This window comes from Rhinolophus hipposideros (genome assembly GCF_964194185.1).
Source record: "Rhinolophus hipposideros genome assembly, chromosome: X".
Lineage (NCBI taxonomy): Eukaryota > Metazoa > Chordata > Mammalia > Chiroptera > Rhinolophidae > Rhinolophus > Rhinolophus hipposideros.
The window spans coordinates 44,120,331-44,264,509 of record NC_138046.1 but is presented as its reverse complement, the minus strand read 5'-3'; the positions used below and the strand labels follow the sequence as shown (position 1 = coordinate 44,264,509).

Sequence of the window (144,179 nt, the reverse complement as noted above, 5' to 3'; positions counted from 1 at the left end):
AAGTTTAGTACCTATGTTTTCTTCTATGCAATTTATTGTCAGGTCTTATGCTTAAGTCTCTGATCCATTTTGAATTAATTATGTACATGGTGACAGATAGCAGCCCAGCTACACTCTTTTGCACGTGGCTATTCAATTCTGCCAGCACCATTTATTGAAGAGGCTGTCTTTCCTCCATTGTGTGTTTTTAGCTTCTTTGTCAAAAATTATCTGTCCATATTTATGTAGTTTTATTTCTGGATTCTCAGTTCTATTCCATTAGTCTATGTGTCTGTTTTCATGCCAATACCATGCTTTTTTTGATTTTTGTAGCCCTGTAGTACAAGCTAAAGTCAGGGAGAGTGACACCTCCAGTATTGTTCTTTTTTCTTAAGATTCCTTTGGCTGTTCGGAGTCTTTTGTGGTCACAAGCAAATCTGATGACATTTTCTTCTATTTCTTTAAAAAATGCCATCTAGATTGTGATGGGGATTGCATTAAATCTGTATATTGCTTTGGGTAATACGTCCATTTTAACTATTTTGATTCTTCTGATCCATGAGGGTGGAATATCTTGCCATTTCTTTCTGTTTTCTTCAATTTCTTTTAAAAATGTCTTATGGTTTTCAGCATACAGGTCCTTCACATCCTTGGTTAATTTTATTCTTAGGTATTTTATTCTTTCTGCTGGAATGGCAAAAGGAAATGCTTTTTGTATTTCTTTTTCTGAGATTTCATTGTTAGTATATAGAAATGCAATGGACTTTTGTACATTGATTTTTTAGCCAGCAACTTTACTGTATTCTTGATTGTTTCTAATAACTTTCTGGTGAAGTCTTTAGGGTTTTCTATACATAGCATCATGTCATCTGCAAGGAGTGACAATTAAACATCTTCATTCCCAATTTGGATGGCTTTTATTTCTTTCTCTTGCCTGATTGCTCTGGCGAGGACTTCCAACACGATGTTGAAAAGCAGAGCTGATAGGGGACAGCCCTGTCGTGTTCCTGAACATAGAGCAAAGGGCTTCAGTTTTTCAACGTTAATTATGAGATTAGCTGAGGGTTTGTCATATATGGCTTTTATTATGTTAAGGTATTTTCCTTCTCTATGCATTTTATTAAGTGTTTTATCATAAAAGGATGTTGTATCTTGTAAAATTCTTTTTCTGCATCAATTGATATAATCATATGATTTTTGTCCTTTATTTTGTTTACGTGATATATCACATTGATGGATTTGTAGATGTTGAACCGTCTTTGTGACCCGGGCATGAACCCCACTTGGTTGTGATAAATAAACTTTGTAATGCATTGTTGTATTCAATTTGCTAGAATTTTTTTAAGGATTTTTGCATCTGTATTCATCAGAAACATTGGTATGTAGTTGTTGTTTTTTTGTTTTCTCCTTACCAGGTTTTGTTATCAGGGTAATGTTGGCCTAATAAAATGAGGGAGTACTGTCTCTTCTTCAATTTTTTGGAAGAGTTTGAGCAGGATTCGTATTAGACCCTCTATGAAGGTTTGGTAGAATTCACTAGTGAAGCCATGTGATCCCGGACTGTTGCTTTTGGGAAGGTTTTGGATGACTGACTCAATTTTGTCACTGGTGATCGGTCTGTTTAGATTTTCCATTTCTTCATTGTTCAGCCTAGGAAGGCTATATGTTTCTAAGAACTTGTCCGTTTCTTGTAGGTCATTGAATTTGGTGGCATGTAGGCCTTCATAATATTCTTGGATGATCCTTTGTATTTCTGCGTTGGCCGTGATAACTTCCTCTGTTTCATTTCTGATTGTGTTAATTAGTATCTTTTCTTTTTTTTATCTTAGTGAGTGTAACCAAGGGTTTCTCAATTTTGTTAATCTTTTCAAAGAACCAGCTCTTTGTCACATTAATTTCTTCTATTGTCTTTTTGTTCTTTATTTCCTTTAGTGCTGCTATAATTTTTGTTATTTCTTTTCTTCTGCTGACCTTGGGTTTCATTTCTTCTTTTTCTAGCTATTTAAGTTGTAATATGAGGTTATTTATTTGGGATTTTTCTTGTTTCTTGAGATAGGCTTGTAATGAAGTAAATTTCTCCCTTAAAACTGCTTTTGCTGCATCTCTAAAATTTTGGTAGGATGTATTTTCATTGTCATTTGTTTCTATGTATCTTTTGATCTCTCCTCTAATTTCTTTTTGACCCCGTCGTTCTTTAAAAGTATGTTGTTTAATGTCCATGTATTTGGGTTTTTTCCTGCTTTCTATTCGCAGTTGATATCCAATTTCAAAGCCTTGTGATCAGAGAATATGCTTGGTATGATTTCAATCTTCTTAAATTTGCTGAGGTGGATTTTATGTCCCAATATATGGCCTATCCTTGAGAGTGTTTCATGTACAGTAGAAATAAATGTGTAGTCTGATATTTTAGGATGTAGTGCTCTATACATGTCAATTATGTCCATTTCATCTAATGTGTCATTTAGGCTGCTATTTCGTTATTTATTTTCTGTTTGGATTATCTATCCATATCTGTCAATGATGTATTTTGGTCCCCTAGTATAATTGTGTTTTGGTCAATTTCTCCCTTTAGTTCTGTTAGTAGTTGCTTGGTATATTTCCGGGCTCCCTGATCGGGGGCATAAATTTTGATGACTGTTATATCTTCTTGTTGTATATTCCCCTTTACCATAATGAAATATCCATCTTTGTCTCTTGTTATCTTTATCACGCTGAAGTTTTTTTCATCTGATGTCAGTATGGCTACACCTGATTTTCTCTGGGTACAATTTGCTTGGAGTGTCAATTTCCACCCTTTCACTTTGAGTCTATGCTTGTCCTTGTAGCTGAGATTTATCTCTTAGAGACAGCATATGGTTGGGTTCAGTTTTTTGATCCAATCTGCTACTCTGTGCCTTTTTATTGGTGAGTTCAGTCCATTTACATTTAAGGTGATTATTGATATGTGAGGATATCCTATCATTCTGTCTTTAGTTTTCTGGTCAGGCTGTGTCTCCATTGTTTCTTTCTCTTTTTGTTGTTGTCTATTATTTCTGTGTGTGGTGTTGTGTGGATAGAGCCCCAGAGAGCAGTTTCTAGGCTGTTGGCCTCACATGGAAAGGTGCTGTCTCGGGTGGTAAATAGCCATCGATTGTGATCAGATGGCCATCAGCTGTGGCTAGTTGGCCGTCAGCTATAACCAGTAAGCCATGGGCCACTAATATAACTGCTGTGGCTACGCTGGCAAAAAAAATAGGGCCTAGCAAAGTGGATTGCAGAGAGATGGTTGCTGCTGGTAAGAATATAGTGATATGACTCCCCTACTTATGGCTCTGTGGGTGTTCCTTTTTGGCCTCACCATGTCCTGCGTTCTTATGTGGGGAGCGGGAGCAGAGACTCCACCTGTCACCCAGCACGACAGGTGTTCTGTGATGTTTCCCTCTGTTTCTTCTTTTATTACATTATATATTTCAGTTTTGGATTTTTTTTTTGAGTGGTAACCCTTAAGTTTATGTAAAAGAAAGTTTGATATTTAGAGTATTCCATTTACTACAGCATGCTTACTTTCTCGATTCCCATATTCTGGTTCAGGCTTTTACTCTTCCTCTTTTTAGATTTTGGTTGCCACAAATTGTCCCTGTTGATGGTGGCTGAATAGCCTCCTTTAGTATTTCTTGTAGTGCAGATCTTGTATTAGAAATTTCCCTCAGCTTCTGTATGTCTGGATAGGTCTTTATTCCTCCTTCATATCCATAGGATATCTTTGCTTGGTATATTATTCTTGGCTCACAATTTTTCTCTTCCAATAGTTTCAATATTTGGTTCCACTGCCTCCTGGCTTGTAGAGTTTCTGCTGATAAATCTGATGATAATCAAATGGGCTTTCTTTTGTAGGTTGCCGTCTTCTTTTCCCTGGCTGTTGTGAGGATTCTTTCTTTGTGGTTGATTTTAGACAGCTATAATACAAAGTGCCTTGGAGAAGGCTTGTTGGGATTGAGGTAATTAGGTGTTCTATTTGCTTGTTGGTTTCAAGGATCCAGTTCTGTCCACAAGTTTGGGAAGTTCTCATCAACAATTTATTTGAATATATTCTCTGTTCCCTACTCCCTTTCTTCTCCTTCTGATATGCCCATTATTCTTATATTGCTCTTTCTGATGGAGTCATAAAGTTCTTGTAGAGTTTTTTCATTTCTCTTAAGTATCAAGTCTCTTTCTTCTTCCATCTGTGTTATTTCCAGGTTTCTATCTTCGATGTCACTGATTCTTTCCTCCATCTGGTCAACTCTGCTACTGAAGCTGGCTATTTCATTCTTCATTTCTTCTACTTAGTTCTTAATCTCCAGAAATTCTATTTGGTTCTTTTTTAAAATTTCAATCTCTTTCGTAAAATGGTCATGTTGTTCTTTGCTTGTGTTTCTGAGTTCATTAAACTGCCTTTCTTTGTTTTCTTGCATCTTGTTGGGTGTTTTCAGAACTGCAATCTTGAATTCTGTCATTAAAGTCACATGTTTCCATATCTTTAAGTTCCTTTTCTTGAGACTTTTCACTTTCTTTCTGAGCTGTCTTGTTGCCTTGGTCATTCATTGTAATTACTGATTTATTATGTCTCTTTCTAGATATCTACAGGAGTGGCTTCTGCAACAGGTTGATAGGTAGAGATCTTTCTTTTGTTTTCCAGTAATTGTTGGTAGAATGTTTTATTTTCTCTCCGACTGTAGCCTTTTATTATCTATCACAAGGTAGTGCTGTTTTCTCTGCACTATTCCAGCTTCTCACATAATGGGGGTATTCTCTGGGAGACGGCTTTCTCCTCTGTTAATAGTTCGCCTGGGTCACAGGGCACAGTGTCCTTGTGGGTATGAGGAGAGCTTTTGAAGTTCCAAAGCTCTTCCTGCACCAGATTCAGAGTCCGTATGTTTCACCAGTTCTGTTTACTCCTGCAGGGATCAGCCCAGATAGGTGGGGACAAGGGCGGTGTGAGTTGTGAGAGGTGGCCCAGACCAATGGCAGCAACCTCCACCACAGCTGGTCCTGCTTCCACAGCTCCGTCCCCTTTGCCAGAACTAGTTGTCCTGGAATCTTTGTCTGCGGTCCACAGTTCTCAGAATAGCAAATATTCTGTTCTTTTGATCTGACATTGCTACTGTTCCTCTTTTAGATCTGAGCAGGTGGGGGCGGGTCAAGCTCTGGAAGGGTAGGGAAGGGGAGGGTAGTCTCAGTCGCTACGGCTTCGTTCTCTGCTCAGCAGAGAGGGCTTAAACCACCGTTTTCAGCCTTCTTCCCTCGGTCTTTCCTCTGAGGTCTTTGCCATGAGCGTTGTGTTCAGCCGTGTTATATGCTGACCCCTAAGCCCTGTGGGCCATAAATGGAGCCCTAGCAGTCTGAGTTCTTCCCTCTCCCGCAGTTGCGTTTGTTTCGGGATGCAACAAGTTCGGAGCACTGAGCTAGGTCTGCGTCCTCGTCTCATGGCTCCATCTCCCCACTTCTCCCTTCCCTCCTCCCTGCTCGTTGTATTTGCCCACCTTTTGATGAATTCAGTAGTGGGCTTCTTTGTCTTACCTGTCTGCTGTGCAGGGAGTCCTTTGTGGAGTTATTGTTGTTTGATTAGTTGTAAATTCCAGGGGAAATTTACAGAGGCTTACCTCATGCCGCCATTTTGATGGCGTCTGTCTCATAGTTCTTTATCTTAAAGCAAGTACAACAGATCATTAATTTCACCTTATACATTATGTATCAGCATGAAATACGGAGCTACCGTTTTTCAAACCATGGCTGCCTGAGTGTTTGAAATTGATCTAGCTAAAGAAAGCTGAGATTGGCTCTGGTGCAGTTATATCCACCTCTTACTTGTGAAGGCCCTCCAAGGAACGATTTTCAATGTTGAGTGTGCCTCAGAATAACTTGTGAGTTTATTAAATATGCAGATACCTAGGTCCCATAACAGTCCTACTCAATCATACCTGCTGGAAACAGAGTCCTAAGACTATATTTTTAGACATCTGCCCAAATGACTCTAAAGTATTTCCTTAAGAATAACCAAGATTGGCCAGTAGATGTCACTGAATCCTTCCTAGCCTACCTCATTCACCTGTCCTGTTGTCCTAACCTTTACACATTTATTGTAAAACTGTCTATAGCAAGTAGCTCTGACCATATCCCAAAGGCATATGAAGCTCAGGTTACATGGACCATGAGAGAAAACAAGGGCCCTGTCATACATAACATCTGGAAACCAAATGTTTTCCTGGGCAGCTTGGTGAAGCCTATGCAGGAAGCAGTCCCCAAGTCTGTGGTTTTTCATTTCACCTTGATACATCGACTGCTAACGTAATATAGTCTGAAGGAGCACTGATCTTTTGGATGCCTGGAAATACATAATTTGTTAAATAGAACACAGACTCAGAAGCAGCAATAGCAATACTGAAAAAAAGCAAAAGAAAACAGTTGAATTTCTAAATCGACTTCAATTTTCAATTTACTTCTAGTTCTAAACAAACAGGATAAAAAAAACATAGCAAAGAAGGTGCAGAAATAATCCCATCTGATACAGAAGGCCTCAACATAATCTCACCACTAAAAAAGGAAACAGACTGTTCCTTGCTTCAACAACTCAGCTTCTCATGGTTGAGTAGAGCCAGCCCTCCCATGGAAGGATTCACCAGTTTGCTCAGAAATGTGGCTTATTTTAAAACACAAACTACCCCTTGCTGGAAAACAGTTGTTGATTCCACCAACCCAACAATGAATTTCACAGCTCCTAGTCTTAGGATACAGGTACCACTCATTCACACACAAAAAACCACTGCCTCCCTCCCATATTTAGTGGCCTCAAGTCAGGGTGGAATTTCTCTTCCTCTTGATTTTCAGTTCTTCCTTCCATGGCCCCTATGTGAAATGCTAAATGTGCCGCGCGAGCAGGGGAGGAGGGAGAGGAGAAGTGCGGAGATGGAGCCTAGCAGGCACAGGACAAAGACCTAGCTCAGTGCTCGGAGCTCACTGCTCCCGGATCTTACGCAGCTACGGGAGAGGGAAGGACTCGGACTGCTAAGGCTCCGCTTACGGTCCACAGGGCTGAGGGGGCAGCATATAGCACGGCTGAACCCAACGCTCCCGGCAGCAAAGACTGAGGGAAGAGGGCTGAAATCGGTGGTTTAAGCCCTCACTGCCGAGCGGAGAACGGAAGCCTTAGGCACAGAGACTAGCCGCCCCCTCACTACCCTCCCAGAGCTCGCCCCGCCCACACCTGCACGGTGCTAGAAGCGATAAAGTAGCAGTGTCAGATCAAAGGACAGAATATTTGCTGCTCTGAGAAGTGTGGACCGCACACACAGATTCGCAGCTCAACTAGTTCCGGCAAAGGGGAGGGAGCTGTGGAAGCAGGACAGGCTGTGGTGGTGGTCGCCACCATTGCTCTGGGCCACCTCTCACAACTCACCCCGCCCCTGGCCCCACCTATCTGGGCGGATCCCTGCAGAAGTAAACAGAACTGCTGAAACGTACGGGCTCTGAATCTGGTGAAGAAAGACCTTTGGAACTCCAAAAGCTCTTCGCTTACCTATCAACCTGTTGCAAAAGCCACTCCTGTAGATGTCTAGGAAGAGAAATAGTAAATCAGTGATTGCCATGAATAATCAAGGCAACAAGATAGCTCAGAAAGAAAGTGAAAAGTCGCCAGAAAAGGAACTTACAGATATGGACATTTGTGATTTAAATGACAGAGAATTCAAGATTGCAATTCTGAAAAAACTGAACGAGATGCAAGAAAACACAGAAAGGCAGTTTAATGAACTCAGAAACACAATCAAAGAACAACATGAGCATTTTACAAAAGAGATTGAAATTTTGAAAAAGAACCAAATAGAATTTCTGGAGATTAAGAACTCAATAGAAGAAATTAACAATAAAATATCCAGCTTAGGTAGCAGAGTTCACCAGATGGTGGAAAGAATCAGTGACATCGAAGATAGGAACCTGGAATTTACACAGATGGAAGAAGAAAGAGACTTGAGACTTAAAAGAAATGAAAGAACTCTACAAGAACTTTCTGACTCCATCAGAGAGAGCAATATAAGAATAATGGGCATACCAGAAGGAGAAGAAAGAGGGAAGGGAACAGAGAATATATTCAAACAAATCGTCGATGAGAGCTTCCCAAACTTATGGAAAGAACTGGATCCTCGAATCCAAGAAGCAAATAGAACACCTAATTACCTCAATCCGAACAGGCCTTCACCAAGGCACATTGTATTGAAGCTGTCTAAAATCAATGACAAAGAAAGAATCCTCAAGGCAGCCAGGGAAAAGAAGACGGTAACTTACACAGGAAAGCCCATTAGATTATAATCAGATTTTTCAGCAGAAACTCTACAAGCTTGGAGGGAATGGAACCAAATATTCAAACTATTGAAAGAGAGAAATCATGAGCCAAGAATAATGTATCCAGCAAAGATCTCCTTTAGATATGAAGGAGGAATAAAGACCTTTCCAGACATCCAGAAACTGAGGGAATTTTCTAATAATCGACGTGCACTACAAGAAATACTAAAGGAGGCTATTAGACCACCATCAACAGGGACAACTTGTGGCAACCAAAACATAAAAAGGGGGAGCGTAAAGGCCTGAACTGGAATATGGGAATAGAGAATGTAAGTGTACTGAAGAAACTGGAATACTCTAAATATCAAACTTTCTTTTACATAAACTCAAGGGTAACCACTCAAAAAACATCCAAATCTGAAATATATACTGTAATAAAAGAAGAAACAGAGGGAAACATCATAGAATACCACCACACAGAAATAACAGACAACAACAAAAAGGCAAACAAACAATGGAGACACAGCATTACCAGAAAACTAAAGACAGAATGACAGGAAATCCTCACATATCAATAATCACCCTAAATGTAAATGGACTGAACTCACCAATAAAGAGACACAGAGTAGCAGATTGGATCAAAAAACTAAACCCAACCATATGCTGTCTACAAAAGACACATCTCAGCTATAAGGACAAGCATAGGCTCAAAGTGAAAGGGTGGAAATTGACACTCCAAGCAAATGGTACCCAGAGAAAATCAGGTGTAGCCATAATGATTTCCGATGAAACAGACTTCAGGGTGAAAAAGATAACAAGAGACAAAGATGGACATTTCATAATGGTAAAGGGGACTATACAACAAGAAGACATAACAGTCATCAATATTTATGCCCACAATCAGGGAGCATAGAAATATACCAAGCAACTACTAACAGAACTAAAGGGAGAAATTGACCAAAACACAATTATACTAGGGGACTTAAATACATCATTGACAGCTATGGATAGATCATCCAAACAGAAGATAAATAACGAAATCGCAGCCTTAAATGACACGTTAGATGAATTGGACATAATGACATATATAGAGCACTTCATCCTAAAACATCAGACTATACATTCTTTTCTAGTGTACATGGAACATTCTCAAGGATAGACCATATATTGGGACACAAAATCAGCCTCAGCAAATTTAAGAAGATTGAAATCATACCAAGCATATTCTCTGATCACAAAGTTTTGAAATTGGATATCAACTGCAAAAAGAAAGCAGGAAAAAACACAAATGCATGGAGATTAAACAACATACTTTTAAAGAACGACTGGGTCGAAGAAGAAATTAGAGGAGAGCTCAAAAGATACATAGAAACAAATGACAATGAAAATACATCCTACCAAAATTTTTGGGATGCCGCGAAAGCAGTTTTAAGAGGGAAATTTATATCATTACAGGCCTATCTCATGAAAGAAGAAAAATCCCAAATAAATAACCTCATGTTACACCTTAAAAAACTAGAAAAAGAAGAACAAGCGAAACCCAAGGTCAGCAGAAGAAAGGAAATAACAAAAATCAGAGCAGAACTAAATGAAATAGAGAACAAAAAGACAATAGAAAAAATTAATGTGACAAAAAGCTGGTTCTTTGAAAAGATTAACAAAATCGACAAACCCTTGGCTAGACTCACTAAGATAATAAGGGAGAAGACACTAATTAACAAAATCAGAAATGAAAAAGGGGAAGTTATCACGGACACCACAGAAATACAAAGGATTATCCAAGAATACTATGAAGGACTATATGCCACCAAATTTAATAACTTAGAAGAAATGGACAAGTTCTTAGAAACATATAGCCTTCCAAGGCTGAATCATGAAGAACTGGAAAATCTTAACAGGCCGATCACCAGTAACGAAATTTAATCAGTCATCAGAAACCTTCCCAAAATCAAAAGTCCTGGACCAGATGGCTTCACCAGTGAATTCTACCAAACCTTCAAAGAGGATCTAATACCAATCCTGCTCAAACTCTTCCAAAAAATTGAAGAACAGTCTGTGCTCCCTAACTCATTTTATGAGGCCAACTTTACCCTGATACCAAAACCTGGTAAGGACAACACACACACACAAAAAAAACTACAGACCTATATCTCTGATGAATACAGATGCTAAAATCCTAAACACAATTCTAGCAAATCGAATACAACAATGCATTAAAAAGATTATTCATCACGACCAAGTGGGGTTCACCCCCGGGGCACAAGGATGGTTCAACATTCGCAAATCCATCAATGTGATACATCACATAAACAAAATAAAGGACAAAAATCATATGATTCTATCAATTGATGCAGAAAAAGCATTTGATAAGATACAACATCCATTTATGATTAAAACACTTACTAAAATTGGTATAGAAGGAAAATACCTCAACATAATAAAGGCCATATATGACAGCCTTCAGCTAATCTCATAATTAATGGTGAAAAGCTGAAGCCCTTTGCTCTACGTTCAGGAACACGACAAGGTTGTCCCCTATCACCTCTGCTTTTCAACATAGTGTTGGAAGTCCTCGCCAGAGCTATCAGGCAAGAGAAAGAAATAAAAGGCATCCAAATCGGGAATGAAGAAGTTAAATTGTCACTCTTTGCAGATGACATGATGCTATATATAGAAAACCATAAAGACTCTACCAAAAAGCTATTAGAAACAATCAATGAATACAGTAAAGTTGCTGGCTACAAAACCAACGTACAAAAGTCCATTGCTTTCCTATATACCAACAATGAAATCTCAGAAAAAGAGATAGAAAAAACAGTTCCTTTTGCAATTGCAGCAAAAAGAATAAAATACCTAGGAATAAACTTAACCAAGGATGTGAAGGATTTATATGCTGAAAACTATAAGACAGTTTTGAAAGAAATTGAAGAAGACACAAAGAAATGGAAAGACATTCCGTGCTCATGGATTGGAAGAATCAACATAGTTAAAATGGCCATATTACCCAAAGCCATATACAGATTTAATGCAATCCCCATTAAAATCCCAATGGCATTTTTTAAAGAAATAGAACAAAAAATCATCAGATTTGTTTGGAACCACAAAAGACCCCGAATAGCCAAAGCAATATTAAAAAAAAAAACACAATACTGGAGGTATCACACTCCCTGATTTTTCCTTGTACTACAGGGCTACAATAATCAAAACAGCTTGGTATAGGCGGAAAAACAGACACATAGACCAATGGAATAGAATTGAGAACCCAGAAATAAAACCACATAAATATGGACAGATAATTTTTGGCAAAGAAGCTAAAAACATACAATGGAGGAAAGACAGCCTCTTCAATAAATGGTGCTGGCAGAATTGGATAGCTGCTTGCAAAAGAATGAAACTGGACTGCTATCTGTCACCATGTACCAAAATTAATTCAAAATGGATCAAAGACTTAAGGATAAGACCTGACACAATAAACTGCATTGAAGAAAACATAGGTACTAAACTTATGGACCTTGGGTTCAAAGAGCATTTTATGAATGGGATTATATGAAACTGAAAAGCTTCTGCACAGCAAAAGAAACTATTGACAAAATAATGAGGCAACCAACTGAATGGGAGAAGATTTTCGCAAACAGTTCCTCTGATAAGGGGCTAATATCCAAAATATACAAGGAACTCATGAAATTCAACAACAAAAAAACAAACAACCCAATTGACAAATGGACAGAGGACCTGAAGAGACATTTCTCCAAAGAGGATATACAAATGGCAAATAGACATATGAAAAAATGCTCAACATTGCTAATCATCAGAGAAATGCAAATGAAAACCACAATGAGATATCACCTCACCCCAGTCAGAATGGCTTTCATCAACAAAACAAATAGTAACAAGTGTTGGAGAGGCTGTGGAGAAAAAGGAACTCTCATACACTGTTGGTGGGAATGCAGACTGGTGCAGCCGCTATGGAAGGCAGTGTGGAGGTTCCTCAAGAAATTACGAATAGAATTACCATATGACCCAGCAATCGCTCTCCTGGGTATCTACCCCAAAAATATAAAAGCATTTCTCTATAGAGACACGTGTACTCCAATGTTCATTGCAGCTTTGTTTACGGTGGCCAAGACATGTAAACAACCAAAATGTCCTTCGATAGATGAATGGATAAAGAAGTTGTGGTAGATATACACAATGGAATACTATTCGGCGTTAAGGAAAGATGACATAGGAGCATTTGTGACAACATGGATGGATCTTGAGAGTATAATGCTAAGTGAAATAAGTCAGACAGAAAAAGCAGAGAACCCTATGATTTCACTGATATGTGGTATATAAACCAAAAAGAACAAGACAAACAAATGAGAAACAAAAACTCATAGACACAGACAATAATTTAGTGGTTACCAGAAGGTAAGGGGGTGGGGGATGGGTGATGAGGGTAAAGGGGATCAAATATATGGTAATGGAAGGAGAACTGACTCTGGGTGGTGAACACACAATGGGATTTATAGACGATGTAATACAGAATGGTACACCTTAAATCTATGTAAATTTACTAACAATTGTCACCCCAATCAATTTAATTAAAAAAAAAAGATTCAGCGGGTTTTGGCTTTTGGTGAGAGCTCTCTTTCTAGCTTGTTAGACAGCTGCCTTCTCACTGTATGCTCACATAGCCTTTCCCCAGTGCTTTCCCATGGAGAAAAGGAGACATCTCTTTCTCTGTTCCTCTTTTTATAAAGCAACAAATCTTTTCAGATTAAGACCCCATTCTTATGACCTCATTCACTTTGACTACTTCCTAAAAGTTCTACCTTCAAATCTAGTCATATTGCGGGTTACAGTTTTAAAATATGAATGGGGGGAGGACACAAGTCAGACTATAGCAAGAAGGTAGTGTAGGAAAACTGAAAACAAACAACTAGGTCAACCTGCAAGCACCTTCTAGAAATGTCCAACTGGGAAAGAGAAGCACACATCAGACAAGGCAAAGAGCCCATACTCAACTGCCAAAGGGCCAGTCTGCACTCCCTGACCTCCACCTTCCATCCTATTGCCCTCCTCAATGGCTAAAGGTATTCACTCTTCCAAGTAGTGTCTGATTTAACCCACATTTCAATAAGTACCCCAGCCAGTAGATTTATGCCATCTAAGGCTCAATTATTCTCCCTTGAAGGAGAAGGAGAATGAGGGGTTGGATAAATTGAGTACCAATTATCAGCATGATAAGTAAGAAAAATGAATATTAGCTGTGTATCACAAGAGCAGAAACATGAAATACTTGTATAATAATGATCATGATTGCATTTGTAGAGCATGGTTTACTTTGACTAAATACCTTCTAGTACGTTATCACAGTTGATCTTCAAAGTAGACCAAGGATATTTATTCCTATTTTATTCCTATGAGAAAACAGATACAAATGAGCTGTGTCAGTCAGTGCCCAAGGTCACAAACCAAGTTACTGTTGGAATCACTAGTGAACTCTTAGAGAATGTCAGCAGTCATTGATAAAGTAACAGGGCCACACTGGCTGCATGGGCACCAAAATTGCTGTCTATATAAATAGACAGTACCACACAATTTAGCTCTGAAGTTTTTTTCTCTATGATCTCATATACATTTATTTGGTCTCCTTGAATTGTAAGTTTCTCAAAATAAGAGACCTAGGTTTGTATGTTATTGAATTTCTTATAAGTCCTACCACAGGCCTGGGGCAAGACTATGAATTCACTGAAAATATTTAAATGTTGGTATAGCACTTTACAGTCTACAAAGTACTTCCGCATGTATTTTATTTCATCTTTATGGCAACTACTAGAATATCATTTTAAGAAAAGTAATTTTGTCTTCTCATCCTCATAATGCTTATTTAATTAGATTTTAATACATTCATTTTATGAAACACTGAGAACTTACTATTATTTTTATCATTAGTAACTAACAATGATTGAGCACTACTGTGTAATAGGCATTGAACCAGGCACGGTGCCAAATGCTGAGAATACAAACATAAATCATGTGTGTCCCTGCCCTGAATGAGTCATGGGAATGCAGTTTGGTGAATGCCTGTTAGTGATAACTTGATCTCTAGACTATATAGCCCTTATGACGAGGATCTAATCATCATGTAATCAGATAGTTCTGATAGAAAGCTCTTCCTCATCTTGCATAAATCTTCCTTCCCTTTGCTTCCACCCCGTGCTCCTAGACCTAGCCCTGGGACCACATAATGCAAATCTTCCTTTTTTCTTGATGACTTTTCAAATATTTGAAGACAATGATTATGATCCACTCCCTCCTCAGCTTCCCTGTCTCTGCCGACCCCAGCTCCCCCACAGCTGGGTTCACTGACCTATCCCCAAGAATTCAGCCCTATCCATTTTCAGAGCAACAAAGGCTTGAGGTAGGAAGCTCTCAAGTGGCTGGCCTCAGCCTCTGCCATTCCAAATTCCAATCATTGGGAATGTGCATTAGTTCACTTTCCTTGTTCTGTTAGTTTCTGAATCCCAGCTTCTTTCCCCACGTCTGTCCTAGTTTGTAAAACAAGAGACGAACCTGCAGTTGGGCACATTAATTAGATTGGAGGAGGAACTGGGGAGGTGAGGAGAGGTTGCAGTTAAAGGAAAGAGGGGATCAAAGTGCCATAGTAAATGAGGGTGAAGTCCAGAACAAAGGTGGAGGTGTCAGGGTTGATCTTGACCTAGAAGAAGGATGCCTTATCCTCAGGGACTGGAGGGAAAAGCTTAGTATTAACTTTAGTTCCATTCATATGGAGCTGTAGATAAGATTGTTGTTTGAGAGGGCTTGAAGTTGAGGTTGTTTCTGAGGCTAATTTTGAACTGCTTAATGCCAACATGGCAATAGCAGTTGTTCACTGTAGAAGTGCCTTCTGTGTAGTCAGTGGTGCTCTGCCTATTGTTATATACTTTTAAATATGAATCTCAGGTTGCCAACTGAAAACTCTGTTTTCACATTGAAGTGGGAGTTGAGGCTATCTGGGAGGGAGGGAGTGAGGGAGGGAGGTATTTACAAGCTGTGCGACAAAAGTGCTATGTGTAGAATACTTTCTTTTTTGTTAGTTTCGGGTGTACAAAACAATGTAATAGACATTTATCATTTATATCCCTCACATATTGATAACCCCCTCCCCATCTACTACCCCTCTGACATCGCATACATTTCCACTGTCTCTATTCCTAATGCTGTACTCCACTTCATATATATATATATGTATGTATAATTGTAGTTGACATTCATTATTCTTCAGCTTCAGAGGGGAACAAGAAACTGGCCAAGGGCAAATACAGAAGTGCCCAGCTGAAATTGGAGCCTCTAGAAAGTATAGCAGCACTAATCTACTCATTTTTCTACAGCAATCACATTAGCTCTGATACAGTAGTGGAGAATGCAGTTTGCTGGATTGAGCATTTATTCATTTATCAAAAATACAGTTAGTGAGTGTCTACTTTATATCAAGCACTGTTGTAGGCTGTGACGATATAATAATGAACAAAAATGTGGTCATTTATAATATTAAAATGACTATATAAATCAGTGGTTTTCTTTTCACTTCCTGGAACTCATGCAAGAGCAACAAGGAGATTGGGAAAAAAAAAAAAGCCTACATGCTACATTTACCTACTAACATAGATAAAATCTACAGACTCAAAAATGAAGTTGCAGCTGCCAAAAATATCTGAGATAAGGGAGGAATGGGGAGACGCGATGGGAAGTGAAGAGTTGAATCACTGAGAGTATAGAAAGGACACAAAAAATGTTAAGCATCAACAAAAATATACTTCCTGAAAGTGACTGGTACATCCTGAGGTGTCAAAACTATTTCCATTGTTTACAACAAGTCCAGGGATTTGGATGAGTAGAGCTGGGACAGATGTCCTCCTAGACTAGGTTTGGCTCTGCGAGGCTGATGAGGTGGGACTAGACAAAGAACCACATATTGAAGCCATATTTACCATAAAATATTTATCTCTTTTCCTGCAAGGGGTAGAGTTTTGGGATGGTGTTGCATGGAAGGCTACCCTGGCCCATTTTGCATCACTTGAATCTCCTGCAAATGCCTGAGACAAATTGTTCAATGATGGGTATTAAAAATGAACCGAAACAGTACTGATGAAAGTATACTATCTTTTAAAAGGTGGAAAAATGCAACAAAAACAAACATCATAAAAACTGTTGCCACTGAGTAGATGAAAATTGTATCTAAACATTCCTCAATAAAATTTTAAACTAATGAGGTAATCAACTCTTTTAATGAAAAACACAAAGCAGGGAAAATAAACTCTGGAATAAATGGTGATGCAACAGAAGGTGAAATTTACAGAACTCACTGGAAGAGATCAGATTCTGGGTATGTTTTGAAGGTGTAACTGATGGGATTTGCTGATGGATTGGATATGAGATATGAATTGCATGTGCCCATTCCAACATCCTGGGAGGGTCCCTAGCAATAGGGATAGTGTGCTTCTGTAATATTTTTTTTGATAGTGTGCTTCTGTAATATTTGCAAAAATAGGAGAGTTTAACTTATTGCTTAAAATTGGTTAAGACTGTTGTGATCACTAACTTTATGTGCCAAATTGGCTAGGCTATGGTGCCCAGTTGTTTGGTGAAACACCAGTCTAGTTGTTGCTATGAAGATATGTTTTAGATATGAATAAATTTTAAATAAGTAGACTTTGTATAAAGAAGATAACCCTTCATAATATACATGGGCCAAATCCCATCAGTTGAAGGTCATAAGAGCAAACACTAAAGTGTCCCAGAGTAAAAGCAATTCTGCCTCAATATTTCAGACTTGCCAGCTTCTCCACCCATCTCTCGATCTCTATCTCTATCTATCTCTATCTCTATCTCTGTCTCTATCTATCTCCATCTAGATCATCTAGCTAGTTGTTGTTTGTTTCTCTGTAGAACTCTGATTAATATAACTGCTATCTCTTTCCAGTCTGATTTCCCCCCATTACACTTTCTCTCATGTTTGAAATCCAGCAAAGGGGAAGTTCAGTTGGAGATATATTTACTTTCTGTTTAGTGACATATATGTACGTGGTTTTCAGTTAGTCTCGTGTATAGACAAATCATTGCTAAACCATCCTGGTAAAGGAATGGCTTCTAGAAATACCCGTACTGTTCACTCTGTTGACTTATCCAGCTTGCCAATACAAAGGTGCAAAGCCAGAGGTCTTATCACTATGTGAATGTGTCTTATGGTTCTTAGCACGAAAAGTATATGGGTACTGAAATAAGGTTTGAAATGTATGGGCCTAGAAGATGATCAGTGGAAAAGTCCTTCAATCATCTGATGTGCACAATGATATGCAGAGTATTTTGTTCTCACTAATGCCTAAACACAGATGAAGTTTTCTTCTGTTAGTAAAATATTCAATAACACAGTGTTCTCAAGTATGCATAGTACTTTTATTTACTCTAAGAATTGCATAAAATAAAATTTATTAGAATTATTATGTTTGTAGAGCACAAACCTGAATCATTTCTACAAGCATCAGTTGTACTTCAAGTGTGTGAAGTTGTGTGCATTAGCTTTCAAACTATCAATAATAAAATTACATTTTGATCAACCATGCTAGTGGAAAGATGAAATGATCTTCCTATTTTCTCGACAGAAAATATTACATAACCATATTCATACAAAGAAGTAAACAAAAAATATGAAGCCAAAAGTGTGGAAAACAAGTACTTATGGAGGTGTGTTGAGAAGTTAATTAACAAAAGTCTTTCTTTTTTATTGTCATGTTTATGGTATTTAACAGCTTTTAAAAATTTTCTAATTAGTTATAGTCTCTCATTCTAAATAAATACTTTAATATCTGGTTGTGTATTAATAATTTTTAGAAATTATTTTTTCATATGAAGTACCTTCCCAATTGTCAAGACTTCAAGACTCATAAGATGTGGATCTGCCCGAGTGTAAGAGAAAAAACATGTTTTAAAAGATACATGCTTTTTGTTTTTTTGGATCTTTTAAATTTGTTTGTTGGAAAGGATGTATATGTTATGTGTTTGTCACACAACTATTTTCTAACACCTAGTAGGTTGCAAAAAATTTATTACCCTTTCCCCTTTTCCTAGCTCTAGTTAGTCCCATGGGTATCATGGTAGCTCAGCAACTGCCATCCTTCTCTTGGCATCTATTGCAACATGACACATTCCTTCTACCATCCCTTGTTTATGCCACTCAGTCTGCTACAATTGCAACTGGATAAATGCAAATTACCATAGACTCATGTCTTAAAGGAAAAGTTAACTATACTGCCTTCCCTCTGTTTTGATCTCCTCATATTTTTTTGTAAAATTTATTCTTGTGAACATGTCTTTTTTGAAAAATAACATGGATAGTAGGAAAATGGAGTAGGTATAGCTAAGAAAGGAGAATAAAATGTCAAGTGTGGGCAGAACCAGTGGGAAAAAAAAAATGAAGCTTGATGAATAGATCTTAGGCCTGTAGAATATTTTCAGTGTATTCAGGTTTTTAAATGTCTTTATCTCTGCCACATAGCCAATTTTGGATCCATGTGAAATAATTTCTGACCTTAGAAGTAGTATTTAGCTTCATGGAATCAAGGAAAGTAAGAGCCAGAAGGGACATTAGAAATCATAATTCAGTGACCTCATATTACAGAAAGGTCATTGGAGCTAAATAAGTTGGCGAAGATCATAAATATGGTTGTGGACTATAAACCATGTAAACCAATAACAAAGGTAACAAACAACACGTCTTGTTTGTTTAGATCAGTGAATCTAACCACTTAAGAATCATATCTCGGGAGAATAGCTATTTCACCATACATACTAAGGGTTAATGAAGAAAATAAAATGGCTGCCTACTGAAATAAGGGTGTGTATGATAACTAATGTCCAAAGTGGACTTACACATTTAACTATGTGCAATTGGTATCTGTTATATAGCAGGGGACTTGAAGAGAAGGGAAGTAAGATAAATGCCAGTAAATCCTTAGTCAGTGTTTCTCAAAGTATGTAGTCACAGGATGAGCTGTATCAAAATCTCCTGGGAAGCTTATTAGAATGCAAATCCCTGGGTCTTACCCTAGAACTACTGGATAAGCTTCTATAGGGGCAAGGCAAGGGAGTGCACATGAATAAACACCTGAGGTGATTTCAATATGGATGGTTTGGAGAGGACTTCTAGAAGTACAGTTTTAGGTTGATATCAGAGAAAATAATGATGCCATAGCAGTAGTGTCCTGTAAGCAAAAGAAAATGAAGATACTCAGAACAAGACATGATAATAACTCTACTGACTTAAGAGTCTGAGATATCTGGATTTTAGTTTCAAATCCACAACTATAAAACTTTGGGTTATTTTACCTCATGGCCCCATTTTATTCACGTTTCAATGGGAAGATTTTGAACGATTTTAAGCAGGGGAATGGCATGATATGAATTATATTTGTTGCTGAATAAATATAACTATTGGTTGCTGAATAACTATAATAAAAGAGTAGAACAAGTTAGAGGAGGACCAGTGAATATACTATTGAAATACTCTAGGTGGAAGATAATGTTAGCTTAAAATTGGCTGTTAACAGTAGACTTGGATAGTAGTGAATGGGCTTTGCAATTTATTTTGTTAGGATCAGTGATGGACTGGATATCAGCTATGAGGGAGAGGGAGGTGTCAAGGATGATTCATGAGTCTCTGGCTTGTAATAAATGGTTGAGGTTTTAAGGGGTATGAATGATTTGAGGGTTCAGTTATTTGAGTGTGAGGTCCAAATCAGGTAGGTCAGGGCTAAAAGCCTAGGAGGAAAACGGGGGTATGCAGGGACTTGAGGTCTCTCAGAAGTCAAATGGCAGATAGAATCAGAGTAGGAGAACTGGGAGAATGGGAGACTGTGGCCAGTGTGAGGTACTGGTGTATGTGATTTCCATGTTAAAGGAGTCCTGCATGATGACTGACTGGGTTAGCCATGAGCAGAGCAGGCTGATGTGGAGTGGATGTGGAGGTCAATGGAGTTGGAGAGGGCAACAAACTTGATAGGCCAAGATGCTGATTGGGTCGTTTGGGCCTGAAGATGACAAATGTAATCCAGGAGCCAAAAGCTTGGGACAGTGACCAAGTCAGTAGATGAGGGTAAACAAGGAACAGCTGGATGAACGGGACTTTAAAAGAGCTGGAGCTTAATTTAATACACGAGTGAAGGAGGAATCATAGCTCAGAGCCTGCATTGGGGAACCTTTAAAGAAAATATCTTCCCATTTGATAATGTGGATTGAGGAAGAATGAACTCCTCCATTTACGAGACAGTAGGTTTTGTTTTAAGGCAGGAGTTGCAGAATCAGCAGGAAGCTTTGTAAGCACCAAAGCACAAACACACTATCGTTTTGTTTGTTTGGTAATTTACATATTTTGGTTCCGGGAATAGCACTTTAAATTTTTCATTAGTAAAAATTTTCATCGTCATGCATACTGAAATATTTATGGATGAAATGCTGTGATGTCTGGAATGTGCTTCAAAATAATATCGGGTGCATGCTTGCGGATAATAAATGAAAAAAAAATATTTGCCATGAGTTGATAAATTAATAATAATTGTTCAAGCCCAGAAATGGATACATGGAGATGTCTTACAGGCTATTCTGTCTTTGTGTAATTTTTTTGTTTGAATTTTTTTCTTTAATTGAAAATTTAAGAAACCATTTCATGTTTATAGATTCGGTCTTTGTTTTAACTGGCATCTTTTTATATTCTCACTTTGTAAAGCTCTCTCATCCCCATTCCATGAGGCCCACAGGGATAGGTATTTATACACATTTTACTGATAAACCTCTCTGATCTTGTTAATTGTCCACAGGTAAACATCTGCTTAGTGGCCAATTTAGGACTAGAACTCATTATTCTTTGACTTCTGGATCAGTATGTTCTACCACCTAATTGAGCGAATTTGTAAGTTCCCATTAAAAAGGTTGTTAAAATTCAGGACTTTTCTAGGGCCTTTGATATTGGAAATATAGTCCCCATTTGATTGCAGGTCTAACAAAATGAGATTGTCTTTGTACACAGTTTCTCCTGCGTAAAATGTTCTTCCCCATCCCCTAGTTAACCAAATTAATGCCTACACATCCTTCAAAGCTCAATTTAGTCCCCCCACACATACTCTCTGTGCCATCCCAACAATTATTCCATTCTTTGCATTAGTTCTATATCTTATCCAAACTTTTTCCATTTCATTTATCACAATGAATTGTAAATGTGTGTGTGTGTGTGTGTGTGTGTGTGTGTGTGTGTGTTTCTCTCATGAACTAGAATTATGGACTTTAAAAAAAACAAAAAACTTAAGGGCCTTTTACATGATGGCAACATCTAACATGTAGTTATTCAACAACTCACATAAGCCTGAACCATTGGTAGAGCAACAGACGAATGAAAAAAACGTGGGAACCAAAATAAATACCCTGGGCTTGGCCATTTTGGGCATATGAAGAGTGAGTACACGTGATGTGGTATGAGATTCTGGTATTGTGGACAACATTTTTCTTTTTGGAAACTAAGTCCTGTCACTCAGGGGCCTTCACTCAAATACCAGGGTGATTGCCAGTAAATGTAGAAAGTGTTCTAAGACCAAAACACTTACACTTTTTTCCTCCAATAAAAACCTCCCTGAAGGATAAGATGGAGGTAGAGAAGGTGGGAAGCAGGAGGTGTTTTTTTTTTTTTTTTTTTTTTTGGCTACTGTGTAACTCATAGATTGTGCAAATCACTTATCATAGTAGGCCCACAGGAAGGGAGATGAAGTACCACACAGATAATCAGATCAGTTATAATAATGGATAATATGTAGAAATGCTCTTATAATGTGATCTTTTGAAGGAACACTTGCTTATTCTCCCCACAAATGACTGTTCATTAAGAATTGGACACAATATATTTCTGAAAGGAATGCTTCACAAAACTTTGTAAGAAGGTATGGTTAATACCATCTTCTCTGTCCTGAAAAAGAGGAGTGGGTTTCCACGCATACAGTTTTCAAAGCATTCATCATAACTACATAGGGAATGTAGCCCAACTTACTAAAAAAAAATCAAATACAGAATGAATTCTATACCCTCTTCCCATTTATTTTGCAACACCCGTCAAGCCAGTTTCGTTGTGAAAAGTGTCATTTCCAAGCCTGTGGAGATTTTATCCTCCTGGTGAGGCTGGGATTCAGTGGTAAGCAGGAGGTGCAGGAGGGCAGTGTAAAGGTAGCTTTACTATTTTCAGTGAAAAGAGCCTACTTGTTTGTGGTTTTGATTTGCTTTTAATAACAAGCTCCTTCAACCAAAACTGATGAATTGGCATAAGAACAAGGGTACAAAAGGAACAACATCAAGGGCCTTTCCAAAATGCTAACCAAATGAAGAATTCTGGTGTTCGGGTGGCCATCATTTCATCCCTTGGAATATTAAGATAAAAAGTGTCAAGCTTTTAATATATGCTGCTTGAATATATAAAGTAACCAATTAGAGCATGTGTCCAGTGGTGGTGTCTTAATACTTTATAATCACATTCCATACTTTAAGCAAATGCAAATTCTGCTGCATGCTGCCCTTAAAAGACAATTTTATTGCATACTGAATTGAAAGTAATCACTGATACAGTGTAAGTAAAGCATCTGTAGGGTAAATACCAAAGCATTTTCCACACAGTACTGCATTTTAAAATAGCTAACTTTATTGTCAGTGAAAATATAGGCAAAACATGGATTCAAACCTGCTTAACTTCATTGGAACTAGCTCAGTTGATTACAGAATAGGGTCTTATTCATAATGGGGCCACTTACATTTCAAACCAAAGGTGATTCTTCTCTAGCTATCTGCCAACCCCAGCTATCCATTTTACAAACACAGGCCTTTAATCACAAGGGAGGCCAGAATGAGGTTTGATGGCTTCATGTAACCAGTCGTTGCTACCGGAAAAAAATAAACTCCCGGATACTTGTCCTACTGATGGATGGCACCTGGAAGATACATTTCCAAGGATCATGGTGGGCTGAAATGGGTGGCAATTAGCCCATAACTGATCCTTCCTTTGAAAACATGTTCAGTAAGAATGCACACATTTTAAGTGACACATTCCATATGTGAATGAACAATTGAGATAACAGGACACTGTATGGCTAACAGACATGAGAATATAATTTATAAAACAGTGCATATGTATACACTTTAAGCTGCCACGTTATTAGTGTTTAGGCTCTTCATAAAAAAATAGTTTTCACAATAAGTTTTTTCATTTTCCAACTGTTGTACCCACCCAACTGTGTAATAAGGAAAAGAGAATGTGATGGGTCTCTTAGTATGTTTCCTACAGCAAATGATGGCAGATATTTCAGGTTCCTGTTATCCTGTCATCCTAAAGTTCAAAAGCAGCATTAAGAATAGAAATCTATGTAAATTTACTAACAATTGTCACCCCAATAAATCTAATTAATTAAAAAAAGAATAGATCTTCATTAAAACAACAATCAAGATACATGATTTTAAATGAAAGCTCAAGCTACTTTTATTTAATAAAAATTGTTAATAAGAATTTTGTATCAAGTTTGTTCTAATGAAGTTTTTCTGTACATGGAACATGGGGTACAACTGACTTAGAAGGTCCCCAGAGACCACCAGGCAGTACAAGTTAAGACAACAAGGTCACCCTCTTGTTCTGAGGTGCCAGTAAAATGCATAGGTAGGTAGGAGTCCAGAAAGATCCCCCAAATGTTACATCTACACATTCGTGAAAAGGTAGCTAACTTGAGATTTCTCACATAATCCTGAATTTTAAAAATGACACCTATTAGAGATCTTCTAAAAAGGCTTAATCTATATTCTTTGTAAACATAATACACTGACATGGACTTCTTCCATCTCTTAGATGTAAAATATTATTTTAGCAAATCACCCTGGATTAAAAACTGAGCCAAAAGGGACTGCCTCTGGTGTGAATGGTCAGAGATGTTGTGTTAAGTTCAAAATAGTACTTAGCCATGAACTTCCCCCTTTCCCCAAAACACATGATCCTAAAAAGATGGCTGACACAATGTGGAATGCATGACATTTGTCACCTTACAGAGCTAGCAAAATTTCTGGCAATGTGTTATAACCATGAAAGGAGTAAATGAAAGGTTTATTTTTACTTATTTATTTGGATAGAAAGTAGCAGTCCTGAAGTTTCCTTCTACTATTTGAGGTTTTTTCCTTATGACTAAAGGGTAGTATGAATGAGAATTAATACAACTGCATTTTTATTTTCTATTTGGCATTCACTTGATCACTGAGGACTAATATCTAGGATGATCACTTCATTATTGAAAATATCAAGACTGGCTGAAAAATCACATCGCCTTCCCTCTTGTCTCTTCCCTCCCCACATACAAAATAATTCCTTTGGAAGATAATTACAAATAACACAAGAATACTGTTAAATAGGCCATTCCTATACTCACAGAAGAAGAACCCTGTAAGATTATCCAAGACAGTCAATCTTATAGCAAGAGAAGTGAGGTTGATTTCTTGGGGTGGAGGAATGTTTCATGTGACTCTAAGGATCAGGAAAGGGAAAACCTTGCAAAAGGAACTGCTTGGGAGACATGATAGGAATTTAGAACCCTGGACCAACTACTTAAGCCAAGGACATTTTACAAAATACACATGCTGTGAACCATGAAGATGCCTTTTCTTAAAATGGGGCTTTTTGTATATAAGTGAATCCCAAAATAAGCATGGTATTTGGCAGAGTGGAAAGCTGTGTTGTGTGATCTTGAAAAAGGTCATTTAAATTCACCACGTGTCAGATTCCTCATCACTAAAATGAGGGGGTAGGGCTATAGTATTGCTAAAGTTCCTTCTAGCCACTATGTCTCACAATGTAATGTATCAGGCCTACTCTTCTAGTAATCTGGTTTCTAACTAACACATCCCCAAGCCTCTACCCCCCACCCTTACCTAACACCCCACCCCCTCACCTCCCACCGCACCCCTGAAAACTGATCATAATGACACTGTCTGTGGATTTGTCACTTTAATGAAGGGCAGAGAAGTGACACAGTACAGGGACCTATGGCAATAGGCTGCTTCTGTGGCCCTGAAAGCAGCCCTTGGGCAAAGCATGGAGTCATGGCCTCCTTGGTCCCTGCCCACATGTGCATTTCCTGCTGTTCTCCCAAAGTATTTCAAGATGGAGTCACTGGCCATGAGAAGAGGTAGCTGAAGACACTGCTGCAGCCCACCTCTCTGACTGCAGCATAGTACTTTGGGCTCCCGATGCTATTCCCTTGGAGGTGATAGTCAAATATGCTTTTTAAGACATAAGCTAATAATTTGGGAAAACAAAATGAGTTATTTCAAAGTAGTCACCAGAAATTCAAGGCATTCAACCTGTCTCTAAAAATGCTTCTTCATTTTGCTAATGATTGGCAATGTGAGACTGGTGACACAGCCAGGGAATTTGTGCTGGAGAAGAAATGGACACTAAGCACATTGGTCTCAGGAAAGGCAAGCGAGCTATTCATGGCTAGACACAGATCACAGAGGTCTGCATACAAGCACCTCATGCACCTCTCTATCAAGGCCTCTGATGGTCTCCTTAAGAGAGAGGAAGTTACAGCTAATTTACTCCCCTAGCATCTGAAAGCAATATATTAATTATCCAAATGCATAAATTACTCCAAAGTATATATGTGTGTGTATGTGTGTGTGTGTGTGTGTGTGTGTGTGTGTGTGTATATATATATATGTATATATATATATGTATATATATATGTGTATATACACACACACACACACATATATATATATATATATATATATATATATATATATATATATATATATATGTATATATATATATATGAATGTATGAACCTCCATGAGGGAACCAAAATAATGGTTCCATGAGGGAACCAAAATAATCTACTCCCAAAGCACCACTGAAATGAAGATAAACAAAGCAACCTGACACAGGGTAGCTAGGGAATTGGGAGGGAAAATTAGCTCCAGCACCCTTCCACACTCCAATATTCCCTACCTTTCCTCTGGCTTACATGGCTCCCCAAACTATTCCCTCTCATGAGCTCATGGCAAAAGCTCTCTCTGGATGCTGCCTAAATGGTAACTCTACAAAACAGCACCATGTGCAAATTTTCTCCATCTTCCCACTTCTGAACTACATGTTACACACTGTCTCCCAAACATACTGTGCTTTTCAATAAAAAAAAAAAAGATCTGAAACATGGAACTGCTAAACAAATTTAAGCACATTGAAAACACTGATGTCCATCTACTAACAGTCCCAGTATTTGCATAAATCCAAATAATAACCTTTAGAGCACATTCTGATTAATCTGTCTTTAGAGGTACTCACTAAGTGTACCAAAATAGACTGGAGTTCATGTTATTACTTAAGTACTATATTGTTTCAATAAAAAGTCCTTTTAAAAAAACATCCCCCACTACCCTTGTCCTCACCCTCAAAATAAGAACAACAAAAGGGAAAAATAATTAAAAGTATTCTTGTTGATAAACCACAGCTCTTGATTGGGCCATTTAGATGAGATATTCCACCATCTCTGCATCAGGCTCTTGTTCCAGGATCTGAATGGCAGTTTTTCTTTCCAGAGTACTGGAGTGGAAAATAGGACCATCTAAACAAAAATAAGGGGTTAGAAAACACTTAGGGACAAGGTAAAAACACAGATTTCTAGAAATAGACAGCTTTAGAGCCCCTGTAAAGCCAATGGCCAGGTGAGACTTGCTTGCCACCCCACCTTGATCACCTGAAGAATCATTTATTTCTACTGGGATAATGGCCTTGACTCCTCCTGATTACCATCCTCGTATAGGAGAACTTATTTACAAATTCTGCCTTTATCTCTCCTGATTAATCCCCTTCAGAATATGAAAAACCTCCCTCCAAATGACCAACTGTGTCCAAACAGCAGGTGCCAACAAACAAATTTGTAACTGAGGGCAGAACCAAAAGCTACCTGGTATGGAGAATTATTACCTGTCTTGTCTGGATTACAGGTCAGACTTGGTGTAGATATATGACGTGGTCCAGAAGCTACAGCTGGAGTTGCAGGAGCCTCAGCCTGAGCCAAAGCTGGAGTTGGAGCTGGAGGTGGAGTAGCAGCTGTACCCGGAGCTGGAACTGGTGTCTGAGTCTGAGCAGTCTGAGCTGCTGTTGAAGCCAGAACTGGAGTGGGAGCTGGAGATGGAACTGGAGCTTGAACAGCTGGAGCAACCTGAACCACAGCAGTAGCAATAGGAGCAATAACAGTAGCAGCAACAGCAGAGGCAGCGGCTGGAATCTGAGCAGCAGCAGCTGGAGAAACAGCGGCAGCAAGAGAAGCAGCAGGAATTGCTGGAGATGGGACAGCAGCAGCAGCTGGAGCAGCAGAAGCAACAGCAACTGGAGCAGCAGCTACCATGGTGGTGGTATTGGTGGCAGCAGTGGCAGTGTTGGTGGCAGTGTTGGCAGTAATGGCAGTAGCAGTGGAAGCAGCAGCAACTGGAACAGGAACAGAGATTGGAGCAACAGCTGCAGTTTTGTTCGGTTCCGTTCCCCGTTCAGTTTGGGTGCTGCAGTCTCGGCTGCCTGTCTTAGAGTGAGCTGAAAGCAGGGGTGTTGAGGGCAGCACAGGTGAGGGCGTGGAAGGGACAGACTCCACACGGTAGTCTCCACCCAGGAGAATACCTACAAAGGAAAGAGGGAAAGAGGTTAGAAAACTATAGGTTATTCAAATACTGCCATCTCATTACCTCTTCTTCCTTGTAAGAGGTTCAGGAAAAATATGAATGGGTCTAAATTCTTTCCTGTATCCTCCAGTGAACCCAGGAATCACTTTGTCAGGCACGTCCCATCATGGCCAAAAGTTTCTTTCAGACTTGGCAGATCCCTTCTGGTCCTCATTCTTCAACTCCCAGCATATCGTATTAAACCTTTAAGTGTCCTGGTATATGTTTTGATTTATTTTCCAATAGTGATTGATTTCCGTCAAGCTGTCAGAATTCTTCTACCTGGTTCCACTTATAATCAACACCATCCATTACCAGACAGCTGGAAAGGATCGGTGGATGAAGCCTATTAGTACAGATCGGTATGGTAATAGTGTAAACAAAGGTTAGAATCGTGACCGTGGTCCCCAAAATGCTTATTCTAACCACAGGATGCTAAAAGTGTCAGAAAACCAAGAAAAGTATTAAAAGCAACAAAAAGCTAAAATTAAAATATAACGTGGTGCCAAAAAATAAAAAAGAAAAAATGTATTCAAGTGGGCACTTTGGTCAGTATTGCTTAAGCAGTAGTTCACCGTAATCAGAAGTGTCTGGATGCTGATGGTAATCACTTTGAGCACCTCTTGTAATTGCAGAAGTCAAAAGTGACTTATATTCATCTTATGTTATGGTATACATTACAATTTTAATATATATTTTTTCTCCTTTCTTAAAATGTGTATACATTTTTTTTTCACACCCTCTGTATGTAGCTTGCCTCCTCAAGTCCTAACAATGTGCCGCATGGTATCTACAATACTTCTGGGGTTTTGATTAGAGGGGAAGGAATGGACAGGGAAGAAATGAAAAGGTACATTGTGTTGTTATCTCAGAACATTCTGGTAACAAAAATCTGCCACCCGGCTTCATTTAGCTTAACTAGAACTCTGAGTCCTCCAATTTTATGGTAGAAACGAACACAGGAAAAGCTGGAATTTTGAAATTTTGAATGGCATGAAGGCTGCATGGACTTTGGACACAGGCAAAAGGCCACACACGGTGAAGGCCAAATCTGAGAATATTTTAGAGAAATCAAGTTTTCTTCCCACCCAAATAGAACTCGGGATTCTTATCTTCTAAGGCCGTGACTTCACCAGTGTTCTCTCAATGAGACTTCACAGTATGGAGGAGCTCCTGAAACCCAGCTAGACTCTCAGAAGGACAATAACCCAACCTGCTATATCTTCTTCTCCAGCATCTGGACTATCACTCCTTTTCCTTGCTATGTGGGCATGTATCTAAGTCAGGGCTCTCTTTAAACATGTCATTTTAGTCTTCCTTATTTATTGTTATTACCTAGGCTCCCCTTCCAACTCTTGTCATCCCGCTTCTCTTCCATGATGGGAGTGCCAGTCAGGGTGGAACAATGGGAAAGCAAGCCTGATCCAGCATTGGATATGGACATCAGAGACTTTGCCGGCCGCATGGATGACAGCTGCTCAGTCTTACTCGGCTCCTTCCGGGAACGCTGCTGGAGTACTTTGATCATGGCATCCTTCTCAATAATCTGGGCATGGAGGGTCTTAATTCTAGAAGCCAAGACAAAGAACATATAAAGATCTTGTTTCTGACTCCATGCACTGGTCTCAATGCCTACATGGACTTGAGATTCCATTATCTTTTGGACTAAGAGGTAGTCTAGTTATTTCTGAGTTGTAAGACAACGGACAGTGTGGTACGTTTTTTTTTTTTGTTTTTTTGTTTTTTTTTAAGATTTGTGAGGTGGCAATTGTTAGTAAAATTACATAGATTTCAGGTGTACAATTCTGTATTACATCATCTATAAATCCCACTGTGTGTTCACCACCCAGAGTCAGCTCTCCTTCCATTACCATATATGCCACCACCATATATTTGATCCCCCTTACCCTCGTCTCCCACCCTCCTACCCCCTTACCCTCTGGTAACCACTAAACTATTGTCTGTGACTATGAGTTTTTGTTTCTCATTTGTTTGCCTTGTTCTTTTGTTGTTTTTGGTTTATATACCACATATCAGTGAAATCATATGGTTCTCTGCTTTTTCTGTCTGACTTATTTAGCTTAGCATTATGCTCTCAAGATCAATCCATGTTGTCACAAATGGCCGTACTTCATCTTTTCTTACTGCTGATTACTATTCCATTGTGTATATATACCACAACTTCTTTATCCATTCATCTATCGAAGGACATTTTGGTTGTTTCCATGTCTTGACCACAATAAACAAAGCTGCAATGAACATTGGAGCACATGTGTCTTTATGGATCAATGTTTTCAGATTTTTTGGGTAGATACCCAGGAGAGGGATTGCTGGGTCATATGGTAATTCTATTCGTAATTTTTTGAGGAACCTCCACACTGCCTTCCATAATGGCTGCAAAAGTCTGCATTCCCACCAACAGTGTATGAGAGTTCCTTTTTCTCCACAGCCTCTCCAACACTTGTTACTATTTGTCTTGTTGATGATAGCCATTCTGACTGGGGTGAGGTGATATCTCATTGTGGTTTTTATTTGCGTTTCTCTGATGATTAGTGATGTTGAGCATTTTTTCATATGTCTATTTGCCATTTCATTGTCCTCTTTGGAGAAATGTCTCTTCAGGGCATCTGCCTATTGTTCAATTGGGTTGTTTGTTTTTTTTTTTGTTGTTGAGTTGCATGAGTTCCTTATATATTTTGGATATTAGCCCCTTATCGGAGGCACTGTTTGAAAAAACTTTCTCCCATTCAGTTGGTTGCCTCTGTATTTTGTCAATGGTTTCTTTTCCTGTGCAGAAAAGTTTTAAGTTTCATATAGCCCCATTCATTTATTTTAGCTTTTACTTCCCTTGCTTTGGAGTCAAATTCATAAAGTGCTCTTTGAACCAAAGGTCCATAGACCTATGTTTTCTTCTCTGCAGTTTATTGTTTCAGGTCTTATGCTTAAGTCTTTGATCAATTTTGAATTAATTTTGGTACATGGTGACAGACAGAAGTCCAGTTTCATTCTTTTGCACATGGCTATCCAATTCTTCCAGGACCATTTATTGAAGAGGCTGTCTTTTTATCCATTGTACGTTTTTAGCTTCTCTGTAAAAAATTATCTCTCCATATTTATGTGGTTTTATTTCTGGATTCTCAAATCTATTCCATTGGACTATGTGCCTATTTTTCTGCCAATACCATACTTTTTTTTTTGTATGATTGTAGCCCTGTAGTACAAGCTAAAGTCAGGGAGTGGGATACCTCCAGTATTATTCTTTTTTCTTAAGATTGCTTTGGCTATTCGGGGTCTTTTGTGGTTCCAAACAAATCTGATGATTTTTTGTTCTATTTCTTTAAAAAACGCCATCGAGATTTTGATGGGGATTGCACTGAATCTGTATATTGCTTTGGGTAATATGGCCATTTTAACTGTGTTGAATCTTCCAATCCATGAGCACGGAACATCTTTCCATTTCTTTGTGTCTTCTTCAGTTTCTTTTAAAAATGTCTTATACTTTTCATCATATGGGTCTTTCACATTCTTGGTTAAGTTTATTCCTAGGTATTTTATTCTTTTCACTGCAGTTAAAAAAGGAATTGTTTTTTGTATTTCTTTTTCTGAGATTTCATTGTTAGTATATAGGAATGCAATGGACTTTTGTACGTTGATTTTGTAGCCAGCAACTTTACTGTATTTGTTGATTGTTTCTAATACCTTTTTGGTGGAATCTTTAGGGTTTTCTATAAATAGCATCATGTCATCTTCAAAGAGTGACAATTTAACTTCTTCATTACCAATTTGGATGCCTTTTCTTTCTTTCTCTTGCCTGATTGCTCTGCCAAGGACTTCCAGCAATATGTTGAAAAGCAGAGGTGATAGGGGACAGCCCTGTCATGTTTCTGAACATAGAGCACAGGGCTTCAGTTTTTCACCATTAATTATGAGATTAGCTGAGGGTTTGTCATATATGGCCTTTATAATGTTAAGGTATTTTCCTTCTATACCTATTTTATTAAGTATTTTAATCATGAATGGATGTTGTATCTTTTCAAATGCTTTTTCTGCATCAATTGATATAATCATACGATTTCTGTCCTTTATTTTGTTTATGTGATGTATCACATTGATGGATTTCTGGATGTTGAACCATCCTTGTGCCCAGGGCATAAACCCCATTTGGTCACGATGAATAATTTTTTTTAATGCATTGTTGTATCCAATTTGCTAGAATTTTGTTTAGGATTTTTGCATCTGTATTCATCAGAGATATTAGTCTGTAGTTTTCTTTTTTTGTGTTGTCCTTACCAGGTTTTGGCATCAGGATAATGTTGGCCTCATAAAATGAGTTGGGGAGTACTATCTTCTTCAATTTTTTGGAAGAGTTTGAGCAGGATTGATATTAGATCCTCTTTGAAGGTTTGGTAGAATTCACTAGTGAAGCCATCTGGTCCCAGACTTTTGCTTTTGGGAAGGTTTTAGATGACAGATTCAATTCCGTTACTGGTCATCAGTCTGTTTAGATTTTCCAGTTCTTCATGGTTCAGCCTTGGAAAGCTATGTGTTTCTAAGAACTTGTCCGTTTCTTCTAGGTTATTGAATTTGGTGACATATAGTCCTTCATAGTTTTCTTAGATGATACTTTGTATTTCTGTGGCGTCCGTGATAACTTCCCGTTTTCCATTTCTGATTTTGTTAATTAGTGTCTTCTCCCTTCTTATCTTAGTGAGTCTAGCCAAGTGTTTGTCAATTTTGTTAATCTTTTCAAAGAACCAGCTCTGTCACAAGGGGCGGCCTGCAGGGTCTCAGCTCCTGCTCCCCATATAAGAATGCAAGACATGGTGAGGCCAAAAAGGAACACCCACGGAGCCACAGATGGGGGAGTCATACCATTATATTCTCTGGAGGCTGGATTCACACAACGCGCGACCTGCTGTCCGCTTTTCTGCCAATCGACTGACTCCCCTCGACTCTGCCATGCAATCCACGCTTGCCACTCACCATCTTCTTCCTACCTACCATTTTTCTGCTAGTGTAGCCAAAGCAGTTATATTAGTGGCCAATGTGTCATTGGTTACAGCTGACGGCCAACTAGCCACAGCTTATGGCCATCCAATCACAGTTGATGGCCATTTATAATCCGAGTGAGCACCTTTCCACGTGAGGGCGAGAGTCTGGAAACTACATCCTGGTTCTCTCCGCACACTCCACCCCTACAGGGTCTCGACTCACAAGTTGCGCGACAAGTGTCTTCCGCAAGGGGCCCTATGCGAGGAGCCTGGAGGTGAATGCAATATCTTGGACACAACCAGGGTTTCTCAGGGCACCACCAGTTCTTTTGGGCACAGCCAGACTTCCTGGGCTTCTTAGGGTACCATCAGTCTTCCCGGACACAGCCAGGGTTTCTCAGGGCACCGCCACTCTATCTGAGCACAGCCCAACTTCCTGGACACAGCCAGGACGTCTCAGGGCACTGCCACTCTCTCTGGGCTCAGCCAGGCATCCTGGACTCAGCCAGGGCTCTCAGGGCACTGCCACTCTCTCTGGGCTCAGCCAGACTTCCTGGAGTCAGCCAGGGCTCTTAGGGCACTGCCACTGTCTCTTGGCTCAGCCAGACTTCCTGGGCTCAGCCAGGGTTCTCAGGGTACCACCAGTCTTTCTGGGCACAGCCAGTCTTCCTGGGCACAGCCAGTCTTTCTCACATATTCTCCACGGTGGCTGGTCGAGACGAAAGAAAACATCTGCCAGTTCCACTACATGGTGGTATGTTGCCAAGCAAGCAGTCAAGCCGTCTGTGGGGACAAAACCCAAAAAAACAGTTTCCAGGCTCTCGGCCTCACATAGAAAGGTGCTGGCTCGGGTAGTAAATGGCCATCAACTGTGATCAGATGCCAGCAGCTGTGGCTAGTTGGCCGTCAGCTGTAACCCGTAAGCCATTGGCCACTAATATAACTGCTGTGGCTACGCTAGCAGAGAAGGAATGGGGGCTAGCAAGAAGATGGTGGCTGGCAAGCGCGGACTGCTGTTAGGCAGATTATGTAGATCCTGCTTCCTGTGTCTCCAGCCCAGCCGCCAGCAAGAATATATTGGTTTTACTCCCCTACTTATGACTCCATGGGTGTTCCTTTCTGGCCTTACCGTGTCCTGCATTCTTGGGTGGGGAGTGGGTGCTGAGACCCTGCACGACACCGTCTATTAAATTAGGGATGGAGCTCATTCCCCATAATCCACAGTCATTCGCCAGGGCTGTGCATTAGCCTCACAATGTGTGCCGTCTCTGCAGGGCGAGGGCTCCAAGTCCTCCCCAACCTGGGGGTGAGGGCCTCAGTAAGCACTTTGCAGCCCACAGGGCCGCAATGCCCTTTACTTTCTCTGGCCTTTTCTGATTGGGGAACCGTCTACCTCTTGCCACCCCTCCACGGGGGTCCAGCTCCTGAGAACAGTGGCCACTGGACACCACACACTGTGTGGGGGCCAGACGTCCTCCTGCCCAGAGTAAGACTCCATTCCTGCCTGGTTGGAATCCTGCTCGCCGTGCCAGGTGTCTGAGTGGGTGGTGGCTTCGGTGTATAATGTCCACAATCCTCGGAGCCTACAGCAGAAGCAGATCAACAAAAGGAAGACAACACCTCCCATGGCCAAGAGGGAGGTGTGCCATCTGGAGGCTTGAGTGCACCAGGCAGACCATGCTTCCTGCTCGCTGTGTTGCTCCTCGCGGGCCTCGCGAAGCTGAACTTTTGTAAGCATAAACTCCTCCACCACATCCTTCGGTGAGTTTTGGCCTGTGCCATTTGTCATGCAGGGAGGCCTGCGGGGTCTCAGCTCCAGCTCACCACATAAGAACGCAAGACATGGTGAGGCCAAAAAGGAACACCCACGAAGCCATAGATGGGGGAGTCGTACCATTACATTCTCATTGGAGGCTGGATTCACACGATGTGCCACCTGCTATACACTTTTCTACCAACCGACCGACTCCCATTGACTTCACCGTGCAATCCGCACTTGCCAGTCACAATCTTCTTGCTAGCCATCATTTTTATGCTGATATAACCACGGCAGTTATATTAGTGGCCAAAAGAGGACACTGGTTAAAACTGACGGCAAATGAGCCACAGCTGATGGCAATCCTATCACAGTTGATGGCCATTTACTACCCCAGTGAGCACCTTTCCACGTGAGGGCGAGAGCCTGGAAACTGCACTCCTGGTTGTGACCCCACAAGCTCTATGTCACGTTAATTTTTTCTATTTTCTTTCTGTTCTCTATTTCATTTAGTTCAGCTCTGATTTATGTTATTTCCTTTCTTCTGCTGACCTTGGCTTTCATTTGTTCTACTTTTTCTAGTTCTTTAAGGTATAACACGAGATTATTTGGTGTTTTCTTGTTTCTTGAGATAGGCCTGTAATGATGTAAATTTCCCTCTTAAAACTGCTTTTGCTGCATCCCCAAAATTTTGGTAGGATGCATTTTCATTGTCATTTGTTTCTATGTATCTTTTTATCTCTCCTATGATTTCTTCTTTGACCGGGTCGTTCTTTAAAAGAATGTTGTTTAATCTCCATGTATTTGTGTTTTATCCTGCTTTATTTTTGCAGTTGATATCCAATTTAAAACCCTTGTGATCAGAGAATATACTTGGTATGATTTCAATCTTCTTAAATTTGCTGAGGCTGATTTTATGTCCGAATATATGGTCTATTCTAGAGAATGTTCCATGTACACTAGGAAAAAAAAGTATAGTCTGATGTTTTAGGATGAAGTCCTCTATATATGTCAGTTATATCCATTTAACCTAATGTGTCATTTAGGGCTGCCATTTCGTTATTATTTTCTGTGTGGATATCTATCCATAGCTGTCAATGATGGACTTAAGTCCCCTAGTATAATTGTGTTTCTGTCAATTTCTCCTTTTAGTTCTTAGTAGTTGCTTGGTATATTTCAGTGCTCCCTGATTGGGGTCATAAATATTGATGACTGTTATGTCTTCCTGTTGTATAGTCCCCTTTACCATTATGAAATGTCCATTTTTGTCTCTTGTTACCTTTTTCACCCTGAAGTCTGTTTCATCTGATATCACTATGGCTACACCGGATTTTCTCTGGATACTATTTTCTTGGAGTGTCAATTTCCACCCTTCCACTTTGAGTCTACGCTTGTCCTTGCAGCTGTGTCTCTTGGAGACAGCATATGGTTGGGTTTAGTTTTTGATCCAATCTGCTACTATGTATCTTTTTATTGATGAGTTCAGTTCATTTACATTTAGGGTGATTATTGATATGTGAGGATTTCCTGTCATTCTATCTTTAGTTTTCTGGTAAGGCTGTGTCTCCATTGTTTCTTTGCCTTTTTGTTATTGTCTATTATTTCTGTGTGGTGGTATTCTATGATGTTTTCCTCTGTTCCTTCTTTTATTACAGAATATATTTCAGTTCTGGATTTCTTTTAGTGGTTACCCTTAAGTTTATGTAAAAGAAAGTTTGATATTTAGAGTATCCCATTTTTTTCAGCACACTTACTTTCTCCATTCCCATATTCCGGTTCAGGCCGTTACTCTGCCCCTTTTTATGTTTTGGTTGCCACAAATTGTCCCTGTAGACAGTGGTCGAATAGCCTCCATTAGTATTTCTTGTAGTGCAGGTCGTGTATTAGAAAATTCCCTCAGCTTCTGTATGTCTGCAAAGGTCTTTATTCCTCCTTCATATCTAAAGGAGATCTTGCTGGATACATTATTCTTGGCTCATAATTTCTCTCTTTCAATAGTTTGAATATTTGGTTCCACTCCCTCCTAGCTTGTAGAGTTTCTGCTGAAAAATCTGATGATAATCTAATGGGCTTTCCTTTGTAGGTTACCATCTTCTTTTCCCTGGCTGCCTGGAGGATTCTTTCCTTGTCATTGATTTTAGACAGCTTTAGTACAATGTGTCTTGGAGAAGGCCTGTTGGGATTGAGGTAATTAGGTGTTCTATTTGCTTCTTGGATTTGAGGATCCAGTTCTGTGCACAAGTTTGGGAAGATGTCATCGACAATTTGTTTGAATATATTCTCTGTTCCCTTCTGTCTTTCTTCTCCTTCTGGTATGCCCATTATTCTTATATTGCTCTTTCTGATGTAGGCAGAAAATTCTTGTCGAGTTCTTTCATTTCTTTTAAGTCCCCAGTCTCTTTCTTCTTCCATCCATGTCATTTCCAGGTTTCTCTCTTCGATGTCACTGATTCTTTCCTCTATCTGGTCAACTCTACTACCTAAGCTGGATATTTTATTGTTAATTTCTTCTATTGAGTTCTTAATCTCCAGAAATTCTATTTGGTTCTTTTTTAAAATTTCAATCTCTTTCGTAAAATGTTCACATTGTTCTTTCATTGTGTTTCTGAGTTCATTAAACTGCCTTTTTGTGTTTTCTTGTATCTCGTTGAGTTTTTTAAGAACTGCAATCTTGAATTCTCTGTCATTTAAGTCACATATTTCCATATCTATAAGTTCCTTTTTCTGGAGACTTTTCACTTTCTTTCTGAGCTGTCTAGTTGCCTTGGTTATTCATGGTAATTACTGATTTATTGTTTCTCTTCCTAGACATCTATAGGAGTGGCTTCTGCAACAGGTTGATAGGAAGGTCTTTCTTTTGTTTTCCAGTACTTATTGGTAGAATGTTTTATTTTCTCTCCGACTGCAGCCTTTTTTTCTCTCTGACACTGTACTGATATGTTTTCTCTGCACTACTGCAGCTTCTTACACAATTGGGGTATTCCCTGGGAGACGGGCCTCTCCTCTGTTAATAGTTCGCCCGGGTCACAGGGTGCAGTGTCCGTGGGGGCATGCAGAGAGCTTTTGAATTTACAAAACTCTTCCTGCACCAGATTCAGAGCCCATGTGTTTCAGCAGCTCTGTTTACTCCTGCAGGGATCCGCCCAGGTAGGTGGGGACAGGGGCGGGGTGAATTGTGAGAGATGGCCCAGAGCAATGGAGGTGACCACTGCCACAGCCAGTCGTGCTTCCACAGCTCCCTCCCCTTTGCCGGAACTAGTTGGACTGTGAATCTGTGTCTGCGGTCCACAGTTCTCAGAACTGCAAATATTATGTTCTTTTGATCTGACACTGCTACTGTTCCGCTTCTACCACCGAGCTGGTGGGGGCCGGGTGAGCTCTAGGAGGGTAGGGAGGGGGCAGGTAGTCTCAATGCCTAAGTCTTCCATTCTGTGCTCGGCAGTGAGGGCTTTAACCACCGTTTTCAGCCTTGTTCCTTCCGTCTTTGCTCTGAGGTCTCTCCCATGAGCTATGGGTTCAGCCATGTTTTATGCTGACCTCTCATCCCTGTGGGCCATAAATGGAGCCCTAGCAGTCCAAGATCTTCTCTCTCCTGCATCTGCGGTAGTTCCAGGATGCAGCGAGCTCAGAGCACTGAGCTAGGTCTGCATCCTGCGCCCATGCGGCTCCATCTCCGCACTTCTCCCTTCCCTTTTCTCCACTCACGTGATTCGCCCACCTTTAGGTTAATTCAGTAGTGGGCCTCTTCATCTTCCCTGTCTGCTGTGCAGGGAGTCATTTGTGGAGTTTAGTTGTTCGATTTGTTGTAAATTCTAGGGGAGATTTACAAAGGCTCACCTCACACCGCCATTTTGATGACGTGTATCTTATATCTTATTCATAATGGTAATTGTTGATTAAGAGTCATGTTTTTTTTTAACAATTTATTTTTATTGGGGAAGGGAAACAAGACTTTATTGGGAAACTGTTAATTTCCAGGATTTTTTCCAAGTCAAGTTGTCCTTTCAATCATGGTTATGGAGGGTACAGTTCAGCTCCATGTCCAATTGCCGTTGTTAGTTGCAGGATGCACAGCCTAGCATCCCTTGTGGGAGTTGAGGAGTCGAACTGGCAACCTTGTGGTTGAGAGTCCAACCATCTGAGCCATCTGGGAGCTCAGTGGCAGCTCAGCTCAAGGTACCATGTTCAATCTTAATTGTAGGGGGCAGAGCCCACCATCCCTTGCGGGAGTCTTGGAGTCAAACTGGCAACCCTGTGGTTAAGAGCCTACTGGCCCATGTTGGAATCGAATCGGCAGCCTTCGGCATTAGGAACAGAGCTCCAACCACCTGAGCTACTGGGCCGGCCCCTGTGCTACATTTTAAAATGCCATTCTGCACACCCAAATGGATAGAGCAGAGCATCCAGGTGTTGTTGCTTAAACTTTAGGAAGCCAAAGTAAAAAAAAAATGGTGCAAAGAAAGACCATATATGAGAGTAAACCAATGCAGTAGGTGCTCTAGTAAAGAATCTGAGTCCACAGAAACAATGTAGTCAGTGAGAGATGAGATCTTCTATAAAGGGGCCACAACCTTCAGGTAATAAATAAATGATCATGAGTTTATAAGAGACATGAGGTGCAGCATGAACAGAAGTTCTTTTACGGAGCATTCTGCTGTATAACAGGGTTGAGGTGCAGTGCTAGAAAGAATACTCCAGCGTGAAAATACCAGCAATTTGGTTCTGGCAGAGTCCAGATGGAAAGCAATTACCATTGCCAATGGGGTAAGCAACACTACTTGGAATTCCACAGTAAGTGGGAATGATCAAGATAAAAGTCATTGCATCTCAAATCCTAAGTAACAGGCTGGCAGGGATGCAGAGGTGGGGAGAGGCTACATTATCAGGTTTCCCAGTTGTGAATGAAGATGCTTGCCCTTCACTAATGACCTATCTGGTCTCCTCACCAACTTCTCAGATTCACCAGGGTCCAGATCAACATTTTACCTGCCCTCCATGTCAAGGCAACGCTTGTTGGCCATCAATATTTCTTCCTCCTCTTTCTGGATGCGAGCTTCTAGAGTTGTGTCATAGCTAGTGTTAGGAGAGTGGCTGATGACTGTTGTGTCCCTGGGGAGAAAAACAGCAGTACTGATAATGGAAGGGCAGCAAAATCAATGAATCCTATCTCCTTCCTAAGTCAAAGGTATTGCTGGGAAAGCCCTAAGCTGAAATCAAACTCATTAGGAATGGTTGGTTTCTCGGTGACTTACTGATAAGAGCCTCCAAGATAGGAAAGTTAAGCTTTCACAGCTACAAGAGGTTAGTGGCATGGAAATAACTGCAAATGTCAGTAAGGGATTTTCTGAGAAGTGCATGGGTTTGCTTTCAGAACTAAACAGACAGCCTTTCAAAAGTTTCTGGTTTTTGGATCACGGCCAGGCAATAGGAAGATATTTATATTTCCACCTTATATTATTTATATTACATATAACGTATTATATATTTTCACCTTATTCTCAAGTCAGTAATGAAATGGAAAAAGCTAGACTTTAAAGGAAGTCAGAGTATGTATTAAATAGCTATTGCAACAAATGAATAGCAGTAACTACACCCAAGTGCTAGAAACAATCTATAGACATGTCAACAGGTAGGGCACATGATCTGAGTGAGAAGCAGGGCCTCTGAGTCAGTGCCATGTGATTCCTATCTAACCTTTATCTGAAATATTCTACTGTCAAACCACTGAGTATCCCCCAACTAAGTGACTGTTCTCTTGCCAGAGTCCCAACTGCATGAAAGACCATCATGTTCCATCTGAAAGTGTCTCAGGTCATAGACTCAAAGACTAATAAGGAGAAAAGTTGTGTGTGTGTGTGTGTGTGTGTGTGTGATAGAGCGAGTGAGAGAGAAAGAGAGAAGAAGAAGAAAATAAAGAAGAGTCTAGTCCATGGACAAGGCTCATGTCTAAACAGTACAAGTCAAAGAAAAACGGAAATCCTTAATCCTACTGATAAGTGAGGGCATACATCTTTCTTTAGTTCATTTACAACTAGTGATAGAGAAAACAGGGAAAGGAATGAAGAAAACTGGAACTTATTTGAGTAACGGAGGGAAAGAAAAAGATTAGGAAGAATATTGATGTAATTATATTGCTCTTAAAGGAAATGAGACAATAGGCTGGGAAAACACTGAACTGGCACTGCTTCATTATATTTCCTATGAGAAAAATGATCTGTGGGAGAACTCCAAGCATATTTTCTGCTGGCAGCTAGCTGTGTTCCCTTAGCTTAGAGATTGTAACCAGTGCAGATGGGAGTAAAGAAGCAGTGGAATGAGAAGGCAGAAAGTTGGGAAATTTTGGTGTGCTACTCCAACAATACTGTTTCCCAAAATGCTTGCACCTTACACACAAGGCTGAAACAATTTATTTGAACAGTGAAATAATTGGAGTGTAAGAAGGGGTAGGACTACAATGGCTATCATCATTTGCTAAATTCAAAATATTTTAGCATCTCAGAATTCTACACTTGCTCTAGTGCAGTTTACTTGCTTGTAGTCCTACTTAGCACGGTCCCTGTGTTCCAAAGTACCCAAGAGAAAGTGGCATTGTGTATTGCTGAGAGCATGGGCTCAGACTATAGACCACATCAGGGTCAAAACCCAGCTTTCCCAAGTACACTGCTACTAACAAACTCTATGAGCTTAGAAATCAGTTAATTGTTCTGAGCCTCAGTCTCCTCATATGCAAAATGGAAAAATAATAATAATTGTACCTATATCTCATGGGATTTTAGGGCATAAAATTAAAGTATGTATGTAAAACACATAGTGCTATGTGGTAATTCTATTCTTAACTTTTTGAGGAAGCTCCTTACTGTTTTCCATAGTGACTGTACCAATTTACATTCCCACCAACAGTGTATGAGGGTTCCTTTTTCTCCACAGCCTGTTCAACGTTTGTTATTCGTCGTGTTGATGATAGCTATTCTAACAGATGTGAGGTGATATCCCATTGTGGTTTTGAATTGCATTTCCCAAATAGCTAGTGAAGTTGAGCAGTTTTTCATATGTCTGTTGGCCATTTGTGTATCTTCTTGGGAGAAGTGTCTATTCAGGTTCTCTGCCCATTTTTTAACTGTATTGTCTGTCTTTTTGTTGTTGAGTATATGAGTTCCTTATATATTTTGGATATTAGCCCCTTATTGGAGGCGTTGTTTGCAAATATCTTCCATTTGGTTGGTTGGCTCTTTTTTGTTGTTTGTTTGTTTGTTTGTTTTTCATTTGTTTATTAGTTTCAGGTGCAAAAAAAATGTAATAGTTAGACATTTATCATTTATATCCCTCACACAGTGACAACCTCCCTCCCCCCATCCACTATCCCTCTGACATCACACACAGCCATTACATTTCCACCGTCTCTATTCCTAATTCTGTACTCTACTTCTTGTAACTATATATATATATATATATATATATATACACACACATGTATATATATACATATATGTATATGTGTATGTATGTATATATATACATATATATACATTTTATGTGATATACATACAATTATAGTTGACATTCATTATTGTTCAACTTCAGCTTCAGGTGTACAGTACAGTGATCAGGCATCTACATCGTCCCTGAGATGGTCTCCCTAATGAGACAAGTGTCCTTCGGGTTACCCTACAAAAACTTTATAACATTATTGATTACATTCCCCAAATTGACTTTCGTTTTCCCGTGGCAATCTTGTGGTTACTGACTGTGCTTTCTAATCCCCTCACCTTCCTCCTTATCCCCACCCCCCATCTAGCTACCCTCAGTTTTTTATCTATGTCTCTGACACTGTTTCTGATTATTTCATTCATTTATTTATTATTTTCTTTAGATTCCACATATAAGTGAGATCACATGGTATTTGTCTTTCTCTGTCCGACTTATTTCACTTAACATAATATTCTCTAGGTCCATCCTTGTTGGTGCAAATGGTAATGTTTCCTTCTTCTTTATGGCTGCATAATACTCCATTGTATAAATGTACCACAGTTTCTTAATCCAGTCGTCTACCGATGGGCATTTCAGTTGTTTCCATGTCTTGGCTATTGTGAATAGTGCTGCAATAAACATAGAGGTGCATAAATTTTTTTTGAAATTAGAGTTTTGGATTTCTCTAGATAGATACTTAGGAGTGGAATTGTTGGGTCATAAAGTAGTTCCGTTTTCAGATTTTTGAGATACTTCCATACTGTTTTCCATAGTGGCTGCACCAATCTGCAACCCCACCAACAGTGCACAAGGTTTCCCTTTTCTCCACATCCTCCACAACAAGCCAGCACTTGTTATTTGTTGATTTCTGATGATAGCCATTTTGACTGGGGTGAGGTGTATCTCATTGTGGTTTTTATGCCTCTTTGTTTATTGATGGTTTATTCTGCTGTGCAGAAGCTTTTAAATTTGATATAGTCCCATTCATTTATTTTTGCTTTTACTTCCCTTGACTTTGAGGTCAAATTCATAAAATCTCCTTTGAACCCAAGGTCTGATAGGTGATTGGATAAAGAAAATGTGGTACATATATACAATGGAATATTACTTGGTCATAAGAAAAGATGAAGTACTGCCATTTCCAATAACATGAACAGATATTTACACTATCATGCTAAGCGAAATAAGTCAGACAGAAAATGTCAAGAACCATATGGCTTCACTCATATGTGGGATATAAAACTGAAAGCAACAAAGGAAGAAGACAAAGAAACAAAAACTCATAGGCACAGAGAACAGTTGAGAAGTTACCAGAGGGTGAGAACTGATTCTGGGTGGTGAATACACAATGCAATATATAGATGATGTATTATAGAACTGTACACTTGAAACCTATATAATTTTACTCACCAATGTCACCCAATAAATTTAATTAAAAGTAATATAATAAAATAATATAATTCTTTAAAAAAACATAGTGACACACAGGATTGGAGATACTCAGTAAAAACACTCAACAAATGTATCTATTATTAGGAGAGAAAAGCATAAGTAGAGGAGAAAAACATTCAAGAGTATGACTTGATAGAATTCCAGGTTTTGGTATCACCCTGGAGGCATTCCTGCAGTGCAGAGTTCCAGTGTGATGGCTGAAGCTTCAGAGCCAGGCCTCTCTAAAAAGTGTATCATATCTATGGACAATGCACACTTGAGCATACAGGTTGTCACTGGGGGAGCAGTGCTGGCTTACTGCCACATTCATTGCATAAAAGACCATTTGGGGGACTCAGAGCCCTGCCAGCTAATTGATATGGACATTGTGAACTCCTCAGAAATGTGGGGCACTTAGTGAATTCCTACAGAGCTTCCAGGGTGCCTTCAACAACCATTTTCCTTTTGGAAGACTGGGGCTACTAAGTCAATGGCTTAGGTAAAAGCAAGCAAACACAGTGTTTGAAGGAGCAACGTGACCTACTAATTTGCAATACTGTGCGATCATCCTTAAGTACCTCAGTAGAGACATGCTGGGCTTGAAAACACAACCTGCAAACCCCAAAACCTATATCCCTGAATTTGACATCCTCCATCTCAAATTCTTAAGTAAACAATTTCTGGCAACTATCCCTCTAGTCATCTTCTCTCTCCTTCCTTTCTTCAACAAAGTAATCCCCATCACTTTACTTACATTGCTTTCTATAATGTCACCCATGACCTCCTAATTAAAATAGCTAAAGGCCTTTTAAACTTCAGGTTCATCTTTTCATATTGGTAGCATCCTTCTGTTTGTTTAATATATGAATTCAACCATGAGTAGAGCACTGTGTTTGAAGTTACTGGGAGGCTGGATAGTGGCTAGACATATATAATACTAGTCGCTGTATGTAGCAAACTTGTAAGGGGAGACAAAAATGTAAATGACTAACGATTACAGAAATGAGTTTGGACTTTAACAGGCATTAAAAATTTTTAGAGCTTTCAAGGTGAATGAAATGATCCCAGCTGTGTGTTAGGAAGATACCATTATCTTTTGCTGAAATGTGGCAGAGGGGTTAGAGGAGCATATTATAGAATCGGACAGACCAGTCAGAAAGGTTATATTCCCAGAAAGGTAATAATCTCAACAAAAGATAATGAAAACAAGAACCAGTGATGTGGCAAGGGAAATGGAAACAGACTACAGAAAGCAGACTTGCTAGAACTTGGAGACTGTCTAAATGTGTGTGTTGGAGAGAGGGAAGAATGAATGAGAACTTTGTTGTTTCTAATTCAAATGACTAGAAAAGAAAGCATACTGCTCATTTTCTGAGATAGGAAACAATATAGAGATTTTTTCCCCAAAAAAAACCACTATAATGGGTTTTGATTTTAGGTACATTGGAGTTAAAGTGTCTTATGAATAGCCATATGACAATGTCCAACAAGTTGCTGAGAATTCTAACTTTAATCTTGGAGATGTCAGAGTTACTATTTGAAGCTATAGTACAGAACAAGATAACTAAGATAGAATGCAAAATGAGAAGAAAGCCAAGGATGAACACTGAGAAAGGCCTACAATGAAGGAAAAGATAGACAAGTGTAATGTGTGTGACCAGGTTCCACCTCCTGCTTTTCCTTTCTTCCTTCTTTCCCAGATTTACTTTACCTAAATGAAACATTGCATATTCTGAGAAAGGAAACAACATGATTTAATAAATGTAAAGCTATAAATTACATGGTTGATCAGGTATTTTATTTTATCCTTTTGCTGACCTTCAAAAATAAATTCACCATTTGTGAGTTGAAACTAAAAATCTGCAGTGACAAATCACTTCTTCTGGGCTTGAACTCTACTGTGTAATAATTTTCCTCAGCTATATTAAGCATCTGGGGAGAATCTCTAGGGACACAATAATATGGAGTTGTAATATAGGCCCTATTATTGTGATTATTTATAATATTTCTAACTGACTAAATAAGCCTCAAATAGTAACTCTTAACCAGGCAATAATCCCTATTTCATCATCTTTGAAACTGTATCTGGGAGGCAGCAGATTATAGTGGTAAAGGTGTCAAAAATGTAGATTTAATTCCCAGTTCTTCCACCTCTTAGTAGCTGTGTGGAATCTTAGGCAAACAATTTAACCTGTGCCTAGTTTCCTTATCTATAGAATCAATAATAGTACTTATCTCAAAGAATTAGTGTGAGGGTGAGCAATAACTGTAAAGTGGTTAGAAGAGTAACTTGTACAGTAAACACTACATGTGATTTCTTGCATGAACATCTTTCCCTTTGATAAGAGGTATTTCATAGTATCAGTGCTAGAAGGGCTATAAATAGATCACCTAATACGTCTTCTCACCTGAGGAAAGACAGTTGTTTATTCTTCTACTAAAAATCTGTATTTTATTATTCACAAAGCCAAACACTGGAAACAATCCAAATATCCATCATCATGTGAATGTATGAATAACTGGTAAATCCATATCATGGAACACTACCCAGCAATAAAAAGAAATAAACCATTGATACATGCATAAACTTGGATGAATCTCATAATAATTATGGTGAGTAAAAAAGTCAAACAAAAAGTACATACTATATGGCTCCTTTTATATGACATTCTTAAAAAGGCAAAGTTATAATGACAAAAAACAAATTAGTTGTTGTCTGGGGTTAGGCATGGGAGGAAGGGATCAAGTTAAAGGCGCACAAACACAATTTTAAATGTGTTTTCTATCTTGATTGTGATGGTGGCTACATAATTGTATATACTTACTAACATTCATCAAACCATACACTTAAAGTAGGTGATTTTAAATATGTAAATAATACCTTAATTGAAAAAATATTTTACAAATACCATTGAAACCATCCAAACTACATGTCCTAATTGTGAGACCTGTTATTTACCTAGGAATTATTATGTTGGGAATATATTAAGTTTCAGATACTAGCAGAATACATAGAAACCAAGCAGGCCGTTAAAATGGGCACTAGATTTAGGAATTTAAATTATAGAGTTAAAAGTCATCTCCTTCCTTATTTCATTCTTTTTTTCTCCTTCGTTTGTTCTTTCCTTCCTTCCTTCTCAAATATGTGTTGGTCACTTTCTATCCTGGGCACATAAAAATTATTTTGGAAGAAAATAGAAAACCGTATAAAGCTTCTACCATAAAAAGAGACAGAAGAGAACCTTCACCAATACCTATATTTAGGGTGGGAGGGGGGAGAGTGAAACCACTGAACAGAAAAGGAATAGCAGGAGATGTTGAAAGGGAAGGCAGAAGCACCCACAGGTTCTGAAACAAAGTTTTCTGAATGTTACCTTACAAATTTGAAATCTCGTAAAGAAAAAAAGGAGAAGGAAACCAATTTCCATGGCAGAGCATTAAGAGGCACTATCTTTGGAAACATAGAATAATTCCAGAAATAGAGGGGTGTGGAGGAATCAACTAGTCCAATTCTCTCTTTGTATAGTAATTTAAATACATACCTCAATCTCTCAATCTCTCCCATGGATTGGATTAATAGGCATGCAAAAGGTATGCAGTCCAGATACGGAACATTTGCCTGAGGAACTATCTCAAGATGTCCCTTCTAGGGGAAAACTGGCTACTTTTTATCATATTAAATGATAAGCATGCACATTTTACTGAAAACAGTGACTACATGGAAACTTCTAACTGGAGATTTATAGGAATTTGGTTTAAATTAAATCTACCTTTCTGTTTTGTGTGTTCATTCATTTTGTTCTTTAGATTCCACATATAAATGAAACCATATGTATTTGTCTTTCTCTGTCTGACTTATTTCATGTAGCATACTACCCTCTAGGTCCACCCATGTAGTTGCAAATGGTTAAGATTTCATTCTTTTTGATGGCCGAATAATATTCTATTGTATATAATGGACCACCTCTTCTTTATGCAATCATCTATCAATGGGCACTTAGGTTGCTTCTGTATCTTGGCTATTGTAAATAACGCTGCAGTGGACATAGGGGTGCATCTATCTTTTCAAATTAGAGTTTTGGATTTCTTTGGATAAATACCCAGAAGTGAAACTTCTGGTCATGAGGTAGTTCTATTTTTAAATTACAAACTGAGGGTTACCAGATCGGAGGGGGGTTGGGAGACTGGTAAAAAGTTGAAGGGATTAAGAAGTACAAATTGATAGTTACAAAACAGTCATGGGCGTGTAAAATATAGCACAAGAAATATAGTCAATAATATTGTAATAACTATGTATGATGCCAGGTGGATACTAGACAAATTAGGGGATCACTTCATAAATTATGTAAATGTCTAATCACTATGCTGTACACCTGAAACTAATATAAAATAATATTGAATGTCAACTACAACTGAAAAATAAAAATTAAGTTAAAATTAATTAATTAAATATACCTTGTGGGAACCAACAGATTCCGGAAAGAAATCCATTTGAAGGGGGGTTCCCCCAATACTCAAAACTTTCCAGGGAGAAAGGCAGGGGGGTCGTTTATTTATACCAGGCCCCAGTGACAACCTCCTCACTTTCCTTCATCTTGACCTGGAGTCTATTCTGAAGTCAGTTTCAGCAGTGAACCTCCTGGTACCAAGAACCCTGGCTTCCCAACACTTTCTCACAATGCACACCTTCATGAGCCACATCTTTCTAAGTTTCTTCCCAAAGACGACAAAACTACCTTGCATTTCCTTTTCACTGTTAGGGTTTCCTGAATAAGCTCTGAACAACTGTTGTACACAGGTGGTTTTGTGGAAGCTATCAGCTTAAATTAGAATTAATTCTACTTCTAATCTACCTACAAACTTCTTGAACATCTTTCAGCACAGATGGGATTTCTGTGCACTCTATTACTATACTAGCACGTACTGAGCACATTGCCCTCAGAAAACAAAGGCAGGTAAGATTAAACCCATGAGGGCCTCAAAATCAAGATACAGGTGACTTTAATCTATTTAATAAGGTTTATATGGAATATCTGGAGAAATATTAAGATGTCTTCCTAGAGAATTGGGAGTAGGTTCACAAACTACCAGATCATCTCTTAATCACTGACCTCCCTCTAATTTGGCATGAGAAGGACTTGAAACCAAATGTATCCCCCACCCCCTCCACACACACAACCCAGCCCAAAGTCTGCCAAGCGCTTCCAGACTCTGCCAGCTCATGGTATTTAAGATAATGCTAAAAACTATACTGTGGTTCTTAATAAATTTCTGGATAGAGACCTAGCTGGATGCAATATGCTACAGCCAACCTTAGATACCCAAAGCCAGACCAAGGCTGTCTATATCCCCATAACCTCTGTCATCTCCTGATTTGAATTTAGTTTTTGTCATTGTTTCTTTCTTTCCCAACTGATGATTATGAACAGCAGTAAGAGCACTGTTTCCTACAAAGATCAATAATTAATGTTTATAATGTAAAAAGTGGAACAAATAAGAAGCAAAAAGTTTTAAAAATCCTCCTGCTACTTTCTCTCCCTTACCAAATGGAATGTGACTACTTACAAGAGATTCACTCATGGACATAGAATGTAGCCTTCAAATATAGACCTTCTCAAAGGGCAGGGATCAATTCATGTTCAGCACAGCCTTTGGCATATCTTGGACGAGGCAGAGCTATCAAATGGGCAGCTACTCCTGAGTGACATTTAGTTTCTGAGTGGCATTTCTCTGGACAGGCTTTCACTCCAGTCCAAGGGTTAAACAAAGAAACCTACATATGTGGCTAAAAGAAACTGGCAAAGTAGGTGTGCAAACGTTCAGTTGATCCCACCTGCGATTGTTCTGGCTCTTGAGAAAAGCTGAACTACGATGCCAATAAATTGATAAGTAACTTTAATTTTCAAATCCATGCCCCTCTGCCCCCATAGTCATTCAGTCCCTGCATAACCAATAAAAGAAAACATACTTAAGTAGAAACTACAGTGGGGGGGGCAGAAGAAAAAAAATAAAACACTGGAAAATCTATTAATCAGTCACCTTTCTTTTCTCCCTGCACCCCATGCCATTCAAGGAGTGACTCTACTAGCCAAGTACTTACCTCTGAGCAGCTACGGTTGCAGCAGCATCCAGAGCAAAATGTCTCATTACATTCTCCTCTAAATACTTCTGCTCCCACTTAGTCATATCAGCTTCCAGAGCCAGGATCCTTTCCTCCTTCTCACGAAGGAGTTCCATCAGTGCTACAGCATTGTATTCTGAAACATTGGTGGGCTGAGAGTTACCCTGGCGCTGTTGGGAGAGATGCGAAGATCCCTCAGATTAGTGAGAGAAGAAGCATCGTAGCTGAGTCCAATTTGAAGAGCCCCTATGTTTGGAAAGGATTATTGCCCAAGCCACTTCAGTTTGAATTCTGATTCCAATGCAAAAGGGAATTCAGACTTCCTCCTAAGGCCACAAGACTTCCTATCTTTGGTTTGAATATGAGATTCCCTTGATCAGGAAAGGAGTTTGCCATATTAAATTGCCATGCTGCTCAATGGCATGCTGCTGGATCAATGGTTTAAAAACCACCATCCCTGCCTGCCAGCATGGCACACAATAGAACTGGGAATCAAAAATCTAGGATTTGGTTTCTACCTTGCTTGTTATGCTTGTTACATAACTTGTTATGTGACTTTTTAGTGAGTCAGGCAATCTCTTCTGGGTCTTGATTTTCTACCATCTAAAAATGGGAAGGGGTATGGCCAGATGATTTCAAAGACCATTTTGAATGCTAAAATAATTAGGAGTCTATTTGCATAGCATCTTCACTTCTTATTGGGTCTACTGTTTCTGGGGTTCATATGAAAAATAAAAGGTACAAGATAATAGGCATTAAGGATTTTGCTGGGATAGGAAGCTAAAGATGCAGCCTTCATCATTACAATTGGGAGGCACTCTGGAGTAAGATCAGGTGAGGCAAAAATCCTAAAGATGAGCAAGAGTGTGGTTTTTGTCTTCATGTAAAACACCAAGTGAAAAGTAAGCAGTCAGGAATACTTATTTTCTTTAAGGTCTCCAAACCTGTTGAATTCTGAGGGATTCCAGTTCTCTCTCCAGTCGTGTCCGGAGACGGTGCTCCAGCTGCTCACGTTTTTCACATGCTGCCTGGAGCTGTACAAGAGCCTGCTGCATCTTCTCCACCTTATCTACATATACTTGCTTCTTTTTCAGCTGAAAAACCAGAGTCGCAAGATGGAAGGAAAGAGAACAACAGTGTCAGTTATGCAGCCCCTAAATCCAGCCCTCTGTTTAGATCTCTTTGTGTCCAGCTCCAAAAGAGAAAGAATGGCGAGAAGATTCTTCATGAGTAGCAGGCTGCCTTGCATTTATCATACAGAAAATGTGACAAAGAATAGGAATTAGGAGCCACTTTTTAATCTCTTCCTCCTCCCCCATCTTTATGTCTTCCCCAAGTCTATTCCCACCAGCAGAGTCTAAGACAGACTCTACTGAAGGAAGTAATAGTAGATGGCAAGCTCTTAAGATTCCCATTTATAGATGTCCTCACCTCTGCTCTTCTTCACTCTAAACTGGAATATTCTGGAGAAAAGTATACCTTACTTTGGCTATTATAGTAGAGACATGCTTACAAAATAGTAAACTACAGAACAACGAGCGTGGAGAATCACCTGAAATCTAGCTGAAAATAAGTCCTACAACTAAGGATATACAGAAGAAACCATCTCGAAAGTAGTAGGATAGGTAGAGAAGCAGAATGGGCAGGTCCCATACCTATATGTGGTGGTTAAAAATAGGGAGGGCTATCTCAGCTGTGTAGGTCCCACTTGAGGAGCGAGGTATTCCAGCCCCACATTAGACTCCCTAGCCCAGGGTTCCAGTGCCAGGAAGCGAAGTCCCCATAGCTCCTGGCTGCGAAAAACACCAGCAATTGTGGCCAAGTGAGATGGAGAGCTGCTGGACTAACACGTGTTCCTCTTAAAGGGCCTGTGGACGGACTCACTCACTAACAGATTCGCTCCAGCACCAGGGCAGCAGCTTGAAAGGTGCCAAAGACATATGGGAAGGAGCTGAGTTGTCTGTCTTCAGGACAAGGGCTGGAGGAGCAGATTTCTCCCAGACAAAAATGCTGGCAGAAGCTGTTGTTCCTTTGTTGAGCTGTCCCCTCTGTTCAGCATGCAGACACAGCACTCACCATATCTGAGTCTCCACAACCTGGGTAACACCTTTCCTCAGGCTTGGTGATTTCCGAAGACCCTGCCCCACCCAACTTTCAGGCACACCCAAGCCACTTCCAATGTTTTTTCTATACAAAAGACCTTTCCTGGCTCATGCTGCAGATTTTTCTAAAATCTCTCAAAGCTTCACAAACCCAAAACAAGCAGCATCTGGTCTCGATGTACCCCGTACCTCTTGGTAAGCAGCCCCAAGCCCGGCACTAGTGGCAGCTGGTCTCAGTTCATGGCTTGGCCTCTTGAGGCATGTCAAAGCCCAGGGCGGGTGGCTACCATCTGTGGATTGCTTTGTGGCTTATACCAGGTAGCCACAGGCAGAACACAGGCTGCAAAAGAACTTGGTCTGTGGTAGGGCCACTTCCAGGAGGCCTCAGGGTTGGCATGCCTGACTGCTAGCTTCAGACTCAGTCGGTGCACCACCCAGCTGCCTCTGCACATGACAAACCCAAGGCGTAGACTGGGAAGGCACCAGAGCCCTGCTAAAATAAATCCTGCTCCATTGGGTCAGCCCCTGCACAACAATTCCTCCACTGTAGTCATGGCCAATCCTCACAAGCAATCATCCCAAGGGTCAATTCCTCCCAATGAGGTGCAAACGGCAACCAAGGCTCAAATACAATAGAAGGAAATACACAAGCCACTCAAGTGAAACACCTAAAGTACCTGCTCAGGTGATCAGGGAGACTGTGACAATGAACCCCTCAGGAAACCTATTACATGAGGCTACTCTACTAAGACCGGGTAACAGAGCAGCCCTACCTAATACAGAGAAACAAACACAAGCAGGGAGCCAAAATGGGGAGACAAAGAAATATGCCCCAAATGAAAGAGCAGAACAAAGCTGCAGAAAAAGAACTAAACAAAATGGAGACAAACAATCTACCACATGCAGTGTTCAAAGCACTGGTTATAAGGATGCTCAATGATCTCAGGGAGAACTTCAACAAAGAAATAGGAAACACAAAAATGGAGATAGGAACCATAAAAAAAGGAACCAGTCAGAAATGAAGAGTACAGTAACTGAAATAAAAAATAAGTCAGAGGGAATCAACAGTACATTAGATGAACCAGAGGATCAAATCAGCAATTTAGAAGTTAAGGCAGCAGAAAGTACCCAATCAGAACAGCAAAAAGAAAAAAAAAAGAATCCAAAGAATTGAAGACAGTTTAAGAGGCCTCTAGGACAACATCAAGCGTACCAACATTTGCATCATAGGGCTACCAGTAGGAGAAGAGAGGAAGCAAAGAATTGAGAACCAATCTGAAGAAATAATGACTGAAAACTTCCCTAACTTGGTAAAGGAAATGGGCCTACAAGCCTGGGAAGCACAGAGAATCCCAAACAATGAAGCTGAACAGGTCCACACCAAGACACATCATAATTAAAATGCCAAAGGTCAAAGACAAACAGGGAATCTTAAAAGCAGCAAGAGAAAAACAGTTAGTTACCTACAAAGGAGATCCCATAAGACCTCCTTTTTCTCAACAAAAACTTTGCAGGTCAGAAGGGATTGGCACGAAATATTTAAAGTGACACACACAAAAAAAGGACCTACACCCAAACTTACTCTACCCAGCAAAGCTATCATTTAGATAAAGAGCTTCTCATATAGGAAAAAGCTAAGGAGTTCCTCACTACCAAATCAGTATTACAAGGAATGTAGAGGGACTTCTTAAGACCAAAAAAATAAATAAATAAATCAACAATATAAATAACAAAATGGCAATAACTACATATCTATCAACAATTACTTTCAATGTAAGTGGATTAAATGTTCCAATCAAAAGATAGGGTGGCTGAAAGGATAAGAAAACAAGACCCTTCCATATGGTGCCTACAAGAGACTCGCTTCAGATCGAAAGACACACAGACTGAAAGTAAAGGGATAGAAAAAAGTTATTTCATCAAAATGCAAATAAACAAAAATCTGGGACAGCCATACTTATACCAGACAAAATAGACTTTAAAACAATGGCTATGACAAGAGAGCAAAGAAGGACCCAGTAATCCCACTTCTGGGTTTTAATCCAAAGAAACGCAAAACATTACTTCGAAGGGACATGTGCATCCATATGTTCATTGCAGCATTATTTACAAGAACAAAGATATGGAGGCAACCTGGGTGTCCATCAATGGATGAATGGATAAAGAGGTGGTACATGTATACAATTGAATATTACTCAGCCATAAAAAATGAAAATTTTGCCATCTGCAACAACATGGATGGACCTAGAAGACAATATTGTGCTGAGTGGAGTAAGTCAGAAAGAGATAGACAAATGACATATGATTTCATTTACATCTAGAAGCTGCAGAACAAAACAGACAAACAAACAAACAAAAAACAACTCATAGATACAAAGAACATTTTGATAGTTTCCAGCTGGGAGGAGCCTTGGGGAGGTGCGTGAAAATGGAGAAGGGGTTCAGTACAAATTGGTTGGTAGTTACAAAATATTTATGGGGATGTAAAGTATAACATAAGGAATACAGTCAATAATATTGTAATAACAATGTATGGTGTCAGATGGGTACTAGATTTATAGAGGTGATCACTTTATAAGTTATATAAATGTCTAATCACTATGTTGTACAACTGGAACACATATAATATTGTACATCAACTGTAATTAAAAAAACTATTTTGACCTTTTGATTACTATTTTTGTGTGTATGTGTTTTTTTACCCAAATAAAAATACAGTTTTTGTTGTTATTTGTTTTTATCTTAGAAATATACTTTATAGACTTTAATCAAATGAATAAATATTTCTTAAAATATGATTTTATTTTTTTGAGGTAGTTCTTTATTTGCCATATTTAGGCATCATTGCTTGACAAAGATTATCAACCACCAATGCCATTTTTTCTTTTCTTTTTTAAATTTTTATGAAAATTTTTGGTGGTATCAGTTAGTAAAATTATATACATTTCAAGTGCACATTTCTATAATACATCATCTATATATTGCACTGTGTGTTCACCACCCAGAATCAGTACTTTGTTGACATTTCCTTTCATTCCACAGCCTAGTTCAATCTAAACTTATAAACCAGATGAGGTGAGTTATAAATCTAGATGTTTTTATCTATGAGACCTGTTCGGAAGAAATAAAACAAACAAACAAAAACCATCATTTTCTTTGTCTCAATAAGCTTAAACCTTTCTTTCCTTAGATATGTGACTATTTATTTGTAACAACACTGACTAGCACAATGAAGACTTTTAGGCCACAGATGCTTCTGCCTTCCTATTTGCTATGCTTCGAATAATTTGAGAGCAGGAAATATCCTCTATCCTTCACTTTCTGGGTTCTATAATCCTCATGAGCTATTTAAATTTGGATGCATTTATTTGTGTATTGCTTTGAAAACCCTAGGGGAGCAGTACAATGTTAATGCTGAGAGTGTTAACTATAATTACTGAGGCTTACAGCAGTTATACTTAAAGGCAATTACAGTTAGATAGCACACAGTTCCTGCCTTGATGACAAAGTACTTCAATGTAAGCTCAGAGAACTGAAAAATAAGCAGTCCAGGGTTAGCTAGGTCATTTTCTTCATTTTCTGCCTTTCTTGAGAATGGAAACGTCAGTATCTTAGCGAAAGCATTGCAGTGAGAAGTCACTGAACTTCCCTATGGAAGGGAAAAACAATGAAGGCCCAGAGACTTTTCTGAGTTTGCTGAAGACAGGCATGTAAATAAGACAACTTCCACAAAGCAGGTCAAGAAAAATCCCATTATTCTTTGCCACTGGGATGATTTCCACCAGGTACCAGGACCTCTGTTGCTGTCATAATTCTCCGAACTCCTTGATAAGAAGAGTGCAGCTCACCCACAAACACTATGATCACCTAGTAAATGCTTAATCCCTGGATAAGTAAGGATTTTAAAGACAACTCTTGGATGCTACTAATGCATGACCCTACACATGCAATCAACAAAGTCACCTATCTTCTAAGTTGCATACTGTTTTCTAGATCTCATCTATACGTAGATTCTTCTTCCTAGATGTTATATGCTTTATTTTTATGTTCATCATAATAAATCCCTCTTTTATCTGCCTGTCCTCTATAAACCCCTGTGCTAAATTCCTCAAATATTAGAACAGTAATTAAAACATCCTAAGTTCCCAACCTCCCCTTCCGATGCCATCAGTGATGTCAACGGTTCCTTCTTAGGTAGAGAGAGGCTGTATAGTAAAATGGTAAAGGTCATGAGCTCTGGTCTCACACTGCCCAAGTCCAAATCTTGGCTCTCCCATCACTAGGCATGCAAACTTAGACAAGCGACTTAATTTCCCTGAGCTTTCATTTACTCATTTATCAATAACATGGAGATGATAACACAATAGACCTCTATAAGGATCAAATGAGATAACATATGAAGTGCTTAGTAGAGTATCGGGTATAAAAAGTACTCAGTTGTTTTTCTTTTTTTAAAAACAAATGTTAATGCCAAGTTACACATGCTCTAGTCCTCTCAACTTTGAACATTCACTCCAGACAGCCTTGGCATGGTCCTCATTATCTCAGTAACTCTAATTATCACATCAATGTCTAATTAAGATATTAAAAACAAAGCTCCTTCCCCAGAAAGACATTTCATGCAATAGAGCTTCAGATATCTTTATAGGGCAAGGTCCTTCACTGGAGATACAATTAAAAGCAAGTAATAAGTAGCTGCCAGGACACCATATTCTCTCAAAATGACATTATTTAGGGGTATTTCCACTGCATTAGAAATAAAGAGTTTATCTATGATCAAACGTACTGTTTAATTAAAGATTCTTAGGCAAAGCTAATTCCCCCACACATACACACGTGTACGTACATGTACACACACACACGACATACACACATACATTCTCACAAACACACATCAGAAATTTCTATTGGACAGCAAAATGAAAGGTAAAGGAACAAGGTGGCAATCAGGAGACCTGGCTTCTAGTCCTATGTCTGCTGTTAATGGTAATTTGCTTCCCTGCTCTCAGCCTCAGAGTCCCCATTTGTAAAAAATAAGGGAGTCAGCAAACCAAAACGGTAAGCAATGGGCCAAATCTAGCCATGCCCATTCATTTACATATTGCCTATGTCTGTCTTCCTGCTATAATGGCAGAGTTGAGCAGTTGCAGTTGCAAAATAAACTGTATGGTCCATAAAACCGAAAATATTTACTATCCGGCCCTTTACAAATAAACTGCCAGCCCCTGGAGTGATTTTTAAACTGTGTTCTAGAGTCCTAGTATTCTGCTGAGTGCTTCAGAGGCCACTATCGTGGGTAAGTTTATCACATGGCTCCTCTTATATAAGTTTTATATATTAGGATACTATATAAAACTTCATTTCAAAAAATATTGCTACACCTTAGAATATACGAAGATAGATAAATGATAGATAGACAGACAGACAGACAGATATTCATTCTTGTGTGTTGTCTGTCTTCCCTAGAGAACAGACCTCCCATCTTACCTCACTTCATCATATTTTCACACTTGACACTTCAGCATGGTTATATAACTTAAGATTCCTAAGGACCCCATGTTATTTCACCCCTCATTGCCCCTTTGGATATGGCATTCTGTCTCTTAGGAGTGCACTAGGCTTTAAGAAGGTATAACAACAAGAACAACAACAACACTGGACTACACAAAAGATCTCAGATGTTCTCTAACAGTCTTTCAATTCATAAATACTTTGTGAATGTAAGCTTCCCCTTTTTACCTTCAACACTGACCAATAAATAAGAGGGCTAGGCAAAATGGGATCCTAGAATTCCATATAGAGACTATAGCAGAGGTAATAACAAAATGAAAACCCTGCCTTAGTTTATGTGTAGGTACATGCATGCAAGAGACAGAACATACAATGTGTGTAGTCTCCATAGGATCTCTGATGACATATTTTTCTATGTCTTCAGTGTTCAAGGAACTAAAAGTTCACTTGAAAAATCCCCACAGCCAACGTAGTAGCTCAGGTCTAGAGATGTATACCCATGGACCCCTAGAATAAGCCAAGTAAATCCATCAGATTCCCTTTAGATATTCAGTGAATGGAGAAAGTCATTAACTTGTTCAAGTTTTATCAAATGCCAATTTTCAAAAACTTGTCAAAGCCCCCTTTCTCTTGCTTTTCCTAAATCTATCCTTTTCTAATGTTGTTCCTTAAATCACTCTCACTTTTTTCTTTTTCATTTTCAATTACAGTTGACACTCAAAATTATTTATTATTTTATATTAGTTTCAGTTGTACAGCATAGGGGTTGTACATACAGATGTACATACATAGATATAGATGTACATGTAGATGAAGATATAGATATAGAAAGTTCTGTGTGTGTATCCAATTAAGTTTTCAAACTCATCTTAGAAAAAAATGCTACATTCCTCATTGCTGAATATCACTATGGTCATCTCTGAAATCCTCTCATTGCGAAGCTATGTACCAATGCGAGTGCCTCGTCCATCCTTCAAAGCAATTTTGGAACTCCTTCTCTGGAATGGCCATCAGAGCTGTCATCATATTACCCTTAATGTCCTGAATGTCATCAAAATGTCTTCCTTTCAATGTTTCCTTTCTCTTTGGTGAAGAAAGAAGTCACTGGGGGCCAGATAAGGTGAGTAGGGAGGCTGTTCCAATACAGTTATTTGTTTGCAGGCTAAAAACTCCCTCACAGACAGTGCCATGTGAGCTGGTGCATTGCCATGATGCAAGAGCCATGAATTGTTGGTGAAAACTTCAGGCCATCTAACTTTTTTTTTTTTATTAAATTTATTGGGGTGACAATTGTTACTAAATTTACATAGATTTCAGGCATACAATTCAGTATTACATCGTCTATAAATCCCATTGTGTGTTCACCACCCAGAGTCAGTTCTCCTTTCATCACCATATATTTGATCCCCTTTACCCTCATCACCCACCCCCCACCCCCTTACCCTCTGGTAACCACTAAATTATTGTCTGTGTCTATGAGTTTTTGTTCTCATTTGTTTGTCTTGTTCTTTTTGGTTTATATACCAAATGTTAGTGAAATCAGAGGGTTCTCTGCTTTTTCTGTCTGACTTATTTCACTTAGCATTATACTCTCAAGATCCATCCATGTTGTCACAAATGCTCCTATATCATCTTTCCTTAACGCCGAATAGTATTCCATTGTGTATATGTACCACAACTTCTTTATCCATTCATCTATCGAAGGACATTTTGGTTGTTTCCATGTCTTGGCCACCGTAAACAAAGCTGCAATGAACATTGGAGTACACGTGTCTCTATAGAGAAATGCTTTCAGATTTTTTGGGTAGATACCCAGGAGAGCGATTGCTGGGTCATATGGTAATTCTATTTGTAATTTCTTGAGAAACCTCCACACTGCCTTCCATTACGGCTGCACCAGTCTGCATTCCCACCAACAGTGTATCAGGGTTCCTTTTTCTCCACAGCCTCTCCAACACTTGTTACTATTTGTCTTATTGATAAAAGCCATTCTGACTGGGGTGAGGTGATATCTCATTGTGGTTTTCATTTGCATTTCTCTGATGATTAGCGATGTTGAGCATTTTTTCATATGTCTATTTGCCATTTGTATATCCTCTTTGGAGAAATGTCTCTTCAGGTCCTCTGTCCATTTTTCAATTGGGTTGTTTGTTTTTTTGCTGTTGACTTTCATGAGTTCCTTGCATATTTTGGATATTAGCCCCTGATCAGAGGCACTGTTTGCAAAAATCTTCTCCCATTCAGTTGGTTGCCTCATTATCTTGTCAATTGTTTCTTTTGCTGTGCAGAAGCTTTTCAGTTTCATATAATCCCATTCGTTTATTTTAGTTTTTACTTCCATTGCCTTTGGAGTCAAATTCATAAAATGCTCTTTGAACCCGAGGTCCATAAATTTAATACCTATGTTTTCTTCAATGCAGTTTAATGTGTCAGGTCTTATGCTTAAGTCTTTGATCCATTTTGAATTAATTTTGGTACATGGTGATAGATAGCAGTCCAGTTTCATTCATTTGCACGTAGCTATCCAATTCTGCCAGCACCATTTATTGAAGAGGCTGTCTTTCCTCCATTGTATGTTTTTAGCTTCTTTGTCAAAAATTATCTGTCCATATTTATGTGATTTTATTTCTGGGTTCTCAATTCTATTCCATTGGTCTATGTGTCTGTTTTTCCGCCAATACCAAGCTGTTTTGATTATTGTAGCCCTGTAGTACAAGGAAAAATCAGGGAGTGTGATACCTCCAATATTGTTCTTTTTTTTTTTTAATATTGCTTTGGCTATTCTGGGTCTTTTGTGGTCGAAAACAAATCTGATGATTTTTTGTTCTATTTCTTTAAAAAATGCCATTGGGATTTTAATGGGGATTGCATTAAATCTGTATATGGCTTTGGGTAATATGGCCATTTTAACTATGTTGATTCTTCCAATCCATGAGCACGGAATGTCTTTCCATTTCTTTGTGTCTTCTTCAATTTCTTTCAAAAATGTCTTTTTTCTAGTTTTCAGCATATAAATCCTTCATATCCTTGGTTAAGTTTATTCCTAGGTATTTTATTCTTTTTGCTGCAATTGCAAAAGGAATTGTTTTTTCTATCTCTTTTTCTGAGATTTCATTGTTGGTATATAGGAAAGCAATGGACTTTTGTACGTTGATTTTGTAGCCAGCAACTTTACTGTATTCATTGATTGTTTCTAATAGCTTTTTGGTGGAGTCTTTAGGGTTTTCTATATATAGCATCATGTCATCTGCAAAGAGTGACAATTTAACTTCTTCATTCCCAATTTGGATGCCTTTTATTTCTTTCTCTGGCCTGATAGCTCTGGCGAAGACTTCCAACACTATGTTGAAAAGCAGAGGTGATAGGGGACAACCTTGTCGTGTTCCTGAACGTAGAGCAAAGGGCTTCAGCTTTTCACCATTAATTATGAGATTAGCTGAGGGCTTGTCGTATATGGCCTTTATTATGTTGAGGTATTTTTCTTCTATACCAATTTTAGTAAGTGTTTTAATCATAAATGGATGTTGTATCTTATCAAATGCTTTTTCTGCATCAATTGATAGAATCATATGATTTTTGTCCTTTATTTTGTTTATGTGATGTATCACATTGATGGATTTGCGAATGTTGAACCATCCTTGTGCTCCGGGGATGAACCCCACTTGGTCGTGATGAATAATCTTTTTAATGCATTGTTGTATTCGATTTGCTAGAATTTTGTTTAGGATTTTAGCATCTGTATTCATCAGAGATATAGGTCTGTAGTTTTCTTTTTTTGTGTTGTCCTTACCAGGTTTTGGTATCAGGGTAATGTTGGCCTCATAAAATGAGTTAGGGAGTACAGACTGTTCTTCAATTTTTTGGAAGAGTTTGAGCAGGATTGGTATTAGATCCTCTTTGAAGGTTTGGTAGAATTCACTGGTGAAGCCATCTGGTCCAGGACTTTTGATTTTGGGAAGGTTTTTGATGACTGATTCAATTTCGTTACTGGTGATCGACCTGTTAAGATTTTCCAGTTCTTCTTGATTCAGCCTTGGAAGGCTATATGTTTCTAAGAACTTGTCCATTTCTTCTAAGTTATTAAATTTGGTGGCATATAGTCCTTCATAGTATTCTTGGATAATCCTTTGTATTTCTGTGGTGTCCGTGATAACTTCCCCTTTTTCATTTCTGATTTTGTTAATTAGTGTCTTCTCTCTTTTTATCTTAGTGAGTCTAGCCAAGGGTTTGTGGATTTTGTTAATCTTTTCAAAGAACCAGCTCTTTGTCACATTAATTTTTTCTATTGTCTTTTTGTTCTCTATTTCATTTAGTTCTGCTCTGATTTTTGTTATTTCCTTTCTTCTGCTGACCTTGGGTTTCGCTTGTTCTTCTTTTTCTAGTTTTTTAAGGTGTAACATGAGGTTATTTATTTGGGATTTTTCTTCTTTCTTGAGATAGGCCTGTAATGATGTAAACTTCCCTCTTAAAACTGCTTTCGCGGCATCCCAAAAATTTTGGTAGGAGGTATTCTCATTGTCATTTGTTTCTATGTATCTTTTGAGCTCTCCTCTAATTTCTTCTTTGACCCAGTCGTTCTTTAAAAGTATGTTGTTTAATCTCCATGTATTTGTGTTTTTCCTGCTTTCTTTTTGCAGTTGATATCCAATTTCAAAGCTTTGTGATCAGAGAATATGCTTGGTATGATTTCAATCTTCTTAAATTTGCTGAGGCTGATTTTGTGTCCCAATATATGGTCTATCCTTGAGAATGTTCCATGTACACTAGAAAAGAATGTATAGTCTGATGTTTTAGGATGAAGTGCTCTATATATGTCAATTATGTCCATTTCATCTAATGTGTCATGTAGGGCTGCAATTTCGTTATTTATCTTCTGTTTGGATGATCTATCCATAGCTGTCAATGATGTATTTAAGTCCCCTAGTATAATTGTATTTTGGTCAATTTCTCCCTTTAGTTCTGTTAGTAGTTGCTTGGTATATTTCGGTGCTCCCTGATTGGGGGCAGAAATACAGATGACTGTTATGTCTTCTTGTTGTATAGTCCCCTTTACCATTATGAAATGTCCATCTTTGTCTCTTGTTATCTTTTTCACCCTGAAGTCTGTTTCATCGGAAATCATTATGGCTACAACTGATTTTCTCTGGGTACCATTTGCTTGGAGTGTCAATTTCCACCCTTTCACTTTGAGTCTATGCTTGTCCTTGTAGCTGAGATGTGTCTCTTGTAGACAGCATGTGGTTGGGTTCAGTTTTTTTGATCCAATCTGCTACTCTGTGTCTCTTTATTGGTGAGTTCAGTCCATTTACATTTAGGGTGATTATTGGTATGTGAGGATTTCCTGTCATTTTGTCTTTAGTTTTCTGGTAAGGCTGTGTCTCCATTGTTTCTTTGCCTTTTTGTCGTTGTCTATTATTTCTGTGTGGTGGTATTCTATGATGTTTTCCTCTGTTTCTTCTTTTATTACAGTATATGTTGCCGATCTGGATGTTTTTTGAGTGGTTACCCTTAAGTTTATGTAAAAGAAAGTTTGATATTTAGAGTATTCTAGTTTCTTCAGTACGCTTACTTTCTCTATTCCCATATTCCAGTTCAGGCCTTTACTCTCCCCCTTTTTATGTTTCGGTTGCCACAAGTTGTCCCTGTTGATGGTGGTCTAATAGCCTCCTTTAGTATTTCTTGTAGTGCAGGTCGTGTTTTAGAAAATTCCCTCAGCTTCTGGATGTCTGGAAAGTTCTTTATTCCTCCTTCATATCTAAAGGAGATCTTTGCTGGATATATTATTCTTGGCTCATAATTTCTCTCTTTCAATAGTTTGAATATTTGGTTCCATTCCCTCCTAGCTTGTAGAGTTTCTGCTGAAAAATCTGATTCTATCAGTATGTCTTAATTCTAACTAATATCTCTCATAGTCTTTCATTTCCTAATATTTTTGTAGGCTACATAGTTTAAGTCTTTATTTCAAAACTAAATTATTATAATAATAACCTAAGGCTTCCGATTAAGATGTCAGAGTAGCGCTTCCTCCTTCTACAACCACCTAAAAATTACAATTAAACTACAGAACAGCCATCATGGAGAATCACCTGAAGTCTAGCTGAATAGAAGTCCTGTAACTAAGGATAGAGGAAAGAAGCCACCTTCAGTCTGGTAGCAGGGGTGGAGAGGTAGAATAGTCTGGTCCCACACCCACATGTGGTGGTTAAAAATCAGAAGGGATATCACTGCTGCAGAGATAACTCCTGAGGAGCGACTGGTCCTAGCCCCACACCAGACTCCTCAGCCCAGGATTCCAGAGATGGGACAAGAGGTTACAATGACTTCTGGCTGTGCAAACGAGTAGATATTATGGGTGAGTGAGATTATGGAGGGCTGAGACATTTCTCTTAAAGGGATTACACACGGACTTGCTCACTAATGGACCAACTCACTCTGAGCTCCAGCACTGGGGCACTAGTTCAAAAGTCTCCAGGGGCATACAGGGAAGAAATGAATGGTCTGGCTTCAAGGCAAGGACAGGAGTGGCAGTTTTCTCCCAGACAGAAGTGCTGACAGAAGCCATTGTTGCTGTGCATAGCCCACACCCCAATCAACCTTTACATGCAAGCGGGCACCACATCTGAGACTCTACCAACCCAGCTAACATGGCTCACTCCATCTTAGTGATTCCGTGAGACCCCACCACACCAAACTGACAGGCTGACTCACCCTGCTTCCAGTGGCTTTTCCATACAAACTACCTGTCATGGTTCATGGTGTGGACTTTCCTAAAACCTCTCAAAGGTTCACTTAAACAAGCAACATCTGACCTCGATATGCCCCATACCTCTTGCTAAGCAGCCCCATGCCTGGCACTAGTGGCAGCCGGCCTCAGTTTGCAGCCTAGCTTCTCCCAGTCAACTCCAAGCCCAGTACAAGTGGAAACCATCTGCAAATCACTTTGTAACTCAAACAAAGTGGGGCAGGGCACAGGCACTGGCTGATCTTCACCTGCATCAGGGCATCCCCCACGAGGCCCCAGAGCACACATAATCCGTGGCCAGCTTCCGACCACACAAGAGCATCATTCAATCACCTCCACAAACAAAACATCCAAAGAGAAGATTGGGCCGGCACCAGAGTCCTGCTAAAGCAAATCCTGCTCCATAGGGTCAGCCCCTGCACAACAGCTCCTCTACTGTAGTGACGGCCAGTCTCACAATCAATTAACCTCAGGGTCAATCCCTCCGATTTTCATGCCAACAGAAACCAAGGTTCAACTACCATAGGAGGGCAAACACAACCCACACAAAGGACACACCTGTAGCACTCGGCTCAACTGACCAGGGAGACTGTGGCACTGGGCCCCCCAGGACATCTATTATATAAGGCCAATTTACTCAGACAAGGAGACACAGGATCTCTACCTAAATGCATAGAAATACAGGGAGGCAGCTAAAATGGGGAGACAAAGAAACATGACCCAAGTGAATGAGTAGAACAAAGATCTGGAAAAAGAACTAAACAAAATGGAGACAAGCAATCTACCTGATGCAGAGTTCAAGGATGTTCAATGGTCTCAGAGTAAACTTAAACAAAGAGCTAGAAAGTATAAAATGGGAGATAGAAAACATAACAAAGAACCAGTCAAAAATAAAGAATACCATTTGCAACAATATTGATGGATCTGGAGATTGTTATGCTAAGTGAAATAAGTCTGACAGAAACAATCGAGAACAATATGACTTCACTTATATGTGGGATATAAAACTGAAGGCAACAAAGGAACAAGACAAACAAAGAAACAAAAACTCATAGACACAGACAGTTGTTTAGTGGTTACCAGAGGGTAAGAGGGAGGGGGATGGTAGAAGAAGGTAAAAGAGGTCAAATCTATGGTGATGGAAGGAGAACTGACTCTGGGTGATGAGCACACAGTATGATATATAGATGATATAGATGATGTATTATAGAATTGTACACTTCAAACGTTTGTAATTTTACTAATTGCTGTCACCCCAATAAATTTAATTAAAAACAAAGAGAAGAAGTTACCTATGGCAGCTATAAATGCCCACAAGCAATGCAGTGACCCTGGTAGTGCGTAATTCCAAAGTGCATATCTAATTTTGAAGGTGAAAAATGACAGATACTCCCCTCATAACACTTATTTTTATGACTTTCCTAATTATTTGAAATTCATTAGTTTCACTAAAAGCACCCAGAAGGTAATTGAAATAGGTTTTCCAAATCCATTTCTAGATTATCTTAACTTATAGTAACATGTAAACTCATTTATAATATTCTTAACAAATACAGGAAAGAAGTTCTCAAATTAAAAAATGTCCCGATGAACCTGCTACTTCAATAGTCTTCAAAAACAAAACAAAACAAAACAAAAGCAAAAAAAACTGGTCATTTTCAAAAGAACTTCTGTGTCTTTTGGGAAATCAAATATGGTCCCCAAAACCTATCTAGTCCATCACCAGAACTAGAAAAGGGAATAGGAAAATAAGAGATGGAAGTGGCCCTCTGGGGTTGAACGTAATTGAGGAAAAAACCAACAATTCTCTTTCAGGCTCTTAGGCTAGGTATTTAGAGTCTGAATAAGATCATTTATTCTAAGATTCTGGTGGCTTGAAATGGTTGAGTAATTCCTAAGAAGTAGTTTGTTACTGTCACAGTCAGGTCTGGCAATGAGTCTTCACTGAATCGGATATTAAATTATCATGTTACTGAATCCAGAAAATAAATGGCTGAAGGAGAATTGATAATACTTTCCAGAGCAAAAAGAATATTAACTAAAACTGCAACTAGGGAAATGAGAAAGACACATGAACAAGTCACCACTAACACAGAACTGAGTAGAGCCTATGGAATCACAAGTAGAACAGTCTTTGGTGTCTAGTCTTCCTCCATAGATAGATACCTCTGGAGGGCAGGCCTCCATCTCAAAAATCCCCTCAATCCTCAAAATGGTAGTGCTCCAAAATTACTTGCAAAAACAATGGGAGAAATAGCATACCGTAACCTACATTCACTTGTTCATTCAGTCAAAAGTTAATAACCAGTCACCATGAGCAAAGCACTAAAACAGATACTGTGGAAGAAACAACGAACAAGTCACCATATCTCCTCCCAAAGAGCTGAGAGTCTAACTGGGGAGATAAAGTATGTTTACAATTAGCTACTAAAATATAAGGTAATAACAACAACAAATACAAGATACTAAATAATAGGACCTTTTAAAGGTATAAGTTAAAGTCTAGAGCAAGGGAAGAAAAAAAAGAAATAAAGAATACAATAAGTAAAATGAAGAATACATTAGTAGGAATCAATGGTAGATTAGATGAAGCAGAGGATTGCATTAGCAATTTGGAAGATAAGGTAGCAGAAACCACCCAATCAGAACAACAAAAAAAAAAAACAAGAATGCAGAAAAATGAAAAAGTTTAAGGAGTCTCTGGGACAACATGAAGTGGACCAACATTTGTATCATATGGGTACCAGAAGAAGAGAGAGAGCCAGGAATTGAAAACATATTTGAAGAAACAATGATGAAAAACTTCCCTAACCTGGTGAAGAAAATACACATATAAGCCTAAGAAGCACAGATAGTCCCAAAGAAGATGAATCCAAACAGACCCACACCAAGATACATCATAATTAAAATGTCAAAGGTTAAAGACAAAAAGAGAACCATAAAATCAGCAAGAGAAAACTAGTTAGTTACCTACAAGGGAGTTCCCATAACACTGTCAGTCATTCTCAACAGAAACTTTGCAGGCCAGAGGGGATTGGCGCAAAATATTCAAAGTGATGAAAAGCAAATACCTACAACCAAAATTACCCAGCAAAGCTATCATTTAGAATCCAAGGAGAGATAAAGAGCTTCCCAGACAAAATAGCTAAAGGAGTTCATCACACCCAAACCACAATTACCAGATATGTTAAAGGGACTTCTTTAAGAAGAAGAAAAAAAATCAAAGGCATGAATAATAAATGTCAATGACTACATAAGTATCATAAGTATCAATAATTACTTTCAATGTAAATGGATTAAATACTGCAATCAAAGGCATACGGTTGCTGAATGGAGAAGAAACAAAACACATATGCTGCTCACTTTAGATCAAAAGACACACACAGTCTGGAAGGATGGAAAAAATGTTTCATGAAAATGGAAATGAAAAAAAAAGAAGCTGGAGTAGCCATACTTATAACAGACAAAATAGACTTTAAAACAAAGGCTATAGAAAATGACAAAGAACCCAGTAATCCCACCTCTGAGTATTTATCCAAAGAAACCCAAAACGCTATTTCAAAGGGCCATGTACATTCATATGTTCACTGCAACATTATTTACAATAGCTAAGATATGGAGGCAACCTAGGTGTGCATCAATGTATGAATAGATAAAAAAAGATGTGATACATAATGAAGTCAGACAATTAAGTTCAAAAACTCATCCTAGAAAAAGTGCTACATAACCTCATGGCTGAATATCACTATGGTAACCTTTGAAGTACTTCCCTTGGGAAGCTATGCACCAACGCCAGCCCGTAGTCCACACTTCATAGCAATTTTGGAACTCTTTTTCTGGAATTGGCCATCAGAGCTGTCATTGTATTACCCTTGACGTCCTGAATGTCATCAAAATATCTTCCTTTCAATACTTCCTTTATCTTCAGGTAAAGAAAGAAGTCATTGGGGGCCAGATGAGGTGAGTAGAAAGAGTGTTCCAATACATTATTTGTTTACTGGCTAAAAACTCCCTCACAGGCAGTGCCATGTGAGCTGGTACATTGTCATGATGTAAGAGCCATGAATTGTTGGTGAAAAGTTCAGGTTGTCTAACTTTTTCACACAGCCTTTTCAGCACGTCCAAAGAGTAAACTTGGTTAACTGTTTGTCCAGTTGGTACAAATTCATAATGAATAATCCCTCTGATATCAAAAAAGGTTAGCAACATCATTGCAACAATTTCACAAACTTAATTGCCAGACCTCATATATATAATGGAATATCACTCAGACATAAAAAAGAATGAAATATTCCATCTGCAACAGAGTGGATGGACCTACAGGGGATTAAGCTGAATGGAGTAAGTGAGATAGAGAAAGACAAATCCCATATGATTTTACTTACATGTGGAATCTAAAGAAGAATATAAATGAACAAACAAAACAGAAACAAACTCATAGATACACAGAACATTTAACGGTTGACAGATGGGAAGGGGTGTTGGGAGGAAGATGAAAAAGGGGAACGATTAAGAAGTACAAATTGGTAGTTACACAACAGTCATGGGGATATAAAACACAGCATAAGGAATATAGTTAATAATATCATAATAACTATGTATGATGGCAAATGGGTACTAGATTTAGTGGGGTGATAGATGGGAGAGAGGTTGGGGGGCAGGGTGAAAATGGTCAATGGAAGAAATACAAATTGGTAGTTACAAAATATGTGCAGGGATTGAAAGTAAAGCATAGGGAATATAGTCAAAAATATGGTAATAACTATGTATAGTGCCAGGTAGGTACTAGACTACTCAGGAGGATCACTTCTTAAATTATACAAATGTCTAACCACTATGATGTACACCTGAAATTAATATAAAATAATATTGAGTGTCAAAAAAAAGAAAAAAAATTAGAGGGAATCAACTGCATATTAGATGAAGCAGAAGACTGAACCAGCCATTTAGAAGACAAAGTAGCAGAAAACACCCAATCAGAACAGCAAAAAGAGTCCAAGAAGATAAGGATAATTTAAGGGGCTTCTGTGACAGCATCAAATGTACTAACATTTGCATCATTGGGGTACCTAAAGGAGAAGAGAGAGAGCAAGGGATTGAAAACCTATTTGAAGAAATAATGATGGAAAACTCCACTAACGTGGCAAAGGAAATAAACAGACAAGCCCAGGAAGTGCAGAGTCCCAAACAAGATGAACCTAACCAGGCCCACAACAAGACACATCATAATTAAAATGCCAAAGGTTAAAAAAAAAAGGGAATCTTTTTTTTAAATGATTTTTATTAAATTATAACTAACATACAATATTATATTAGTTTCAGGTACATACCATAGCATTTAACATTTATGTACCTAAAGAAGTGATAACCATGATAAGTCTTGCAATCATCTGACACCTTACCATGCTAGTATCATAATATTATGGACTATATTCCCTATGGTGTGCATTACATCGCCATGACTTACTTATTTTATACCTGGAAATCTGAACATCTTATTCCCCTTCACCTTTTTGCCCTCTTTTTAAATTTTTCAATTACAGTTGACATTCAATATTATTTTACATTAGTTTCCTGTGTGCAGCATAGTGTTTAGACATTTATGTAATTTACGAAGTGCTCCTCTTGATAAGTCTAGTACCCACCTGGAATTATACATAGTTATTATAAAATTATTGACTACTTTCCCTATGCTGTACATCCCTGTGACTATTTTGCAACTATCATTTTGTACTTCTTAATCCTTTCACCTTTACAATGGAACACATACATTCTTAAATGTATTTACTTTGCTTGGCAAATCAAGATATTCCTATTAAGAGATAAATTTTTAAAGGGGAAAAGTGGGAGGAAGAACAGCAGGAAAACAGCCTATTGAAGAATGGAACAAATACTCTTGTGCTCCATCATACTTTTACATTGCACTTCTGCAATAATCTGATCCCATTCCCAAGTATTTGGCACATCTCTTAACCCCGTAGTGACTCAGGAAAATCTGATCCCTGCAAATGAATGCCATGTGATGGGATGTCTTCCCTTCTTCAAAAACTGTGGATGTCTTTCAAGTTTATTTTTTTAAAGGATGGCTATATAAAAAATTATTTCTAGGGCCTCTAAAGTGACCCATTTGTCTCAGTATTTTGCAAGGAAGTGAGTTTGTCATTAACCTTCTCCATTTATTAACTGGTGGACAATGCATAGGGTCAGGTATTTTTGAATTAAGAGATGAGTTTTTCCCAGATTTATCACTCATTGTACAAGCTGTGTGCACTTTAATTTCCTATTCTATCAAAAGAAGATAAAACTTGCAAGATTCATATGGGAGGATACAATAATATATTAGGAAATATTTTCAAAATGTTAAAAAAATATTTGGGGCAGAAATAAATAAGTAGAACACAGGATTTTTAGGGCAATGAAAATACTATGCATGATACCATATTGATGGATACATGTCATTACACATTTACCCAAACCCATAGAATTGTACAACCCAAAGAATGAACCATAACATAAACTATGGACTTTGGGTGATTATGACCTTCAGTGTAAGTTTATCAATTTTAACAAATGTGCCACTATGGTGGAGAATGCTGATAATGGGGGGAAGCTATGCATGTGTGGGGTCAGGAGGTATATGGTAACTCTGTACCTTCCTCTTAATTTTGCTATGAACCTGAAAGTACTCTTAAAAAGTAAAGTCTTAATAAATCACTAAAAATATACAGATGGTTAGGTAGAGGGAGTGGATTATTATTACTAGCTGGAGGAACACCAACATATACACACATTCCATTGGCTAAAGGACACTGAGACTAATAATACAGAACTAAGTCCAGTGCCACAGAGGACATCCTTCATTATGTCTGATTTTCATCTTTCCATCTAATGCCTACAACTCGAAACATTCATTGTGTCACAAATGTCACAACTGAAGCATACTTTCTTTGCTCCTCTCCTTCATACAGTTATGTGTTGCTCCATGAGCCTTCAGTGTTTTCCATTTGATTTGATTTAGCTTTACCCAGGAGACACTGGCTCCATGAAAGAGTTCCCTCTGAATCAATTTCGTAACACTACCCGGGTATTATTAAGCTGCCTCTGTCCATTGCCAAGAGGTTGTGGTCCACTGGTGGATATTAAAAGATTTAAGAGTAGAAACCACCTGTAGAAATTTGCTATCAAGGGAATGGAGTTCTCTTTCTATTAAGGAGACTAAAGAAAAATATGCAAGGCTTCCAATTTGGAAATTAAAACAAAACATAATCTTTGGGAAAAACTGAGAAAATCAAGCTCTGAGAGGTCACTCCATCTCTATTTGGGGTGGGGACATAATTTCTTAACATATTGGGTGGAACAACACATACTTCAAAGAAAACATGCTGCCATAAATATGGGAAATGTCATCCTTAGATGAAATGTCTTTTAAATAAGTTAATAATTCATCAGCAGAACATTCTGGAAGATTCCTGTGTGGGTATGTACTATCAACACTCTAAATGCACACATAATTTACACCCTCAGGTCCTCCACCCACATTTATAATCCACCATAACCATTATATGTGTTTTAACTACACCAACAAAATCCTGTTGTTTGAAGATTATTTGGACTAGACATATACATGTCTATGTCTAGGACATCTTCCTCTAATATCGGGAAAAGAGGAGAGTATTGTACTGTGTGGATAGGTGTGATAGGACAAAATTTTCCATCTCTAAAACCAAAAAAGATAAATAAGTGGCAAGGGATCTAGAAATGAGATAAAATACTAGCCATGAAGAATAATGGTGGAGATATAATAAAACAGTATGAATTTAGTTTTGTAGAATTGATTAGAGTGTCAAAAGAGCTCTGGAAAAACGCATTGCCACCAAGAGTTATCATTGTGATGTCTAAATCATCAGTAGCCATTGCAGTTCAGAACAAGTTAACCCTTGAGTCCCTTTTTTTCCTGAATCTCTGTGGCTATCATTCTAGCCTACAGTTAAAAAACAAGGCTCACTGGTTCTTTCTGCCAATCGTCCCACATTCCACTTTGTCCCTTCCTGTGCCTTTTCCTTAGTAAGCAGCCCACCCACAGCATCTTCCCTCTTTGATCTTGTTTGGGCCCTTTTTCCACCATCCCTGAAATAATTTCCCAAGTGGTGGCTCAGTTCTAGATCATAAGATAGCAGCCAGCCCGAAGTCTGGGCTGTCTTGAGTCTTGTGAGTGAATATTCCAAGATCTCCAGTGAGGTCAAATTAGTGGAGGCAGGGGAAGGACTCTTTGAATGGGTAAAACCACGGCTGCTGTAGGACAGAGTTCTTTTGACTTGGAGTTTAATGAGCCTCCACTTCAATAGGACCTACGTGTCCCAAAAGATAAGGGCAAGGATGGAAAGGCACCATTTGTCTCGGCTGGCTGCTCACTGCACAGGCTGAAGATTGATGGTAAGACCTGGATCATAGTGACTCACCAAAAAAACAGGTCTGCTTTTTATTTGGAGTGCTATCCCTTTCCTGGCAAGATACCTCCCTCCATGTCAGCAAAGCAGGTCCATGAGAGGATCTGTACTGAACTTTAAAGAGGAGGTTGTGATTATAGGAGAAAGTTCTCTGTAAGCCTGAGACACCATTTCTGTGTAGAGCTTAGAACACAGTAAATATAGATAATCATGGACAAGAAACTTAATGGGATTGGAAAGATGGAATGGATTTCAGGGAAAGCATCTAAATGATGACTTTGTAGAGAGAAAGACATAAATGCATGCAAGGGTTCTCAGGCCATTAAACTAGTCATAATCTTTCCCTGACCATCTTTCTTTAAAACTTATAACTGACATATAATATATTAGTTTCAAGTATAAAACATAATGACTTCATATTTGTATTGACCTCACCATCTTGATGCAGTAGAAAATAGTTACCTGAGTGACCTTGCCACTTTGAAGGCAAACAAAATACTCCCTAGACAAAAGGCTTAATTTGGGTAAGTTGCCCTATTTCTTATTTGCTTAGTAGACTAGAGAAGTTTTCTTTGGAAGAACTTCTAAGGAAAACTCATGATGCTATATGTAAGTCATAACTAAATTATTTTTGTTTATATGAGACATAGGCAGGCATGTGACATATCCCTCTGCCTTTAAATACGACCTTACTTGAGCTATTTCCAACACATAGAAGGACACATTTTCTTAAATTTATGAATATCTTTCTTGATTTATAAATTTTCACTAATTTTGTAAAGGAATCACAAAAGACTCCTTACTAGATTAGTTCCAAAGCTACCTATTCACACTAAATACTGTGCTAATGCTCCATATTTTTTTGTCTTTTTTTAAATTAAACTTTATTGGGGTGACAATTGTTAGTAAAGTTACATAGATTTCAAGCGTACAATTCTGTAATACATCATTTATATACAACATTGTGTGTTCACCACCCAGAGTCAGTTCTCCTTCCATCACCATATATTTGATCCCTTTTACCCTCACCTACCACCCCTCTATCCCCTTACCCTCTGGTAACCACTAAACTATTATCTGTGTCTATGAGTTTTTGTTTCTTCATTTGTTTGTCTTGTTCCTTTGTTGTTTTCAGTTTTATATCCCACATATCAGTGAAAAAATATGGTTCTTGACATTTTCCTTCTGACTTATTTTGCATAGCATAATAATCTCAAGATCTATACACGTTGTCAAAAGTGGCACTATTTCAAAATTAAATAAAAAATACCCCAGGAAGAATGCAGCCTAATGGGGGTTGAGTCACAGCTGAAAAGCAAAACTTCAATTATCAATTCCTGTATTTGAAAGTAAAGGGAAGGAATGTATTCCTTTGCATATTATAGGGGAGACAGGAAAAACACCACCCAGGAGTAAACTGTGCTCTGATAGGCTGCTAAAACAAAAAAGAAAACACAAATCAATAATTTTCCCTGAGACATAATTTCAAGCCTCTCTATGTGGTAGAGGTGATCTGACTTGAGAGTCTGGAAGACATTACATGGCCTCTGTCTCTGGACTCGCCACCAAATGTTCTCCCCATCCTTTAGCAACAGCAACTCAGAATTTCCCAATAGCTAAACTCCATGAAAAAGTACAAGTTTGATGAGGGATAAGAAATTAACAATAACCAATGAGCTCATTTGAGACATCTGGCCATTAGATGCCATCATTCAATCCTTACACTATATTTATAACTTCTTCTTTAAATCATAAATTGTAAATCTACATATTTGGGGGCAGGGCCCGGGAAAAAAACTAAAAATCTCTGGAACAAATGCCCAGAAAATCCTCAGAAGTCTGAAGCCAGAAATATATTTCAGGCAACTGTTTCAGTGAGGACTGCCCAGTGGGAACTACAGACTAATGTCTTCTCCATACATATATATATTTTTGCATGATTAATAAATAACCAGTTACCACTGAACCCTCAGAAACTGCAAACCAAGATGGCTGCAGAGTCTTTGTCTCCATCTGTCTTCAACTAGATGAGCACACTTCTTGGATGGGCAGTGAGGCTGTTTTTTACATCCCAATCTCAGAGAAGTCTGGATAAGCTTTGCATAGTCTGTTGAAAAAAAGGGGGTGGGGGGCCAACAGGTAGAGCAATTTAAAAAAAAAGAAAGAAAATATACGTGTAATCAAAAAACTCCCAACAAACGAAAGTCCTAGATAGGATGGCTTCACAGGTGAATTTTACCAAACATTCAAAGAAGAATTAACAGCCATCCTTCTTAAATTATTCCAAAAAATTCAAAGGAGGGAAAGCTCCCAAGCTCATTTTATGAGACCACCATTACCCTGATTCCAAAACCAGACAAAGACGTTACAAAAATTGAGAATTATAGGCCCATATCCCTGATGAACTTAGATACAAAAATCCTCAACAAAACATTAGCTAACCAAATGCAGCAATACAGTAAAAAGATCATACACCACGTACAAGTGGGATTTATTTCTGGGATGCAAGATTGGTTCAATATCCACAAATTAATTAACTTGATACACCATGTAATCAAAATGAAAAATAAAAATCATATGATCATATCGATAGATGCAGAAAAAGCATATGACAAAATCCAGGATCCAAAAGCAGCAAGACAGAGACAACTATAGCTCCCATAAGACTATCAGCTTTAAAAAAGTCCAGGATCCATTTATGAGAAAAATTCTCAGCAAAGTGGGAATAGAGGGAACATTCCTCAACATAATAAAGGCCATCTATGACAAATCCATACCTAACATCATGTTCAATGGTGAAAACCTAAAAGGGTTTTTCTAAAGACGAGAAACAAGACAAGGCTGTCCGCTTTCCCACTTTTATTCAACACAGTATTGGAAGTTCTAGCCATAGTACTAAGACAAGAAAAAGAAATAAAACACATCCAAATTGGAAAGGGAGAAATAAAACTCTCATTACTTGCAAATGGCATGATACTATATATAGAGAACCCCAAAGATTCCAGCAAAAAACTATTAGAACTGATAAATCAACTTGGAAAATTAGCAGGGTACAAAATTAATATTCAGAAATTGGCTGCATTTTTATACACCAATAATGAATTATCATAAAGAGAAATTAAGAAAACAATCCCATTTATAATTGCATCAAAAAATACCCAGGAATTAATTTAATCAAGGAGATAAAATACCTGTACTCGGAAAACTGTAAAATACTGAAGAAAGAAACTGAAGAAGATACAAATAAATGGAAACATATGTTGTGCTCGGAAAACTGTAAAATACTGAAGAAAGAAACTGAAGAAGATACAAATAAATGGAAACATATGTTGTGCTCATGGACAGGAAGAATTAACATTATTTACATGTCCATACTACCCAAAGCAATCTACAGATTCAGTGCAATCACTATCAAAATACCAATGTCATCTTTCACATAACTATAACAAATAATCTAAAAATATATATGGAACCACAAAAGACTCTGAACAGTCTCAGAAATCTTGAGAAAAAAATAACAAAATTAGAGGTATCACACTACCTGATATCAAACTATACTACAAGGCGATAGTAATCAAAACACCATGGTATGACATAAAAACAGACATATAGATCAATGGAACATACAGAGCCCAGAAATAAACACACACTTATATAGCCAATTTAGCTATGACAAAGGAAGCAAGAACATGCAGTGGGGTACAGACAGTCTATTCAATAAATGGTGTTAAGAAAACTGAACAGATACATGCAAAAAAATGAAACTGGACAACCTTCTTACACTATATACAAGAATAAACTCAAAGTGGATTAAAAACTTAAATGTAAAACATGAAACCATAAAACTCCTAGAAGAAAATATAGGTAGTAAACTCTGATGTTGCTTTTAGTAGTATTTTTTATGATTCACCTCCATAGGCAAGGGAAACAAAATAAAATAAACAAATGGAACTACATCAAACTAAAAAGTTTTGCACAGCAAAGAAAACCATTAACAAAACGAAAAGACAGCCTACTCAATGGAAGAAGATATTCACCAACGATATATCTGATAAGGGATTAATATCCAAATATATATAAACTCATACAACTCAACGTCAAAAAACTAAACAATCCAATTAAAAAAAAATGAGCTGAGGACCTGAACAGACATTTCTCCAAAGAGGACATACACATGGCCAACAGACATATGAAAAGATGTTCAATATCACTAATCATCAGAGAAATGCAAATAAAAACCCCAATGAGATATCACCACAAACCTGTCAGAATGCCCATCATCAATAAATCAATAAACAAGTGTTGGCAAGGATGTGGAGAGAAGGGAACCCTCATACACTGTTGGTGGGATTGAAAATTGGTGCAGCCACTACAGAAATCAGTATGGAGGTTCCTCAAAAAAAAAAAAAAAAAAAAGCAAAAGTAGAACTATTTTTGACCCAGCAATGCCAGTCCTGGATATTTATCCAAAGAAATCCAGAACACTAATTCGAAAAGATACATGCATGCCTATGTTCACTGTAACATTATTTATAATAGCCAAGATATGGAAGCAACCCAAGATGTGATACATACAACTATATGCAGTGGAATATTACTCAGCCATAAAAGAACAATGAAATTTTGCCATTTTCGACAACATGGATGGACCTAGTGGGTATTACACTACGTGAAATAAGTCAGACTGAGAAGACAAATACCATAGGTCCTCATATGTGGACTCCAAAGAACAAAATAAATGAACAAACAAAATAGAAACAGACTCATAGATACAGAGAACAAACTGACAGTTGCCAGAGGGGAGGGGAGCTAGGGAGCTTGGTGAAAAAGGCAAAGGGATTAAGAAATACAAATTGGTAGTTAGAAAATAGTCACGGGGATGTAAAGTACTGCATAAAGAATATAGTGAATAATGTTACAACTATGTATAGTGCCAGGGGTGTACTAGACTAATCAGGGGACTCACAGCATAAATTATATAAATGTCTAACCACTATGTTGTGCACCTGAAACTAATATAAAATAATATTGAATGTCAACTGTAACTGAAAAAAAGAAATAACTTTAAAAAGAATGAATATGCATGTTGCTGAACACTATACTTCAATATAAATGTAAAAAATGAAAGTCAGCCTACCATTGAAAACCAGCTCTTCAATTACATTTATTTCCCAAGCTCACATTTACTTGCCATGTTTATTTAGAGACGAATAAATATACCAATATATATTCAATTAAAAAAAAAGATGGCAGAGGTTACTAAATCTGAACAAGCACCCACATTTTCTTTTTGAGAGTGGAACCAAAGGATGATTCAAATAGGGAGATAGGCAGCAGAGTCTAGGGAATGAAGAGTCATGAGATTCCAATTTTATTACTGGCTCTACCCAAGACTTGACATGTGATCACCAGCAAGCTACTTCCTCTCAGCAGATCTCTCAGTTTTCCCTTCTCTAAAAAAATACAGTCTTATCTTCATCCTGTAATTCATTCTGTGATTTCCTTGCAAAATGGGAGAGGAAGGGAATATACCAGGTGTAGCAAAAGGCTAAAGAGTATGCTAAGCTCCTTAGACCTGGACACCAGAATATACAAGTATTCCTCATTTTCAATAAAGCAACTTAGCATTATTTCTGATGTAGACAATTCATAGCATAGGAGATTAGCCTGACTTTATACAACCTGAAGTTTAACCATTAAGCAATTCAGGTTAAAGGGCATCATACGTTAGATGGTGGAAAAATATAAACCCACAACCCAGCTCCAGCGAGCATTTTAATACCCAAAAAAGGAAGCAAAGGATATCTGTAAGTCAGAAGATCTCTAGTAACTAGAACCATTCTTTCTGAGGGAGAGGAAGCAAGCAATGAATGAAGGTAGGAAAAATAACTCACATAAAATAGCCACAATGCTGAGACCTTGGTCACTAAACATTTTTTTTTTTTTGTATCAAGTTTATAAAGCTTTCTATTTGTTATAATGGAGGCCACTTTCTCTTAAAACAATTCAAATTTTAGAATAGATAAGTCAGTGAGATGTGAAATTTTCTTTACCAAGTTACACTTTAGCACCAATTTTTGCTGAAACCACCCATTCCCTGAGTATAAAACATCAAAGAGATAGTATTACTCCAATACAATGACAATTGACATCCAAAATTAATTAACGACAAGCCAGCAACAAAGCTCCCTCTATTTCACAGGAAAACAGTTAAGTGTGGCAATTGAGTAACATCTACATCAAGATTAATCATATGCTTAGTAGTTTTGGGGCCCCTGCATTGGTCAAGGGAAGGCTCCATGCTTGCACACAAATAACTGACAACTTCACCCCACCACATACACACATTCCAGAACCAAGCCAATAAGAGCCTGCCATAAACTAAACTCTCCCTGGGCTCCTTCCTATTCCAGACTCCCAAGATTGCTTTTCTCCTAAAACCAATCTGCAAAACAAGGTAGAGCCATCAAGATTCATTTTTCTTACCTGAGGGGATCAACTTCACACTGAGCATGGGGAGACAAGGGCCAATCTGATTTCAAGATCTGTAGAGAACTTTAAATTATCTGAAATCATTTTCTAGTCCTTCCAAAATAAAGTGTTAAAGCCCTGTGAGGACAGGAATTTATAATATAATATAATATAATATAATATAATATAATATAATATAATATAATATAATATATATTATATTATATAATATATAATGTGTTATATAATATAATACACACACACACACACACACACACACCCCAGGAGTGCCAAAAAATGTATAGAAGTGGACACTTTGATCAACATTGCTCAAGCAGTAGTTTGCCATAATCAGAAGTATCTGGACGCTGATGGTAACCACTTTGAGCACCTCTTGTAATTGCAGAAGTCAACATGACTTGTTTCATCTTTTGTTATTAGTATATATTGAGTATTACAATTTTAATAGTTTTTTTTCCTTTCTTAAAATGTGTATACATATTTTTGGCAGTGTGTGTGTGTGTCATAGGCTTAAGGCAGGGCTAGATACACAGGAAGAACTTGGCGGCGGGGGGTGGGGGGTTGTTAACTTATAGGAATGAACAAATGGAAATTGCTCCTTGACCTTGGTGATTTTCTATCCTGGAGCAAAAGAAAGGAACTTGCAGAGAAAAGGAATCGAAGTCCACTCACATTAGCACAGCTATAACTAGAAGTAGCAGATGGTACCTTCCTGTTGGGGGATAGTGCAGCCGCCCATTCACCAAAATGAAGAGGCCCCAGAGCCCTTGACTTCCCAGCTCTTCTACCCTCACGCTTGCATGCTGCCTGAGGAAACTACACATACCTCTTCCTCCAACTTTACCACCTTGGCCTGGGCGTTGCTCAGGGCCTGGTCTCGGATTTCGATGTGTCGCCTTTGGTCCTCGTTGGTAGAACGGGCAGTGGCCAGCTCTGCTTCCAGCTTCTCCTTCTCCCGCTGGCTTTCCTTATCTATCAGGACATGAAATACCAATACTGCCATTCTGGAGCTGGCTGAAAACCTTACTTGAGCAAAACTGATAATCATACCCATTACTAAACATTCTAGCTTTCTAACACACAGCTATATGAACGAGGAAACCAAGATCTGTACTCTATCACTGGATTTACCACTAACTTGTTGTGTAAATTAAGAGCAGTCACTTAACAATGGTTGTTGTACAGAAGTAATAAGAAAGTAGATATAAAAACTGTTATGAAAAGTATTTCAGAAAGAAGAATAGACACATAAATATTAAAAGAACAGATAGGCTTGTCTCTTCAATTTTGTATCTTCAAACAGTTTTGTATTGGCAAAAGAACAATTGAGTGCCCCCAAATTTCCCCATTGTTTCCTCATGAAAACATATTAAATTGATCTAAAAATGGTGTTTCATAAACTATATAAAACCTCAAATCCCACTCTTTACTCACTAACATTATTTTTTAATTGAGATCAATCTAGGATTGCATTGTAACTGCAGATGACACATGTAATTATGCTCCATGCCTTTCTAGGTTCCTTCCCTTTTAATTAGACAGACCTCATACCAGAAACTCAAATGAGCAGTTTTGATTCTCACTTAGATGTAGAGTACCCTCCCTTCCTCTCGAGACCTTAATATAATACTGAAGTTTGTAGGAGAAACTTTACTAGGGTAGCCTTGCCTTACTTCCCACTCTGACTTTACATATCCACTCAGATGTACCTTGGAAAGAAATGAGTATTTATTATATACCAAGTGTTGTATTAACTTAATCATCAAAACAACCATAGAAGAAAGGTATTATTCTCTTGTCCATTTTACATATGAGAAAACAGAGACTCAGAGGACTTCAGTAACTTGTACAAGGTCCCACAATTGGTAAATAAGTAGTGGAGACCATACTTAAGGCCAAGTGGTTCTAAACACTTTCTACTGTACCAGACTGCTTTCTCCTAGGGTTCAGTTGGTTTGGCCTCTCTAGGACAGTTTAAACACATTCCCCCAGGAGACTTTTCAAGATGGCTTCCTTGGCTCCTGCCATAGTCCCAACCACATGGTACCCTGTGGATGTCCAAAGGCAAAAGAAATTAAGGGGCCACAAGTCATGTCCTCTTCCCTGCCTATTAAGCAGAGTCCATTTTTTCCCTTCTAGAAACATTTAAGTCTTTCACTCTGCTGTTAATATAGTTCAATCTGCTAAATTACCACATTTTATAAATGAGTAGGGTTACTAGGACATGCGAAATGCCATCTCCGCACAGGGAGGAGTGTCAACTAGAAGATACAAGGCAAGAATCCATACATTTTCTTTTTTATTTTGTTTTGTCCTGGGAGGCTGCCACCCTCTCTACCCATGAATTAGCTTTCATTGTAACCGTGACACCAGAAAAGCAACTTCACAACAATGTACACTAGGCACTGATGACACTAGAAAAACTACATTCCTTCCTCTTAAGACATACTGACAAAGGAACAGGAGGTTCAGGGAAATGAGGAAGAAAAAGTCCCAGTTCTGAAGCCAGTGCACAACTGAACAAACTAGGAAGGGAAGGGGATATTATTGCAAGTCAAGATCAAACAGACTCATAAAAGCTGACTAGAAGCAGCATGGAATGACTTGGAAGGGTCATGTGGAAGCCCAGCAAAGATGGGGCCTGGCAAGTCCCCACCAAGCACTACTCCAGCTGGGAGCTGCGCTGAGGGAGGCTGAGGGTAGAGGATACCAACTATAGACATCTGCTAATGCTGGGGTAGTTCATCTGTTTCCCCTGACCTCATTCTCCCTATGGACTCAATCCACTGTGTAGTTTTTATTGCTGGTTTTACTGTGGCACTTGGAAAGAATGAGGCATTGTCTAGCTGGGTGGGATCCATTTTGGACCAATAAAGAAGAGGATGAATTCATTGTCATGGTCCTCGGAATATTTCCAGACACTATTATGAGAAGACATAGCTCTGCTCTCCGCCATACCCTCCAACTCTGTAACCAGAGTCACTATTTCAGGCCATAGCAGTGGTCCCCATCTAGCTACACTTACAGTCCACCAAATTGTAATTATGATAATATAGGGTATTTTAACTAAGGGAGACCCAGGTACAGGTTAGATATTGCAAACATTAATAATCAATCCTGCATGTTAATCCCATCTCAACCAGAGCAAGCACATGGAGCCTTCAACAATAAATCCCTTCAATATTAAGGAACCCCATGGTCACTGAGGTCCTTGTCAGCCAGCCATGGCAAAAGCAGGAATTTCAAGGGGTTTCTCTTGTTTAATACAAAAGGAGCTATGTTGATGTGACTAGATGTTATGGCAAGCAGCCTTCTTGGCCTAGGAGGAAAAGAACAATATCTCCCAACTTCATGCTTGAACAGGAAAAATACTCCCTAAATGACATTCACTCTACCCTGGCTGTTCTAGAAGGCTAAATAGAACTGTGTGACCTCTTCACACACCTCGTTCCCATCCACACATTAATACCTGCTGCTGAAGCTTTCAGACTTACTTTTTGCAAAGAGCTGAGATATGGTTTTTCTGGTATCCTCTGACCCTTCATATTCTTTCTCCGCAAGCTGCTTGTTGGCTGTCTCTAGACGCTCTGTGGAATTAGGACACAATAAACAGGGACCCATGCACAAACTTCCAAGCATATACTATTGGCCCTCTCAATACTGATCTTAGGCAAAACAAGCCCGTTTATTCTTATTATACAGGAATGGGTGACACAAACATAGGTTTGCAAATGTGGATCCCAAAACAACACTAGACCATGGCAGGGAAAGGGGAGGTGAGTACTTAATACTTTCACTCCTCATTGACAAAACCAAAGTATAAATTTCTAAATGTCCACAAAGTAATTTATCCCTGAATATGATATCTTTCATTCACCAGGCAAGAGCACCAAAGTTATTATAAAGTCTTCAAAATCATGTAATGTCAAAGCTGGAAGGGGACTATAGGCAGCATCTAGTTCAGCTCCTTCATTTAATAGACAAGATACCCTAAACCCAAAGATAAAAAATAACATCCCCAAGGTCATCAGTTTTGAAGGTGGTTATTTCTCACTATCTTTAAAATTATTTGTTAAGATGACAATACAAGGAGGGAATCCTAGAAACAATGGAGGATATCACTATTTAAAGCTTTACCAAAGACAGGCCTCTGTAAAACTTATAAAGGAAGAGAGGCAGCATGGATTGTGTGAGTCAGCCAGGTAGGTCGAGAAGTCCCAGGATGGGCACTGTCCAATTAACACATCAGCTCATCCCACTTTGATTAAGCAAGCTTGGGACCAAGTACTACTGTGGTCACAAAAACTTAGACTGGTCTATGCCCTGCAATTTACTGACCATTCTAGTAGTCTGGACAAACCTAAGAGCCTTAAGGTATGCTGTTGAGCTCTTCCCTTCACCGTCTTGGCCAGTGTGTCAAAAATGATTCCCTCACCTCTCAGATCCCTGTTGAAGTCATGCATCCTTCGAATCTCGCCCTCGAGCTTGTTTCGCATGGCTTTCTCCAGGGCCTCTCTTTTGGAAGATGACTTCACAAGGTTCTCATATGCCTCAGAGACATGCTGGATTTCTGTCTCCATCTAAACAACAACAACAACAAAAACCCAAAAAACAGAAAAATGAAAACCAGTAGGAATGGTAAGAGCTTAAAGGAAAAGACAGTCTGAAAACATACATGCAAATCCTTAATGGGGGCTTCTCCCAGGGCTTTTTCAGATGGCCACTAGGCAAGCATAACACAGATAAGAAAAAATTCCCAGAAGGACTTATAAATTCAACCTTAAGCTCAGTAATTAACTCACAGGATCCTGATACTTCCTCAGGTTTTCCTCAGAGAAGGTGGTAGGAGAGAATAAATTTCTTAAGTATGGTTATAAGTGATTTTCATTTCTGAATAAGAATTTTCTTAATTTTGAAAATAATAATAATGTATTTAGTATGGATAACGTTATTCTAGAGCATCCAAAGGCTTTCACATGTTTATTTTGATTCACCTTGATATCTGCCTTCACAAAGATGCTTTTCCCCATTTTAGCAGACAGCAATTAAACTGTCTTTTCCAAGATGAAGTTACCAGCAGAAGCAAACCGTAAAAACTCTAAGCCTCAGACTCATTTAGTAGTTCAGTTCAATTTAACAAATATTTACTAAGAGCCAAATATTTATGAGAAATCTTTAAGCCACTGTGGGATATGTAAATATGAATGAGGACATCACCATTGCCCTCAAGGAGCTTTTAAGTTAATCAGGTAAAATAATATAGGGAAAGAGATAGTATTAAGAAAAGTAGTAGTGGTGCTATAAAGTGCAGGTGAGGAAGGTTATTTCTGGTAAGGGGAGAGGAGGACAATTTCAGGGAGGGGGTGGCATTTAAAGTAAGATCCTGTAAGCTGGGTCAGATTTCAATGAGCAGAGGTGAGGGGAAGGGTATTCTATTCTGAGTGAGAGAATGAATTCCCAGAATGACCAGTAGTCCTGTTTGGCTGGACACTATGGGGTACACAGAGGTGAGATCTAGCTGCAAAGATAGACTAGAGTCAGGTCATAAAAGGACTTTAATGCCAGACATTTGGACTTTATTTTGTAGTCAGTGGGAAACCAGTACAGATTTTTGAACAGAAATTAATTATCCGAGTTTAATTTTATGACACCCCTATAAATCTTGTAAAATGGAAAAAAATAACATAAAACCTCAAAGGGAAAGGGTTTTGCCCTGAATCATCCCAAATCAGAAAGAAAATAAAAAATTATTACCCAAAGTTTTTCCGTAACCAGTATAGCTTCATTGCACATATAAGAACCAGAGATATTTGCATATAATTTTTGTAAAACAAACAAACCCCATGATTATTAAACAATATTCAAATTAAATATGATTCCTGCAACCATTCTGCATTCCTTCTCAGTTTGCCACTATCCTCCTTAACAAAGCTCAAGGTACTTTGTGGGGAGAAATATCAGGCCCCCTGTGGAAGACTGGTGGAAAGGTGGGATTACCAAACAACTCAAATTCCACCTGCCCCAGCTCCAAAATTATGCCTGATACAGGACTGCCTGCAAAACAAATGAGGCTTACACCACAAAAAAGAGCAGACTTGAGAGTGTTTGTCTCCTTGCAGATGGCACCAAGATAACAGCACAGAAGGAGAAAACTGGTGAATGGCATTTAGAGACATGATCTGCAAGGCCTGAGCCTGATAAATCTTCTGCGTGAAATTCAAGTGCTGAGTAGAGAAAAGAAACATTTCCATTTGAAAGAGCAGCTTGGTGTTGGTCTCCTCTGGGCAGCCTTTAGAGTACAAGACCTTTCCAGTTCCTCACAGAATGCCACACCTGGAAGGCAGTCCCTTTATTCGAGTTGTTCAGAGTACTATTTCAAGACCTTGTACCAATCCTTTCCCTGTGTAGATACTGTACCCTCCAAAAGGGCAAGTTGTATGTCTGTCAACAGAACCTTCTAGGAAAAGAAGTCACAGAAGGGCATATCTACTAGTTTGGTCTGTGTGATGGAGGGGACAGAGAAGGAGAGTGGTGGTGAGTTTCCAGGCTTATTCTGTTTATTTATTCCTCTCATGAACCTCAGGTCTGATTTGTTCTAGCACCAGCTGATATCTGCCTTATTCTCCCCACTTTCCTTTTCCTCTTCTACCTGACCTGTGACTCTCATCCACTGCAGCACTGGATCAGCCTTCACTTCCCTCAATACTCAAGCTGTGCCAATTACACTTGGTTGAGGCATCTTTCCTCATACTGTGAAACAAACAACACAAATCCTATTATGTTCCTCTTCCTGTCACCCACTCACCCCCCTCAAAAATTAACCATGGATCCTTTGGTGAAGAGGACCTATAGAAGATTTGGGTTCACCCTTCAGTTACCACATCAAAGATGGTGCCAGGAACACCCTGAATAGAGAATTGGGGAGGGGTATCAACTCTTAAATCTAATCAGCCAAACCGGACCAGTTTGCATTTAGTGGGTGAATATGGTCAATTTATTGCACCAATGTGATGGGGGGTGGATATAGTTACATAAGCTGAGAGAAAAAATTAAAATTGGGGGCAAGCTAGAGAGAAACAGTTCTCACTTAACCCCAACAACCCCCATCTCAATTTGGGAATATTGGGGGAAAAGCATTTTTGCCACATAAAAATACTTAGCTGACTTCCTCTCTCCTTTAGGACTCAGATCTGATGTTTACATATTCTGTTTCATTCTGGTCCCTGAAATTTTGACTCAAGAGTGTCTCCTAAGGACAGAGTTGCTGAACAATGCCAGGCAACCTTCCCTCCCTTCCCCACCTCAGCCTTACCTCCCTGAACAGTTCACACTGTCAGAAGATCAAACCACATGAGCTCTACAATGACAAAAGCTGCAAAGAAGCTACCAAAGGCATAACCTTATGCACCAACAGCCACTGGAAGCCAAGAGCTAAGGTTCCTTGCTTAGGGCACTCAAGAGCTAAAGTCCCAGCTGCAGGAGACAGGGGTTGGCCCGGGGAAGAATGTGAACTGGGAACATATACTCCTTTTTCTATTTCCTCAGCCTAGAGCTGTCACCTGTCAGCCAGCTGTGGTGCTAAGCCCCTCCAGCCCCCCAGAGAAAGAGAACAGATGTTGAATTTCAGCTGCAGGAAAGCACCAAAGCAAAAAGGAGGAAAAGGAAGGGGTGTTGAAAAAGAGTTACCATGGGAACTCCCACTCAGAAAAGTGCTCTAAGCTCTTTCCAGAACAAGGCAGGAGCAGGATCTAACTTCAGTGGTGAGATTTTTTTTCCCTAGGAACTATGGTTTTATATTTAGGATTCAAATTTGGTATTTGGGAAAATATAATCAAGACAGAAAGTCTTTATGCTGGCAGTTCCTTCACCTACACAGACATTACCAGTGTTCTTTATCTTATGAAGAAGTTTCTCTGCCTTTTGGAATTCGAAAGCAATCAGTTAAGCTTTCTTTAGGGCTATGGTGTCTGGGAAAACTGTATAAATATGTTTTTTTCTCCTTATATAAGTGTAAAATGTTACTTCTCCTAGAAAATCAGGCAGAAGGCTTTTCTCAAATTTTGATCCATATCTAACCTTCAGATATAAGAATCGTGAAGACCTTCCCATAAGTCATACAGACACCCACAAGTGGAGACTTTCACGTCGATATTAAACAAAAAAGATTTAAAGGAGACTCGAATATCCTAACACGGGGGCCTCACCTTCTGCAGTCTTGCCACCTTCTCGTAGCATCCTTCCAACTCCTGCCGCAAGTTCCGATTCTCATCTGAGAGTATCTCAACCATCTGTTGGGCTCTGGAAACAATGGCAAAAGGGTCTGCTGGCATTGGCTGATAAGAAGCAGATGACTGCTGAGCTCTAGGCATAGCTGAATAGGTTTCTCCTGGCTGCTGGTGGTGGTGGTGGTGGTGCTGCTGCTGCTGCTGCGGCTGCTGCTGCTGCTGCGGCTGCTGCTGCTGCTGCGGCTGCTGCTGCTGCTGCTGCTGACTCAGGCCTGGCTGGGTCAGACGGTAATGATCGCCCTGGTGAGCCTGATTAGGAAGAAAATGTTGCTGTGGTCTAGGTAGGTGAGTTGAGTAGTCTCCTTGGTTTGGGACCAATGGGTGTTGGGCAGGAGATAATCTAGCGGATGGTGGAGATTGCAGCAAGGGCAAGGAACCCCCAGACGTGAGGGAAGAAGTAGGGCTGTGAGGCTGAGAGTTTCTGGCTGACAACGGCAATGAGATGTCCTGTGCTGGCCTGTAAAACATGGAGGGCATGCCAAGATTAAGCTCTCTCTGAAGGCACTGGGGGAGAAGGGCACAATAAAACGAGATGGGGAGGCTTCCAGTGTCCCCAGGATACCTGCAAGATGAGTAGCAGGCAGTGTTAGACTATGGAATCTCTGCAAAGACCTCTACTGTCCTTTCCAAGCTAGACCTTCTGTGATTGGCTGACAGACAGAGTTGTGATCCCAGGGAGGATTGAACCAGATGTCTCAAAGTCCGCTTTGTGAAAATCAAAATGATGTATGCTTGTACAGTCAGTGCTCAAGTTGAAGCATTTTAAATATGTCTTTTATAAGGTAATTTCCACCTTCCCACCTCATTATTTTAAACTAATCTTTTTCTGATATTCTATTTGTGATCTGGCAAACATAAAGTATCAAATTTAGAAAATGCGTTCCATTGGCCCAGAAGGAAACAGCAAACAATAGTCAAAACCGCCACTCATGTAACAACCTAAGTATCCATCAACAGATGAATGGATAAAGAAGAACTGGTACATATATGCAATGGAATATTACTCAGCCATAAAATAGCATAAAACCTTATTATCTGCAATAACATGAATGGACTTAGAGGGTATTAAGATGAATGGCGTAAGTCAGACAGAGAAAGAGAAATGCCACATGATTTCACTTATATGTGGAATCTAAAAACAAAATAAATGAACAAACAAAACAGAAACAAACTCATAGATACAGAGAATAGCTTGATGATTTTCAGCTGAGAGGGAAGTTGAGGGGCAGGATGAAAAGGGGGAAGGATTTAAGAAGTACAAATTGGTAGTTATAGAATAGTCATGGGAATGTAAGGCATAGCATAAGGAATACAGTCAATATTGTAATAACTATGTGTGGTGTCAGAAGGGTACTAGATTTATTGGGGTGATCCCTCCATAAGTTATACAAATATCTAATCACTATGTTGTACACCTAAAACTAATATAATATTATATGTCAACTATAAATGAAAAATAAAAAAGTATTTAAAAATACCCCCTCATTTTGCTATCTGCACCTGTTTTGATAATATGTATATACACAAAAAACTACTTGAGAATATGTAGATACTTATTACATTAGAGATACCAAATAATTATTGATACTAATAATTGACTGATGCCTATTAGCAGTAATAATATCATGACTTGGAGGGGATTACAGGCAACACTATCATATTATATTTGATTTACTGAATCACAAAATGTAAGGATTGGAAAGGCCTTAAAGAAATAATTTTGTCCAATTGTGTCACTGGACAGAGGGGGAAACTGAGGTCCAGAGAGTGGAAGCAATCTGCCAGATATTACAGAGTGAGTTACTGGTAGTGCCAGGGAAACCCTTGTTTCCCAATTCTCATTTTCAGGCTCTATCCACTGCCATAATACATTGATTTCCAGGAACTAATGTTCAGGTTCCCAGACTATTGTTTATAGAAAGTTCCAGAAAAAGAACTTTGGTACATTGTTTAATATGGCTCTCCCATTTTAGTACCTAATACTGGACTATTAGTCATTAAAAGAAATAATCAGAGTATGTGAATGAATCACTTTCACTATCACCACTACCAGGCAGAATATCGGTCAATGTATACTAAAGATGAAAAGCTTGTTCACCGCCCCCAGCCCATACCCAACTAACCTCATATACTCCCACATCCTGTGAATGCTTATCCTACAGTTGATCTTTCTCAATCCAGGGAAGACAGATGGCTAAGAGCATGGGATTTAGATCCCAACAGAGTTTGGAGACTTTTCTACTGCTTACTAGCTGTGTAACCTTGCTCAAGTTACTTAACCTGCATAAACCTGTTTTGGTCCTGAGGTTGTAAATGAATTATACAAATACTGGGCTCTTCTCATTTTTGAGCTCAATAGGAACTACAAAGAGTCTCTTATGTACCTCCCAGTGAGATAGGTTGACCCTATTAGTGATTTTACTTATGGGATATCCATTTAATCTTTGTACTAAATTGCATAAAATTCATGGTGGAACTGGGACAAATTACCAGGAGCAATTAACTTTTAACTGGCTATTCCAGATGTTATAAAGCACATCCCTCCCACACACACTCGAATTATCATTATTAATTTATCTACCCCTACAATAGATCTTCACTATCAGGGCTTTTTATAGCTATAAAATAATTCCAAACACTTTTTCATGGATACCCAATTGTCGAGATGTTCACCAAAGCCCTCAAACCTGCCCAAACCCTAAGTTCAGTCTCTCGGCCGCATCAATGACTCTGGTGTACTCACATTCTTCCAGTTTCATGCATATGTCATAATAAATAATTGCTGAATATTGAAAAGAGCAAGTGAACTATTTGAGGATAGAATAATTTACATGGTTCTCATGCTTACAACTGGAAAGTTGCTGCTATACATAACCATTCTTTCCAAGAACTTAAAGCACTCATCCAATCAAAAGCCTGGGAGCTGTTTATAAACTTACTTGGGGAAGACTCTTTCTCCATTTTCCATACTATGGATATTCAGTTACCTCAGAGGTAAAATGGACTATGTGCTCTCCTTCCTCTTTGAGTAAAAGCTATTGTAATAGATTAGATAGATAGATAGATAGATAGATAGATAGATAGATAGATAGAGATATCTAGGGGTAGATATAGATATTAATATAATATATAACACAGTATGTTATAGTAAGTTAATTATAATATATAACAATATAATATATAATAATATACAATATATAATATATACTACATATAACATATTTATATTAATATCTAAATCTATCCCTAAATATCTATATCATCTATATCTATATATCTATATCTATCTATATCCCTGGAATTAAATAATGTCCTGGGATTTGTTGGGGCTTTTGGATATCCTGGGCAGAAAAGAGGGGCTTACATTTCATGTTCTTCAATCCAGCTCTCAAATTTTAAGGGAAAAACAACCATATTAACCTTCATCCTCATTGCCAGGATTTGGAAACCCAAGGCCTGGGAGTTGTTCTCTTTTAAGACTGAATGCCCAGTTAAGAACTGGGCTTCCTTGCCCCACCTTCCCAGGGCCCCATCAGCAATCCAGGCCTTTCTCTCAAACAGACCTGACACTGGCCTCCCTCCTGCCTAAAGGCCTAAACGCACTCCCATGCCCTGGACAGCACACAGACAAAGAGGAGACCATAAGGTCTCTGGAAGGAGGTCTCGAGAATAAGATAAGCCCAACACTGCAATGGCCCTGGCCGTAACTCTAGCTCTGTCTAGAGATAAGTGGAGACAAGGCAGCTGCCCCTTAGGTTCTCCAGGCTGGAAAAGGAAGCAGGTTTCAGTGCATTGTGATGTTGGGAAAACCAAGGCAGTCTGTCCCTGGCAGGTTTGCAAACATGAAGCAAGACTTGGGCAGTCGCAAAAGGAGAGAAAGCCCTACAGCCAAGGAACTCCATCTGGGCTCCAGCATCCACCCACCACAAGAAAAGCAGGATAGTATTAACACTCGTGTGAAGTTCCCCTTGAAAGGAGGGGACTGAGGAATGACAGGGGTGGGGGAGAGCTAAGGGGATGTCAGAGGAAGCAAAATTACACTCAAGATTAAATAATAGTAACAGCAATAGTAATAATAAAGATGGCAGCTACGTGAGCAGCACGCTTCCCAGGTCCTTACACAGTACAACAGCAAGAATCACTCCCCACTGACACATTAACCAGGAACAGGAGGCCAGCAGACAATAGAATCACATGATCCCATGGACGCCCTGACCTGCCTCCCTGCCCCTTCCCTCTCTTCATCCTGCCCCTTTCTAAGACAATCTGGGTCCCTGGTGATCTGTGAAAAGGAGGACATGACATACATGCAGGAGAGAGGCCAATGACGAAAATCAGCATAACTCCAAAGCTGGGGGAACTCCCTCCCAGAGACAGTTTGCAAAGACACAAAGGGAAAGCAAAAGCTGGTTCATCTAGCTGACATAGCACCTCCCATCCTGCCACCTCACTGACTGGGAGATCCTGCCCTCCCCAGCCACACACCCCCTCACACACATACTACACACTCCTGGCCCACACATGTGCAAGCCCACACACTCACACTCTCATCAGAGCAGGTGCCACCAATAGCCTGGAACCCAATTTATTCTCCCCACAGACACTGTGCCTTTCCCATCACAGACACTGGCTCTGTGATGTTGAATATGTGAATCCTGGAGAGGGCTGCAAAGTCCTGGTTGTTTCTCTTGCACAACCAGCTCTGCTGTAAACTACAAAGTTAGGTCACCCTTAGATTCCACTGAACAAGGATTTCAAAAAACCTCAGATCTGGGCATGATTTCAACAATTGAAAGGAGGTGGCTGCTTTACAAACAGAAAGGATTTAATTTTTAAAAACAGTTGATAAATGTATAAACTCCAGATGCAGAAAAGGCTCAGCATTTAAAAAGACAAAGATTCAGAAAATTTTTAATTCTTCACATGGCTGGGCCTTGTTTCCTATCTGGAGTTCTGGGTATTCAGGATATTTATTTTTTAACTGGGCAGGAGGGCATAGGGAAGATGAAGTAATAAAATGATTGTTTATAACATTTTGTTCATTTTAGCAGCAAATGTCTAGCATTTCACTGTACCTCTAAACGCAAATTGCTGTTTTATGAAAAGCAATTTGTTCAAAGAGCTTGCTTTGCATTCCAATCTGTAATTTGTGGATTAAGAACTAAGAATTTCATCTTCTAATTGTTTGGTTCTAGCAGTAGTTACTTGGAAAGGTACTCAAAACTGTCTAGCTCATTGGTTAAAGGCAGTAAGGAGGACAAACGTGTCACCACCTAAAAGTGTACACTCCGAGGAAGCAGTTCAACTACCTTTCCTTGCCAGTAATTGTCAATAGGTGCCACTCCCTCGCTCCATGCCTGGCAAACATTTTATTGCCAGAATTTGTCTGACGCAGACCGAAACTTCACATAGAGTATCTTCCGATTAGGACCACTTTAAGTTTGATTATTTATCAAGCATAACAAGCACCGTGTTCCTCTCCCATAGAAAAATAAAAAGAAAAACTGTTAGAGCAAACTTGTATATTAAAATGCTGCTCAAGAGAGGGTAATCGGCATGGGATCCACAGCTTTGGGTGATAGGAAAATAGATCCACAGCTGTTGTAGGAGGGAGGAGAAAATACAAATATCTTCTTTTAAAATATATGCAGCTAAATTTCTTGGGTGGTTTAATCAGTATGGGAAGAAAAGAAATCCCTCTTTGGGTTCCTTATTATTTATTTAGGGAGATCAAAGGGCTTCTCTGTCTAGCTTCTAACACTGTGGGAGTCATTTCAGATCACAAACAATACTGGTGAATGAATTCTGAAAATAGCTTTCCTGGGAAGGCGGGCCATGTGCTAGCGGGGCTTTGGATCTGCTCCACACTCCAGCCAGAACACTCCCCTCCCACAAGGCAACAAACATCAGCCCATCCTCATATGGGAGAGAGTCCCACAGACTCTTCCATGCTGATGGGAAGAGCAAAACAAAAAAAAAAAAACCCAGCTTCATTGACATTTTGCTGGCTTGGACACATTTCCACTAAGCTAAGCAGTCCAATAGACCAAACCCTCCCTTGGTCTTCCATTTCATTGGGCAGATGGGAATTGGATTCTTACTCTCATTTAAACCAGAAGAGCCCTATCCCTTACCCCATTTTCTGTTCCAAGCCACTTATCAGAACTTAGGTTCCTGACCTTTGAAAGGAGGTTGAAAAAAAAAAAAGATTAGAAAATCAACCTGGGTTAAGGACAAAAAAAAATCCTAAACTGGCCAAGTTAGGGGTGGAGTCAAAAGTGAATTGGCTTTGGCTAAAAAATGGACCTGGAAAAGAATGAAATACCAGGAAATAAATGCCACGTTCATTCTCCTCCCATTCCTCTATTCCACCCCCTGCTGCTTTGTCTCCTGAATGACCCTATGAACTTCAAGTCAAGAGGTTCTTTCCCAAAGGAGTAAAAAGGGGACATGAGGCCGAGTTAGAAGTCAAAAAGATCACATGCCTCGTCTGGGGGACCCCTATGGAAAAAGCTACCCTAGGTCCAGGGAACTTCAAAGCTCATAGCCACCTATAATTACCTGTGGTAAGGGCAAGGATACCACATAACTTCCATCTTTGTTGCCCATGGTTGAAATGTTCCGTTCCCCCTGCCCCATATACTGAGATACTAACGATCGGAGACATGGTCCCAATAGTAACAATACGAACAACAAACAGAGTCATGGAATCATAAGGTCTGGTTGATACAATGGACTCTTGAATAATTCTGAAGTATATTTAGGAAGAACTCAATATATGAAACAGTCCTCCTGAACTAACAGGAAGTGGTACATTAGTCATGGATATATGTTTTTCCTTCTACAATTTAGGATCTGACCAAAACTTCTATCTAATATGATATGAATTTAATTTAGATGTTTAAAAACATGACAGGCAACTAACCAAATCTCTACAGAAGACAGATGAAGCAATCCAGACTTCATAAACTGCAAGGAAGTATAAAACAAGTTACATTCAGAAAATACACCTATGCAGTTCCCACCACAGTAATATCTGGGTGTTTGTTTAGTGTCCGGAAGAATCACAGCAATTCTGCAGAAAGATGTGTTCACAAAAATGTGATGAGAGTTTTTTGGAGGGGAATATATAGAAGTGATAGGATATCCCAGATTAATTAAAGTCCAAGATAATCTGCTTCTGTTCCTCAAGGAAGGGCTTAATAACTCACAAGATGAGGAACACTGACCCTTCAATTTCCTAGCAGACAGGACAGCAAATAGCTGCTGAAATCAAGACTTGTGCTCCTATTCATCTACTAGGTAGTTGAGGCCATGCTCAACCTATGAAGTTAAGAGAATGTTAATACAGTGCTAATTATGGCTAGAAATTCAGGTTGGCAGAAAATTTACTAAGTCAGAGACCAGCCATGCATTGCAGAGTCTGTTATAACAAACACCTGCCCATTCCTTCCCTTAAAATTCCCAACACACAGCAGAAGCTGGTTGGGGAGGAGGTCAGGAAATTACAAAAAGGGAACTCTCTTACCTGGCTGCTCCATACTCAGGGGGATGCTGATACCTCATAAGTTGCCCCTCTGTTCTCCCTGGCTGGTTCAGACGATGCTCACTATAGAAGTGCCCTGGCTCTTGGGGCTTGCACACTACAGACTGGGGTGGCATGCCCCTGAAGGGATACTCTGGTGGGGGGCCTCGGAGTTCCATGCCCTTCAAGCTATGCTGGCTGGGAGGTGGCCCTTGGGCCTTGTAGAATTCACTGGAACTTGTGGGATTCTTGTAGTGGTCATTGGGTTGTGGTGGGGAGAGGGGAGCGCTGGTAACAGGTGGATGGGCTTTAACTCCACTGGTGGCCAGTGACATCTGCATTAGTCGTTCACTCAAAGAGCGGACATGTCCTTGCTTAAGGTCTCTGAGTCCTTCATCCTGGTGCATCTTCCCAGGATTGAGTCGCTGAACTGATGGACGTCCCTCAGTCCTCATCTTCTGGTTGGTGACTCCAGTGACATAGAAGGCAGCTCCAACACTGGCATGCTGTTGGCCCCGAAAGTACTGGGACTGAACTTTGGCTTCTTCATAGGTTGGGAGTTCTTCATTATTCTGCATTCGAGGGGAAAGCTGCTTCTCCATGATGATGTTTTCTGACTGGATTTCCTGCCCCTGGGGTTCTTGTCGAGCAGCATGTGCCACAAGCTGTTGGTGGTGGTCTTGGGGACTCAGCACATCATTCTGAGGACATGGGTTTCCACTGCCACTGGGGAAAGGAGGGCCATTCCCTGTGGCTTGCTGGTGTATGGCAAGCAGGTTGCGATTTTCATTAGGATTGCCATAGCGAAGCTGCTCTTGTAGCAGACGCTGTAATACTGTGGTTCCTCCGCTTGGCTGTTCTTCAGAATTTCTCATCTCTATTGCTGGTGGTGCCTTGTGAAGAGAGAGAGAAACTGGGCACCTGGGCTGCCCTTGACCTAGGAAGGGGAAACAGGAAGCTTAACACCCAGTTGATGGATAAATCATTCCTCTAAAGGGGAATAAAATGGATATTTGGGGGTGAGAACTCCATTGCAGAGAGAAAGTAGATAATTGAATCTAGAATTAATAAATTAATTGTTGGTGACTCCTGGCTCTAGCATTGATAAGATGAGGAATTTGGAAGCATAAGAGCTCTCTATTTCCTCTGTCACTTTTAGCATGGGTTAAATATTCAGTCTTGACTTAACTCCTAAGAGGACTGGAGCAGTCAAGTATGGTGATCAGAGGGCAATTTTCCTAGGCCCTTACTCACAAAGTTCATCTCTCCATATTCTATTAAATGAAAAACCCAACTCATGGCTGTAAGAAGGTGGGCAGGTCAGTGGGGAGTAGTTACCCCACAGACAGGATCTGTAAAGCAATTCAGCATGTGAAGAAAGCTACAAAATACCAAATAAGTAAAATAAATAAAAAGTGAAGACAACTTGGCTTGCACCAGATAAAAATGGTCCCAGCTGATGTAAATCATTTTCTCCGATCTCAAAAAATTCTGAAACGTATCCTTTTTAAAAAAAATAAATCCTTTTTGTATTGTCTGTTTTGGATGCTCCTTGGCTTAGTAAGAGAAGGGCTTGGGATAATTGTTATTGACAGTTTCTCTTTCAGCTATCCATGAATGGTCCTTGAGATTTTGCTGTTGTTCTTGGGTAGGAGAAGCTTAAAGGGGAAACCGTCTTTCATTTGAAGGGTGCCTCTGACAGTATTTAGAAATTGAAAAATAAAAAGGCCATCTTTCTAGAAGGGGTATGATTAAAATATCCCACCAGCACCACCACCAGCACGACCACCACAACCACCACGAATTCTTCTTAAGTAAGTAATATGGATTGAGTGAAACAGATATCAGTAGTACGACAATGCAAGATTCAAATTATAAGGCATCTCATGGGTTTACAGGGTAACCTAAGTAATTGATTCCCCCTTGTCTTCTGTTCCCCCAACTGAAAAACAGTAGTAGGTGATCTCTCTCTCTCTCTCTCTCTCTCTCTCTCTCTCTCTCTCTCTCTCAATGGTACACTACACACAAACTCATTAGAGGCTCAACAAATCTTTGGACAGATTCTGTCATGTTAAGAACTGTAATTCAGGATGTGAGGGTGATCTGGCTGAGACATCTGTCACCCCATTAATTGCCAGGGTTGATTCAGCTGATCTGGCAGGCTAGGCAGATGTCACCTTTCTCCCTCACCACTCCATGTGTGTCCCTCCGGAAGCTGCACGCTCGGTCATTTGAAGAGGATGACCTTCCCCCATAGACGAGAGGACTGTTCTTTGGTCAAGAGTATAGAAGTAGCTGCGCTCCCCTACTATAACCTCCAAACAAGGTCTCAAGAACTGCAATACGATAATCAGTGTTCAATAATGAAACATTCACTCTAAGGATCTTAAGTAGTGTTGGAGAATGGACATGATGTCACACAAAGTCATAATAAAGGTCAACCTAACCAGCCTCAGGTTCCTAGATGAGAACTCTGGAATACTGGCTACCAGGCCAATTTCTACATTAAATATCCTTCAAACTTTCTGGCAACATGACCCCATTCCTTTAGTCTTTCAGGGGGTGACCCAGAAGATGTGTATGGTAGACGGAGAAAGGTCATCTTCTCTCCTTTCACACTTCTTGCATGATTACTGCTACCTCGTTTCCAGTTATTGTATAGAGCAGTTGAACCCCACAGTTAACCTTCAAAAGCCCTTTTTAAATCCCATTCACGTATTTTTTGGGGAAGTGCACACCAAGGGGCTGAGGAACCTGCCCTCTAGTCCCCTTCCCCTCCCTCTCAGTGACCCTCTGGGACTCTTGTATTTAAATTGTCATATTGGGATTTTCTGATAGGCTGACATATAAATCCCTTTTGGTGCCCAAAATAGGAAAGATGACTATCAAACGACTTTTCTTTTCTCAAAAAACAGAAATGTGAGCATGTATGCTTATAATAAAACCACTTATAAATCCATTCTGCAAGGCAGGGAAATCCAGACATTGAGCTGCCCCAGACACTAAAGAGTATACCACCCCATCCCATTCCATACCCGCCCCACCCTGCACACACACAGGCACACACACACACACACACACACCACACACACAAACACACACACCAATAGTCCATACCTATTTCTGCTTTCTTTTAGGCTTAAAGCCTTGATCAGGATAGGGAATTCTTGCTTATGAGCAGCTCCAGAAACTGCAATGGCAGATTCCCTCTACCCTAACACTCAGGTTCAGGGTAAGCGCCGCCAAGATTCCAACCACTGGTCACTCTGAAATGTTCGGAGGGGGGAGGGAGAAATAAAAATGTCGTTTCTATTTTGCCACCAGTGGCCAACAGTTAACCAAACCAGTCCTTCCAAAGGAATGACTTGTCCTCCCACATGCTTGCCCTTTATATGAGTGGCAGAGTCCATTTCCACCAGGAAAAAAAAAAAACTCACTCTCCAGCAGCATGTTTAGGAGGTCGGCCAGTCTCCAGGGGACAGAAATGTCCAGGTCTGAGGCTGGAAACGATTAAAAGCCACTGTTTCCATTCTGAATTAGAATGGTGGGTGATGACAAAAGCCCTAACCACGGTCACTTTTAGGGTGCCTTTAAACTGTCACCTTTAAACTGCTATCTGTAGCAGAGCAGGTGAGAGAAGCTCACTGGCCCACATCCCAGAAGGAAAGGCAGTCATCAGAAGGTAGGTTTTTGGTCAAAGATAGAATGCTCAGTGAAGCTCCCAATTTAACTGCCACAGCCTCAGATGGGCAGAAGAAACCCAAAATCCTTTTAACCAAGTCATTAAGTATTTATTGCATACTGGCTATTCTAGACAATTGCCGGCCTCATGCTAAACAGAATGAGGGATACAAAAGACACATGACATGGGGATACAAAAGACTCACAGAGCTTACACTCTGATCAACAGCCCATCCATTTTGACTGGAGTAGCAAAGCAATTGCCCTTCTCAACACATAGCTGCAGCCCTTCTTCTTGTTCAAGGAGAAGATGCTTCCACTTGCTTTTTCAGCACTTCCACTACCCCAACCTCTCCACAAAAGGAAAAGACTAGGCTCACACTACAGAGACTAGATGCAAATATCCACCAGATATAGATTTGAAATAGTCCTCATTTCCAATCACTGCTTTAAAAAAGCCTGTGGTTCTAACAAAAAATGGTAATCAAACTGAGGAGTTTGTGTTTAGATGAGATGCACATGATCCACATTCCTATTTTCCATCCTGACTTAGCCATGACTCATTCACATCCCTTAAAGGAAAGGCTTTAATCCACACCAGAGACACCATTTGAGGAGCAAGGCAATGCAAAGGAAGCACACAAGTGTCTCTGCATTTTGGGAGCGTGTCCAAAATACCCAAGCTAAAAAAATAAATCACAAAACCACACAGTGATTAATTTAGCATTATTTCCTTGCAATGTTGCCCAAAATAGTGAACAGATATAGAGTGAACAAACATAGAAATTTGTATTTCCATCTTGTTTCAGCCCAACATGCAATCACAATCAAAAGCAGAATCCAATCTGCAAGGTAATTATTTTGGGGTGTCTCCCCTAATTTCAAAGAGAGGAACAACTTCTAATTGGAATCAAAGCTGGACTATTAACAGAATTATGGTAAATAACCACTGTGCTTCTATTGTCCAATTCTGAACAAAATTGTTGTCTTATTTTTTCAACTAAAACACACAGAAAACTGCCCAAGGTTTTTAAAATCGAATTCCTAGAGAGAAACCATCATACAGTTCTTTGCTGGTACTATTTAGTTTTTCATGCCAATCTTGACTGGCTTGCTCCTGACACCTAGCTCCTCACCAAAAAACTTTTACTTGTCCAAAGTCTTACTCCTTTCCCTTAATTTTGTCATCTCTCCTCCACATCCTTTTCAAAACCCAAATCATTTTGTCAACTGAACATAGATTGTCCTTCCCTAATACAGCACTTCCTAGCCTTTTTTTGTTTGTTTAAAAGAGGAAAATAAATCAGCCTAAGAAACAAGCTTTGCTGATTCCTCTTGTTTGCTGATTTTTTTCTTAAAGAACTTATGTTCATCTATATGTTGAGTCACATAAAAAGGAAAACACTACTCCATTTATTTATCAGAAAAAAAGAAAGGAAAATATCCCTTGTCTCATGTGTAAGAACTAAAATAGTATGAACTCTGCAACCTTTAATCTGCCCACAGATTTAATTACACCACTGCCAGAGGTCTGACGTCATCTTCAATCAATAAAATAACTTTGTTTCTCCTGGACAAACAGACTGTCCCTGAGGATATTTGAAAGGGGAATAAAGGACGTCTGTGTTTCTCTTTAAAAATGCAATTTGAATCTATATGTTAACTCTTCTGTAATAAACAACAGGACAGCAAAGCCAAGCCAAATTCTTACTCCATTTGCAGTCATTGGCCTCTCCCAGTATACCTGGGAGCTTGAGGGTAAAAACATTAGTGAGAGCTCAGATGTTTCCCAAGCCAAGTCCCAGAACATCAACACTACTAGGTAGCCAGGGCAGACCAAATTTCTACCCTTCAAATATTAATTCTGAAACATGCCTATAAGATCTTCTTTCTATCCCTTCTATCTCCTCCTTCCTATTCTGCCCCTATCCCTCACTCCACCAACCAGGATGAAGAATCTAAGTCTAGGAAACCTGTTTCTCTGCTAAATCTTGGTTAACTTGTTTCATGTAATTTTACTTCTAGCTAAATGGAAAGCAGCCAGTTCAAAGTTTTCCCTATATCTATGTGCATGTATTTGTGCATAAAACACACACACACACACACACACACACACACACACACACACACACCCTCCCACACAAAGAGAGAGGCAAAACAGCCCACTGAATTATCTCATGTCCTCCATACTGTGGCCTTAAATGTCCTAGGGAACACCTTTCCCAATGGTCATGCCATCCTGGATACTAATTCACTTCCTTTGGGAGGTAAGAAACTGTGGTCCCTTTAAAGATGATCCCTAAACTTTCAATGGGTAATGGAACAGGCAGTACAAACACCATGGTTAAGAGCCTGAGCCTAGAGTTACTCTGTCCAAGTTCAAATCCTGGATCTATGGCTTATTAACTGACCTCAAAGATGTCTCGACATCCCCAAGTCTCAATTTCATCATCTGCAAAATAAGGATAATGGTGCTCATACCTCATAACGTCATTATACAGAAGAAGGGAGTTAATCCATGTAAAGTATAAGCACAGAGCCTGAAACATAGTAAAGGCTCAATAAAAGTTAGCTATTATTATTATTTCAAAGTGGCCTTTTTCTAGAAGGCTGCAGCAATTTTATTAAGTAAGGTTGTTTTTGTAAAACCTTTATTTGCAATTCAGTCTTTTGTGCAGGGGTCCTTAAATCAGCGAAGGTGAGAACTAATCTCTTAGAGGAGTCTAGTGATCCAACACCCTCTTTTCATAGATGAAGATGCCAGAACTTAAAAGGGGTAAGAGCCAGGACCAAAATGCAGGTTTTATTATTCCTAGGGCAACAGTCTTTCGACTACAATATATCATCTATCATAGCAGTTTGTACATAGATGATTAATAAATATTTTTATTAAATTGAATTCACTCTGATTTTTAAGAAACTATAAACCTGGCTTAATGGTACCACCAATTTTTCAACTCCATTGAAATTAAAATGATAATGACAGAGGGTGAAATCCAAAGAGGTAAGAGGGATGTGTTTAGTTAGATGTATAGCAGAAGGACCTCACAAAATCTTTCCTCTTTAGACCAAGATATTCAGATAGATCATACAGTAACATGAACCTCCACTGATCAATGTTTCTAGGCCCCTATTCTAGGTCTTCTCAACATAACAACTTGGTACTTACTCTTACTTAAGTCTAGCACTAGCTTAAGAAAAGGCTTTGAGTCAGCCCCATCTCTTTGATCCTATCTTCACCTCTATCTAGATTAGGTTGGAAAATTATTTTAAGACCTACAGTAAGGCCTTGGCATTTCCAAATCTTACTGACACAGGATCAGTGTCAGTTATCTGTTTCGGAGATAGCAACTCAGAGGCATGGTCAGTTTGGTCCCAGTTTTACTTTTCTGTACTATAAAGCAATTGAGATGAACATGTTAACCGCAACAAAAGTGATTAACTCTAAAATGTACGTGAGCAGTGAAATACTGGGTAATAAGAAGAATCCTGTTGCCACCACCCTTCCACCTCCCTCCATACACACCCATTCCAAGGGCGGAATAAATAGATCACTCCATCACATACCATTTCTTCTTGCCCCAGAAAAAGTATAGGCAGTCCATAAAATCAGATTGAGCATAAACTGAGAGAAGTTTACAAATATACCTAGAAGCTGCCTGCTTTACCAATATCCTATCTTCAGTGGCATACTACCCACTTTTATTTTTATTTTTACTTTATTTTACAAGTAATAATATAAGCACAACATACAAAAAATATTCATAACAAAGAGAAAAAAATCACTCATAATTTCGGCACCTCAACCCAAACATTGTTAGCATTATAGAATATTTCCTTTAGTTTTTTTTCATTGTGTATTTGTGTTTTTACAAAGCAATGAAATATGAATGCACATATACTTTTGGATTCTACATTTCACTGTATCATAAGCACTTTCTCCATGTTGTGGTACTGACTTCATAACAAACATTGCAATGACTGCGTAATAGTCTATTAAATGAGTGTATCAAGATTTACTCGCCCAGTCTTCAATTATTAAGACATTTAAATTCCTTTCAATTCTGTTATAGTCTAAATAATGTTACAAAAACAACTTTGTGATTTAACCTTTTTCAATATTTTGGATTGTTTCCTAATGATAGAATCCCAGAAGTGAACTTAATGGGTCAAAGGAACATGAATGTTTTTAGACAACCCACTAAAAAAATAAAACTAGCAAAACATCAAAACCCCATGAAATCTCTCCTTCATTTAATGAAAAGATCTCCTACTCCCATTTTTCCACCAGCGCAGAGCAGGACTCCTGGGAGGGAAATAAGCCAAGAGAAGCACTGTAATATCCCAATGGCTTGCAAAATGGCAGAGTGGAATGTGGGCTCCCCTGTGAATCCAGCTTGCATGCACTTGCCCCAAATTGCCACCGGCCAAGAAACTAATTAGTAAAAGCATCAGGTGGGTGAGAACAGGTTCATGGCCTGTAATGGCTTATATCATGTTTCATTTTTGCCCTTGGAAAGATCTGACAGTCAGCTTGAAGACGTTCAGTTCTAGTGACCCAAACTGCTACATCCTCAGAATTAAATTTGTGAGTCTTCAGATACCAATCTTCAATATATTTTAAAGGGTATTTTGCTGTACAGAACTATGCATACATGACCAATGAGCCTGTGTGTTTACCTGTATTTTCAGCCACAGTTAAGGTGACACATTTAAATCAGCTCTGTTTAATATTATATGACTAAGTGGTACCTATCTTAAATGGTCAATGTGTTATAGACAGAAGTTTATTTGCAGACCCAACCATAAAAGCCATCCAGTCCTAAGGCAGGAGAGGCAACAAGCCAGAGATGCCTCTGGCTTAGCAAGAGCAGATACAAGAGGCATTTCTTTCGTACACTGCTTAGTCAGAACTCTCAGAAGAGGGCAGTGCTTTCCACCTTCTCCTTGAAGTTTTTTTTTTCCCCTAATCCTCCATCTTACCGCTGCTCCCAACTATGGTCAATATGGAAAATGAATTATCTCTCGTCAGTGTTTCCACTGGACTTTGCACACATCTCTATTAGAGCACTTATCACACCATATTTTCTACAAACATTTATTAAGCACTTAACTATAGCCAGACACTGTACAGGTACTGGTGGGTAAAAAATACGTAAAACAGAGTCCAGCCTTCAGGAGCTCCCAATCAAGTAGAAGGGGTACAATCCAACAGGAAACCACAGTATGAGCACATAGCTCTGGCAACATAGAGGACTCTGCAAAAATAACTCTGAGGCACCTGAGCAAAGCTTCCCAGAGGAAAAGACCTATGAGCTTTGTGGGAGATATGGAATCTGATAACCAACTTGATGTTGGGGAAGTTGGAAAAAGAAGAGTCAAAGATAGGTTGAGATATATCTTTGGGAGTCATCAGCATACGGATAACAGCTAAGGATAAGGAGGGGACTGGATCATACAGAGTAGGAGAATGGAACCAAGGATGAAACTAAGGATTGGATCCTGAAAAAAGTGAGCAAGGGTCATGTAATTTGCAAACGTTGGAGCGAGAGGGAAATTCCTTATTTACCCAATGGCTCCCCAGCCTTCGCCATATACCTTCAATCTAGACCTTGGAATACACTGCTCCAGGAACAGAAGTCCCCCGTTAAAACGCAGAGAGGAAAAAAGAAGTTAATTCTTGTCTTTTAAGCTTCTAAGTACCCAGGCAGAAATCAGTGTAATAAATTGAGCTGGAAATGGAAGCTGCTTAGAGAGCATGCGGTGGGTGCAAGCTTTTCTTCTGTATCATTCGTAACAACTAAAACATTAATTGGTACATAAAATATTCTTAATAAGTGCATACTGAGTAAACAACAACTTCCCAAAGACATTGCTAGAGGCCACAGAAAGAGAAGAAAAGGAATGAAAGAAGAGCAGTAACAATAATACTGTTACCTTTAGTTTCTCAGTCTTTCTTCTAAGGAAACAAAAGCTCTTTCACTTGTTATCTTATTTGTCCTTCTCAGCAGCTCTGTGAGGAAATAAAGGCTGATGCGATTAATTCCATTTTACAACTGCAGAAGCTTAAGTCCAGAACAGATAGCTAGTGATAACTAATTTGACCAAGGTTTCACAGTGGCTTACTGGTGGGGCCAGGTCTTGTGACTTCCTGCCCTGTGCTGGCTTACTAGATACAAACCTCTACAGAACTGACTCATTTTTAAGAGGACAATTCACAAGAGAAATTCATTATGAAAGCAGATTCCCTCAAGACTCCAACAGCATCTTGAGCAAGCCAATACACTGCACCTATAAGAAAATACCTAAGATGTTTCCCCTCACCAACACTGGAACAGCTAAATACAATTGGCAGTAGTGCCTCACTAACATAATTAGGAGTTCCCTGTTTCGTTGTGCTCCTTTTGAAGGGAGCCTCATCTGGCTTCAGTCTGGCTTCTGTGTCTGAGCGGGGCTTAGGTGCTGACTGCAGGTGTGGCATCCAGCAGGTGCATGGACAGGAGCCAGCGTTTCATATATCTTCATACCAAAGGGCTTGAGTCACTCCCCAAAGTCAGCCCCACCTCCTCCTGCTGACCTGCAAGCCCCAAGAACCTGTCTTGACTGAGTTGCCATTGCAAAACTAAATCTAAACCCTGCCTTCCCCAGAAAGACTAGGGTGAAATCAGTTCAACTACAAATCACATACTCCAGTCAACTTTCCCACTCTCCAAAACTAGTGCACACATATGATGCTACAGGCATTGTGTTAAGGAATATATAAAAAGAATAACTGTCCCCTAATAGTTATTGGGGAAAAGGAGGACCGCAGCAGACCCATATTATATAAATATTACATATTTAGTTACAGAGCACTGATTCTATTACAAATGGCCCTGAAACCTCAGGAGAAAGTATTCATTCTCCTAAAAAAGGTGGAGTACAGTAGAAAGAACTTGCTACCTAGGAACCTGGCACTTCAGTTCCCATCATAAACACTCCTTCAGCCTGCCAAGGAAGAACTGCTTAGCCTAGTCACAAAAATTACCAGGTCAGAAAAGTCATCGCATTGCCTTAGTGTGCGCCTAAGGCAAGCAGAGTGTTCTTGAGGGTAAAGGAAGTCATTAAAATTTTCTTAGCTCCAAAAATTATTTGCTAAAAAAACCTGCTTTTCTCACACACACACACACACACACACACACAGAGGCACACACACAGCAAAGGAAAACTAATTTATTGTAAAAGAAAAGAAAAACAACAAATGTTACCTTAATAAAATCATTTATTGTCATTCATCGTTTTTCTTCAATTCATACAGGAAACTCAAATTAATAAGCTTTGGTTTATAGCCCATAATCCAGAAAGTAAAACTGGCTGCTAAACTAAAATATGATCACTGTATATAAACAGAGTGAAACAAACATCTGAACTGAAAACCTAAATGTAATAAAGAGGAAATTAGATTTTTTCAAAATAGGCAATCTAAATAATTTCCTCCATCTGTGATTTTTATCTTAGTTTGCTATCACATGGAAAAAATGTCATTAATTCAATGCAAATCCATGCCCCTTGAAAACAATCCAAATGAGCGATGTACTAATTAGTTTCCTAATGGGGAAGGTTTTAATTGAACTATTCTATAACAACCTTCATCAAAGTTTCCAGGGCAACTTCATAAAAGGATGTCAAACCTGGCCCATATTTTTATCCCCTTAAAAATAATTCTCAATGCACAGAAACACAGAAAGCTTATTTCTCTTCAATGCTGTTAATACTCAGGCCACTACATTTTCTGATGTCAGCAATCCCCTTCCCACAAATATTCCAAGAATGCACCACCGTCATTCTCCTTTCAATTATGTGGTTTCTCTGCTCCTTTACTGATTGAGTCCAGGCCTTTCAGATAATGAGAAGCATGTGCAGGAAAAATGTGCTCTTAAGAAACCCCTGCATCAGTTTCATCTGCATTATGAAGGCAGGAGAGATCATTTGTCCATATCAAAAGGATCAAAATGTAAAGTTTGCTATGGGTTATATAAAGGGGGAAAAAATCAGTATTAATGCCCAAAGTTGAGGCGCAGTTATTGTGATCTGAAGCAACACCAATAAGAATAAGGGAGACCCCCCAAAAAAAACACAACCTTTGCAGCTTGGCCACATTTATATTTAATGTTATCTTAATGTTGCTCTGGGGGGTATTTAAGTCCTGACATACACATGGAAATGAGCCACGGATTGTACTGCAAGCATAAATATTCCATCATTAATATAAACCAGCTGTGTATAAAATACCACAATGGTGGGTTTCAGTTACTGGCTATCATTAGTATGTGTCGCAAACAAATATACTCAAAACTTTCTCCCTTAATACACACACACACACACACACACACACACACACACACACTCACACAGAAATTTGTTTTACTCCTTTTTAATCTTCTGGAAGAGCTTTGAAGAACTCACTGATCTTTATGGCACATTCCAACTAATGTCTCTTTTTGAAGCTGTTTTTCATCACTGGCAGATGCTAGCATCCTCTTACTAGAACTTCAATTTACCACATAGAATTAAAACGTTTAATATCTTTAGGAGCCAAGAGGGTCAATAATACAAATGTTGGTACAATCAATTATAGTCAGTAAGACAATGAAGCACCAAGGGCACTGTATGCTATAAGAGAGCCATGCTCATTAAAAGTTAACACCTGCTCAGGACCCTATACTACACCTGCTCTGCCATCATACAAACACCTTTCATCCAATGACCTCAAAGCATGTGCCCAATATGAAGCATGCCTAAACACCCCTGTGAAGTATTAATATCCTTGCTTCCCAGAAGAGTAACTGAAACTCAGAGCAGCTAATTCATTAACACATGGCAAGTCCGAGAGAGTTGGGCAGAGAAACCCAGATCCTGGCTTCAACTCACACAGTCTAATGATATTTCATGGAGTTGGGGCAGTAGTAAAAGTGACTTTACACATGTCAAGGACAGCCTATAGAGTTTTTAAAAAGTAGATTTGCAAAAATTACCTTAGGAGATATTAGCAAATATATCCATCGCATTTTCCCCATGAACATATATCATAAAAAATGTCCCTGTACTGAACTTGGTACTAAGTACTAAAAACCCATACTTCACCTTGCTATTCCAGTTAAAGAAATTTAATCTAACTTTCCAGCAATGATTCCATCCAAAATTGGAGATCATACGTATATTATCTTTTGAATCAAAGGAAAATTAAAGGACCATGTAACTGAACTTTCACTATATGGTAAATGTCTCAAATGAAGAACCCATTATGTGTGGGTTATCCTGCTAAACCTACAAGTCTTTTACTTAATTGTCTAAAGTTCATAGTTCCTTTAATATTTTCAGTCTAATTTAAACATTATTTTCAAAGGTATAAAACAAAACATGCCTAAATCACACAAAGTGTTGAATGATTACTTACTTATTAAATCTGTTAGTCTCTCCTGGCATTTGAGGAATGTACATATGTGATTCTTCATGTATACTGAGTCAGGTTCTGATTTCACTCCGTCACAAAGGTATGGACTTCACTCCTCTTACACAGGTATGTCTTAGATAGGCTCTTATTTAAAAGAGACAGTGGACATTTCTATGACTATAGCTATGTAAAAATCACATACGTACAGAAATAAAGACTGAAAGGAATTAGAAAAAATGAAAGCAGGTGATCTCTTACAATTATAGGATTCTTAATGATGTTTTGGGTGGGGTCTTAGCTTTTTTATTTGATACGTTGTTAAAATACAAAACACAATGCATTAACACTGATATATCTTTATAGGCTTTAAAAAAAATCCAGATGACTACACGATCATATTTCTAACAACTGTTGCACCTCATTCTAGTAGGAATCATTCATATTCACACCAGAAACTGAGACATAGGAAGACAACCCTAAACTTTAGAATTGGTTCTCAAAATCACTCTTTGCGACCCTCACAATTTACAGAGCAAGAAAGTTGCCAAGGGTGGTAAAACTGAGTTAGAGGTGGGTGAAGAGCCTAGTTCCCTCTTAACAATAAGCTCACTAGGAAAGCTTATTATAGATTCTTCGATTTAAAATGGCATTAGTTGCTGATATTTACCAGAAATAATTTTCTGTATTCTTGGGCTACTCAAATACAATAACTAAAACTAATTTTTTTTTTACCTATATGGTGTAGAGAGTCCCAACCTTAAACTTATCAAAATCTACATAGTCTGATTCATCTCCAGAAAGTCATACTATCTCCCTTTTATAAGTGGTTGTAGGCTGGGGCTAAACGTGGCCAGCATTAGTACAAGCTAGAATGATTTAGACAATTAACTCCAACCCATATAACAAAAAAGATTTCAAAAGCCAAATAATGGCCTCACTTAATTCAAGCAATAATCATTACAACAAAATTCTAATGTCTTCCTTTATGCAATAAATATGTTTCTGAGAAGGCCCAGTTATAGGAAATTTTATATATCAAGTCATAGCTCAAAGGCACTAACTAGGAAAGCTAGTTCTTTCAAAGAAACCTCCAGTGGATTCTTTCACGAAGCAAATGACCTCTTATTTTCTTTCTGTTTCCTTTTTTTATTTCAGATTTTTCTGTGTAATGAGTGGAAGGGGTGACTTTCCTCCTCTTTCTGAGTTAAGGGGAGTCCAAAGCCCACTGTGGAACAGAGTAATGTAGTATGGGAAGCCTGTTTAATGCCTTCTTCATTCCAGGGACAAAATTCTAACCTTTGACTTGGGGGTGGGATCCTAGATTTTGGACCAAAGTTTACAAAAGGCATCAAAGAACAAAGAAGTAAGCAAGACTAAAGACAACATGTCATAGTAAACTACCGAAAAAAAAAATCCTGGAGACAGGAAATCAATGAGCACAATGATGAACAAATTGGTTTAGTCCCAACCTAATTAACTTGTCAAGCAGCTCTCCAAACCCAGTGAATCCGTGGGAAAAAGAAGTGATGTAACAGATTTGGGACCATATACCCATTTGCCATCCTAAAAGGTTTGACCACGACCACACACACCTCTGTCTGCCCCTTTCAGTGATTTTAAGCTGGGCTTTATGGGTGTAAAGGACAATTTCTTCCATGCAGTCCCTAAGAATAGACTGTTCTCCTGCATTCCAAATGCTCAGTCTCCATAGAGGAAACTACCTGGTCGCAAGCACTTCCCAAGTATATCCTGTATTCCTCCTCATTGGTAACCTCCACCCAACAACAAAACAAAACAACTTCTAACCATTCTGAGAACTCTGGGAGACTATTTTTCTGGGGGAAAGGGAAAGAAACCTTAAGAGGGAAGTAGGAGAGTGTGAGAAACTCCTCTTGTCTCTAAATGGAAAAAAAAGGCCTTAAAAAGCTAGCTCAAAGGAAGAAAGGGAGATGGGGGAGAAGAGCTGCTTAATTACAAAGACACCCTTTTAAAGAAGGCACAGGCCCTGGGAGAGGGCTCTTAGGAGATGTACAGAAGCAGATGTACTCACTTAGAATTCTGGCACTCAATGGGACTTCAAGATCATAGCATCCATCCCTCTGCTTTCTGAATAGACTGTTCTTAAGGCATTCTATAGTCTGATCGATTCTTTATAAAACTACAGATAAAGCAACTCCACAAAATGCCTTGATTATGCATTAGTCTAATGAATCCTACTTCACAAACCAGAAATGAGATTTCAATTTCCAAATACAAAAGTGTATTAAAAAAAAAAAAAAAGTGTATTGAATATGAGTTTTTAAAATCTTTTAAATCAGTAAAGAGATCCACAACTTTCACAGAAAAGTTACGCGATATACAAGCCCGGACAGAGGTTTACTTCATATCTAGACTATGAAGTTAGGAAAAGCACTTTCAATTTTACATAGCCAGACCTTTCCAAAGAAGTATCTTAAAACGAAGTATGATGTAGTGCCAGAAAGCGTCTGTAAATGACACCGGATAAACCCATACAAAATAGCTGGAACCTGAGTTATCATCTCTAAATAGATGCAACTACTCTACAACCACCTGGCTATTAAAATGTCCCTGGCCAGTTATAAAATGTAGTTTTGGTCAGGCCAACTTTTCCCTACCAGCTGATCTGAAACACGATAGCCTTTAAAATCGTTGCCCTGTAACCTGTAACGTCCCCTTTCCCTTCCTGCTTTCCTTTCCCCCCATCAAAATCAACCAGTGAAATTATTTAAAAATATGCCAATAATTTCTTGCCAAATAAGCAATGGGTTGGGGACATCTTGGTCATAGGTCTTTGAATACCACCATTCTTCTAAGTTTGCCATGCTTGCCCAATTGGAGATAGGTGGCACATGGGTGAAAATTTACCCTGCATCCAAAATGGTATCTTACACTATTCTTAGCTACTAAATGAGGGTACTGGAAGGTCTAACTGAGAAGGCTTCACAAAGGCTGGCCTGAAAAAAGACTTTTCACAAAGTTTGGTTCAAGGAGACTTAAACAACCTTAGCCCTCCATTATTAAAGATTATGGTGACTACTGTGCTTCCCCGAAAAAAAGATCTAACCGGAAAATAAGCCCTAGCATAATTTTTCAGGATGACATCCCCTGAACATAAGCCCTAATGCGTCTTTTGGAGCAAATCTTAATACAAGACCCGGTCTTATTTTCGGGGAAACACAGCAATTATCTTCCTCTCTGAATGGGAGAAGAGGGTTATATTAAAACAAAATAAACTGCCTCCCAACTTCCATTCTTCTTGGGGTGGGGGGGAAGGGAAGGGAGGAGGAAGGAGAACTAAATTAGACACTCCAAGGTGTTGGAAAATTCTTTCTAAAGTACATGCTAGAGATTAGAAATGCTGTTTCTCACAAACTTTCCCTTACCTATCTCATCTGATTCTATTTAGTCACTTGCTGCAAATTATTATTAATTATCAGTGGCAATTTACCAGGGACTGCTCACAGTCTACAAAGACTGCCACTTCCCCTCTCACTTATCCTATCGAAAATATATCAATATATATTTTCATATATCTGTAAGTCCATCTTGCTGTTGAAGCACCAACAATGACACAAGTTTGAGGCCCTCAAGACCCACCTGCATGATCCCGCAAAAGTAGTCACTAACATGTAAAGCAGATAAGGGGTAGCCTCCTCTTCAACACCACACACACATACACACACACACACACACACACACACACCAAAAAAGTGTAGCGTTCGTTGTAGATTACTCCCAGACTTTAAGACTTCAAGAATTCAAGGCCCCCACCCCAACCCTAAGAATTTAGGAGGAACACATCCAGCAATCTGAGATAAGCATGGACATTCTCGTTGAGCTAAATGTAGACCTCGAGTTCCCTCAGGTCTTTAATTTCTTTTGTGCTTAATTACCTAGAGACCTACAAAGACCCCGGGAGGCAAGTAAGTAAAAGTACCATTAAGTCGTGGTACCCACTAGCTTCTACGACGGGAAAGAAGCACCCACTTTTTAACTGATTTAACTTGCTGCACATCTCGAAAAACTCATGGCCAAACCGATTTGGCCATGAGAAAGTAGAACACACGGGCATACCCGCACGCATGTAGATCGACTCACTTATGCCGAGGGCATGATCAAGTTCATGCCACTATGGATTCCTGCCCCAGTTACCCCGCGAAAAGTAACCACGCGTCTCCTACCCCTGAAGGCAACGAAGACAAGGTGACGAGTCTCTACTCGCTCAAGTGGCTTCGGTCCCAGGCCAGAGGCCAGAGATGGGCAGGAGGAAAGCCCCAATTCCTGGCTGCTCCCTCTTCGCTGCTCCCTCCGGGCTCTCCTTGGTGGCAGTGGATAGGCAGGATACAGGGCCAAAGGGTGGAGCAGCGGATAGTCGGAGACGAGACAGACTGGAGGTGGGGGTGGAGGGGTTGGTGAGAACTAACAGAAGATAAAGCCAAAGAAAGAGGAGATGGAGAAATAAATCAGGGGTCTACCAGCTTGGGCAGTCAGAAAGCTCCTCGGAAGGAAGGGGCGTGACTGCAATGAGGGAAGCTCCTGGTAAAAGGATGAGAGGTAGGGGAGGGGGGCGAATGGGTGGCTTCTCTTCTTGCGGTGAGCCGCTAGAACCGCCCAGGAGCCGGGAGTGGACTAGGGAGGGGGCGAAGTAGAGGGCGGGGAAAGAAGGGAGGAGGCCTGCCTGGAGCCTGGAAGGAGGGGGCGGAAGAGAGGTGGGGCTAGAGGGCGGGGAAGTTTCAAACAATTCAATGGCGGGTCTGACCGCTTGGGCAAAGGCGGGGGGCTCTCGCTCTGGTCCTCTCACTAACATGGCACAAATCGGTTACAGTAGCCCTGAGAATCGACGCAAGGACTGGCTGGGAGGAAGGAAAGGGTTTTACAAAGACTGCAATAATAATCTACGGCAGCAGCGGAGCAGAGTCGCGTGGGAGGGCCAGTGAAGCTCCCCGCCCCCACCGCAGGAGGAAGAAAAACAAATAATAGAAATGCTGAAAAGCAACTTTTTTCAAAGCCTGCTTAAAATAATGCAGGAAGGAGCAACGCTTCTTCATGTTCCTTCCCTTCTTGCTTCCTATTACCAGTAGGCCCCCACCCATGTCGCAGCTCTGCAAGACGTCCTCCTTTCTTCCTCCGCTTTCCCTAGACTCCCGCTTCCTTCCACCACACCCACATCGCGAGCCCCTACCCCTAGTGGCGGGCCCCGCGGCAGCGGGGCTGGCGTGGGCGGGGCTGTGCGCAGCCTCCGCCCCTGGGCGGGCGGGGAGCGCCAGCCCCTGCGGAGTGGGCCCAGAAAGGGTAAATCCCATCCACTGTTCGTTTGCAACAATGGGTTGGCTAATCCCGGCCTAGGGTTCGCTTGCGATTGGTGACTTGCGCTGTCGATCCGATCCCACCCGCCCTCAAAATTAATAAAACTAAACAAGAGGCTATTGTCTTGCTCTCTGTTCTCCCCAGCCACTGCTGAGAAGAGAAAGCTGAGACGGTTGACTTCTCAGTCTTTTAAGAGAGTGCGACAATGTGTCAGCAGTCTCCGGCACACCTTTAAGGCACTGTCAGGTCCTCTGGGAATAGGTAACTTTTCTTCCCCTTTAATTAATTAGTCCAGGAGAGGGAAAAGTATGTTAAGTGTCAATGAAGTGTTCACATTTTCCGTCGGTGAAAAATTGATATTGCTTAAGAACACAGAGGGTTAAGAACAGCATCCTGGTACACTGAAAATCTTCCATTTTACATCTGGGCAATGACAGCACAGAGAAACAGTCTAAGGGTGGCAGAATAACATGGAATTTGGAACTAAAGGCAGAATTCATATCAGGCTTTAGCACTTACCAGCCAGCTGTGTGACTTTTGTGAGGTCGCTTAACATCCCTGAGCCTTAATTTGCTTATCTAAAAAGCTATGAAACATACCCTATTACTTAATTGCACTGGTATATAAAAATAAAATGAATTGTGTGTGAAAACTGTATAAATCAGAAACCATGCCACACATGTATGTATGTATGTGTTCCTACTTGTGTATGCTATGCCCTGGAGAGACTCACATGTGTCTGAGAATCAAATATTCTGCTCATCTCTTTTAATCATTTACATCCAAGGTGTGTAGGTTTTGTGGCTGTATTTCAGTAAGTCAACTCTTTTCCTACAGTTTTGGGGGTGGGTATGAAGTTGGCTCCCTGCAGTTAGAATAAAAAATTACCCCTTTTTTAACCAGGGTGGGTGAGATTACGTTTTTAAACAGTTCTGCAGTGGCGCCACAACCTAAATTTATTGTGGTACTGGTACTGAAAAAGTAAATCATGCTGTGTATATCTGAAGTGAACTTGAGAAAACAAATATGAGGGAACATTTACCATGGAAACCACCATTCTGTACAGATCCATATTTCCTAGAAAACGTTAGAAGGAGGAAGCAAGTCTAAATATAAAGGCCTTGACAACACAGAGCTATTATAATGAACTCATGCCAATAAAAAAAGTGACATCCAATTCAAGTGTGCCTAATGGGAGCCTTCTGAGGGGCCGTGGATCAAGGCATGCAAGAAAAGAGTGCTCAAAGGGAACACTATCTCATGGTGAACAGGGTCTCAAAATATAAACACACACACACACACACAATCACACAGGAAAAGTAGTGGGTGGGTGCCATGTTGTAGGGTAGCCTCAGTGTGTAGAGCACTCTACTAGGGCTGCTGAAAGATTCGGAAGCCAGAGCATGAACAAAATGGATTCTTGGTATGATTCTGTTTATGTGTGAGGTGAAGTTATTCCGGTCAGTTTTCATGGAGAAGGTGAGATTGTGAGCGTTAAAGACATGGAGATACCTGGTTTGTGAATCAAGGGAAGATTATTCCTGCCTTGCTATTTGGAGTGAGGAGGTGGACAGCGGAGTTAGATAGGATGAGTACATGCTACAGACTACTGCTGATCACAATGGCAACAGGATACTTGTTAACAATGCTGTTAAAATGGAAAGAGTAAAATATGAACAGGGTTAAATTTAAACAGTACTGAAAGGAATACAGACTTCCTCTCCATCACTCCATTCTCATAGTCCCTTTCTCTCTTTGCCTGTGTGTAATCTTCAAAATATATTGTCTCTTAAATATCCATCCATCTCAGAATAACTTCCTTTATCTTATTCTTTGTCATGATAGCTCAGTGTTACATTACACAGATGTGCCAAAATTGTTTTACCCATTACCCTTTTGAGGTGATTTTGGCCATTTTCCATCTTTTGCCATCACAGAAAATACTGGCAAACAAATCCTAGTACAAAGGCCTGGAGGCTGTGTCTCTAGTATGCCTGCCTCTAACCTTGCAGTTGCAATTAAAAGACTTTTCCAACTACACTTCCCCAGAGCTATCGGGGACTTTCATACAATGGAAACCCCTAAAACACTTAATTCCCCCTCCTCAAATCCTGCCTTGGATATTATTATTCTCCAAATTTAAGTTTTGGTGAAGTAGAATGAGCACAGCTCTGAAATTGATGGTGGATCAGATTGTGTGTGATTCACTTCTTAGCCTTTGGCAAACAACAGGTTTTTTCATACCTGTGCTTTGCCCAGATCTCTAAGCTTAGGTGTTCCTTATCTCCTGCCTAGCAAGAGTTCGTTTTGTTTTTACCCTGAAAATTCTTTGGTTTGTTTAAACTGAGTTTGAATTTAAAGCTATGCTTTACCAGCCCTACTTAACAGGAAGGGGGAGGGGAGGCCAACATCGACAAACATCGATAGAGTTGCTATTGTGGACAAGAATGAAAAAACAGAAGGATGAGACTTGGCTCCTGCCTTCAAGGGTATATACAGAAAAAAGACAACTAACAAGCATATGCTAAGTGCTAGTTCCAGAGTGAGTTTATGCAGCAAAGTATGCCACACACATTTAACTAATCCCCGGAACATCCCCATGTCTTCATATCCTGACTATAAAATACAGAGAAGCCTCTGGGGGATACCAGAATTAACCAGCAACAATTAAACACCTGTATAAAGACACTGGGTTGTTTAAGTACATTGAGGACCTCCACTTATCAATAATGGATATAATGATCATTTTAAGCTTAGAAGTCAAAAGTCTCCATCCCAAATGATTTGTTCTGTTGGCCTTGTTTTCAATAAAATGCAACCCCTCCTTTAACATGCAGGAAAAATCAATGTCTATGCTCTAAAATAAGTCAATGAAAAAATCAATGTCTCCCTTAAAAACATTATGCTAAGAAGCCAGACACAAAAGGACAAATATTGTATGATTGTACTCATCTGAGATACTTAGAATAGGCAAATTCATAGAGACAGAAAGTAACATAGGGGCTATCAGGCCTGAGGACTGGGAGGAATGGGGAGTTACTATTTAATGAGCACAGTTTCTGTTCGATATGATGAAAATTTTCTAGATATAGTGGTGATGGTTGTATAACATTTTGAGTGTACTTAATGCCACTGAATTGTACACTTAAAAAGGTAAATAAATTTTATGTTATGTACATTTTATAACAATAAAAATATTAATGGTAAAAACCCACAGGCTCGGTGTCAGGTGATAAGACCAAGATGTAGGCTGCCAAGAAGGCAGGACCCATGTAAAGGGGTAGCTTTCCCATGGTGAGCATCATGGGAAATGCAGGCCCAATGTGGCCAGGACTTCGATTTTTCAAGAGAAACCAGACCAGAAATCAAATATTTTAATGGAAAATCTCCTGGTTCCTAATTTTGGCAACTAAAAAAAATCTTTTCAAAGTCTGCCCTTTGCATGCAATATTTTTGCTCAATGTACAGGAAAAGTAAGAAGGAGGATGTGGCTTACAGTCTATTCCTCAATCCCTGGCTAACTTCTTCTAGAAGAAAAGACCATAAAACCATAGTGCTTTCTATTGAATGACTTTCTCCCCCACCCACCATGTCAACTGCAAGTGTGAAATGAGCACATCTTCCTCTAATTGCCTGGTGAACAACTAAATCATTTAAATGCATTTAGAAATTAAAGCACATAACACTAGGGAAAATAAATCCTAGGGATTTATGGCTCCACATAACTCTCTCCTTCCCTCCCCCCAAAAAACACGGGACAAATATATCAGACAAACACTGAAAAGCAGCCTTTTATGGGACACCTCCTAAAATCAGTCTATTTATTCACAAAGATACTAGCCCTTCTCATGCAGAAATGAGCTCATCAGAAAATAGCAGCTTTATCTGAATGGGAAAGGAACAAAGGGACACGTGTGCAATGTAAGCATTGAGGTAAATGCTCTTCTTTTTGGATCCCCTTTCCCCCTTTCTCACCCTTTCCAAGCATATAAACACACACACACACACACACACATACACACACACACACACACACACACACACATGGGCCAGACACAGGAAGTTTGAAGTCTGATCCATTTGTGGAAAACAGCAATGTGGGAATTCAGGAAACAACACCAGAACTGTGCTCCAAGGCCAAGACCTTCTGTAGCATTTGGGAGCCAAGTTACTCCTGGGGTATTTGTGGGCCCCAGCATTTTTGAAGTAAATCAGCTGTAGAAAAATAAAGTTGCGTGAAAAAGTCTATTCCCCAAGCACCGCCTAGGGTCTTGTTTGAGTAACCTGGGTTCGCCTCTTTATGATTTATGCAGGGCTTCACTTTAGTTTAACTAAATACCATATTTCCTTCCACAGCTTGAGTCTCTGGAAAGGCCTAGACTGTCCATACTTCTCAGTAGGGTTTGTTTGCAAAGTCCTAGGTTAGCTGGAACAAGAGGGAGGTAGAGGGACCCAGGAACACGCATCAAAGTCTGCATTCTAAAAGGTGGTGGGATGAGAGGGAGAATGTGATTTAGTCAAAGACCAAAAAGTCACTGAAAGCAAGTAGGAGTGAAATCAAATTCCTGAGCCAGTAAGCTCTTTATATGTACAAAGTTTACAGGATTGAAAGGAAGTTCATCCTCTGACGTTACCCTTTGCAAATAAACTCTTGATTGATTCAGCGCTCTCTCTGTTTCTATCATTGCCAGAGTGTCTGAGAGTTGTTATCCCAGTTGGAGAAGAAGACTGTGACTCCACTAGAGATTTATCTTCTCTGGCATGCTGCCTCACTTCGGGAACTATAGGCATAAGGTAGGTCAGTGACATTCCTGTGTGATTTAAGGCAGGCCCACTTTGCAGTCCCCAGTCAGCCTTCTCTTCAGGTCTGCCATGGTCCTGTGATACTCACACAGGAAAGACCCTTGTGAAAGTGCAAATATGTAACCTGGAAGGGTTAAATATTAAGCCATCTTTGGTATGCTCTGATAGAAAAGGTATAGACTTTTGGAGTCACTCAAGCCTGGATTTCAGTCTCAGCTCCAGTACTTTCCAATGAGGTAAATTACTTAACCATCCTGGGCTCCAGTTCCCTCTTCTATAAATGGGAATGATAATTTGTCCACCATGAGGAGTAGCAGTGAGGATTAAATGAAATAACATATTTAGAGACCCTATCATGGCCTGGAATTTAGCAGTTGCTTAACACAGTTTATTTAATCATGCCCTTCCTTTCAATCTTCTTAGGGAAGTCCAGGGGGTAGGACAATGGGTTTGCTTAGTGGCCTACAGGGATTAAGGCCCTCTGCCCTACTAACCCTGCTCAGTAGTGCAGTATGGTACTAAGCCTTTAGGCTTTAGCACCTAAAGGACCTAGTGTCATAGTCTTCATTTTGTCACTCAATAGCTATGTGATTTTGGGCACATTTGGAGCCTATTTCATCATTTGTAATAACAGCACATATTTTTATATTACACTAGATCTTTCTTATTCTCATTTTTAAGTTATGAACCACTAATTTTCTGACAAATTTGGTTATATCTCAACTGCCCAATTGAAAATGTGTTTACCTGTGAGGCATTTCAAAGTCAAAATTATACTTCCAATGTATACTTTCAATTTAGAAAATTTCTCCTCCACTCCCCAAAAGGACTTCCAGTAATTGCAATTCTTTAAATGCACAAGAAGTTTTGAATCAACTTTAGTTAATTTTCAAATAATTTTTCTACATCAGCATTTTAAATATAACTTACATACAATAAAATGTCCAGATCTTCATTGTGCTGCTTGGATGAGTTTGACAATCATATTCATCCATGTAACCACCATCAAGATATAAGATGTTCCCAGTTCCCATTACCCCAAAAAGTTCCCCTCAGCTGCTCTGTAGTCATTCCCCACCTCCACTTGCCACAGAGGAGCAGCCACTTCTACAGTAGGATCTTATTCTTATGTGGCCAGAAAATGAAGGTAAAAACATTTTTATAATTTAAAGTTGATAAAATAGCACTAAGAACCATAAAGTTCCATGTTTCCTGGAGGTGCCCTTAATATGTTTTAATCCTCAATCAAAAGCTTGTCTACTGTGTGATAGGAAGAAGTGCAGAAGAAGTCTTTGAGTTTGGTTCACTTAACAGTGTGAGTGTTAATATAATTTCAAAAGCACCTATTTTGTAGGGTGGTGGTGAAGATCAAATGACAGCCATATACAAATATTAGCTGATATTGTTACTTGTAATACTTTGTGTAATGAGCTGACTAGAATTTACTTTTATACCAAGCATTTTCTAATCTGAACTAGTAAATGGTTTTAGCAAGAGTGTTGAAAATCCTTAAGCAATGACAGCTATGTGTTCCTGGTTTCCTGGTCTTGGCTAAGGAATTTGGGGTGGTACTGGAGAACCTACAGACATTTCAGTTCCAGGCTGTTGGACCTCCTCCCCTCAAGATTTTCACAGTGTTTTGGCAGGATATGAGTGAAAAGAGGAACTTTTCACTTCCTAGCACTTCACTAGGAAGTGCTACAGGAGATCCTACGATAATAGAAAAGCCTACCTGTGGAGTGTGTGCATGGGACACTCAGGCCTCCAGTTCCTTGAATCCCACACTTTTTCCTGCCTTAGAATGCTTACAGATACTGTTCTTTCCACCAAAGACACTATGTATACCCCCTTTCACTCCACTGTCTTCCCGCTCTTCACCTTGCTAACTCAATCTTATTTCTTACGGCTCAACTTAAATCTCACTTTTTTAGGGAAACATTCCTTGAGCTGTAACCTCTAGCCCAGTCTCCTTTTTATCTTTAAACATTCATTTGAATTGCATATTCTATGGGATTAACAATATCAGAAATGGTTTTATTATAAAAATAATATTTAAGTTATTCAATAGGTAAATTATTTGTCTCCCAATATAGAAAATGATTGGTCAAGAAAGAAGCTTCAGTCTTATCCTATAGCATTGTGTATTCCTGGTGATACAGGATAGCTAGCTTGTCCCTAGTTAGACAGGGAGGTCCCCGGTGGAATAAACAAAGACAGCCATATCCTAAAACTCCAGGTTTTGAAATCACTCCTTCGCTCCAGGACATAATGTAACAACTCCTTGAGGTTAATCATAAAATTCCTTTCGGCCTGACAAAGGGAACTGATCTGATAGATAAGAGTGGGTTATTTTGCTAATTCCTTCAGGATGGGCAAGCAGAACAAACCTGGTAGACGAATTTCATTAGAAGGCGCTAGTTCCCTTCTTCAAACAATTCCCTTCTCTTCAAACAGCTCCCCTTCCCCAAACAGACAAGGGAAGGTATAAAAGTAAGAGCTTTTGCCTCAGTCACAGGCCACTCCCATTCGGGACCCACTCCCGCTCCAGAGCTGCAACCTCTTCTGCCTCTGATTATCCACTTTTTAAAACTCTTTGCCTCTCCTAGGTCCGTGTTTCCATTCTTCATTCTCAGGAGACAGGATCCTGATCTACACCCAGAAACTGCCAGTAGATTCAACATCATCTACATCATTTGGGGAATCACAGGAAAATATTCCTCCATCACTGGCACCTTCTTGCCTACCTCCTTAGGGATACCCATGGGCTGGCCAAAGTTAGGAATTTTTCAGTTACTCATGTCCTAAGTGGGAATATTGAACTAGATGATCTTTAGGGTTCATTGTAACTCTTGACTGCTAACGGTTTTCAGAATGCTGATGAAATGCCAGAGGTGGGGAGCTATATCAGAAGTATCATCCACAACATCCTGACTCCTAGTTCCTTGATCTTGGTGTATAATGGGGAGTTTTGAAGCATGGTGAGAAAATGTGGGTGTGACCTGTTTAAGAAGGTGGTATGGTTATTTGGTGCCTAGCAAATAAATGCTGTGAAATCAGGCATGAGCAGCAGGGAGTAGATTAATTAGACTGACTGGCTGGCTCAGTGCCTTTGATGGCAAGAAGATGGTTCCAGATAACTTTATGGATGGTGTTGCTTCCTGTACTCCCATCAAAACTGTAAACCAAGAGCAGATTTACAAAAGGCAGACTAGTATCGTGACAGAAACAAAGAGATTTTTCATTCACATAGAACTGAGTTAAGATCCCCATATTCAAATGGTTATGTGACCTTGGTTTTATAATTTATTGGTTGAACAAATATATATTGCATACCCACAATGTGTTCAACATTGTTCTAAGCACTTGGGATGCATTGGTGAACAAAATAGGCAAAATCTCTGCCTTTATGGAGCTTATATTTTGGAGAGATGTGGGATTGGCATGTCGACATTTAAAGATCTTTGAGGATTCGTGATGTTGTTCACAGAGTCCAGGAACATGGTAGGTACTTGATAAATAGTATCTATTATTATTATTATTATTATTATTTTTAGTAAAGCAATCACCATCGATGGAGCCAGGTAATTTCTATACAAACTCAATTTCTATACAAAGTTGTTGTCAAAAAGAAACAAAGAAGAAAACTCAGGTGAAATCAGGTAATTTCTGTACAACAGATAGTAGATGACTTGAATTGAGTACTTGAGATTCTTGCAATACAGTAATACCAGGTGGCTTGTATAAGTTTTTCCATCCTAGGTGGCATTTTTCTTTTTCTACTATGGTTTCCTCAGCAGCAGTTCTGTCTGCAGCAAAATTTAGCCCAGAGTTACCCTAAGCAATAGGTTTAACCTCCGTTTAGATACACTTCCTTCATCATCCCCAGGAGATTAAAGAGCATAAATCTGGGATCATGACATTTCCCTACAACCACTCCTGTCCTGCTCCTGTCCAGGTGACATTAACCAACCAAACTTTTAACGTAAGTTCTGTTCTATGCCCTAGTGCTTTAGTCCGATAGCCGACTTTCGAGAAGCATAGTGTAAGAAAGGGGGGAAGGAAGGGAATGCTTCTCCTGGTTTTTAGTGGTTCATAGTTTCTACCTTGATAACAAAGTTGCTGTTTTTACTTTGTTACAGAACAATGGAACCATGATTTATGTTTCACAATTTATGTAATTCATTTAACTAAGTGTCATGTGTAATGTACTATCACCTTTCCAGCATTTCAATTATTGCACCCCTCTTGCAGGACTAGGGCAGGCATTGAGTCAGGGTAGGGAAGCATGGTGCCCTTTGGGCTAGCAGCACCCTGGTTACCTCCCCTTTTCTCCGAGGCTGCAGTTCTCATCCTAGTTCCTCTCTGTCAGATTACTTATCCCGTTGTTTTGTTGCTATTTATTCTCTGGATTCCCAACTAGCCTTTAGGTTCCTCAGAGATCACAGACAGTGTCTTATTTACTGCCATATCCCAACACTTAGCACATGCTGTATCTGGCACATAGTGGGTACTCAGAAAATATTTGTTGGGTGAAAGAAACATGTATTTCATGAAAGACTTGTGTAAATGAATTATTTACAATCCTTTTCTATTCCCTATTCTACTTTGTGTTTAAATCCAAAATCTAAGCTATTTTTCTCAGCATCTGTGATCAACTGAGCAGGCAGTCATTGCTCTGGTGTATCACTCTGCCCCAAGTGGAAACCTCTGGCAGGGTTCCATCTATGGATGGAAAAGCGGCAACATGTTAAACCTGACAAGCTCAGGAGACTGAAAATAACCACATAGAATGGCGTGAACATACAAATTGCTAAGATGGGCCATGGCGCGAAGTCACATCTTTGGCCTGTAGCACCCTTGACAAGGGTCAATCTTTACCTTACAGGAACCTGTCTGTCGTCTTTTTGCATCTAAGATAACATACCCTTGGAATGTCAGAGTAATCTCTTTTTCTGGACCCCCCAGGGGTCGACACCAGAGCAGGAAACTACAAAATCCCTCACTGTTATCTTATTCCCCAAATACCATCTCTATGTGCTGTAAAATGCTATTAACTATCCTGAATCCATTAATGTAAAAGAAGTGTGTGTCTCTCCATTTTGCTTTTTATCCAATCCCAGAGATTTCCCTGCTTCGCTTTCTCCCACCCCCTTAATCTACAACCAATGGATTTCATGTAACCTTCCTCCTTTGATTCTAATGTATAAAATAAGTTACAAAATGGCGATTTTATGGATCATTTTCTCAATCTGTTGAGCAATTTGTCATCAGCTTGGCTCAAATAAACTCTTGTAAGTTTTCTCTTAGGCTGGAAGTCTTTTCATTAACACACCCCCAACCCCATTTTACTGGCTTTCCCAAATTACCCTCAAGGAGATGAGATTTAAAAAATTTTAAAATCTCATCTCCTTGTTTCCTCAGAATGTAGACTCTGGATTCAGAACTGTTTCAATTAAAAAACCTTTTCAGTTTCCATCCTTCTGAAAGCCTTAAGTTTTTTCACAACTCCACCGTCCTCACCTCACTGTTCATTTCTGTCCCACCCTCTCCAGCTCCTAACTGAGTCACCTCTTCCAGGGATGTATTTCTTTGCTAGCTGTTTCCCACCTTGGTGTTTTCTCACTAAGAACACTGACAGTAGTGTAAAAGTAGCATTTGATTTGTAATCTTGAGAGATTTAAGTGTGGCACTGTACTTAAAAACTGTGTGAACTTGGGCAAGTAGCTCAACCCTTCTGACCATCTATTTCTTCATCTGTAAAAATTGGGAAAATAATTTCTGTCATATCTTAGGACCACATTGACTTGTGAACTGCAGAGCAAACAATGTTTGTGAAAACACCTTGGAAACTGAAATATATTGTTATTTTCAGGAGACCTGTGATTAGTGTGGTTACCTTCCATACTAACCCTTCCTCCTTCAATTAGGCAAGGAGCACTTACTCAGTCTTAAAAGCTCTAGCCCTGGGCTATAGTGGGTGGGTGGGTGGAGAAGCATCGTTCTTCCTATTTTATTGACAAGTTGATCTATTCTAAGTTTAAGACTTACTGCCCTCAGGTCTTTTCAGTCAGCATCAGGGGGACCCCCTCTTGGTTTCTCAAAAGCCTATTGGTCAGGTGTTCTTTAGATACTCTGTAGTTTCTACCTCCAGGCCTGCTTTCTCCTTAGGGAAAAGTGGTTCCTGTGGGGGAAGGGAACAGGGAACTTTTCTAAACTCTTCCCCTCTTGCACCCGAACTTCTAGGGTTTCCAGACTCCAGTTTTTCAGGCATAACTTCTTTATATCCATCAGGTTTACCCCGTGAGGTATTTTAGATTGATCCAGGCAGATAAGTTACATTTTGCAGAGATTTCACTTATTCCCAAAGTGCAGTCTAGGCTGCTTGGTAATTACAAAACCCAGGACTTCCCCTGCTTTTGTGGTCAAAAAACATCCTGAGGGTTTCCCTCTCCTTGACCCTGGCTTCCAGATTGCCTTTGGGTCTGCTCTGAAAGCTCCTGGGGGAGTTCTCCAGCTTCAGTTTGACCAGATGTTCAGTGTCCTGCTCAAATCACAATCCCTGATTATTTTTTTCACTTTGAATAGCTTTTGCACAGAGCCTTAGATTCACTCAAACCTGGCCCCCTACACCAGCTAGTAATTTCTGCTGGGAGTAGTTGCCCAATATGCGGGCTGAGGATCCCTGGTTAGTTAGTCTTGGGTTTAGTTTTTCCCTCGTTCAGTATCCTCTTCACATTTACCCTAGAGGGTTTCCACTGTTGACTCTGTAAAGTTGATCTTACCACAGTTAAGTATTCTTTAAGTTGAAATATAATTGAAATTCACACACACATTATCTTTTAGAGCAAGGGTGGACAAACTGCTACTAAGACTTTTTAAAAACAATTTTAAAGGGTTGTTAAAAGAAACAAAGGAGAATGTATATCCAAAGACTGTAGGGTTTGTAGCTTGCTTGCTATCTAGCCCTTAAAAAAACAAACAACAAAACAAAAAAACATTGATGACTCATAGTGTTCTTAAATATCCCAAAACAGAGTTTGAAGTAGATTTGAACTTATCACCTTCTCTCCCAAGTTACAGGAAACTTCTGACTTATTTATTGCCACATTTTACCATCTGATCTATCTCTTCCATTCAATTTCTAGTCTAGCTGTGAAGAGTTTAAAAGATTTCTGTTCAACCACCTGAATTCACATTTCATTTCTTTCCCAGGGAATAAACTAACTTCCTTTGGTGAGACCAGCTCCCTGCTCCCTCCCCTGCAGCCTCTAATTAATATCCCTTTGGCTTTGGTGGACACTTGGAAAATGAGATCTCCTTACTCATTTTCAGAGAGTCTTAGAAAAATGCCCAAGGTAATTTGAAGACAGAGCAGATGTTAAATATGGGGAGATTTTTGTGGAGGACTAAACCATGGAGACACTTAAAATCCCTCTGCAAATAGAGACTAACTTGTTTCACCCACAATGTGATTTATTTCCATAGCTCTTTGGAGAAGGCAGGATCAGTTTACTACGGCTCAGCTTACTCAGCAGAAACGCGAATCTCCTCTGTTAAAATGTATTTTTGCTGAATTTAATCTTACTCTGACAGTTGTTCCTTGTGCCCTACCTGCATAGTTACTGAGGGTGGGCCACACCTAAAGACTGGTGCCAGGCTCTCAAACAAAGAACATCAGCAGTTAGTCCAAACACAAATACTAACTGGAGAACTATTAGATACCTACCATGTGATTGGTGCCATGTGGCGGTACAAAGAAGTCCAAACTTGGACTTAGCTTCCAAAAACTCCAGTATAGCTGTAGAGACATAATACTAAAATAACTATGCAAGGGGTCTTCTAATACAATTCGGACGAGTGAATAACCTCAATTTTAAACAATCTCTCCTCATTCTCTCATAGCACACATTTATTTGTTCAATTGACATTTTATTCTGGATTTATGGTCGCTGTAACCATGTTTGCTGTAAAAGGGAAGAGAAAGGAGAGAGTTGTATGAATTTTGATTGGCAAAGAACGTACACAGTATGTGTTCAATTAAGATTTCTTCAATGACTGTAGGTAGAGAAGTTAGTAGAGGGTATTCCAAGCTCATAGAATAATAGCACTAGCAAACGTTTACAATCTGAAAAATTTGGTTTGTTTCAGTACAAGTGAGTAGACAGTTTGTGTAGAGGCTAGGGCAAGTTCAGTTCAGTTATTTAATGTTGACCCTGAGAAGGAATATACCGTTTCCCCGAAAATAAGACCTAGCCAGACAATCAGCTCTAATGCGTCTTTTGGAGCAAAAATTAATATAAGACCTGGTATTATTTATATTATATTATATTGTATTATATTGTATTGTATTGTATTGTATTGTATTGTATTGTATTATATTGTATTATATTGTATTATATTAAAGACCCACTCTTATAGTAAAACAAGATGGGGTCTTGTGTTAATTTTTGCTCCAAAAGACACATTAGAGCTGATTGTCTGGCTAGGTCTTATTTTCTGGGAAACACGGTACTTGTCAAAAAGGACTCCTTGTGGTTAATGGGTCCCAGAGTCCAGCATCTGTTGTTTAGGGGCCTCTCAGGCACCGTGCATTTCAGGGAAAAGCCACAGTCTGGCTGCCAAACCTGCAAAATGTTCCAGCCCTCTAAGCTGACCTTTATAAAGGAGTTCCTGGAATCATATTTCGACCAATGGGCTGAGACCTGCCTGTCCAATTGGAGCTGCGAAGGTATATTTTCATTTGCATCTTTAGAACCATCAGAAAATCTCCATAAGGATGTATCAGGAGGTATGATTCCAACCAATCAGGACAGTGCTATGTAGACCAATTCCTCATTTGCATAAAAATGGACAAATTAGGGACCAGGGTGGGAACTTTATATGAGCAGGCCTCCTCTTTGCTTCTTGGAGCACACTTTCAATTTCCACTTCAGGCTGTTTCCCTGGTGTGCAAACTGTTCAGCTGAATAATGTCTCTCATTTTACTGTACCCCTGATTGGCAACTCCTTTTGACACTGGATTGGTGGCAGCAACTTTTGTTGACTGTAAGGTAGGACCAGATTTTTGAGGAACTTGAATGCCACCTAGAAAAATTGGAACATTTTCTTTTGGAGGTTTGGGAGACTGATGAAAATGGTGTTTTATAAAGAATAACCTGGTGGTGATCCAGCATGGTTTAGAGGGTGTATAAAACTGGAGGTTGGGAAGACTTTACAAAGCATTAAGAACAATGAAGGCCAAAGCCAGGAACATACAACCCTTTATTCATTCTGTCCAGTTCTCCTTGATGCATAAATGCTAATTTAGTGAGGCATCAAGACTGAGAGGTACCAAGTTTGACTTTATTGGGTCTTTTACCATCCCCTGAAGAATACCTTAATCACTGCATATGTCACATTTCACAATCAAAATCTACACACTATCCTGGGTCAAGAGCAGCTACACTGAGCTGGTAGGACAAGGCCAGCCAGTGGCTAAGACCATGAAAGTGTTTCAAAGAACTTTATACCTTTCCATCTTAAAATGTCTCTTCTTCCTATTGTTGAGGATTCAGAAACCAAAGACTTTTTATAACCTCACAGAACAACAAGGGGATATATTGACTAATTATTCCAAAATCAATACTACCTGCCACATCTCTTATAAGATCCATGTATCAACCCACCTGCTGAAATCCCCTGAATATTACATAGGCATCTCAAAATCAATACGTATAAAACCAAACATATCATCAGCCTCCATCTCAAACCATAATTATCATCTGCTTCTTCCTGTATCATCCTTCTCCATGAATGACTCCATCATTTAACTTATTGCCTAATTACCCAAACCAAAATCACAGAAGACTTACAAATCTCTCTCTCTCTCTCTCTCTCTCTCTCTCTCTCTCTGTCTCTCTCTCTCTCTTTCTTCTCTCTCTCTCTCTCTCTCTCTCTCTCTCTCTCTCTCTCTCTCTCTCTCTTCTCTCTCTCTCTCTCTCTCTCTCTCTCTCTCTCTCTCTCTCTCTCTCTCTCTCTCTCTCTCTCTCTGGAAATCCTTACCTCTTCTTTGTTTGTTTATTTACTTTATCCTTGGAGACTCAGCTTAGCCATTATGTTCTTGAGAAACCCTGCCTCGATTCTCCTAGTGTGGGTTAAATGTTCCCCTGTCTTAGATGGCACTTTGGTCATACTTTGAATACAAAATTAATGACATTCTGTGATAATGTAATGGTCTATTTTTCCCACTAGAAAATGAGTCCCTTGAGGGAAAGTGTCCACATCTTTTTTCTATCAATGATGTCTACATCCTTCAGAGCATTTGTTACTGGACGGGATGAATGAATGAATTTGAATATGTTCATAGTGATATGTAAAAGGTCAGTCAATACCTGATCTCTTCTGGAGAGCAGGTTTGATAGGTACAGAGCAGGGAAAGCATTATGATGACAGGATTGAACACATGGAGGTAACATTTGTATGAGGAGTGTTAGGAGATACTATGAGCAGAGAAAAGGTGATATTGAAGCTCCCTTAGAAACTGCCCATCATTGGAGAGGGCAAGCCTTGTCAATATAGGAATTTGTGTTTGGACATTGAAAGAGTGCAGCTGATTTAGGAGCGACAGCTGACTTTCTGGGACATTGTTGGTTAGCAAGATACTGGAAGTTAACAGGAGACTCCTGATTACTCAGGGAGAAATAGACAGTACTTATAGAAGGAAGAAGACTTTCATATTTTTAGTCACAAGAAAGAATCTGATTGAAACCATCATCAACCACCTTTCCTTTTCTCCCTGACCCTGAGTCAATCTCTGAATAAGAGTTCCTTAGACCTGTATAAGACAATCTATGAGATATTCTAGGGATGCAGGACTGGCCTTGAGGCACTGACTACATGATGTGATTTGAAGGAAATACATCTTAAGTTCTTATAGGTCATGGGCATGCTGTACTCATTTCTGCATCGTCCCATAAGACTCAAGGCACAATCTTGCGGATAAGGAGGCATTCCTTTGATTTATAACATGTTTAATGAGGTAGTGTGATACAGAAAAAAATAGTATTAGATTTAGAAGTAGAGAGACGTTGGTAAGTAGTTCTAGCTTTTACACATTCCTGCTGTCTGACCATGGAAACTCACTTCAATTCTCTGTCCCTCAGTTTCCTGTTCCTTAAAATTAAGATGTCAATATCTACTTCACCATGTTGTTGTGAATAATACAGTGAGCTGAGTGAGTGAAAGAAAATGTATGGTGCAATTGGGCATAGAGCACATACTCCATACATGTCCTTTGGAACTGAATAAATGAATATAGCAGGGCACGGGATCCCTTCCCCAAAGGATTCATCTACTACATGACAGCCCTTTCTTTTGGTTTTGAGGGATTTTGATCTCTGAGATGGAACCCTTTAAAAATAAAATACTTCTCTGAGGGGTCACACCTCATGCTCATACCGTGTTATGAGTTAGTACTTTTGCAGGCAGTTACCAGAGCAAGCCAAACCAAGAATGAGACAAGGACGCAAGTAAAGGCAACTTACTGGAGTTAAGCAGAGGGGAGGAGGTGAAGTATGACAGAAAATGGGGTGTCTAACCATTAATGTGGGGGTGAAATAAAGACAAATTCTGTCTACTTCATCAGTTTGCCTAGGGCTTATTACAATGGTGGCAGGAAGGTCTAAGATATAAGGCCTGGGCTCTGTTACTGAGAGTGACATTCAATTGGCATTTGATGTATGTGTACACCCCCCCCCCCACACACACACCACAAACCCGGAGGTGAAGCCTCATATTGTGACATAAAATGAACTGTGTATTTTATTAAATTTTGAGGATGAAACAGTGCCACAGTATGGTCCCTGTGTAGTGTTTCATAAAATGTGTAAGGAGCTCTTCATTTTACAGCAGGAGAAATGTCATTAGAAATATGGATTCATTGGGAAAGATATGGTCAGGAAACAAATGAAAGCTTTCTGGAATCTTCCCCCTTTCCCACTCTCCTCCCGTGGCCCGCCAGAGGGAGAGGGAGCTGTGTGAATGACTGTGTTCCTGGATAAAAGGAATTGTCAGAAGTGCCAGGAGAAATCTGGTCTTTAGAGTACCTACGTACTCCACATACATGAGCAAATAAGGCAAAAAATGTGTATTTGCCCGGTCATAGGGTAGGAAAAGTCATCTTTGGGGCCCTGGAAATGGCCTACTCCATAGTAGAAAACTGAAGTCTGCTTTAACAGAAGAATATGGCCTGTCTTATCCCTGTGTTTCCCCAGTGCCTAGCATAGTGCCTGGCACAAAGTAGTTATTTAGTAAATGTCTCATGGATACCCAAATAAGGGCATGTATTCATTTCCTACAGCTACCTTAACGAAGTGCCACAAACTAGATGGCTTAAAAGAACAGAACTGGATTCTCTCACAGTTCAGGAGGCCAGAAGTCCAAAATCAAGGTGGTGACAGAGCCATGATGCCTCTGAAGTGTCTAGGGGAAGATCTGTTCTTGCTTCTTCTACTCTGGTAGCTCCAGGTGCTCCTTGACTTCTGGCAGCATAACTCCAGTCTCTGCCTCCATCTTCGCACGGCCATCTTTTTTTTGTGTGTCTCTGTGTCTCCACGTAATGTTTTCCTCTCTGTATCTTCTCCTCTCCTTATAAGAATGAGACTCATATTAGATTAAGTACCACTCTAATGAACTCATGTTAACTTGATTACATCTGCAAACACCCTATTTCTAAGGTCACATTTACAAGTAATGGATGTTAGGATTTCAACATATCTTTTGGGGGACACAATTCTACCTAAAACAGGGCCCAAATGAGCCCAGGTCCCTCAAAGCATTTCCTGGTTATTAAGTTTGAAGATAATCTTTCTCCAAAACCTAGCTTTAGGCTCAACATCTACCATGGTCAAACTCTCACCCTCTCTGCCTCGCATACTTTTCTTTAGGGAAAATAAAATATATGTACAATCTTATTTGAATGACCACCTTTTTAATATCTTAATTTACTTAGTCAAATAGTATACCCATCCCCATTGTGCTGTTTGCTTACTTTCTTTTTTTAAATTTATTTTTTATTAGTTTCAGGTGTATAAAACAACATACCGTGTTTCCCCAAAAATAAGACTGGGTCTTATTTTTGTTCCAAAAGACGCATTAGGGCTTATGTTCAGGGGATGTCATCCTGAAAAATCATGCTAGGGCTTATTTTCCAGTTAGGTCTTATTTTCGGGGAAACACGGTAGTGATTAGACATTTACACAGCTCACAAAAGTGATAAGCCCACCAAGTCAACTACACATCTGATACCGTACATAGCTATTACAATACCATTGACTACATTTCTTATGGTGTACTTTACATTCCATGACTATATAGTTTTTAAATTATAGTTGACATGCAGTTCAAATTCTTTCAGTGTGACTATGTGTATTTTTCTCTAGTTTGCAAACATTGCGGGGGCGGGGGAGGAAGATTCCTGGGGAAGCAGGAAGAACTGAGATGCTGATGAATTACATGGAAAAAGTTCAAGTCCTACCCATTAGTTTGTTAGGCCCAGGTATTGTGGCTATTTTCCTTGAGATTCTTCAATATCTTATCCCACATCAGGGCATTTGGGTTGCCACAAGCTGCCCTCCCAACCTCCTGGTACAATACCTAGCCTTGAGTCCTACCTGAATCCCTGGTTCCTTATCAGCAAATGAGAAAAAAGGATAAAAGCAGGGTTTCTAAACCTGGGGTTCACAGACTAATTGAAATCTACAAGATTGTGAGTAAATATTTGTGTTTCTATTAGTTTCCTGTGGCTGATGTAACACATAATCAAAAACTTGGTGACTTAAACAACAGAAGTTAATTTTCTCACAGTTCTGGGGTTTAGAAGTCTGAAATCAAGATGTGGGCAGGGCCATGCTCCTTTCAAAGTCTCTAGGGGAGATTCTGTTCCTTGCTGCTTCCAGCTAGTTTCTGGTGGCTTCCAGCATTCCTTGACTTTTGGCTATGTCTCTGCTTCCATCTTCACATTACCTCCTCTCCTGTCTCCTCTGTGTATTTCTTAAGAACACTTGTCATTGAATGTGCCCATCTGGATAATCCAGGATGATCTCTGTATCTCAAAATCCTTAATGTAATTGCATCTGGAAAGATTCTTTTTCAAAATAAGGTCACATTCACAGGTTCTAGGGATTAGGATATGAATATACATATATACATATATATATATACATATACGTATATATATATATATATATACATACATATATATATATATATATATATATATATATATATATACACATATGTATATATATATGTAGCCACCATTCTACCCACTACAGTGTTGTTATTGTTGTTTTCCTGGAGGGCAATTCTGTAGAGTTTACCAGATTTTCAAGGGTCTGTGATACAGAGAAAAATTAAGAAGCAATTACCTTTCAGGCATTTATAAGTCCAATATTCTATGATTCTGAAACTGGTAAGGTAAATGAGACTTCGCCTTAGTAAAATACCTTGCTTGTAAGAGGTACAGTACTCAATATTTTTTTCTTCTCATTCTCAAATTATTATTATATCATCTCAGTTTTTCTAGTTAGGGTATTTCTAATTTTTCTAATGTGCACATCCTAATGCACAATAATTACTTAAGCCTCCAGCTCTTTTTTGTAAATTAAAATTTAACAAATACAGATACACCCTTATTTTTCTAAAAATCTATTACTTTTATAATAATATGCTAATTTTTTATTTGACATTGGAATCATTAAAAATGATAAATCTAACATTATTGAGCACTTATCATATGCTATGTGCTATTCTAAGTATTTTATGTGTATTGATTCATTTCATCCTCACAACAACCTTAAGAAGTACCATTACCAACCTTGTTTTTCATACGAGGAAGCTGAGACACAGAGACATTAAATAACTTGCTTAAGGTTACACGGCTAATTGGTGGAAGCACTTGGACTCTAATTCAGCCAGACTGCCTTCAGAGCTTATGTTTTTATCTGCTATACTTTGTGAAAGAACCCTGTTTCAATTTTAAAATTTATGGAACATCCAATGTTATAAAGAATAAAGAACATCTGTGGAAATATTGCACATTAAATGAGGCTAAAGAGACATGACAACTAATTTATTTTTTTAGTTTACTTTTATTTTTTTATTTTTTTATTTTTTTAAATAATTGTTTTATTTTTTAATTACAGTTAATATACAATGGTATATTAGTTTCAGGTATATAACAGTGATTAGACACTTGTATAACTTATGAAGAGATCACCCAAATAAATCTAGTACCCATCTGATACCACATATAGTTATTACAATATTACTGACTATATTCCTTATGCTATACCCTTCATCCCCATGACTATTTTGTAACTACCAATTTACACTTCTTAATCCCTTCACCTTTTTCACCCTGCCCCTAGACCCTTTCCCGTCTTTTACCCCAACAAATCTAGTATCCCTCTGACACCATACATATTTATTACAATATTATTGATTATATTCTTCACGCTATACCCAACATCCCCATAACTACTTTTATATACATATATAAAATTGTAGTTGGAATTGATATTGTTCAGCTTCAGGTGTACAGTGCATTGATCAGGCATCTACATCTTCCCTGAGGTGGTCTCCCAAGTGGGACACGTGTCCATTGGATACCGTACAAAATCTTTACAACATTATATAAAAACGAAAGAAATCTTACCATTTGCAACAACATGTATGGACCTAGAAAACATTATGTTAAGTGAAATAAGTCAGACAGAGAAAGACAAGTACCATATGATCTCACTTATATACGGAATCTAAAGAAAAGTATAAGTGAATGAACTAATCGGGAGTATTTTTTTAATTACAGTTTATTGGGGTGACAATTGTTAGTAAAATTACATAGATTTCAGGTGTACAATTCTGTATTACATCATCTGTAAATCCCATTGTGTGTTTACCACCCAATCAGTTTTCCTTCCTTCCATCACCATATATTTGATCCCCTTTACCCTCATCTACCACCCCCCCTTACCCTCTGGTAACCATTAAATTATTGTCTGTGTCTATGAGTTTTTTTTTTTCTCATTTGTTTGTCTTGTTCTTTTGTTGTTTTTGGTTTATATACCACATATCTGTGAAATCATATGGTTCTCTGCTTTCTCTGACTGGCTTATTTCACGTAGCGTTATAATCTCAAGATCCATCCATGTTGTCACAAATGGTCCTATTTCATCTTTTCTAACCGCAGAATAGTATTCCATTGTATATATATACCACAACTTCTTTATCCATTCATCTATTGAAGAACATTTTGGTTGTTTCTAGGTCTTGGCCACTGTAAATAAAGCTGCAATGAACATTGGAGCACACGTGTCTTTATGTATAAATGTTTTCAAACTTTTTGGGTAGATACTCAGGAGAGGGATTGTGGGGTCACATGGTAATTCTATTCTTAATTTTTTTGACGAACCTCCACACTGCCTTCCATAGCAGCTGCACCATCTGCATTCCCACCAACAATGTATGAGGGTTCCTTTTTATCCACAGCCGCTCCAACATTGTTACTATTTGTCTTGTTGATGATAGCCGTTCTGACTGGGGTGAGGTGATATCTCATTGTGGTTTTCATTTGTATTTCTCTGATGATTAGTGATGTTGAGCATTTTTTCATATGTCTATTTGCCATTGGTATGTCCTCTTTGGAGAAATGTCTCTTCAGGGACTCTACACATTTTTCAATTCGGTTGTTCGTTTCTTTGTTGTTGAGATGCCTGACTTTCCTTGTACATATTGGATATTAGTCCCTTATCAGAGGCACTGTTTGCAAAGATCTTCTCCCAGTCAGTTAGTTGCCTCTTTATTTTGTCGATGGTTTCTTTTGCTGTGCAGAAGCTTTTAAGTTTCATATAGTCCCATTCGTTTATTTTAGCTTTTACTTCCCTTGCCTTTGGAGTCAAATTCATAAAATGCTCTGTGAACCCAAGGTCCATAAGTTTAGTACCTATGTTTTCTTCTATGCAGTTTATTGTGTCTGGTCTTATGCTTAAGTCTTTGATCCATTTTGAATTAATTTTGGTACATGGTGACAGATAGCAGTCCAGTTTCATTCTTTTGCACGTGGCTATCCAATTCTCCCAGCATCATTTATCGAAGAGGCTGTCTTTTCTCCATTGTATGTTTTTTGCTTCTTTGTCAAAAATTATCTGTCCATATTTATGTGGTTTTATTTCTGGGTTCTCAATTGTATTCCATTGGTCTATATGTTTGTTTTTCTGCCAATACCATGCTGTTTTGATTATTGTAGCCCTGTAGTACAAGCTAAAGTCAGGGAGTGTGATAACTCCAGTATTGTTCATTTTTCTTAAGATTGCTTTGGCTATTCTGGGTCTTTTGTGGTTCCAAACAAATGTGATGATTTTTTGTTCTATTTCTTTAAAAAATGCCATTGGGATTTTGACGGGGATTGCATTAAATCTGCATATTGCTTTGGGTAATATGGCCATTTTAACTATGTTGATTCTTCCAATCCATGAGCATGGAATGACTTTCCATTTCTTCCACTTCAGTGTCTTCTTCAATTTCTTTTAAAAATATCTTATAGTTTTCAGCATATAGCTCTATCACATTTTTGGTTAAGTTTATTTCTAGGTATTTTATTCTTTTTGCTGCAGTTACAAAAGGAATTGTTTTCTTTTCTTTTTCTGAGCTTTCATTGTTAGTATATATAAATGTAATGGATTTTTTTTCTTTTTTTTAAATTTATTAGTTTCAGGTGTACAAGACAAGGTAATACTTAGACGTTCATCATTTATATCCCTCACGTAATGGACTTTTGTACGTTGATTTTGTAGCTGGAAACTTTACTGTGCTCGTTGATTGTTTCTAATGGCTTTTTGGTGGAGACTAGGGTTTTCTATATGTGGCATCATGTCATCTGCAAAGAGTGATAATTTAACTTCTTCATTTCCAATTTGGATGCCTTTTATTTCTTTCTCTTGTCTAATTGCTCTATCAGTGCTGATAGGGGACAGCCCTGTCGTTTTCCTGAACGTAGAACAAAGGGTTTCAGTTATCCGCCATTAATTATGAGATTAGCTGAGGGTCTGTCATATATGGCCTGTATTATGTTAAGGTATTTTCCTTCTATACCTATTTTTTTAAGTGTTTGAATCATAAATGAATGTTGCATCTTGTCAAATACTTTTTCTGCATCAATTGATATAATCATATGATTTTTGTCCTTTATTTTGTTTATATGATATATCACATTGACGGATTTGCGTATGTTGTGCATCCTTGTGCCTCTAGGATGAACCCCACTTGGTCGTGATGAATAATATTTTTTTAATTAAATTTAATTAAATTTATTGGGGTGACAATTGTTAGTAAAATTACATAGATTTCAGGTGTACAATTCTGTATTACATCGTCTATAAATCCCATTGTGTGTTCACCACCCAGAGTCAGTTCTCCTTCCATCACCATATATTTGATCCCCTTTACCCTCATCACCCACCCCCCACCCCCTTACCCTCTGGTAACCACTAAATTATTGTCTGTGTCTATGAGTTTTTGTTTCTCATTTGTTTGTCTTGTTCTTTTTGGTTTATATACCACATATCAGTGAAATCATAGGGTTCTCTGCTTTGTCTGTCTGACTTATTTCACTTAGCATTATACTCTCAAGATCCATCCATGTTGTCACAAATGCTCCTATATCATCTTTCCTTAATGCCTAATAGTATTCCATTGTGTATATCTACCACAACTTCTTTATCCATTCATCTATCGAGGGACATTTTGGTTGTTTCCATGTCTTGGCCACCGTAAACAAAGCTGCAATGAACATTGGAGTACACGTGTCTCTTTTATATTTTTGGGGTAGATACCCAGGAAAGCGATTGCTGGGTCATATGGTAATTCTATTCGTAATTTCTTGAGGAACCTCCACACTGCCTTCCATAGCGGCTGCTCCAGTCTGCATTCCCACCAACAGTGTATGAGGGTTCCTTTTTATCCACAGCCTCTCCAACACTTGTTACTATTTGTTTTGTTGATGAAAGCCATTCTGACTGGGGTGAGGTGATATCTCATTGTGGTTTTCATTTGCATTTCTCTGATGATTAGCGATGTTGAGCATTTTTTCATATGTCTATTTGCCATTTGTATATCCTCTTTGGAGAAATGTCTCCTCAGGTCCTCTGTCCATTTTTCAATTGGGTTGTTTGTTTTTTTGTTGTTGAGTTTCATGAGTTCCTTGTATATTTTGGATATTAGCCCCTTATCAGAGGAACTGTTTGCGAAAATCTTCTCCCATTCAGTTGGTTGCCTCATTATTTTGTCAATACATTCTTTTGCTGTGCAGAAGCTTTTCAGTTTCATATAATCCCATTCGTTTATTTTAGTTTTTACTTCCATTGCCTTTGGAGTCAGATTCATAAAATGCTCTTTGAACCCAAGGTCCATAAGTTTAGTACCTATGTTTTCTTCTATGCAGTTTATTGTGTCAGGTCTTAGGCTTAAGTCTTTGATCCATTTTGAATTAATTTTAGTACATGGTGACAGATAGCAGTCTAGTTTCATTCATTTGCACGTAGCTATCCAATTCTGCCAGCACCATTTATTGAAGAGGCTGTCTTTCCTCCATTGTATGTTTTTAGCTTCTTTGTCAAAAATTATCTGTCCATATTTATGTGGTTTTATTTCTGGGTTCTCAATTCTATTCCATTGGTCTATGTGTCTGTTTTTCCGCCAATACCAAGCTTTTTGATTATTGTAGCCCTGTAGTACAAGGAAAAATCAGGGAGTGTGGTACCTCCAGTATTGTTCTTTTTTTTAAATATTGCTTTGGCTATTCGCGGTCTTTTGTGGTTCCAAACAACTCTGATGATTTTTTGTTCTATTTCTTTAAAAAATGCCATTGGGATTTTAATGGGGATTGCATTAAATCTGTATATGGCTTTGGGTAATATGGCCATTTTAACTATGTTGATTCTTCCAATCCATGAGCACGGAATGTCTTTCCATTTCCTTGTGTCTTCTTCAATTTCTTTCAAAAATGTCTTATAGTTTTCAGCATATAAATCCTTCATATCCTTGGTTAAGTTTATTCCTAGGTATTTTATTATTTTTGCTGCAATTGCAAAAGGAATTGTTTTTTCTATCTCTTTTTCTGAGATTTCATTGTTGGTATATAGGAAAGCAATGGACTTTTGTACGTTGATTTTGTAGCCAGCAACTTTACTGTATTCATTGATTGTTTCTAATAGCTTTTTGGTGGAGTCTTTAGGGTTTTCTATATATAGCATCATGTCATCTGCAAAGAGTGACAATTTAACTTCTTCATTCCCGATTTGGATGCCTTTTATTTCTTTCTCTTGCCTGATAGCTCTGGCGAGGACTTCCAACACTATGTTGAAAAGCAGAGGTGATAGGGGAAAACCTTGTCGTGTTCCTGAACGTAGAGCAAAGGGCTTCAGCTTTTCACCATTAATTATGAGATTAGCTGAGGGCTTGTCGTATATGGCCTTTACTATGTTGAGGTATTTTCCTTCTATACCAATTTTAGTTAGTGTTTTAATCATAAATGAATGTTGTATCTTATCAAATGCTTTTTCTGCATCAATTGATATAATCATATGATTTTTGTCCTTTATTTTGTTTATATGATATATCACATTGACGGATTTGCGTATGTGTGGGGAGCCATAATTTCTTGTTTCTCTGGAAACTTGCGGCCTGGCTTAGTTCATGATTAACTTGTTTCAAGTCCTAAGACATTGTTCTGCTTGTCCCTCCAGGGGGCTTGCAGGCTACTGTGGAATGAAGTGGGAGTGGCTGGTTTTCCCGGATACAGATAACTGATGGCTATCAGTAAGATTGGTAGACTTTGTCTTGTTAATTACTTTGGGGAGTTTTGTAGTGATTTTGCAGTTTCTTTGTAAAAGTTGAAAATTTACTTTCTGTGAGGTAATTCACACATGTGATTGTTAAACTGCACGTACCCATAGGGTATATATTGGTGAAGATAATTAGACAAAGGGCTCCACTATCACTGGAGACCGGCCGCATCATCATTTGTGTGTGCCTCTTTCTTTCATTTCCACTCCCCCTCCCAGGTACCGTTCGACTCGTGGCGGCTGGCTCGCCACACTTGGCGCCCGAACGTGGGGCCTGGATACGGGGGTAACAGTGAGAAACACCATGTGGATAGGGCCCGGCTCGCAAAGAAGAGCTTATTTCATTGGATGCACGGTGAGTAAGGCACAGCCCCCTCGGTCGAATGAGTGTGTGAGTGAATGATAGCTCCACGACTTCGTGTTACGGAGCTTGTGTGGGCTCCATACTGAGCTTCCGGCTCCGTCATACGGCATAACGGCGATTGGGCTTCGGCCCACCAGTTCGGGGGCATTATACCGAAACGCCTTAGCTAAGACGGACTTAGTCTCGCGAGAGGCACGGCCAGCCGAGCATCTGCGTGTTTTCATTGTGTGAAAGAAGGGCCGAGGTTAGGGGGAAGAGATGGGTCACGCTAGCAGCAAGGACCTTTATGTGAGGGGATTGAAGAAATTACTCGCCGCTCGTGGCAGCAGGGCAAGCAGAGAGCAGTTAGATAAGTTTTTAGAATTTGTAAAAAAAGTTTGCCCTCGGTTTCCAGATAAAGGTACCGTCAGCCTGGAAACTTCAGAGAAAGTTGGAGAGCGAGTGCAGGATTATTATACTGCCCACAGACCTCAGCGGGTCCCGGTAGAAGCATTCGGACTATGGACATTAATTTGAGACTGCTTAGATCTTAGACATGAGGGCTGTAGGCTGGAGAAGGTAAAGCAGGCAGGGAATGTGGAGCTTCCCGTTTCAGCCCCTGATCAGGAGGAAGGAGAGGAGGGGGAGGGAACTCCCATGCAGGGTAAAGCTCCTATGCATGATAAAGAGTTTACTAGTCAGAAACCATCAGAAGAGTCCTGGGAAGATTTAGATTTGCAAGATCAAGAAGGCTTGGAGGAGGCTGCGGCTAAATATGATAAGGAAAAATATCCTCCAGTAGTGGCTGCAGCTCAAGAAAGCAGAGAGCCCGCAGACCCGATATATACACTTTCTCAGCAAATAAAGACTCTTCAGGAACAGCTTGTGAGGCTTAAGGTCAACAAAGAGGGAGAAGGTCATCTCGGACCTCCCCGCATGCCTTACACTAGGGAAGATATTATCCAACCTCCCTTGATTGATTTTACCAAACCATGGAATCCAGGGGGTGGGGATCCCCCTGTGAATGATCCTACTGCTCCGCCTCCTGAGGAGCCGTTCATGTGGGGTCCCCCATTGCCCCCACCGCAACCGCCGGCTTGGGATATGCCTACAAAACCTCCGCCAGAGTATGTTAAATCAGGATTGGAGTCAGTTATACGCTCTCCTCTTCAATTAGCTTGTGAGGAGGCTCATAAGCAGGGAGAGTCCACAAAAAGTTTTGGAGTGTATCCTCTTTTTGATAGAATTGATCAAGCAGGAAACAGGGCTGTGGAATGGAGACCTTTTCAGTGGCAGCAAATTAAAGATTTAAAAGAGGCTTGTACTCAGTACGGCCCCATTGCCCCTTTTACCATGGCAATTTTAGATGCTTTGACTAATGATGCTACTCCTCCGGAGGATTGGAAGCACATAGCTCATGCTTGCCTTTCCGGAGGCGATTATCTTCTATGGAAGTCAGAATTTTATGAGAACTGCAAGACAAAGGCAAATGAGAATGCATTGAGGCATATCCCTGTTACTTTAGATATGCTTACAGGTGAAGGCCTTTATGCACATTTAGATCGCCAGATGGGCTATATGCCCGGGGCTTATGGCCAAATTGCTGCAGCAGCTAAGGATGCTTGGAGAATGTTGCCTGATTCTTCACGTAAGGAAGACCAAGTCACAAAAATAATGCAGGGAGCTGACGAAACATTTCAAGATTTTGTCTCCCGCCTTAGCACAGTGGCAGGACGGACATTTGGCTCCTCTGTGGCTACTCAGGCTTTCATAAAACAGCTTGCCTATGAGAATGCTAATTCTGCTTGCCAAGCGGCTATTAGACCTTTCAAAAAGAAAGGGACCTTATCTGATTTCATTCGCCTGTGCTCTGATGTCGGCCCGTCCTTTTCTCAGGGCATAGCTATGGCTGCAGCTTTACAAGGAAAATCTATAAAGGAGGTTATGTTTCAACAGGCAAGACTTAATGCAGGCAGTCGTACAGGAGCTTGCTTTACCTGTGGGAAGAGAGGACATCGGGCAGCTCAGTGCCCGCGTAGAGCTGAGCCTGAGAATTCCACGGCTCCTATTGCAGCTTCTATAAAAAAGCCTCCAGATGTGTGTCCTAAGTGTAGGAGAGGAAAACACTGGGCTAATGAGTGCAAATCCAGAACAGATTAAAGATGGAAGACCGATTCAGGGAAACTGGGTGAGGGGCCAGCCCCAGGCCCCGAATCAGCAATGTTATGGGACACTGCAGACTCAGGATCAGAGTCAGAGCCAAGTGGGGCCCGAGTTCCAGAAAAGAAATATATCACAGATTTATTCAGGGCCACCGCAGGCAGCGCAGGATTGGACTTGTGTTCCACCACAGGTATCGTATTAACTCCTGAGATGGGGATACAAGCTTTACCCACAGGGGTTTTTGGGCCTTTACCACCTAAAACTGTAGGTTTATTATTAGGAAGAAGCAGTAGTACTTTAAAAGGAATTCAGGTTTCTCCAGGAGTTATTGATGAGGATTTTACTGGAAAGATTAAGATCATGACTCATTCACCTTTAACTATCTCAGCTATACCTGCAGGAACTCGCATTGCTCAGTTAATTATTTTACCTCGTATTAAAATAGGAAAACTTAGACAAGCTCAGGAAAGAGGAGATCAAGGATTTGGTTCTTCGGATGTTTACTGGATCCAGGAGATAAAGAGGGACCGCCCAATTTTACAACTTAAAATAAATGAAAAAAATTTTCAAGGAATTTTAGATACTGGAGCTGATGTTTCCTGTATAGCTGTTGAGCATTGGCCTTCTAGCTGGCCTACAAATACTACTAGCACAAATTTACAAGGCATAGGCCAGTCTCATTCCCCTCAACAGAGCAGTAATCTTTTATCATGGAGAGATGAGGAAGGACATCAAGGGACTTTTCAGCCGTATGTTCTTCCTGGCCTCCCAGTTAATCTTTGGGGACGAGATGTTATGAGCAATATGGGAGTTTATCTTTTCAGTCTGAGCACTCAAGTAACTCAGCAAATGTTTAATCAAGGGCTCCTCCCAGGACAAGGCTTAGGTATTCAGGGACAAGGACGACAGGAACCCGTTTTGCCTAATCCTAATTTACATAGGACAGGCTTGGGGTATTTTCCCCAGGGGTCATAGATTTACCTGTACTCCACCAAAAAACAGCAGAGGCTATGACTTGGAAATCTGATACGCCTGTGTAGATAGATCAGTGGCCCCTTACTCAGGAAAAAATATCAGCCGCTCAAGTGCTTGTACAGGAGCAGCTTGAAAAAGGCCATGTGGTTGAATCTAATTCACCTTGGAATTTGCCTATTTTTGTTATTAAAAAGAAATCAGGAGGATGGAGATTGTTACAAGATTTAAGAAAAGTCAATGAGACTTTAGAAGTTATGGGCGCCCTCCAGCCAGGGTTGCCACATCCTTCTGCTATTCCTAAAGATACTTACAAAATAGTGTTAGATTTGAAAGACTGTTTTTACAATATATTACTTCACCCTCAAGATTGTAAGAGATTTGCTTTTAGCATTCCTAGCTCAAATTTTCAAGAGCCTGTGAAAAGATATCAGTGGCGAGTCCTTCCCCAGGGCATGGCAAACAGCCCCACCTTATGTCAGAAGTTTGTTAGCGAAGCAATTGATAACACCAGAAGACAATTCCCTTCTGTTTATATCATCCATTATATGGATGACATATTGTTGGCTTGCAAGAAAGAAGGAGTATTATTATCTTGCTTTGTAAACATGAAAGAAAAGCTTCTGGCCTCAGGTCTTATTATTGCACCTGAAAAGGTACAGAGAAGTGAACCTTACTCTTACTTGGGATTTCAGCTGTTTGCTCAGTATTTTTCTCCACAAAAGATAGGACTTAGAAAAGATCATCTCAAATCTCTTAATGATTTTCAAAAGTTGTTAGGAGATATTAATTGGCTGCGCCCTTCTTTGGGTTTAACTACTGGAGATTTAAAACCGCTGTTTGAAATTTTAAAAGGGGATTCTGATCCAACTTCCCCCAGGTCTCTTACTGAGCCTGCAAGGGAAGCTCTTTCTAAGGTTGAAAAAGCCATTCAACAACAGCATGTTTCTTTTTTAGATTATTCTAAACCTCTGTATGGAGTGGCTGTTTATGTGCTTAATCAACAAAATATCAAAAAGACACAAACGCCTCCAGCATCAGCTCAAATAGTTGAGCTGCGAGCAGTTCATATGGTATTGCTTGATTTTGCTAACCAGTCTTTCAATTTATTTTCTGACAGCCATTATGTGGTCTGTGCAGTCAGAAATTTAGAAACTGTACCCTTTATTGCCACTAGTAATCCTGTTATTCAGGATCTGTTTCTTCAAATACAGCAAGCCATTCAGCTGCGTTGTAAAAAATTTTATATTGGCCATGTTAGAGCTCACTCTAATCTTCCAGGACCTTTAGCTCTAGGAAATCAAATTGCAGATTCTGCTACGCAGCTCATTGCCTTAACTCAAATAGAAAAGGCACAACAGGCTCATAGCCTCCATCATCAAAATAGCCAGGGCCTGAGATTACAGTATAAGATCCCCAGCACGCCAGATAGTGAAACAGTGTCCTAACTGTTCACATTTACAGCCTGTACCTCATTATGGAGTTAATCCTCGAGGTTTACGTCCTAATGATCTCTGGCAAATGGATGTAACTCATGTGCCTGAGTTTGGAAAGTTAAAATATGTTCATGTCTCCATAGATACATTTTCTGGATTCATTGTGGCTACAGTTCAAACAGGAGAAGCTAGTTCTCATGTTATTAGGCATTGTCTTGCTGCATTTGCCA

At 39.4% G+C, this 144,179-nt stretch overlaps 1 protein-coding gene across 1 annotated transcript; it reads right to left on the bottom strand.

Annotated features, from left to right (window-relative positions):
* Positions 1-26,795: 26,795 nt before the first annotated feature.
* Positions 26,796-95,801, bottom strand: AMOT (angiomotin). Its single transcript, XM_081042829.1, has 11 exons — positions 94,915-95,801; positions 87,306-87,843; positions 83,537-83,681; positions 82,596-82,688; positions 79,928-80,073; positions 50,752-50,901; positions 49,787-49,977; positions 39,775-39,897; positions 29,377-29,609; positions 27,311-28,000; positions 26,796-26,948 (listed from the first exon to the last, which is right to left on the bottom strand). The coding sequence occupies exons 1-11, from the start codon at positions 95,784-95,786 to the stop codon at positions 26,851-26,853; spliced, it is 3,279 nt and encodes a 1,092-aa protein (XP_080898955.1). The 5' UTR covers positions 95,787-95,801; the 3' UTR covers positions 26,796-26,850.
* Positions 95,802-144,179: the final 48,378 nt, after the last annotated feature.

Coding starts and splice junctions, on each gene's coding strand:
- AMOT (XM_081042829.1), bottom strand. CDS start 95,786: ATGAGAAATTCTGAAGAACAGCCAAGCGGAGGAACCACAGTATTACAG. Junction 80,074..82,595: donor ATCTCAGCTCTTTGCAAAAA/GTAAGTCTGAAA, acceptor ATGTCCTGATAG/ATAAGGAAAGCCAGCGGGAG. Junction 39,898..49,786: donor GCAACCGTAGCTGCTCAGAG/GTAAGTACTTGG, acceptor TTTTCTCCCCAG/GGACACAACAGTCATCAGCC.